A 144179-nucleotide genomic window follows, 5' to 3' on the forward strand; every position below is an offset into this window, starting at 1 on the left:
GCCCAGGCGAAATGTAAAGCTTTGTATCATGCAGTGATAAAGGGTACACGAGTGGGCCTTTAGCTCTGAAAGCCCGTATTGATTGTATTTCATTTAATGGTTCGCACGCTGAACTTGTTGATGGCCCAGCATTGAAATCTGCAGCAACTCGTGGAAGGATTGCACTTCTGTCATGTTGAACAATTCTCTTCAGTTGTTAGTCCTGTTCTTGCTGGATCTATTACCGGCTGTAGCAATGTTGGAGATTTGATGTTTTGCCGGATTCCTGATATTCACGGTACACTTGTGAAATGGTCATATGGGAAAATCCTCACTTCACTGCTACCTCTCATATCCTGTGTTGCATTGCTCGTGCACCGACTATAACACCACGTTCGAACTCACTTGAATCTTGATAACCTGCCTTTGTAGCAGCAGTAACCAATCTAACTACACCAGACACTTGTCTTATATAGGCATTGCCGACCACAGTGCCGTATTCTGCCTGTTTGCATATCTCAGTATATGCATGCCTATACCAGTTTCTTTGGCGCTTCAATGTATTTTGTGTGTACAGTACAAATGCATGCAATTACATATCATTGGAAAGGATACTGTCAACAAAGCTGCATCTATGAAAGTTTTGGGTGCTGTAGTTAAATTTCTGTCTTTGAAAGTACACGAAAAATTGGTTTTGTGATATATGTTGCATTGCTTGACAAGAAGTGAGACTTTAAGAGGGACAAGGTCACTACTGCCACCTTCATGTGTATTATAATAACTAGTATTACTTTCATGTTCACGTGGGTCCAGACGTATGATAAGGAGATTCTGCATGCTTGTTCACATCGAACGCATTCAAGATTAGACTGTCACCTTGGTTAGGGCAGCTGGACTACTACTTTTAACACATTTTTAAAAAATCATCACTTAGTAACTATGAATACAATAAATACATGGAATGCTTCATTTGAAACCATGAAATCTGTTCCTAAAAAACTTATGAAAAATTAAACTTAATAGATGTACAAAATGTTTTACTGAATCATGTCTTTGTTCTTGGGGGGATGCCTTGTACACATCAGTTTTACGCATAATTTGTCTGAATGTAGTACGTCTATGCCCAGCTGTACTGAGGGCTACATTACATTATGGACATTTCTTTTCGGCACATTTTTGTCTTTTGGCTTGTACAGACACTGTAATGTACTTTGCAAATGTGTGGGATGCAATTGTATCTCAGTAGGAGGTATCTTGATGAATCTCACCCGCTCAGTCTAAGAACTGGAGAAAGACTTGGGGTGTCATTCCCCTGAATAACTGTTGCTGCCCGAGTCCCACTCAGGGTCCACAAGACGATATGGAAGTGCTTGAAAGATTTGTATGTTTCATTTTCTTCATAATGGGTACTGCAGCAATGAGTTTATTAAGAGAAGGTGGCTTTTTCTACTTTTGCTGCAATAATTTTATTAGTTCATAACTAGTTTCAATCTTCTAGGCAATTCTCAAGTGATTTTATGATTCTGCAGTACAACACTATGTCATGTACTGAAATATGTCATGTACTGAAATGGCAGCATCTTTAAATTTATGTCTTCTATTTGTGTTGGTTCACAAATGACTAGAAGAGCAAAACTGGTTGTGAACTAATAAAATTATTACAACAAAAGTGCAAAATGCTACATTGTTTTTTGTGTTTGTCCACAGACACCTGGTAAGTAAAGGTTTCTTTCTTTCTGTTTGTTATTTCAAATGGGCATATTTCATTTTGTAGCTAGCAGTGTTGTACAACATTTATCATAAGCAAAAGATGGAAGCTGTATGCAGGTGATCAGGTAGATACTGACACTGACCATACATAACACAGAAACAATATACATAACGTGTTTTGTCCAATAAACTGCTTCAATCTGATGTGGCAAGGATTGTACAAGCCCTTGAAATTTGACAAGTGATTGCCTAAGAGTTCCACACACATTTCTGGTGAGGAGACAGTTGACTAAATCTTGAGTTGGAACTTATTGGTGCTACACTAATGACCAGCGAATCGTTTTAAACATGTCAATAATAAGGTTGTAGGAGTTTATATAATTGGTGTGATAAGGTATTGCAACTCTCATTGAGTGTCCAACTGCACCAAAAGAGGTGACACCAAGGCACCAGATATCATTCAGCAGGATTGGGGCTTAAGCACATGACCATCCAGTTCTTTTCCTAAATTGATTAAGGTGAATGTCAAGACCAAGTTTCTTCCCTGCATTTCTCCAAATTAAGCTTGTGCTTTGTCTCCGATCATCTTTTCAGTCTGTGGTATATTAAACCCTAATCTTCCATCAGCTTCAGATTGTAGAGATGCCACTGGCTGCAGTAATTTAGTGCCCAACTACCTGTTCTGTCTTATTATGTTTTTCATGGCACACACTAGTCAATACTGAATCATAATTCCTCTTGTGAAATGACCGCGTGTCGTAACTTTGTATCTATTGTGCTGGGGGTTGCTGTACGAATGTTTATATGGATCCCGATATTAAAACCATAATTAAGGCCCGCTCAGATAGCCGTGCAGTCTAACGCACTGCTTCCCAAGTGGGAAGCCATGCCGGTTCTCAGCACGAATCTGTCTGACGGAGTAGTGTCGAGGTCCAGTGTGCCGGCCAGCTTGTGGGTGGTTTTTAAGGCGGTTTTCCATTTGCCTCAGTGAATGTGGGCTGGTTCCCCTTATTTGGCCTCAGTTACACTATGTCTGTGATTGTTGCGCGAACACTGTTTCCACGTATGTGTACACCACACTTACTCTTATCACGCAAACATATGGGGTTACATTCGTCTGGTATGAGACATTCCCAGAGAGGGTGGTGGTGGTGGTGGTGGTGGTGGGGGGGGGGGGGGGGGGACTTGGGACCAAACTGCACAATAACCCTGGGTTCAGTGTGGGTGGTGGTGGTGGGGTGGGTGGACTGCTGTGGCATTTTGGGGGATTGTGAACCGCTGAGGGCTACGGTGGGACGAAGTCTCTCCATCGTTTTGAGGTCCCCAGTTCAATACACAAAACACTATGATTAAGACACATTTAAATATTGAATTATTGGAGAATATGTTGTGGAGACTGCCGCATGAGGAGAAATCAGATCTTACTTGTACTCTTTGAGAAACCTGTGTCACTGAAGAAGGCATTATTTTTCTATTACCTCGTAACCAGTTTAATTTCTGTATGGAGAAGCAAACAAAGAAACACCATAACTCTTCAATGCTTATGATTATCCACTGGCCAGTATGCAAATTTTGCCTGCCTTAGTTTTCACATTCAGAAATATTTTTACAGCACTGTAATCTGTCTGGTCTTATATTAGGTTGCAGAAATTTTTCTACTTTAAACTTAAAGTAATCCAATGTCAAATTTCCACCAGGCGGAATGACTAGACTGTTATGTCTCATCACAATCACCTCCAAATTTCACCTCCTGTTCTTCTTTCTCTCCTTAGAGATCTCCCTCCCCACATCCTCCTCCTGTGGGATTTAATGCCCATAACCATCTGTGGGATGGTACTGTGACTACTGACTGAGGCAGGACTGTTGAAGTCCTGCTAGCAAAGCATGATCTCTGCTTCCTAAACAATGGAGCCCTCACACATATTAGTGTAGCATGCAGCACTTTCTCAGCCATTATTATTTCCACCTGTAGCTCTGGTTTCCTCCCCTCTGTTGAATGGGGAGTTAGTTACCATTTGTGCAACAGCAATCACTTTCCAATCATCATATCTTTTCCTCAGCATCACTCGCCTGGAAATCATGCCAGGTGGACCTCTGCCACTGCCGATTGGGATGCCTTTTGCTTGGTTACCATCTCAACCACTTCACCACATTATGGCACTGATAAGTCCATATGGAGTTCGATCAATGCCATCCTTTCAGCAGCTGCATTGGTGATTTCTTTCTCCTCGGGTTATCGCCGACAGAAGAATGTCCCTTTGTGGACCCCCAAAATTGCTGCAGCTATTCCATTGTGCCCTCCAACGCTACAAATGGGGTCTATCTCTCAACCACCTTGTGGCCTTTAAACAGTTGTGTGCCTGGGCCTGTAAACATCAGAATTGGATTTGTTGGGAATTATATGGGCAATGATCAGGCACGTTTTTGGCTGCCGTCATCCTACTGATGTCCTGGATAATTCCCTGAATGGTGTTATCCTCACCAGTCTGGATTCTATTGTTGATTGTTTTGCCCTGTCGTCAGTGTCGGCCCGCTATCTGCCCACATTCATATCAAACACCATCTGGAATAACTCCTTTTATCTTTCATTCCCCACCACCTGTAGTCTTATAATACCCAGGTGTGAGACATTCCTGGGGGTCCACTATTCACTGTTGCCCTTGCTCTCTGCTCTGACATGGCTTCTGAACCAGACTGTTTGCCCAACCAAATTCTTCAACACTTATCGGTGTACAATCAACGTCATATACTTGCCCTTATCTCTAGAGCGAAAAGGAATTTGCTTCCTAATGTCAAGAACGCGTCGTTATTCCAGTTCTAAACTCAGGTAAATCGCCTCATCGTATGGAAGGCTTTCATCTGATCAGTTTAACCAATGTCCCCTGCAAGTTATATGAACATATGGTAAGTTGAAGGCTGTACTGGATCCTGGAATCTCGGGACATTTTGGCCAGTCAATTGCAGATAATTTAATCCACCTGGACTCTGCTGCCCAAACTGCTTTCATCTGGCATCAACAACTTGCTGCAATCTTCTTTGGTCTGCATGAAACTTATGATACCACATGGCTCCACCACATCCTTGCCACCTTACATGAAGGGGGTCTCGAAACAGAACATTGCAGAACCCCATTCTCCTGCTTATGGAAGGTGCTACGGGAGGCCTGTATCTGAAAAGTGTAACATGAAAGTAAGTTCTGAATAAAAATCAGGAGCATGCCACAGTTTTGAGTGTCCCTCTCCTATTAGTGGCTAACAATGGTCTGGTGGTGGCTGTGGGGCTTATGGTGTCCTCCACTTTGTAGGCTGATGATTTTTGCATTTATTTCTGTTCATTTGTGATAGGTATTGCTGAATGCAGAGTACATGGGGCAATATATCAAGTTCAGCCTTGGGCTCTCATTCATGACTTCCATCGTTTGGCTGCCAAGACCAGTGTAATGCCTTTCTGTCGTCGCCATACAGTCCAACCCCATCTGGATCTGTACATTGATGGCCAATCCCTCAATGCGGTGAATTCTCATCTTTTTTTGGGACTGGTCTTTGATGCTTTGTTGACATGGCTTCCTCATCTTCATCAGCTAAAACAGACATGTTGGTCACAGTTCAACGTTCTTCGATGCCTCATCAACACCAGCTGGGGTACAGGTACAGCTCCACACAGCATTGGTCTAGTCCCATCTAGATCATGGGAGTCTTGCATATGGCTCAGCATCAGCTTCGATGTTACTGATGCTAGATCTGATACACTGATGGGGTATATGACTGGCAACTGTTGCTTTTACGGCTAGTCCTGTGATCGGCCCCCCCAGCGCAGGCAGAGATTCTATCATTGCAAGTTCTGCGCCAACAATAGTTGATAATTTATGCGTTACACATCTGCTGCTCTCCAGAGCATCCGAACAATCATCTCCTCTTTCCATATATGGAGCTCCATCTCCCCCAATGGCAGCCTAGGTCTGGAGTTATAATTGCTCTCCACATCTGGTCCCTTTTTTCTGGACTCTGGCTTTCCCCTTTACCAACACTTCTCCAGGCCTGCTCATGTACATCATGTTGCAATTACCCGTCCACAGCCCTATCTCGACCTGTCACAAGCTCTGAAAGACTCAGCTTATCCTGAGGCCATCCACCAGCAGTGCGTTTCGGGGTTCATAAGTAGTCTTCACTGATGGCTCGATGGTTGCCAGTCTCTCAGGCTTTGCTTATGTTCATGCAGGATGTAATGAACTCCACTCCTTGCACACTGCATGCACAGCAGTGTGTTTCGGGGTTGATGGCTCGACGGTTGCTAGTCCCACAGGCTTTGCTTATGTTCATGCAGGATGTAATGAACTCCACTCCTTGCTGGATGGTTGCATGTTTTCAGTTTGGTGTTGGTAGCCATCTCTCATACTCTTGAGAATGTTCATTGCTGCACCAGTGAGTCATCTACCATCTGTAGTGACTTTTTGAGCAGTTTACAGGCTCTTGACCAGTGTTACTCTTGCAACCATTTGGTCTGACTCTACAGGATTCCCTTTTTGCCCACAATGTGAATGCTTGGTGGTCTGTGCCTGGACACCGGGTTACATTGGGATCTGGGGAAATGAACTTACTGACAGTCTGGCAATATTGGCTACTGCCACGCCGCCTTTTGAAATGGTATTCTGGAATCAGACCTTTGATTGGAATTACACAGCAGGTTTTGAGGATCTGGAATGAGGAATGGCATACTCCGACTTTGCTGGACAAACTACACGCGATAAAGGAGACCACAAATTTATGGAGGTCCTCCATGTGCACCTCTCGCAAGGACTCCATTGTCCTTTGCCAGCTCCGCATTGTCAATACTTGGCTGACTCATGGTCATTTACTCTGTTACGAGGATCTGTCCCACTGTTGTGATATCTGTTCGACAGTGGTCCACATTTTGATGGACTGTCCTAATCTAGCCGCCCTGCTGTGAACAGGGCTACGCCTGGTGTTACTGGATGTCTCACAGGATGACTTGGTTTACAGTTTATTCGTGGAGGAGGATTGTACCATTATCTCTAAGGGAGGGTGCTGCAGCCTTGTTGGACCATTGAGGGGTTGGCAGGATATCCTGTTGCTTCCTCTGCTCCGAATGTGCAGTGGCTGTCTGGACTTGATAGTCCACACCAGACAATGCCATAATGATTCTTTTGCTCTTCTTTCCCCTTCTCAAATGTTCTGTTTGACTTTTTCTTCTTCCTCTGTTTTTCTGTGCTTTTCCCGCTCTGTCCATGTCATTTATCTTTTACTGGTATTGTTAGGTGTGGTGCCTCTGGCACGTGGGAAGGGGTATGTCTCCCATGGCAATTTGTGCTCTTGGGGGCTGGTGACTGCTCCTGGAGGGGGTGTCTCACCTACCTTTCTTCCTGTGCCCCCCTTTTCTTCTCCCTTGTTCCTTCCTCTAAGCTTTGCTGACCTTGGAGTGTTTTTTCCTTGGGTTTTGTGCAGTAGGCCTTTCTGTGGTATGTAGTTTTGTTGACTTGCCTGTTCCAGATAGGAGAGGCTGATGACCTCTTAGTTTGGCCAGTTTAATCATTAAACAAGCCAATCAACCAAAATTCATTATCTTTGTCATAAGATAATATTTCTGTTCCACTGTCAGAATGATTTTTAACTGCCGGTTGCTTAGTGTTTTTTTTTTTTCAGCAATAAATAGCATATTTTAACTTCAATAATGGAAGACTGTGGAGGAAGAAGGGGGTAAGTCTATGTCAATAAACTTTACAGGGAAGTAATTTAAAAAAATGAACACAGAGACTCATACACCAATATTTTGATCCTGAAACCGTCCTTTATTTTCATTAATATATACTTATGGGAGGAACTGTACATTGTTATAATAAACACAATTGAAACAGGTATGACACGAACCTGTTCACAGGCAAGATAGGTAATACCACATTAGACTACAAAAACACACTTTGTTCATTCTTTGGTTAATGTTTACAAAGACATGAAGAGTTTATTCACTTCCTTGTTATACTCCACTTATTAAACAGTTTTGAAGCTCAGGTCGTTAATGCATATTTGTGCAGTTGCACTTGACTCATGAGGTAAGCTGGTTCAAATCTAGTTGGTGGATGAAATTTTAACTTCCAGTATTTGGTTGGCGAGGTGAGGGGAGAGAGTGGTGTAAAGCTCCTTATCACCAGTCTTTGTGCCTATGTCCTGGTTTAGATACTAAAACTCTCTGCAGTGTCTGATGAAGTGAAGGCATGTGACACTGTTGATGGTGATCTGTTCACCTGGATGGGGACGTTAAGCTCAGCAGCACCTCAGTGCAATTCATGAGGACTAGGCTGTGTGTTGGCATCGGATTTCACCCTCTCCTTTCCTTTCATCCATAACAACACTAACACAACACTACACTGTGCAAACATTCATCAGTCATCCACGAGGCACAGATACACACTTAACATTTCATAACACGTTGGTGTAAAGCAATGGCAAGCCACACCACTAGGACCTGGCCATGGGCAGTAATGCAGGATTCCTGCACCTGTTCTCTTTAGCTCATATCCTGAGTACTGGATTATTTATTATTGGAAGCAGTATATATCACTCATGGTAGTGAAGAGTAGGAGTCTTGGGCTTTAGGGGTGCCAAAGTATTAAAATATTCAACATGTTAACTGCCATGAGGCCACAGCAGAGCCTCACCCATGATGCCATTTGCCCACCAAAGGCCACAAGCTCCACTTTGTTTAGTACAACAGTTCTTCGGATGGCATGTTGGTAACAATCAGTCCCATGCAGCTTGTTGATGAAAAACATACTGTAGATGAATGCGGCCTGAAAATGTGTACTTAGGTTGGTGATGTATTATCAGTTCAGCTTTCGTCACACTTGTAGCTTCTTATAAGTTCTACTTGCTGTAGATTCCTTGCAGTATGATGTATTAACTTGTATTTCTTGATTGCACCAGTGTACAAAAAATCAGATACATCTTGCTCAACATTCTCTAGGCAACACAAAAATTACTACAATCTCATGGTCCAATATCGGTAACAAAGTCACTGCCGAGCAATTTCACAAGAAACAAGATAACAGAAATAGAAAAGTGTGAAAGCGATGCCACAAAAGTTACTTGAAGAACTCGGAAACTCATGGAAGGTCTGAAGCTTTGAAATGAGCGAAAAAGGTAATCACATTCTGTGAAACCTGCAACAAATGGCTCTGCCCACCTTGTTATTCAAAGATGCACTGATTGCCAAGTACCCGAATGCTCAATTCTACTCAGCTACTCAACAAACTGCATACTAAATATGTGATTGTTTTCTTTCTTCTTGTTTGTAGTTTACTTCTTGTTTGCAACTAATTTTTGTTTCTGATCCTTGTTGTGAGATAACTAACTTGAATTAGTTAGCATCCTCATTGAACACTAGTTCATAGGTTACACTGAAACGTTACTTATCTTCAGGTATCTGAGATGATGTTACCACCCCCCCCCCCCCCCCCCCCCCCCCGTCATCAAAAAATTGTGCCGTATGTGGGACATTTATAAGTAAGGGTAACTTCCCAAGCCAATCTTCTCATGTTTACTTATCAGCTTTGCATAATATTCTTATTGCTCGTTTCTGTGGAATAACCGCGCCCCCCCCCCCCCCCCCCCCCCACACACACACAGAGTGAGTTTGACAATAATTTTCTTCCACTGCAGTATTTACTTTTTTTCTATTTTTGATATACTGGTACTCTTGAACTCGCTGCCTTTCATATTATTCCCATTTAAAACATGTATATGCCTTATTTTCATTTATATTTTCCACCTTCCCCTTAACACAATGAAACCCCACTTTAAAAGTTTGAAAGACTGTCATATTTATGCAAGTCACTCCCTGAGGGGTTTGAGACTAGAATAGACCCAGGATAACTCATGCCTGCTGCAAGACGCGATAAACGAAGTCCTGTACCTAGGTAAACTTCCAGGTTGATGACTGAGCTGATACCAAACCAACCTTCATAGTAGTTCCTCTCATAAAACCTCCATACATTTTTGGCTTAACTACGTATGATCCCCTTTTAGGGACTGACTCATTTTCCAAATAGAAGTGCAGGAAATTTGGAGGAGGACACTGTATGTAGTGCATAACCCATGAACTGAGCATGAAGATCAGATGCAACTCTTGTTCAAGTGGATTTCCTTTTACACCCATAATCCAGTGCAGCTGCCAATCTGTCATTCATTGGGTCATTACGTACCATCATAGTTATATCCCTTTGACAATGCAGGGATTAAATTGCTGATAGTTGAGCTGCAAACTCCCCAGGTACGCCAAGGAATAGGTGCCTGCCCAATCCAGGACTCCGTGCAACAGTTACTGTGCCAGGTAACCTTTCCCGTGGTGGAGTCGATGGAATAGCACACATGGGGAGAGGTGCACCTACAGTGAGTGGCATTCAGGGTGAACAAGCTGCAATGAAACAGATAAAACTGGTGGTCATGCCAACACAGCCATCTCATCAGCAAGGACACAACCCCGAAGTTAATACCCACAGCAGTCCCCTCTTTGGTCACACATTGGGATGACAACAATGAGGAAAAAAAAGAGCAAGGATCTCAGTTGACCAAAACTTTGAATTCTAACCAATCACAGGCTCTTCAGGATTATGACAAGCTTGGAGATATACCGAATACTATTAATCTTCTTAAAACATTCAGTAGGATTCAACATCTTATCTTTCATCAGGCCCTAACATTACAAACACACAAGGAACTATACCTTAACATAGAGCAAAGCAGAGTACACTTTGTTTGCCACATTCAGCAAGGAGATGGACACTGGTATACTTATCTTAGCCTTCAATGGAAATCTTTTACATGAGAAGATTAAGGTTGTGGCTTACATGTGTGATGTCAATTATTATTTTTCCCTGTGTATGAGATAATTTAGGTGCCTGAGGTTTGGACATATGTCCTCCTGCTGTATTAACGACTTTATCTGTGGGGTGTGTGGTAGGGCATTGCAACAGATGACTGACCTTGCAAACAACTGCCTTCATTCATAAACTGTACAGAACACCACATATCTGTGTTCAAGGTGGAGAAGAAGATTAAAGAATTCAAAACACTACCCTGCCTATCATATGAAGATGCTTGAAAAAGTGTGGACAACTCCATGCTATACACATGGCATCAAACTTTGTAAACATAGTGACAAAGTCTGCACCCGACAGCAATGCCAAGCTCTCAAACACAAATTGCCGACCCTAGCAACATCTCAAATCCAGTTGTCTAGCTGCGGGAGAGGCTCGGGTTACATCAGCCTCCAGACCCACAAAGAGCAGGACACCTCTCAGAATAAAATAGTTAAGGAACTTAACATCAACCAGTGGCTGACAAAGCCATAGGCTGCAGGTTGTAGAAAAGAACTGTCATCTTCTGTCCCAATTTAAAACAGGAAAATCCTCACAGAAATTGAAACCTCACAGGGACAAAAAGGAAACATCAAAAGTGAAACTTGATTTTGCTGTTCTGCCTTCATCATTCCTGAGACTGAATCTATGAAAACTGATGTGGAACCATGGTCTTATGTGTAATCTTACTTCTAATAAAATAACTTGTACTCACTATACACTTCACAGCTCTTCCAGACCAAACTCTGGCATTCCTTCAATGGAATTGTAACAGCTACCATCCCAGTGGCCAAGCTCTGTCAGCTAATAACTACTCTGTGTGGCTCTACATTACTTTTGAAACAATTCTCCCTATAACACATACATAAATTATACTCATATCTAGAGGGTGTCTAATAATGCGGCCATGCTCATATGCGTGGTTGCCTTTAAAGAACATTTACGACTAAACAGTGTATTGGAGGCTTCGGCAGCTGATGTGCGACCGAGACACGCCATATCACAAGCCCTATCATTCCTTCTAATGGGGGACCTAAAATGCCCACAATCACCTGTGGGACAGCAAAAGCATATCTAGTAGGGACAAAGTAACAGAGCAATTAATTTTTTTAAGCTGGAGCCCTCCCTACTTGACATCAGAGATCCAACACACTCTAATACAGCACACAAATCTTACTCAACCATAGATATAAGCTACAGCATGAGTAGTGCACGAATGGCATTCTTTACTGAGTTCATGCAACATGTTCACCGCAGAGTTGATAGTTGGTAACCACAGCTCACGACTTGGAATACATAAAAACTTTCACAATGAAGAACTTTCTGGTTTTTAGTGACTTCATGAGCTGTCTACAAGGAATACATCAGTGTACCCCAAAATATCCTGGTTTCCGATATGAGACCTCTTATCGGTCCTACACACTATTGGAACCACTATAACATTCATCTGAACACCATGCCACATTTTAGTACTGGGAAATGAATGCGCTACGAAATTAGCAAAAGAAGCAATGAAAAGACAAAAAATTTAGTTTGCAGTATCAGGAATGAACTTATAACTGCAACTGATGCACCAAATTTGAGGGTGATCAATGGGTCTACTTAGGCATGGCATACCTCTCTTCAAGCCTCTCACAATAAACAGTCAGACTGTCCTCTAAATTTCTCTTACAGCAAGAGGATCCACCCTTGTGCAGTTGTGGTAGTTGACATTTTCACCAAGTGTGCCCCTCTGGCTAACCTGAGACAGTGCTTTTCTTACTGTTGATATTTGAGGACAGTGGGGTAGCTGCTCAACATATTTCATGAGAAAAAGTGGATATTGTAACAAAATTTAATGCACCTAACAGTTTTGTGCCAGTTCCCAGGGTGGGTGTGGAAGGAGCACCTTAGCAGTCTTTGGCTGCATTGAGCCCCCACATTGTCATACACTACAAACATACAAATTCTTTTTGTTTAACCTCCAGTCCCTGCAAGTCATCATTTTCTCACCCATTTTAGACAAAATGAATGGGATGACCAGTCTTAAGACACTCTTCACTGATGCGTGTGGGACTTACACAAATTTTGGAATGAAAAACTAACTTCTGTGCCACATTATCATGTATTTTGCATAGCAAGTGTGTGCCAGAAACATAATAGATAAACTGCCTCTGGAACTGGCCTGGTGCTACTCCTTAAATAATCAAATAATTACTCTGTAAATAAAATAGAAAGAAACTTCCACATGGGAAAATTACCAAGTGGGAAAGCGCCGGTAGATAGGCACAATAAAAAAACACACAAACACACACACAAAATTTCGAGCTTTTGCAACTGTCGGTTGCTTAGTCAGGAAAGAGGGAAGGAGAAGGAAAGATGAAAGGATGTGGGTTTTAAGTGAGAGGGTAAGGAGTCATTCCAATCCCGGGAGTGGAAAGACTTACCTTAGGGGGGAAAAAAGGATAGGTATATACTCGCGCGCGCGCGACATATTTAAAGCCCTTTAAGCTCAACTAATTAGTCCCACAATGCGTATAAATAACACACAACAAGAAAGGGCAGTAGGCAGGTTCAATACTACGGTACTGCTTTAACCATCAGACACGTAAATGGCATGCAAAACAGAGTCAAGCTTTAGCAACAAGGTTCTTACAACTTAAACTTAATAATGGCCAAACGTATAATTAAGCTAACAGGCTTTTAAAACTTACTATGCTAAAAAAAACTTTGTACTGGTCAAACACACGATTACTACATTCAAATAGAATACGCTAACAGAGCTTAGCAACATGTCTTTTAAAACTTACTACACTAAACTTAATTCTGGCCAAGCTCAATGACCACTACATTCAAACAATAAGCTACTGTCACCCAGCTGCACTACATGCTCATAGAGCCACAATCACAGTGCAATAGTTTAACCTTAACAGGGTATAGCCAGTTTGAACACTGGCCACACTTTGCAGACACTAAGATGCTGTGCAAAACAATGTTAAATAACCAGTGCAACTGTACTCAGCTCATCAGTTGCAGCCAAACACCCTTACTTAAAACTTATTAACTGTGGTGGTGCACCACTGTATTATTCTACAGAAGCAAAGCATGTTACTTCAAGAACACACTCTGCAATACAACTGCTCCATAGGGCAACATAAAAGCTTTATAACAAAAACTTTAGACCCAATTCAAAGGAACAATACGATAAAAGCCCTAATCATACAACACTCTGTACTTCCAGGGCATTGTGACACGTAAAACAGCTTTTCACAGTCGACGCTTCAATTTTTTTTTTTTTTTTTTAAATCATAATGTACACTCACAAAAGACCACCATTACCTCCCCCTTTCGATTACATTGATAGTGACAACCTGATATAGCTGATCCTATTTTTTTTCTACGTCCCACAAAAATTAAGTACATGCTTCTTCCGTCCAAAAAATACTGGTAGACAACCAGCCATCATAAAATGTGGGGTGTATGAGAACATATGCTAAGAGTGTCACTCATGCAATACTGGACAGATGAAGAGGCAATCTCTGTTATGCCCAAAAAACACTATAGAAGCTGGAGATTTAAGAAGCTAGATTCAATCTTTGACACACAAGGCTTAAACAAACACCACAAATACATAATAGACGTAAACATGCTAAATACAAAGGGAAAGCGTGCAAAACTTACTTCATTAAAAATATTAATTAAGAAACAGATGTGTGTATCCCCACATTTATTATTGTAGAAACCAAGTTTCAGGACTCCAAAGGACACAGAACAGTGGTGTGCATGATGAAACCTAGAAATACAACAAGAGATTCAGGCAGCGTTGCTCCACTGATATATTCGTGCAGGCCGCCAGAAGATGGTGCAGCGAAGATAGGCCTAGGTGTATGCTTCCTACCGGCGGCCTCTAATGCCCAGCCCATGCTAATACATTGGATGGCGATCCACACTCAGCACACTCGCACTGACTCATACTAGTAGCATGATACAGCACAACTCTTCCTCATGAAATGTGGGTGCCCAGTTGACGTAGGAAACACTAGTGGATTGACTACAGGCACACCCATCGGAGCTGATGCCAATGAGGGGAATAGGACAATGTGCCAGGTGGGCACCGAAGTATAGGGCTGCACCGTGCAGGGATACTGGCTCATCCGAGGGCGATGGGCCTGCACGGTAGCCGGTGACAGCACCAGAGAGTAGGGTGCCAACATCATCTTTGTGTTGTCATCAGCAAGCAGTCCCCAGTCCGGAGAAGACAGGGCTGGACCCACCCGCAACGAGGGCCAAGGCGATGATGACGAGGGGACCATTGGAGGCAGTCCAGATGGAACAGCAGGCTGCGGCAATGGGCTCAATGCCAAAGATGGAGCAGCACCCGACGCTGGGAAGCTGGAACACCAGGGCGCCGCACGTGAAGGAGGCAACCAATAGGATGGAAGAATCTTGATGGCAGGCGCAAGGCAGTTGGCAACGGAGCAGGCTACGATGACAGGAGCTACACTCGTGAATTAGAAGCTTGCTACAGCGAGCTGAGGTGCAAATGATCAAAATGACATGCCACCAGCCTTCAGCCGAAATGACATGGCATCAAGCTGTCAGCTGTATGGTCATCACAAAGACGACAACCCTATTGGTGGACAACACTGGCTGGTATCAACTTGGGCTGGAGAAAAACCCTCATGTCCATACTGGCAATCCAAGTGCGAAGCGGCCGGTTGAAACCGACTGCAGCAGGTGAAGAGCAGGCCACAGAAGGTGGAGTAGCAATGTGGCTGTTGGCAGTGAAGTATCTCAGCTGGGCTCTGCTTCCCCATAGGCGTGAAGCAGTTGGTGTTCAGAAAACAGAGAAGGGCATCGTCCGGCAAAGAATCCACAACAAAATTTTTCATTTGGGACTTGAACGTATGCACTAGTCATTGCATCTTGCCATTTGATTGAGGGCAGAATGGCAGAGCTGTAACAAGACGAATGTCATGACGACAACAAAACAACTGAAAGGTGTGAGAAACAAACAGGGGCTCGTTATAAGAAACTAAGGCACAAGGCAAACCCACAATAGAAAATCTCTTCAAAAGTGTACACACACACCAAAGAATGTAAGGAAACCATAAAAAGGCACCCACAACCAAGAGCCAATAGGAATTCACGAAGGGACCCACAAAGTCTACATGAATGTGTGCCCTCAGCTTGCTGGGAGCGGCCTAGGGGGACAGAGATGTCCTGGGAGGTGTCCATTCTTGAGCAAACTACTCACAAGCCACAACAAAATGGACAATTTTGCCATCAATTCCTGGCCAAAAAATGGGTCTCCTAGCTGCCCAGTGCCACTTAGCAGATAAAGCAGAAAACTACTGATGGTATAATTACATGAACAGACACGACTGGCATCATATTTGCCTTAGAAGTAATGTATAATACTAAAAAGTTCATTGTTTAAAAAATCTGGCTGGCAGTGAAGAGGTTTTTGTTTTTATTGTTTTATTCTTTAAACATTCTTCTAAAGACTGAAATCTCTTGTTGGTCATTTGAATGCAAGTGGCAATTTTAGTATTGTTATTTATTTATTATTTTTTTGTTCAATACTTAGAAATATCAGGTTGGATCCTTCAAATTAATCTTTTTTTATTCTTTCTTTCTTGAGTTTAATGTCAACTCTGATTCATTTTATTACAGTGTTTTGGAGATACTGCACACATATACCAGTGCTTAAAAACACAAAATTGTTTGTTTGCATGTCAACATAAATTGATCAGTTTTTTGTTTTGCTAGTACACTTAACTTGTTGCTAAGGAAAGCTTCCATATAAACAGTGCATTGAACTATTTATAATATGAATAGAGAGAAATTTATTTACGAAAAGGCAAGAGAGGAAAAAAATTTGAAATACTGTTAAAATTGTTTCCATCCGTAGCTGTTTGGTGAGTAGATTTCTCCACTGTATTAACAAGCAGCATATATATGCTTTCACAGATGCCTGCACATCCCGAGTCAACTTATAATCCCATAATAAGCACGAAAATGAAAGATTGAAATAAATAACCACCACACACACACACACACACACACACACACACACACACACACAAATAAACATGTACGTAAATAATAGTCCTTATTTGGCCAGTTACTAGTTTCATGGACTGGCATGGGTAAATCACATACTTATTTGTCCTTCTCTGGTCCCTTTTAGAAGACAGTGTTGATCTCTCACACATTAACTAAATTTATTCAAAATTCAAATACGTTTCCCAGTATCAGTGCAGGTACGGGAGAGTGGTGTGCTGACCACATGTCCCTCCATATCTGCATCCAGTGATGCTGTAGGCTAAGGATGAAATGGCGGAAGTCAATAGTGTTGGGCCTTCATGGCCTGTTTGGTCAGTATTTTTTGCAGTATAAACATATCCATGTTATCTTAAGGTTTTTTTTTTATCAGTGAACAAGTCAGTCATTTGTATGAGCTATTGTGCTGTGTTATCTGTTGAAATAAATGCACTTCTTTCAAGAGTTTCCAGATTTTTTTTTCTGGGTATTCTAATATTACTTCATCAGCATTCAGTATTTTTTAGTTCCTTCTTGTTGCTTCAATAGTGTTTAAGAAGCTACTGAATGATAATGAATGAAGTACAGACCCCTGAAGTACACCATACATGATATTTTTGATTTAAAATCTGCATCCAGTATCTTTTTCATTCATTCATTCATTCACACATCGTATTTTGTAGGCCCCTAAATCAAATCTCATCATGAGAGATAGCCTTCATGGCAGAAGCAACTGCTGCTGATTACTCCTGTAAAGAATGCTAACAACGAAATATGACAAGCACTAATTATTAAAATCGATAATTATAGTGTTCACTTTTAGATTACTTTACATACATATGTTACAAGAAAAACAGCTACTTTGAAAGAAACTGCTGCTCGTCCTTCTATACCACTTGGTTGTTGTCAAATACTGCTTTTAGTTGCCAGCATTTTGAAACATAATGGATGCTGAGTTTCTCTTAACAGATTCTGTTAGTCTAGAGACAGCTTTTATGTAGCTCCCTCTTTTCGGAAGTGGTGAAGCACTTTAATCAGATTACAGTTTTTCTCTACGAATTTCATCAATCTACTGTGTACAAGCATTTCTCGTATTTTGAGAAACTAGATATTAAAGATACTAGTCTTTACTCATTTGAATCGTCCTTGTCACCTTTCCTGTATATAGGTACTACTACACCTATTTTTAATTTTCGTGAAAGTTCTCCACCAAACAAGCAGTTTGCTATATGCAGTGATGGCTCAGTTATTTTCCCACTAAAATGCTTTAGAAGTTGATTTAATATTTCACCATCTCCTTCAGACTTCTTGAAATTTAATCCCTGATTTATATTTCATGCATTCCCAATTTGTCACTGTTTCTGGGAACACTGAGTTGGATGATTGTCCAAGTGTTCTAGGATGCCTATGTCTCTTGTGATTCCTTTTACACACTAAATTTTCTTACAGCATCCATTAAATTGTTGTTTAGTACATTATCAATATTTACTCCATCTGCAGCTATGGTGTCCTCAGTTTTCTTTAACGTGGAAATATTTTTGTTGTATGCTTTCTCCTTACTGTTATCTTTCAGTGTTAGTTATGCCTCATGCTTTTTTACTTTTAGTTTTTGAAACTTATTGTGGTTCTGTTCATCAAACTTGCCTTAGCTTCTCTTATTAATTGGCTGTACCTCTTATGATAGTGTTAATATTTTCCAGATTCCCTGCTTGTCTGAGATCTTTTAGTTTAGTCCATAGTTCAATTATTTCTTTCATAATCCATTCCTTATGGTGGCCTTGGTCATTTTGGGGAAGTCTAAACGAGAATGGTGCAGTATTGTATTAAGAAATGCATCATATGTCTCATTTGTGTCTTGTGCTTACATAGTTTCGTAACAACTATCTTTCTCAGAGTAATTTAAAAAATTTCCTAATATGTTGCTTGACATACCTAACTTTTTTCGTAAGAGAAACTCCTTAGGCCAAAACAAGCTTAACAGATTTTCTTGATTAGTTTATGAGTGTGTTGACTCCACTGCAACTTCATTATGCAGTTAGTACACTAGAAATTTTCTACAGTGTTCTATCTAGTTTATGGCGATTATTATTTCTAGTGTTTGCTAGTCTTTATTGCTTGTTTTAAACTGTGTAATATAAGTCTTTGTGAAAGTAAGATTTCAACTGACTGTTGTGAACCAGTTGCAGGACTATTAAGCTGTCGTTTGAGCTATTTCTGGTAATATTGCACTTGACTTTACATCAGTATGCCTGTGTAATTTTTTGAACTGTCCTTTAGTGTAGCTTAATAACAAAAGCGGGACCTAGTACCAATCCTTCTGGTACGTGACAAGTTACATATCCCCATTCTGAGGCTAGTTTCATGCCAAGGTACAGTCTATCAGGCTTCTCGTTATGAAATATTTTATCTATGTGGGAGGGATGCCATTGATGGCATAAGATTTAGATTTGTCAAGTAGAATTCTGTGGTCCATGCAATCAAAGGCTTTCGGCATGACCATGGACTATACCAATGACATAATTTTTCTTGCTTAGCTCTGCTAGTACTTGACTCGCTACATGTTGTACGGCTTCTTTAGAGAATCCAGTATTGAATCATATGCCAGTTTCATAAAAGCTTTTGAAATGGTTTGCTCTAGTTTACATATGAATGTTAATACAAAATACCTACATCTGTCAGAAAATATGCCCAGAGTCATTGTTTGATTACAAAGATAGCTTAAAGTCTGTTCTACCACGTCAGCACACGATTTACTACTTTTCTTGAAAGAAACTCACAGCCTGTTGAACTATCATTTTTTTGGTGACCTGACTAAATGCAAAGCCTACTTAAGTAAATATGTAAGTTAATTTAGTTATTTAGGAGTGGGTGCAAAGTTAACTGTCATTGTGAGGAAGCAATCATTCAGTTTGAAGGCCAAAAGTTTGGAATCTCTAAACTATTTTGTCATTCACCACAAAACAGAAATAATCTGGCCTTCCTTCCTATCCCCCCCCCCCCCTCTTTGTGTAGGTCAGGCCATGGGTATTGTTGCTCATAAATCTCTTCCCACAATTTCCTCTAAATTCTATGATTGATTCTTCTTTAGAATTCTGTGATGTATATGTTATGATCCAAACCCACCTAGTCAGCATTATTTATTGTGAGCATTTAACCATTATTGTCAGCTAAATCATTGGTTTTACATCAAAATCACTTAATACTTGTGTGTGTGTGTGTGTGTGTGTGTGTGTGTGTGTGTGTGTGTGGGAAAAAAAAAAAAAAAAAAAAAAAAAAAAAAAAAAAGAAAAAAAAAAAAAAAAAGAATATTGTACTAGGCCTATGTCCTTTAATCTTTGTAAGTAATTTTATTGTGGAAAATAATCAAGTGCTATACAACTCTAAATATCATTGACTGTTACTACTCTAGTCACAAGGGCATAACATTCTCAACTAATATGATACTATCTCAACTACCATTTTTACCTTCATCGCTGTGCCATCACAGGTGGTGTGACAGTACTACAGTAATTTCTGTCTGTTGGAGCACATATTCCCCAAATGTTCTCCTTGGACCATGAAGACTGTGTGTATCATTGACTTTCAAAACAGAACCATGAGGTGGTGTTCCTAAAATTTGGTTGTACCGTAACATTATCTACAAGAACATGATATATCTGCAATATCTCCTAACACATAAAGAAAAATGTGGAGATTAGAAAGAAAATCTGTGTAGCTAATACTGAGGCAGATTATTGCAAATTTTAATAAAAACATATTATCGAAATTAAATACGCCATCGGCCAACAAAATGTAAAGCTATTGCGAAACCCAAATTGAAACATTTTGATGCAAAATACTAAGCATTAGTAAATAGTAACCTAATTCTACAGCTGTCTATGGTAAAGAATTTCTAGTATGCTATTCTATGGAATTATAAACAAATGGATCAGAAGTTTAAGAGTGTAACACTATCAAGCACATAACAGATAAATAATTCAGTTAACACACAAACAACACAGTACTGCAATCAAGTAGCAACGTAATGAAAAACCATAAAATAGTAACGATACATCAGCCGCTCAAGAACGTCCTGAAAATGAAGTGACATATTGAAGTCTCCTTTAATATGCATATTTAATCGCTATTTCTATTGTTAAAACACTGAAATCAACAGTATTCTTTTGGAGAAATGTTGTACTAATGTCGAGGCACCGCAAACAGAAACAGAGCTTTTGGCACTGTCATCGTCGCAAATATTCACACAGTTGGATATTTTCACGGAATTTCCTTCGTCCACTGCAAAAGCTGTTCAAACACGCACCTGATTCATTAATAACAAAATAACAACGGAAAAACAATGCAACGTCGTACTGCAGTGTCGAACTACGTATATTGAAAATGGATGCCTATCCGAGGACCCTTCACTACGTTAACCAAGATACGAGGTACGGTAGTTGAAAAGAGCAATATCTGCAAATATATACACCTCTAGAAGCTGTTAAACAACAGTTGTTGGTTACATCGAGGATATCAGTACGAAAGTTACACGTCCGATACATTCTGCGATAAGAAAATGACAAAATAACTATTTTGATTTGTTTAATGTAGCATTTTCAGTCTCCTTATTTGTAGTGTATTATAAGGTAAGAATTTCCGAAATATCGTTTTTATTATGTTGCTGCATTTCTGATAAGCATTGGAGCTGCACTCTTGTGTGATATTTAGCGAAAAATCAGTAAATTTAAGCGCACTACGCATTTTATTGTGACAATTATGACACCGGCATCCTATGGCGTGTTTGAATGTTTTGACGATTGCTGATTTTCTGCTATTAGAATGCTTCAGAAGTTACGTAAATTGATAATGATGGGTAATCGGTTACATGGAGTTTTGGAGTAAGCTTGCAAGTATTGTTGCAAATTTCATAATTGTTACAACGTAGGCTATTCCAAGCTCCAAGAATAATTTCTCATGATTCGAAAACACGTTTTAATTTTTTTAATCAGTGTCCTAATAGGATCACTCGAGACTTCATCCGGGGAATGTAGTTATCAATAGCATCAAAGCCTTAAAAGTTTTCTTGTTGAGTTACAGTAGCAGTATATTGGATATACTAATAGGTATCTCACTTACGCTCTTTATTTTCTTTAGGGAAGACATGGAAACGTGCTTTATTTATTATTTTTTTGTGTCACTTATGCCACATAGAGACATCAGTTTGTTTTTATTTTTTTTTATCACTCTCATAGTTGGACGGACCAAGGCTCCTCCAAAACTTCATCCAGAAACGGTCAACTCAACATCAAATCAATGGCTGATCAACAAGGAAAGAGAGATGATTCGAAAACAAACCTTATCATCAATTACTTACCACAGACTCTGACAGAAAAAGAGCTGTACAACATGTTTGTAACAATCGGCCCAGTTGAGAGCTGTCGAGTAATGAAGCATTACAAGGTATGATTGATTTTATACAAGTATTTTTCTGTAAGCCTTTCAGTTTCCTACATGATAGAGGCAATATCTGGCTTTTCATGAATGAGAATTAATAAGTAAGACATATTGAAAAGAGTAGAATCATTACATAAACTTCTTTGGTAGTTTAAGCATTTGTCTGCTGTTGTGTCTGGCCATACTTCAGAGTCTGTTTGGATATTGCCTGTGAATAAGTGTACATGACTGAAATGCACAGTCTTGCCACATTAAGAGTGCCCCATGAATTTGACATCTTTCTTCATCAAATGCAATAGTGGAAAACAAAGAATAAACACATCTACAAGACATTTAGAAATATCATATTTTTGTGGAGTAATGATAGCAGTAAAAAGCAGGTTGGAGTAGGGCTTGCATCGTTATTTTGGTGTAATAAAAAACTGAAGACCTTCAGGGCAACGTTATTGAGCACAATTCAAGCAAATAATTGAATTTCACTGATGTTGTATTGTGATTCTCCAGGAGACTGACTGGTTATGCCAAAAACATGACAAACATGTTGGATGTAGGTATCAGCTACATGCTTGTGGTTCAAGGAGAGTGCTTCCATATAGTAGTGGTGTACAAATTTGCTCCTGCACTTGTACATCAAATGTGCAAGCAGATGAACGAGGATATAAATTACAACCAGTATTTTAGCCATTATCAGCTGTGACTGCCAAGAACCATTTGACGGAAAATGGACAGCTATGAGTTGAGTATTCTGCCCCATAGGCTCACATCTCACCATGAAGTATACCTCTGATCATATACTAAAAGATGCAGCCGGTGGGATAAATGACCCAAAAGTTACATTGATTTATAAGGACAGAATCTGCTTTGGTTAGTGTGAAGACAATCAGTTGGAAAAAGTCACCATTGGCGCAGCAGTTTAGGACTCTGGGCACAAGTAAACAGAAAATAATGGGCAATGAAACTATCAACTCAAGGAAGATTTTGCTTTCCTTTCATTGGTTCAATCAACTCGGAGCTAGCTTGTCATCTTTCATCATAACCAGAACCCTGAGATAAGCTCAGATCAGTTTGTCATTGTAACCTAGATTTCACATTCACGTTCGTTGGCTTCACCAACACAGAACCAAAGTTTCACCCATATACTTAAACTGTACCTTGGGGTGCTCTACAGATGAGTCTGTGACGTGAACAGTCTATATTGAATATTCACATTTGTTCACAGCCAAACCATTACCTTACAGCCTAATTTAAAATTTGAGGCTACACTACATATGTCTGTCACTACAATATAGATTCTGCCTTTGAGATGGAATCATTAATTTTATTTCAACACAGACAGTGCAAACATGCTGTTAAAGAAACACATGTATTTGGCCGAAACAGAAAGAAGAAAGGGCCATCTACATAATGCGAGTAATTACAATCATATTGCAACCTGAATCAAGATTGGTGCAATATTTCAGACAAAAACATTAATGCATCTGTACATAAATAAGTACAGTATCAGTAACAGAAACTTCAGTATTAGTCAAAAATGGAATGTGAAGGAAAGGCCATCCACAAAATACAATTAATTTGTGTGTTAGCAAATGAAGACTGAATTAGTTACATTATTCAGTAGCTACTGTGGTGTGCCTCCAACTTAATACAGAGATGCAGTAAGTTCTGGGAGATGAAGAAGCTTGCACAGGATAGAGTAGCATGGAGAACTGCATCAAACCAGTCTCAGGAGTGAAGACCACAACAACAACAACAACATTGACGTCTGCAATAAGTGCAATGTGTGGACTGCGCTTTGTAAAGTTTATCCCATTGCAGCACCATCGTAAGATGTTATGGTGCTGAGAGCTGTAACCTATGATGTCCATACAGTGGTGATACTTGTGGAACATTAAAGGGTACAGCATGCATCCAGTACTTCGTCCAGCTCCTTGTTGCCTTTCTTCTAGTGTGGGAGCTATGTATTCTAGCATAAAATCGTGTCTGTGCACAACACTCCTCACATTACCAAAATGCAATGCAAAATCCAGCTGTCCTGGTTACAAAATCCATCTTACCAGAAATTGTGAAGAATGTGACACAACCCGTCAAATTTGACTGGTGATACAAGTAATGGATTAGATCACACTTCGCCAACTTGCAACCAAGTTCTCACTTTACAGCCTAACTGGGACCTCGGGCTGCATGACGCGTCTGTCTTTCTGTCACCACAACCTGTATTCAAAAAACCAATACAGAAGCAAAAGAATTGTTGTCAGTGTGATTTTCTCATACTGTTTGCATACACATGATGTCAAAGACCAAATTATCATGATGTTACCTGGTGAGGATGACCTCCATTATTGTAAGTTCATTAGACTCCCCCCTCCCACCTCCTTGTCCTGCATTTTGACTATGATGCCACGCTGTCATACATATGTTGATGATTTAAATAACATTGTTTTTGTAATTGATGAAATTAATTTAATGATTAGTTTTAACTATCAAAATGTCAGGATGGGAGTGATGGTAGAGAACCTCTCTCCCTCCCCCTGCAAGAGTATGGTGGTTCTTGGTGGGGATGCGCTTGTTATTAATGCTTTCAGATGTACTGAAATGGACAATATCAGATCAAACTAGAAGAGTATGTTTTTTCAGTGGGAAGTGGTCAAACAGAACCCCAGTATCACAAATCTTCTCTAACAATGGGAAATAATTTTGTCGAAAGTTCTGCTATAATGTAAAGACTTTGAAGTAAAGGAGACCACTCATTAAAAAGCAGAAGCATCAAATCATGTATAGGCACACACAAAATGAAGGAAAACTTGTTGGAATCTGTGATTGAATAGCATGATAGATTATTATGCACCACATAATGGAGCTGTTGAGTGGCACATTAAATGTTATTTAAAAGTAGATAAAACTGTTTGAGTCTATCCTCAGATGTAAGAAACTACCCCCCCCCCCCCCCCCCCCCCACACACACACACACAGAAATGGCTACCGTCCTCTCTGGGCAGTAAGGCCTAAAAGCTGAGCAGCGATCTCTCATGTGGGGTGTATTCTGGTGCTACAGAAGAGGTGTGGTGTGGAGAAAGGGGAAGGTAGCTGAGTAGGGGTGGGGGAAGATTCTATAGTGTTGCTTGTGGAAGTACACAGGGATGTGATGGGGAGAGGATGGTGAGCTGTTGGGTGTTGCCTAGGATGGATGTGCTTGTTTGGGAAATGGGAGGGGGGAGAAAGAGAAAAGGTGAAATGACTATGCTTATGCGTTAGGGAGATAGCAAGCGTTTTTGAGGGTGAAGTGGCACCATGGGACAAGATAGAGGCAGTTGGGGACAAGGCCTATTGAGGGTTGTGGCCAGAGGAGCGAAGGTTTGTGGAGCATAGGATAATTTTCAAGGAGCGCTCCCACCTGTACAATTAAAAAAAAAAAATGATGTCGGTGGAAATGATACAGATGGCACAGGTAATGAGACATTTGCTGAAGTCAAGGATGCCATGTTGTATGGCTTGCTCAGCAGCCAAATGCTCTAGCTGTTTCTTGCTTACAGTTTGGTGGTGTTCATTCATAGGAGATTCCTGTGACAAGACTGGAGCAGATGGTAATGAGAGGATGTCCGGGACAAGTCTTACATCTAGATTTTTTTAAGGGGATATAGGCCATGGGGCAAGGGATTAACAGCATGGATGAAATACAGACTGACTGAGATAATGTCTATATTGTGTGGCTGAATGAATACTACTGAGTCATGGGTGGAGGAGAATTGTCTCATTTGAGGCCACTATGACAAGCAGCTGAAGCAAAGTTGGAGAATATTATTCATATGTATTAATTAATGTAATATGACTATAATAGAGGAAAACTTCCGCCTCGACTGACATCTCTGCCGAAACTCTTTGCCTTTACATATGTCTGCTTGTGTCTGTATATGTGTGGATGTGTGTGTGTGTGTGTGTGTGTGTGTGTGTGTGTGTGTGTGTGTGTGTCCGTCCGTCCGTCCCTTTTTCCACCTAAGGTAAGTCTTTCTGCTCCCGGGTTTGGAGTGACTCCTTACGCTCTCCCTTAAAACCCACATCCTTTTGTCTTTCCCTCACCTGCCCTCTTTCGTGATGAAGCAACCGTGGGTTGCGAAAGCTTGAATTTTGTGTGTGTGTGTGTGTGTGTGTGTGTGTGTGTGTGTGTGTGTGTGTGTTAGTGTCTTTATCAACATACCAACACTTTCATTTGGTAAGTTACATCATCTTTGTTTTTAGATAAATCAATATAATATTATTGTAAATAAAATAGAAAGAAACTTCCACATGGGAAAAATATATTAAAAACAAAGATTCCAAGACTTACCAAGCGGGAAAACGCCGGCAGACAGGCACATGAACAAAACACACAAACACACACACAGAATTACTAGCTTTCGCAACCGATGGTTGCTTCTTCAGGAAGGAGAGGGAAAGACGAAAGGATGTGGGTTTTAAGGGAGAGGGTAAGGAGTCATTCCAATCCCGGGAGCGGAAAGACTTCCCTTAGGGGAAAAAAAGGACAGGTGTACACACGCACACACACACACACACACACACACACACACACACACACACTGTCTGCTTGTGTCTGTGCATGTGTGGATGGATGGATGTGTGTGTGTGTGTGTGTGTGTGTGTGTGTGTGTGTGTGTGTGTGTGTGTGTGTGTGCGTGCGCGCGCGCGCGAGTGTACACCTGTCCTTTTTTTCCCTAAGGGAAGTCTTTCCGCTCCCGGGATTGGAATGACTCCTTACCCTCTCCCTTAAAACCCACATCCTTTCGTCTTTCCCTCTCCTTCCTGAAGAAGCAACCATCGGTTGCGAAAGCTAGTAATTCCGTGTGTGTGTTTGTGTGTTTTGTTCATGTGCCTGTCTGCCGGCGCTTTCCCGCTTGGTAAGTCTTGGAATCTTTGTTTTTAATATAATATTATTTATATAAATGATATGCCCTCTAGTATTACAGGTAACTCTAAAAATATTTCTGTTTGTTGATATGACACTAGCTTGGTAGTAAAGGATATTGCGTGCAACATTGGCCTAGTTTCAAATAGTGCAGTTCATGACCTAAGTCCATGGCTTGTAGAAAATAAACTAACACTAAATCACAGTAAGACTCAATTTTTACAGTTTCTAACACATAATTCAACAAAAGCTGAATTTAATTTCACAGAATGAGCATATGATTAGCAAAACCAAACAGTTAAAATGTCTGGAAGCCCACATTCAGGATCTTGTTCAGACTTAATGCGGCCATTTTTTCTATTCGAACGGCATCTGAAGTGACTGATTGTTCGACATGAAAATTAGTCTACTTTGCATATTTTCATTTGCTTATCTCGTATGCAATTATATTTTGGGGTAACTCTTCCCATTTTAAAGGATAGTTTTGTCTCAGAAACAGGCGGTTCTGTCAGTAAGTGAAGCAAGTTCATGAACCTCTTGTTGACCCCTGTTCACGAGTCTGTGTGTTTTGACATTGGCCTCTCAATACATATATTCCGTACTGTCATTTCTTGTTAACAATATTATCTTATTCCCAAGAATAAGCAGCTTTCACTCAGTTGGTACCTGGCAGAAATCAAACCTCTGCTCTCTCGTGCAGAAAGTGTGGAGTATACTGCTGCATCCATTTTCAAAAAGCTACTGCTCGAATTAAAAAATCTTAGCAGCAATCCACATACTTTCAAATCGAAACTGAAGCGCTTCCTCATGGGTCACTCCTTCTATTTTGTAGAGCTGTTCCCTGAAAAATTAAGCTGATTGTATTGTTGATTGCGTTTATTTATGGATTGACTTTTTTTGAGTTCATTAATATTTTATTTTCATCTGTTGTTATTTTTAAGTTGTATTTTCACATACTGACATATTCCATGACCTTGGAGTTTTGCTCATCAATTTGGTCCTACTGAATTTGAGTGTAAATAAAATAATAAATGCAATTCAGTTGCTCCAGTCCTGGATGATACTTAGTCACAAAGGGGGTCTCATTTGTGCTTGGTCTGGATGAATGTGGGTAGGCTGTCTTTATCCGACCCCAATCAGCTATCCTTCCCCCTTCCTGCACCATGTCTCTTGTGTACCCTCTCGCACACCCTAGCCGAGATCTCTACTCATGGTGTTCAAGCCTCAGTGCCTGGAGATGACAGTGGTTACTTTTGTGCAAGTTGCTAATTCGTGGGTGGAGGGGGGGGGGGGGGGGAGTGGTCAGTGCTGAGGATGGACTCTGACAGAATGCATCATACAAGTCTTAAACAAAATAAGGGTTATATCTGCAATGTTTCTGGCTCTGTCTGAAGCATTGACCACCATCGCACATAAGATACTGACACAAAAATTGGAAATTATCGTTTTTTAGGGCAAGTAGGAGAGTGAATAAATGAGATTAGATTCAGTTTTCATTACATATACCCAAAAATGAGATGATTCTCGTGGGTGTGGGACATGCCAGAAATTATTATGTAAAAGATAAAACATTTGAATATAATATTCATTTCTGTAATTATTTGTCAGGAGATTGTTAGGATATGTTACATTACAGTAAATGGGAACTGCTAATATTTACAGAATTAGCACACTGTCAGGATGAAACATAGTTAAACATTTTAATAAATTTATTATACTCAGAATACCTAATCTTGACTTTTGTGACCAAATTCTGTCAAAAGTGAAATGTAACACAGATTTTACTTAAGTTGGTCTAACAGTCCCTGTTAAGATACTCATCCATATAGCAGAAGGAGTTGTCTACCAAAAAATGTTTCTGCTTTATCAGTTTTTTAATGGTTGCTGGTAATTTATTGAAAATGTGTGTTCATGAATATTGAACCCCATTTTATACTTAGATTTTAGGTCTTTATGTACATTGTTCTTATTCCTAGCTTTGATACTCTTTATTTAATTACTGTCTGGAAATAGACAGAATAAATATACTGAGAAGCAATGCATAGAATACTCAGTTCCTTGAACATGTTTCTACTTGATGTTCTTGAATTTATACCACAAATGAGTCTTAGTACATGCTTTTGCACTATAAAAACTTTTGGTCAGTTTGATGAGTTACCACAAAATATGATCCCATATGACATAATAGAATGAAAGTAAGGAAAGTATGCAAGAGTTTGTTATATTTACATCTCCTACATCTGACATCATTTGCAATGATACTTATGGACCAGGAAACAGAATGTCTCAATAGGGAATTCACACCAGCCAGAAACAAAAGCCGTAAAAATGGAGTGCCGCAGGGATCGATAATGGGGCCATTGCTGTTTAAACTAATGTGAATGATATAGGTGTTGGAAAGAAAGAGAAGACAATATTCTATGCAGATGACATGACAATTCCGAACATTGATCAAAATGTGGAGCATCTTGTTGGAAGAACTTATATTTCTGCAAACATCTCAGCTCAGTGGCACATGGAAAATGAACTGTATGCAGGATTCAGAAACAAAGAGAAGTCTATGCATATGGATGTAGATGTGGATGATACAAAGTTGGAAGAAGTAGAATCCACTAGATACTTAGGTATTATTGTGCACAGTGAATTGAAATGCAAACAGCATATTAATTCTGTCATATTCATAATGAAGCAGCCGTCATAATATGCAGATGAAAAGCTTCTGTGTATGGTATAGCATGGACACTTTGAACTGTACGTGCAGTATGGAATAGTGGTGTGGGAAAACTTGAAAATATCGAGGAAATAAAAAGTGTGTTCACATTATGAAGAAAAGCAGTTAGGATCATTTTAAGGAGGACTTCTGAAATGTGCAGAAACAGCTTAAAAAGCTAGGCGTTTTAGCTTTTACATCTTTGCACACATATAAAACAGTAATATACATGATGAGATAGTTCAGAGTTATTATAAATGTTAGTGCACATACCTAAAATACATGGAGTAAAAACAACATGTGAAGCATACCTCCTTTGAATGACAATGCTTGAAAGAGTATGGCAGTACTCTGGTATTAAACTACGAAGAAGTCTACGAAAGCATCTGCTTTATAGTATATGTGACACTTAACTATTCAAAGAAACCCAAATATTGTCTGATGGAAAAGGAACTTTACAGTGTTAAAAAGTATCTACTAAATTAAATTTGTGTATGTTGTTGTTTGCTATCAGTAATGTTGGAGAGTGTAATCAAAATTGTAGCTACTGAGAAGTAAGTGATAATGAATGCTTTCGGTTTTTGATATGTCCTATATTACATGTACATCTATTGTACATAGCATAATCATTTAGGATCAATTCCATTTGAGCCACTTTGTCTTAAGTCTACTTTTAAATTTATTTCAAATGTGCCTGTCTGCCATCCAATGCTGCCTTTGTGGTGTGTTGCGATCTGTCCTGTTTCATTGCTTTTAGCAGCAATCTCCCTACACCATTAGTGACAAAAGGTAAAATATTTGTTGAAAATTATCCTCCATGGTAACATCCATCAGCTCTGTTATCACTTGCACGGTTCTAGAACTACGCTGTAATTAGAGGGGATTATGCGTGGAGCTGTAATTCTTATTCATGACAATTGTCCTGAGATCATGATCCCATATAGTGTGTGATATGTTCAATATGGCAACAAAATGTCATTCGTGTGGGTCTGTTGCTTTAAGGTGTTAATTTTTCACATATGTATGATCTGCTGTATGCAGTACTGTATGTGACCTTCTCCTTCGTAGATTTCATTCTCAATTTTAGCCACATACTTGATAAAGGAGGTACATGGATAATGTGAGGAGGTTCCATTTCTTGGAACAGTAGTGATTGTGGCTACCACTGCTACTGCTCTTAACTTCACCCATAGTTGCTGTGCACTATTAACAAAAAATATTGTTTTTAATGATTTCTTATGCGGAATTACATAATTGTTTAAAATTTTTCAGTAATACTTAACCCACAAATTTAAGTCTTAATTTGTATTTATATTTTTTCTAAATTTTTTGTTGCTTTCTTAAAGCATCCCTTCCCTCTGTGTACTCTTGGAAAATGTGTTGGTATTGCTAAGATTGTGCTAAAAGATATTTTCAGGTCCTGGACCCTACTTATGCATTAGTATCTACTTAAAAAGTATGTTGTTAATAAAAATAAAAAACAGTCAGCAAAATTTGCTTTCTTTGAAATCTTTTGTGATAAGCATAAAATACACCATACAATAGAGGTACTGAGTCGCAGATAGGCACAACAAAAACACTGTTAGAAAGTGAGCTTCTGGCCAAAAAGGCCTTAGTTGGAAATAGACGACAACATATACACACACTCGTGCAAATGCTCCCCCCCCCCCACCCCCCGACTGCCCTCCCCCTCCTCCTCTTCCTCCTTCTCCTTTTCCTCCTCCTCCTCCTCCTCCTCCTCCTCCTCCGCCTCCCCAAGGGGCTCATCCCTCTTTTCAGGGTTTGTACTTGGCTACCACGGGACCCCAGCCTTTGCAGCATCTTTTTCCTTCTGTGTCCATCCTCTTGCTATTTTTTCCCCCTCCCTTGGGGAATATGTCTGATATGTTATTGGGAATGTTCTGCATTGTCCATTGCTGGCATAAGAACAGTCTCACCACTGTTTTCGCTCCCTTTTCCTTTCTTTGTTTACCTTCTTTTATCCTTTCTCTGCTTTGCCATTTAGGGTTCCTCTTTTCCTTCTTCCTCCGTGTGCGCTCCTGAAGGCCAGCCCAAGCGTCTGACGCATAGCAGGTGACTGGGTAACGTGTAATTCCCAGCACCATGTCGACAGGTAGGATTTGCACGTACCCCCTGCTACAGGCCAGGCCCAGGGAGGGGTGATTGCCTGAGCTGCTACTTTCCCAAATTGCTGATTGCTCCATCTGTCAGGTGTTCATGAGGTGTAACCTGAGGTGTGAATAATCACCTAAGATGGGTGCGCCACCTTGTGGAGGGGCCCTCCAGTTGGAAGGAGCGTACCATCGGAGACCCTGCCAGTCATGGGTGATTTTCTCACTGTGAGTCAATCACCTTCACAATCGTCTACGAAATGTAAATGGTATGATGCAAACAATTTGAAGACGCTTCCAGGTGCACCATGGTTACTCATGATTTCACGTACTGCAGACAGTCAGTCCTATGCAATGGTAAATCCATTTCAGAAAGGTGTTGATGCAATTGCTTGCCCTGTGAAATCCTCCTCTCGTTTATGCAATAGCACTTTGCTTTTGGAGACCACTTCTGAGCCTCAAGCGCAACTACTGCTTGTTGGTTTGCTTCTCCACGGCTAACTGTGATTTCTTCCCATGGTGTTATTTACACTAGGCTGACTGATGGTGAAATCCAAACGTACCTCTCTAATAAGGATGCCATTGCCGTCCATCGGGTGATTAAAAAGGTAGATTCCTCCTTAGTGCCCGCGCACACTCTTTTTCTCACCTTTGATAGAGTGGTGCTTCTGTCCAAGATCGAAGCCTGCTATGAAGGGCTATGAAGTTATCACAGTCTGACTGTACATACGAGACCCGATGTGCTGCCACTAATATCATCATTTCAACCACACTCGATACTCTTGTCGACACCCAGCCAAATGTGTAACCTGTGGTAGGCATGCACACAAGATTGTCCGCCTCCTTCTCCCTGCTGTATCAACTACAGTGGCAACCATGCTGCCTTCTCTTGAGGTTGTTCCATGTTTCTTGATGATCGAGCTATTCAGTAGATGAGGGTAAAAGAAAAAGTTCCTTATTCAGTTGCTCACAAGTTGTTGACTGGTTGTAAACCCTCCGTTACTGTCGGGCGTGCATAGTACTGTTCTTGCTACATCTCGCTCCATGAAGGACATAGCCACACAGACATGGTACCTCAAATTCTGCTCTGAGATTGTGAATTCACCCAGTGTCAAGGTAGCATCACCGTCCCCTCGTTCAGCTGTGCATAAAACCATCAAACTCTCACTTCAAGGTGTGAATTTGCCAACCACACAACTGGCAGCCTGGAAAGGACAGGAGGAGTACTCCTGTGAAGGCTTCCTACATCCCTGCAGCCAACCAACATGTAAGTCTTCCTCTGCTAACCAGAAAGGCTCAAAGGAGTCCAACAAAAGCAAACGGTCTTCTCCTTTGCTGACACAAAGATCCTCTTTGACGGTATTGCCATGTGATACAGTCGTCTGGCTGAGCTCCATGTCATCGGTGCGCACCACCAACCGTTTTACTACTTTGGACTCCACACACCTACAGCACAAGAAAGCCGATGCTTCTGTGGTCCTCATGGAGCAGGGTCCTTTTGCCTCTATGTCCTGTAGCAGCGAGTTGTTGCAGGCTGGCACCTGGCAACCGCTTAGGTGACAACCCTTCATTTTTTCCTCCTCATGATTTTCCTCCAATGGAATGTTTAAGACCTTTGATGCAACAAAGAGGATTTACGGCTGCTTTTAGAATCACAGCATGCTCTTGCATAATGCCTTCAGGAAACAAAATTGCATCCTCATGACCGTTTTGAGCTTTGATATTTCTTTCTGGTCCGTTTTGACTTTCCCCTGAGGTTAGCGTTTCATCTCATGGCAGTCATGTTGCTCACACAGGATGACGTTCATAGTCATCCCATCTCCCTGACTACCCATCTTCAAGCTGTTGCAGTTCGCCTTTTCCTTCCTCACCTAAAATCCTCCCTTTGTACTATTTATATCCCTCCATCATTTGATGTCACCAGGGCAGACTTCCTCCAGCTTATCGGGCAGCTACCTTACCCATTTCTGCTGCTCGGTGATTTTAATGCACACAATCCTCTTTGGGATTCTCTCAGAACCTGTCAAATAGGTGCTCTCTTGGCTGACCTTCTTGATCACTTCTGCCTTAACACAGGGGCATCCACATTCCTTTCCAACTCCTCGCACACCTAGTCCCGTATGGACCTATCCTTCTGCACTGCCCATGTTGCCCATCGTTTTGAGTGGTTCGTTCTTTCTGACACCTACGCGAGCAACCATTTCCCCTGTGCTGTCCATTTGCTGACTCCTACCCCCCCTGCATGCACATCCAAATGGCAGTTTACTAAGGCCGATTGTCGGTGTTACTCCTCCATGATTACCCTTCAATGAACACAATTTCCCCAGTTGTGATGACCAGGTGCGTGTTTTTTAATTGTCATCCTACGATGGCAAACTCCATTCATTGTAAACAAATGCGTTCAAAGTGTGGTGTGTTATTTGGGATATCAAAAAAGCTAGCTGCATTTCATTCACTCGTTCTTTTAACAGTTCCACTTCCTCCTCTGTCATGTGGGCCAACCTCCAACGGTTCTCTGGGACCAAGATCCATTCCCCAGTTTCCTACCTGACAGTAGCAGATGATGTTATTGTGGACCCTATTGCTATCTCCAACACCTTGAGCTGCCATCTTGCGGAAATTTCGAGCTCTTTCCACGATCACCCTGCCTTTCTCCATCGGAAACAAGTGGAGGAGACTCGAGCAATATCCTCCTCTTCTCAGTACTGTGAGTGCTACAATGCCACCTTTACTATGAAGGAGCGAGATGATTCTCTCACGTCATCCTGACACACCTCCACAGGGCCAGATGCTGTCACACTCTGATGTTGCAGCCCCTTTCATTATTTTGTATTTCATATGTACAATCGCATCTGGGCAGAGGGCACATTTCCCAGAAGCTGGTGTGAAGCCACTGTCATACCCATACCTAAGTCCAGTAAGGGCAAAGTACTCCTAGCTACTGCCCCATTTCTCTCACCAGCTGTGTTTGCAAGGTGGTGGAACATAGGATTCATGCCTGGCTAGTATTGTGGCTTGAGTCTCGCAATTTACTAACCACTGCACAGTGTGGATTTCGGGTGCACCATTCTTCAGTTGGTCATCTCGTCATTTTGTCTACCCATGTTTTTCTACAGAAATCCCAGACTATGGCCATGTTTTTCAATTTGGAGAAAGCCTCTTACACCTGCTGGAGAACTGGTATCCTCCGTACTCTACATGTGGCACTTAACGTGGCTGCCTACCCCTTTTCCTTGAGAATTTTAACAGACTAAGTTTTCCATGTCTGTGTGAGTTCTGCCCAGTTGGGCACCTTTATCGAGGAAAACGGTGTGCCTCAGGGTTCTGCCCTGAGCACCATCCTATTTGTTATTGTCATTAGCCCTTAATGGTCAGTCACCCGCCTGGCATCGCCGGCTCCCTTCCTGTGGCTCTTGCTCGCAATAGGAAACTCTTGGTTTTCCCACGTGTCTTACCTGGCAGTCCGCTGTACATGGCCCTTCAGTGTCCTATGTGTCCTCAATGATACTTCCTGGGGTGCAGATCGAATTACCTTCCTCTGTTTATACCGGTCCTTATCCATTCAAAACTAGACTATGGGTGCTTTGTTTATGCATTTGCATGTTCATCTCTCTTACGTTGTCTCAATACTGTCCACCATCGTGGCATCTGTTTGGCCACTGGTGCCTTTTACACTAGCCCAGTTGAGAACCTGTATGCAGAAGCTTCTGAATTACTGTTGTCCTACCACCGTGACTTTCTCTTTAGTGGGTAAATGTGCCGTTTGCATTGCGTGGCAATCTATCCTATGCCTCCTTTTTCAATGACTCCTTTGATCGCCAGTATAAGGTGCATCCCTCTTCTCTGTTACCTCCTGGAGAGCTTTCGGCTATTGCTCTGACAGCTTAACTTCTTGCTCCGTGCAACTTTCCTGGTGGGTGTGAACCCTTCACCACCTAGACTTTGTACATTGGTTCTTGTTAACCTTGGCCATCATTCACTTTCTGGCCACTACTCCAGCCCCGCTCTACTGCCACCAGTTTCACGACCTTTGCATGGAACTTCATGACTGTACCTTTGTGTACATGGATGGCTGTTGGACAGACTGTCTTGTTGGGTGTGCTTTAGTTATTGCCACTGACATTTTTCGGTATTGGCTTCCGGCACACTGCTCAGTATTTACACAGGGTGTATACGTACGATCCGGGAGATACGGGAAAAACTCGAGATTTTTTTCATCTGGGAGAAAACCGGGAATAACTTGTGAATTTTTCATTGTTTTAGTTACCAGTTAAATTTTTGTGATTTTGACTGGTAAGACCCAATATTTTAACAAAGGATATTACAGTATCCCGCTTTTGCAGAATAATACTGTAGCAACAAAACATGAACGAGAGGGGAGGGGGGGGGGGGGGGGGACGAAAATAAGACTTGAGTCGCAAAGGAAATGCGCCATATACAACAACAAAACACTAAGCTCATACAAGCGTCTGCCAACCAAAGTGTGTCAAAGGCTTTAGGAAGAATATGCAGTGCTTCCTAACAACAAATTGCCTTCGATGAGCGTGACGTGACAGCTGTTTACATTAGATTCATTTGAGCGGTTGCGGGCGGGCTCTTGCGTGTGCGCAGTTGAGTCGCATGTGCGTGGGTACCTTTTCCCGCTTCTGGCTACAGGTGTGTGGCTTGGCGTCACTATCTAAATTGCTCCAGTTCGGATATCTAGATCCGGGGCTGATGCACAGAGCAGTCTGAGCTGTAGTGGTGAGGTGGGTAGTCTCCATGTGACCTGTGTTTACGTTTAGTTATTTTGCTGTTTCCTCATCGGTTATTGCTCTCACTTTAAATGAAAACAAAAAGGATTTCTGTGGCCGAGAGCCACCAAATGAATTAAAGACGTTCGCATCATTAGGAAGGCTAAAATATGTTGTTAGTTTCAGGTTTTATTTCCACCTTTCTGACAGTCAAGCGTTAATCACCTTGCAGAACAATGAAGTTATTTTTTTCTGTTTGCTAAAGAGATTTGCTTTTATTAATCTTTTGCGCTGATGCAGTCAATTTACTTGAAACGAAATGTCTATTAAAAATTTTACTGGCACATTGTGTGATGTTTCTTAAAGTGTAACATGCACAAAAAGATCAGCATTGTATGTGGAAGCTTAGCTTCTCTTGCAGCTTATTAATCTTAGAGACGAATATTATTTGTGAAAGCTTTGCTTTTCTTGTAGTAACACTATGTCTATTAATTTCCACCATTAACTTTTCGTTTTTGTGTGTTCGCGCTACTTAAAGAGTGATCTTGCTATTGGTTGACTACAATCCGTGTCCTATGCTGTCATCAGCTGGCGAGCTCACGTGACATGAGCTATGAGTGGCTCACAAAAGTGCGTTGCAATCTCGATTTCATTGCTTTGGAAAGTAACATGCAGTGTTTTGTGGAATTAGAATTTATACCTCCGTAACACGAAAAAATGCTGCGTACATATTGCTGCACATCAAAGATCTTTCCAAAACGTGTTTATTTCCCCCATGGATTTCGTTTTCTAAAGTGCCGGAATATTCTATGTCTGTGTAGAAAACCATAAGCATTCTAGGGATTGAGAAGTTTTACAGTGCCTAGGAAAAGTATGCTGTCACTTAACACGGAAAAGGTGTATTTTCAACTGGGAAAAAGTGTGTTTTCAACCAGGAAATCCGGGATTTTTTTTTCCTTGTCCATGTATACACCCTGTTGGAGCTCTTTGCCCTGTATCAGGTTACGGATACATCCAGTGACACAGGCCTTTCAATTGTGTCATCTGTTCAGACTCTTTCAGTGTCTTTCAAAGCCTCTGTGCGATGTACACTGCCCATCTCTTTGTGCCGTGGGTCCAGGAAGACGGTCATTTGCTCACTCTTGATGGAGCCACTGTGCTGTTCATGCTGGTCACATCGGTGTGACAGGAAATGAGTTTGCTGACACTACTGCCAAGGCTGAAATCCTCGTACCTCAGCCCACTAGTTCTAGTACTCCCTCCGATGATCTCTGTGTTGCTGTCTGTCAGGAGGTGGTGTTACTTTGGCATTGCCATTTGTTCTCCCTTCATGGGAATATGCTCCGGATAAGCCACTCCTAGCAGCTTGGACGACGTCCTCTCAGCCCTCCTGCCGCGAGGAGGTCATTTTAACTGCAAGGGTCGAATGAAAAGTAATGCCTCCCCCTTCCTTAGTTGGTTTTGCATGGGAATATTTTAATAAATCAAACACAGAAATAACCCTTAGAATGTGATCTTTGATTACCAATATTCACTTTTCCACATAATCACCAACAAGTTTTCTGAAGCCGTCACTTAGAAGTCGACACTCTGTTTCCGCAACCACAATCTCACAGTTCTCTCAATGTCTTCATCAGAAGCATAATGATGTCCCCGCAGATCGTCTTCCATTATTGGAAACAGATGGAAGTCAGACGGTGCTAAATCTGGACTGTATGGAGGAGAGGAGTTACTGGCAAATTTCAAGTCTGTGCACTTTCATTTCAGGAGTCATCATCCGGGGTACCCATTGTGGAGAGATCTTCAGGTAGCCAAGCAAAGCAATAATGTGACCCATACGTTCTTGTGAAATGCCGATTGTGCTTGCAGTTTCTCTCTTGAGTGATACGACAATCATCCTGAATCAGTCTGTCAACATTTTGCTTGTGAAACTCGGTGATTGCTGTCACAGGACACCCAACTCTTCGTTTGTCGCGCAGATCAGATGTTCCCACCTCAACATCTTTAAACTGACTCGCCCAGTGACACACAGTATTCATATCAACACAATCACCGTAAACTGCTTCCATTCTCTGATGAATCTCCTTTGGAATGACACCTTCTGCTGTCAAGAATTCAATGTCTGCATGTTGCTTGAATCGCATTGACCGACTGTCTGCAAGGGTTCCATACTTTACACTGTAACAACACAACCGTTCAATGCTAAGGCTTCCCACCAACTGGAGTTATAGAGAAGAGGCTACGGTACAAGCCAGTACCTCCCGCATACCAGTGCTGCCAACTGTTGAGTTACGAAGGTGGAGGCATTACTTTTCAGTCAGCCCTTGTAAGTTGTGTATTGGGCACTGCCTTTATAGCCATCATCATTTGCTAAGTGGGGCTCCCTCACCACTCTGTGCACATTGTTCCCAAGTTTTAACTGTCTACCATTTTCTGACTGAATGCCCATTTTTCAACCATTTACATTTCTGCTTGCATTTTCCGTCTGAGTTATCATCTGTTTTAGCAAAGTACGCACAGGCTGTCAACTGTTTTTTACTTTTTATCAAAGCAATACGGCGAAGGCCATTAAATTTTAGTTCTGGACCTCTGTTTCTCTGTAGTGTATTTTCTCCATGTCCCTGTTTTTAGCTGTCTACTCTTATGTTAATTGGGATTGGCGTGTAGTCATTTTTTAACTCCTCTCTGTCTTTGTGTTCTATAGTTTTGACATGGGCTTGTAGAATCCTAGTTGTTTTTGCGCCCCAAAACAAAACAAAACAAATAACCACTCTTGCAAAAGTAACTCACATGCGCAAGTCCAAAGTCTCTGGCCGCTGAGACCAGACTGCGAGCAGCAGTGCATGATGGGGGGAAGCAATCGGGTGGTGGCTTATTGGTTGTCATGCTCACGTAGAATGCAGCACAGTGGTTGCAGCTTAGATTGTAGATCACACGACTGACTTCACAGGTAGCCTGCCTTTGATGGGATAGGTGCTGCTTGTGACTGCACTGGGGTAGGTGGTGTGGGAGGATGTATGGGACAGGTCATGCATCAAGGTCTATTGCGGGATATGAACTATGAGGCAAGGGGTTGGAAGCAGGCATTGTGTGGGGATGGACAAGGATACTGTGTAGGTTCGGTGGCCGGTGGAATACCGCTGTGGGATGGGTGGCAATAATGGTGAGTATGACAGTTCTAATTTCAGGGCGTGACAATGGGTGCTTGAAACCCTAATGGAGAATGTGATTCAGTTGTTAGTCCTGGGTGGTACTGAGTCACAGTGGGAATGACACCCGTCCACCTTCTATCTGGTCAGGCCTTTGGAAGCAAGTTTTTGCTAACTAAGTTTCTAAAGATACATTTTATGATGTATACTACTGACATTGTTAGGGAATGGTCATGTCTATGTTCATCACCAGTTACACTAGCTGTCATATTTACACCTTGAATGTGAGCCCTTTGGGGAGTGGGAATGATAGGAATTGTCATCCGTAGCAATCTTGTGAAAGAAGGTAGCTCGCACAGTATTTCATATTTCTTCTAAATTATTAGCAGCCAATTTTTCCACATTGTTTGTCCATAATATGTTTGAGCAGACCTACTTTAGAATCTGTTAGGCTGCCATCCCCTGATGTTTCCTTAGTGTCAGGAAGTGTTCTGCCCCGTTCAGGTCCTAAAGGACTTCCATTTGTCTTGAACATAAATTCTTTTGGATATGGCCAACACATTCAAGTTTTACAATGTGCTGTCCTTGGTATGGCATACATTATAGCACATGTTGAAAAGTCTTCCTGTCACCATTGCCCAAATACTTGGCATTCTGTACACTGAGCTTCGCCTGTGAAAGATTGGACATGTTGCCTGCACCAGTAACTTCCATTCCTCCACTGTATCCACCAAAATTTCTCGTGCATCTAGAGCTCCTTTCTCTGGGTTTGTATATAGTACTTGGACAAGCATTTGAAATCCATAACTTTCCCAAAAGTCTCCTTCAAATCACTACGACTAAAGCTTAAACAGAATGCTGAATTGGTGTTCAGCTGTTACCTACATTCACTCAGACAAGGGTGAGCAGCTTGAAAAGCAGTGGACAAAGAATGATTGGAATAAAGACGAATATTGCCTTTGTTGCCGGTTTAAACACAGCTGAATGAATGACAAACTCATTATACAATGTTCACTCTTTCCTACCAGTATGCAACAGACGTATAAAAACCATACATATTGTTGTCTAGGAAGAAAAGGGTTATGACTGAACACAACAAAAAAAATTATTTCATCAGTTTTTCGTTTCCTGGTTCCTTTAAGACAAATGAAAGTTTTTGAAAAACGTAACTAATCCATTGACCATATCAACAGTTGTTTTTGTTGGGCCATCCCTGTCAAGTGGCTTACGGCTCCCCATTCAACAATCTTGGATTTTGCTGAATTTTTGTATGTAGAACACCACATGTCTCAGACGAACTGTGCTTAAGTTTTAGATCCTCCAGTGGATACGTGTTCAGATACAGCCATTTGTTTGACCCCATACGATGACCCAGTACAGGACAACACTAAGATTTCTCCAAGCAATGGAAAATCTAGAATGGAATGTAACAGTATAATGAAAAGGGAAGTTGCTACTCACCATATAGCGGGATGCTGAGTTGCCTATAGACATAACAAAAAGACTGGCACAATATAAGCTTTCAGCGAACAAGGCCTTTGTCGAAAACAAATGAAAATAATCTGCGAGTTGCATTTGTGTGTGTGTGTGTGTGTGTGTGTGTGTGTGTGTGTGTGTGTGTGTGTGTGTGTGTTTGGGGGGGGGGGGGGGGGGGTCTGTTTTCAGCAAAAGCTTTGGCGGCTGAAAGCTTATATTCTTACAGTCCTTTCGTTGTGCCTATCTGCGACTCAGCATCTCCGCTATATGGTGAGTGGCAGCTTACCTTTTCATTACTTTGTAAGATTTCACCAACTTTGTGACCTAATACCTCTCTTAGTATTTGTTTTAAAAACATGAAACTTAGCTAGCTTTTACAATTTTTCCACTCTTTTTAATGGCAATAGTTATTTCTGTATGCTCCATAAGTAGATAATTATATTATAGTCGGTCTAAAAAATTGACACTCTGAAAAGATTAAAAGTTCAAAGTTTTATATTGCTCCATAAATAATTAAGTAATAGATGCCAAATGTGATGCATAGTATGTCTACAAGTTGTTCTTTTAAAATTTATTTAAGTTGCTAACTCTTTCTGTGACTTTAGAAATTTTGTGTTAGGTTGACAATTTTTGCAAAAACATTAAAAATAGGGTATTTTCAGTCCCATGTTGCACACAAAAGTCACATTTAGTAACATTTTAAAACCACTCTCATGAGGAGGAGCGTGTTCTGAACCTCCTAGAAAAGTGAATTTGACTGACTAACATTGCCAAACACTTCCCTAAGAAAAGGGTCAAAATAAGGATCATTCCCATATAGCAGTTTTTATTTTAACATTCCAATTCCGTTTTCTTTTTATTCCAAACTACTTTTAATGCCTTTTTTATTGAGAAATTATCAGTATTCTGTTGCACTGGTCAATGGTGACTCTGTCATTACCAGTTCAAGAACTTGAACTGGCAACTCCAGTCGCCGTAGGGTCACCAACAGCAGCTGTGGAATACTAGCCACGGATGGGTTTCTTAGTCTAGATTCCCAAGCCTGTAATTTGGTTTCTTAACTGAGGTTCTGAAGCCTCCAATGGTGTCTGCCTGGTTGTCAAGCCAATGATTGAGCATGCCAATGATGGAGCATCTTATCATAGGTTCTCAAGCCTAAACTGGGTGTCTTATACGGTTCTGAAACCGATGTTCACAGTTTGATTTTAAATTGATAGTAGTCTGTCTCCACATTCTGTTACATTTACAAGCCACTTCTTTCAGCACAGTTTCTGGAAAATGATATTATCAGCAAGATGATGTAACTGAAGGTGCAGGGACCATGTAAATCAGATGTTGCTCCAGAATCCAACATATCTCTTGCCTTTCTGGCCAATAAAATGAATGAGCAGGACCTGATGGATGCGTACATTTTATCAGCGCATCATTCAACTGAAACTACAACAACATTGCCAATGCCAATGCTTCAGTTGTTTTCATAAATACAGGCAATGTATCAACCAGAGGACAGCTCAGGCAATTTCAGATATGGAATAGTGGTGTCAGAAATTCCTGGCAACAAAATATATCATGTCATTGGCAACTTGGCGGACACAAATTGCATTTGAGTCAACTGGTACAAATTGGTGATTCTATCTAATACCAGATATTGTGCTGCTTTCTTGCCATGTTTGTTCATGAAACTTCCTGCTTTCTTCAGTTTCAGCTTTTGTGACAAAAATACATTTAATTCCATGTATATTTTGATTACAAAAATCGAAGAGATCCTTTGGCGTCAATATATATCAGGAGAAGGTCTTAGAAGGCTATCCTGTGTATCAACTGTTTAGTCGTGCCACCAACTCCACAACTCCATCATAGGGAAATTTCCCATGGATTGTACCAAAGAAGTTCATTCATCCTTAACATTGAAATAATTTTTATGGTTGCAAAAATTCTCAAAGTTCTTGTTGTTTTTATATTGTTCCACTGAACCATCACTAAAGTAGTGTATTGTGGTAACATTTGTTCAAGTCACTAAAAATTCGAAAAATGCGTATTGACACTGTATCGTGTTAACAATTTATTGAAAAGCACGCAGCAGTTCAATCTTGCAAGGAGCCCATGTTATTGACATAATAAGCAACAATTGGATGTACTGTTGCGTGTGAATTAGCCTAATGAAAGTCCTGGGCAGCATCTTAGGCTGCAAGTGAGTAGTTTTTGGCAACGTCCATCAGAACTATCCTGTTTCTTTCAAGTCAGTCTTCAATGACTTCAAGTATCCCATTTGATGTTTTACAATGAAATGATGGCCTGTCAGCTTCCAAATCGTGCTTGAGAGTTTTTCAATAAATTTCTTCACTGTTCAGACATTATTTTCTACTGTTTCACAGTTGCTGTGAACCCACTGTTTGAATTCAATTGATTCCTCTGCATCCCTGTCCTGGAATATTTCTTCTAGTTAATGTTTAACTACATAGTTTTGACAATGATGCAACATACAGTCCTTGGCTCTCAGATCACAAACTGCCTTTCCTATTAGCATTTTCTAATGTGTGGCCTGCTTCTGGGCATGTGGCATTGCTGAGCTAAATAATGTCTGAAAATCAGTGATGTGGTCATGGATGTGTAAGCTGTTGGCAAGCTTGGCACCTCTCGTGGCTACTGCCAAAGATTTAGTGCAATGGTTCCCAACCTTTTTTTAGACCATTACTTCTGGGTGCAATCAGATATCAGCTAGTACCTTGTACTTCCCCTCCCCCACATTATCATCAACTTCAGCATCTAACTAAACTTTAGGATGAAACATTTTTCTTGCAACACTTTTATTTTTAAAAGGATCAATGATGAATGATATTTAGTGTGTGTGTGTGTGTGTGTGTGTGTGTGTGTGTGTGTGTGGCAAACACACTTCTACAAGTGACAATTACAATAACCTTTTAACTGAATTCTTGGGTATATTCAATGACTGCTTCCCTTTTGTAACAGTGAGGACCAGGTCCCATAAAAGTAGATCATGGGTAACAAAAGGAATTAGAATGTCTAGTGCTACTAAGAGGAAACTGGATATGGGAGCAAAAGTAAATTGAAGCCTTGAAGTTCTTAAGTATGTAAGCACATACAAAAAAGCATTTGACAAACTAATTAAACTAGCAAAATGTACTGTGAATAATAACTTCATTTCAGATGCAAAAAACAAATCAAAAGCTGTTTTGTTTGTTATAAGAAGCGAAGTTGACAGTGAGGCAGAGAGAAAATGCCCTTCTAAAATAGTGATAAATGGTAGAGCTGTTACAGAACCCAGTACCATTTGTGAATCATTAAATGACTTTTTCATAAACTGTAACAAATTTGCTGACTGTTCACCACCAAAAACAAAGCCCAATATGACAGACAGTAATTGCCCATGTCTTAAGTTTTCTCATGTTTCCATCTCAGATGTCATCAAAATCATAATGTCCCTAAAAAATTCAAAATCTGTGGGGTGGGATGAGGTTCCCACTGAAATAATAAAAGTAGTCCATCACAGTATTGCATATCTACTCTCTTTCATAATCGACACAATCTTTTAATGTGGGATGTTTACCAGATCGATTAAAATATGCAGAAGTTCGGCCAGTACATAAAAAAGGCAAATAAGATGAATTGGGCAACTATAGGCCAATTTATATTACCAATTTTCTCAGAAATATTTGAAAGAGCTGCATGTGATGAGATCGAAAATCACAATTTATCTAACACCATTATCTTATGCAATCAATATGGTTTAAGAAAAGGCCGCAGCACAATCCATTCAATAAATGAATTAGTCACAAAATTCAGCAGATGTCTTGATGATAGAATGTGTGTGTCAGGCATCTTTTGTGACCTGTCCAAAGCCTTTGACACAGTTAATAATGACCTGCTTCTCCAAAAATTGGCACACTATGGTTTTCAAGGCCAATCTCTTACCTGGATGTCAACATATTTGGCAAACAGAAAACAAAGAGTACTTATTAACATCAATGGCAAGAAATTTCTCTCTGGCTGGAAACACGCTCAATTAGGGGTCCCACAAAGTTTAATATTAGGGCCACTACTTTTTCTGTATTATATTAACCCTTTCACTGCTCCAGGTGTAAATATACTCTAATTGTTTCTGTGCTCCAGACGTATGTATACTATTTGCTATAAAAAATACTTACCTCGGTTCCCTGCTACAGTCGTATAGTTACGTATAAAGCCAACAATCGGGCCAGTGAGTCGGAGGTAATTGTTGCACAAGTTTAATTATTGGAATACTAAAAAATAACTGAACGACTATTGAATACTGAATTCTCTTTCTGCTGAGTTCATTCGTATCTCTATATTACCTAGTTTGTGTGCGGCCGTTTCTGCTTTACCAAATAAAATGACGCGACGTTACCGTCCGTTTACAGACAACGAGCTGCTGAGTATTCTAAACCATGCCCAATCCAGCTGATTATGGGTGGACAGATAATGACGGCGGTGAGCTGGCAAATAAATCTGTCACCACAAATATAAAAAATATTTGTGAATCAACAAACGCTTAACCAGTAAATGCAGATCCAGATTTTGATGTTATCGTCGATTCCTAAAAAGAGTCTGAGTGTATGATTGAAAAATCTCCCAAGAAACACAAAACAGTTGATTTTAGATGGAAAGACTCCGATTTGGACCCTAAAGTGTATAATTTTGATATCAGTGGTTCCGGTTGCAAAATTGTCAATTTCGATGATTTATGTACTGTATATGACTGCTTCCAAATTTTTTTTAGCCAAGAAATAGTGAGCTACATAGCTGAGCAATGTAATTTATATTATAAACACCTTTGCAATGATGTCAGTGAAAAATCAAGACTGCGACATTGGAAAAACAGAAACAGTGACGAAGTTTACTGTTTCCTTGCTGTAAATTTGCTGATGGCCCAAGTGAGAAAAAATGAAATAAATGGTTATTGGACCAATGATCAGTTACTGTCTACTCCAATGTTTGCGCAAATCGTGCCGAGTGATAGATATCTTCTCTTACTTAGAATGTTATATTTTGCTGATAACAGTAAGGACCCTGGAGATGACAAAATCTGGAAATTACATCAAATAGTGGATCACTTAAGAAAAGTATTCCCAGGTGCTTTCTGTCCTTTTAAAAAATTTGTGCATTGATGAAAGTTTAGTTCTCTTCAAAGGTCGTGTCTTCTTCAAGCAGTACATTCCTTCCAAACGCCACAGCTTTGGTGTAAAATTTTTTGTGTTATGTGATTGTGAAACTCGTTATATTCTTGACTTTATTATTTATGTGGGTGCAGCAACAGACGTAAAATAGGAAACTGACTTTGGTGTAAATGTTGGGATACCTGGAAGCATTGTTCTCACTTTACTTGAACGTTACTTTGGTAAAGGCCGCATATTATATGTTGACAATTGGTACACTAGCCCAACGTTATTTTCTTATTTGCATGACTGAGTGATTAATGCCTGTGGAACTGTGATAGCAAACTGCAAAGGCATGTCTGTGCTTTATCAAAAAAAACTTAGAAAAGGCGAGATAGAGTTTTTATCTCAATAATAATGGTAGATTGCTACAGTCGTATATATATGCAACGGGTGAAAACAACGCACACAGGGTGGGAGCCGCTGAGAGTAAATGCGCAGTGAAAGGGTTAATGATATGCCGTGCCAGGTCCAGTCTGATACTATCCTATTTGCAGATGACTCAACAGCTGTTGTCTGTCGCAAAAATGAGGTAGGCCTAATTCCTCATATTGAACAAACACTTGGGGAAGTGGAGGCATGGGTCAAAAACATTAACTTGACATTAAATTTTACAAAAACAGGAATTGTTCATTTCGCCACAAAACACTCTGCACAGTCTAAAAGAGAAATAAGGTATATGGCCAAAAAATTAGAGACTGCAGACTGTGTCAAACTCCTTGGCGTATTAGTCAATAAAAACCTGTTATGGAATCACCATGTGGACAACATACTGGGTCGACTGAATAGCCTTGTATATATTATAAATATCTTGTATAGTATTACTGATTTAGCTGTATGAAAAACTATATATAATGAATATTTTGTTTCAGTCATTAGGTATCATACAATTTTCTGTAGAAAAACCAAAGCAACATTGTAAACCTTTATTTGTAAAACTAGATCTAATGAACATTCCAAGCATATACATCTATGAAACTCTCACATTCACGAAAAGAAACCCACAATTTTTTTACGGTAACTGCTTCTGGCATCAATATGATTACTAGATATAGCACGAGCTACATGCTACCCACCCACCAATTAAAATCATATGAAAAAACCCCATACTATATGGGCATGAAATTTGTAAATAAAATACGGAAAGGTATGGATGACCCAAATGTAAAAGGTACCAAAAGAGACCTGGAAAAATATCTGAAAGATAAATGTTCCTATAGAATAGAAGATTTCTTGAATGGCAACAATGCATTATAATTGTAATTAAAATACCTCTTTGAAGATGCTACACCATAAGTATCATTAGTTTATTGTCTGTTTGAAGTATTATTATATATACTGTAAAACTGAAAAGTCACATATGTCACAATCTTTGATAGTATAAGGCATGTTATGGAAATGGGATTTGTGGTGCATTGCAAGTGCTATCCACAACTCCTCCACAGATAAGGAAGCTAACTACCCAAAATGGAGGTAGACACTTGTTACAAAACATAGTTCATCTGCTTTAATGCTCTCCATTTTGGTACTTGATTGACCTGCACACTGCACCCCATTTAAAATTAATCAAGTTAAAATATGCACACTTCGTAAACCACTTGATTGCTGCATTCCTTACATCTGAACTGGCAGAAATTGGAGCACTTCAGGCTGTTAATGCTTTGTGTCTAACCACAGCCACTAATAGTAATAGAAATAATAATTTTAGAAATCAATAAATTCTTCCAAATTAACAATATAAGAAACTTTTATAAAACATCCGAGACAAAGCTAACCAGTTACCAGCCTCAAAATCTTTGCTTCAGAAATGAAAATGGCAGTTTGGCTCTTAAAATCAGGAAAATTGTAAGGTTCTCGCTAATTATTTTGAAAAGCTATTCAGCTGTGCAGAACTGGAGAATACTTTCCAGCCACAGCAAACTAATAACACCAACGCTAGCTCTAAAGAACATGACAAAGCCAAAATAACTAAACAAATTAAGACTTAAAAACAGTAAAGCATCCGGAGAAGATAGTATAATTGCAGAACTACTTAAATCAGCTGGCCTGAACACTATAAAAGAGATTGCTCAGCTAATAGCACATATCTGGCAAACTGAGAAAATACCTAAGGACTGTAAAATGGCCCTAATTCATCCAATGCATAAAAAAGGAACTAGAACCAATGTTAATAATTACCAAGAAATCTCTCTCCTCCTGGTCACATACAAAATTCTTTCGCAACGTTTACTTGATTGAGCCCAAGAACAGTTAGAACGTAAAATAGGTGAATACCGAATAGGCTTTAGACCAAATAGATCGTGTTCACAACAAATTCTTAATTTAAAATTGATCCTTAGGCACCAAAGGATTTCTAGTAACAATATTGTATGTACATTTGTGGAGTTTTAAAAAGGACTATGACTCAGTTGATCGTGAATCTCATTTTCCAAATTTTAGAGGAACAACGGCTAGATAGTAAAACTCCAGCACTGATTAAGGAAATGATAACGGACACTAGCTCTAAAGTTAAGTTAATGAGAGAAATTTCTCATTTGATATCAAAGACTGGTGTTGGACAGGGAGATGGACTCTTTCCATTACTGTTTAACTGTGTTTTGGAAAAGGTAATTACAGAATGATGAGATTAAAAGTCATGTCAATCAATCAAATCTTATCCTTATTTCGTAAAGTCTCATAAATTTATGTTTTATCATATTTGAAACGCAACATAATCTCGTGCGCAGAGAGTTTGTCTTTCTCACTTGCCTCGATTACATTAATTGTTTCGTTACTTGGTAACGGTACACACTGTTTGTTTGACATCATGTTATTGTATCTCTTAAAGTGCTACTAGTCAACTGAAACTGGCAGAAAATTATGATCTTGCCGGGTAAAACAGTTGTTTAACAGAACAATACCCACCTCTTTCGCTGGGCACATTGCAGCAGTGTGTCGATAGATGCCCAACAATTTTCCTGTATGAACCAGCGTGTGTCAATAATGAGGAAAATGAGAAAGCCGACAAACAGATCATTGACAAATGAACCATTTTGTTTGATGTACTGACCGACACTGAGTGTAACTCATTCGTTGTTGCACAGAGCAGTGTGATTTTAGGTCCACATCAGTAGCACTGTGTGCTGTACCCCTTTTGTTTTTGCGACATTTAACAGAGGTGTTAAAAGCTACATCGTTTTAGAGTCGTGAATAACTAATGTATTGTAATACAATAGTACTGTTGCAATTGTTGAGGTTGTGGTTACAGTGGGACCTGGGAACACAGCCCTTTTTTGTGACAACATAGCAGATTTCGCTTCTATACTGAGCTGAGAATGTCTAATTGTGTCTTGCTTCCTGCCCATTGCTCTCTTATGGGCTGCGTGGAACCAGTAGCTGACACACTTCTTTTGCTCTCTTCATGCTTTATGGTAAGAATCAACAACATGCACACATCACCTAAGTAGCCACTGGCACCTGTCTAGACTTCTACTGTCTCCTACAGAAATGTATAGTATTCTTGAGTATTTGTCCTATTTTAAAGTGAGTTCATTCCAACTACAAATGGATTCCAGCAAACTACAGTGTAAACATCTTAGCTGTTAATAAAAAATAAAGTACACGACAAAAATTCCCATGGTTGACACTATGATGAAGTCTGTTGCCTGCCCACCACTCCCTCCCCACATTCATCGTAGTTCTCAGCCAAGCTGGCATGACTGTTCTCCTTGCAACTTTTCTGTAATGCTGTACTTGGGCAACTGTGAAACATGGACTGAAATGTCTTCTGGTGTGTGTGTCATTTGCAGTAACAGCAACTAATATGTAAATAAAAGATTGCAGTCATGATTCAGTTCTGTTCTCAAACTTTCTCTCACCCCACAATCTAGTGATGTCTGTCGGTATTATACTTCAATTAAGAGTACTTTGCGGATTGCAGATTGCAATGGCAGTGGGTACCCACAAAACTGGCAACACAGTGAATATGTGTTGCTCGAGAAGGAACTATGGTTGGCTAGTGGCTGACTCCTACCATTCAACTTGTTGAAACGTCAATCTCAAAGTAATTTTAATTGGAGTCACTGTTCTTAAATCTTATAACAACAATTACAGTTAGTTTAATATGATTTATTTCATTGTTAAACCATTAATTCTCGATAAGTGCTCAATCTTGTTTCTCCTGAATGCCGTCATCTTGCTCTAAAGTTGATTGAAAGCTGATAATGTTTTTACATGGTATTTTCAACTTGTACTTGGGACAAAGGGTAAAAATGCAACAAAATTGCAGAGAAATAAACACTGTGGAAATAGGAAGAGGAGTCAGACAAGAATGTTGTCTGTCACTGAGTCTCTTCAAACTGTGTGGAGAATGGTTGGTGAGAGAAGCTTTGAAAGGATGTGGAAACTTCAGGATAGGACGACGACTCATCAGCACCATCAAGTGTGCAGGTGGCCTGACAGTGGTCACCAAAAGTTAAAGACAGCTGTAACACATGATGGTTGGTGGAAACTGAAACGAAATGTGGCACGGAATTCAACATTGAGAAGTCGAAGGTTATACGGATATCAAAACAGGAGGAACCTTCGAGGAGGATAACTGTCTGCAGAACTGGAGAATGTGATACAGTGCAAGTACTTGGAAAGCTTGCTGACAAAGGATGCCCACTACACAAATGAAATTTGAGCAAGAAATGCTATGGCCAAGTTCCCATGAAACAAGAATAGGACTCTGCTGACCGGCAACTTGGGCTTGGAATTAAGGAAGAAACTGGTGAAACATTGGCCTGTACAGAGCAGAGACATGTACCATGATAAGAATGAAGAAAAAATAATCTGGAAAGTTTTGAAATGTGGTGCTGGGGAAGAATAGAGAATATCAAGTGAACCGATCTGGTGACAAATTACTATGTACTGAGAAAAGGAAGATAGAAGAAAATTATTCTGAATACAGTTCTTTAGAGCAGTGGTTCACAGCCTGGGGTAATTACCCCCTTACAGGTAAAATGAAATTTTCTGAATGAATGGCAAAAACAAAGGAGTTTTATGGTAATGGACTTTCAAAAATAATTTAATCTCTGTTTCATGCAATGCTATAATACTGATTACACAAGTTAGACCAGCAATTACATTTTCTTCAAATGGATGTGGAAAACTTGTGAAATGAATGTATCATCATCATCATCATCCTCACATTGCCCTACCACTACACACACATTCTGTACATAGTACCATGCACCCATGACAGCGACCTGTACTTCACTTATGCTTAAATATCTCATGAAAATACTTGCTGTGGGGTTGTTGGTAGTTGCCAGAATAAACTGGAAATTGCTTCATTATTCCCTTCATAATGACCAGTATCTGTTGCAGGGCCTATATTGTATTATTATTATTATTATTATTATTATTATTATTATTATTATTATTATTTAGTGACAGTAGTCTGACATGAAGTACTGGCAGCCTGAAGTCTTTAAATTTCTGCCAGTTTAGAAGTAAGGAGGCCAGCAATCAAGTGACAAACAAACAGGGGCCTAAGTATAGTGCACATATTTTGATTTGGTTGATTTCAAATGGGGTTGAGTGAGCGATTGTCACTAGTGAGAATAGTAGTACAGAGGAAGCATGTTTTGTAAAGTGTGTCCAGTCCTTGACGATTGGCTTTCTTTTCTGAGGAGGAGTTGCAGGTAGCACTCACATTGTGCTTGACAAATGCGTCGTCATTCTGTGTTGTTGGAAATGTACAGTATCAATAGTCTCATTGACTCAATAGTTCATGGTTTAATAAAACCACAGGTGTTTTGCAAAAACTAAACGTTGCTTATCTTTTGTGATTTTAAAATGAGTGATCAACAAAAGTTCTTTTTCACTCTAAAATTTAGGTAGGTGCTAATGTTGGTGACAGTGTGGGTGGGGATAAATAGCTAATATCATATTGCACTCAGGGGTAATGCTGTTGTCAGAATGGCTAGCAACCCCTGCTTTAGAGCAAAGTCATCTGGATCAGATGCATACTTACGCATGATGGGCTCACACACAATGTCATCAGAAGGAAGATCAGAACAACTGCAGCCCAAGGAAGAAGATTTGAACATCTGGATGACATTAAATATGGAAGTATACTGCAGACTGAAGGAAGAAGCTGTAGACAGAAAACATTATTGTCAGAAATTCTCGGTACAAAGACACGCACCTACCACTAGGCAGAATACTACATAATAATTATAATATGTGAACAACATCCGAATTTCTCATGTGCAAACCATTTGGTAAATTGTTAAACTCTTGCACAACCAAATTAAATATTGACTTGGGTTCAGAATCAATTAACGTTTTTTTAAGGACTAAATTCTTGACTTTGGATGTGAGCTGTACTTAAAAAGCAGCACAAAAGTTTGCATTCTGTATCCATAACTATATAATAGAACAGTAGTTTGTAACATGGCAGAATATAATGCTATTTCCTCCTGTCTTTCACAGAATTGTCAGATTTTAAGCAGAGCGATAGAGTATTCTAGTGACTAGTTCATAGGCTCCCTTGCAGTATGCCATGCAACTCAAATGTCACATGATGGTTCAGGCAAGGTTGATACTGTATGGAGTACTTTTGTATATCGCAAAATCTTGAGCCTGTTTAAATGGAGTATTGCATGCCCAGGCCCACTCTTCTGAATTCTTCAGAATAAATCTTCACATGACCTGAACAGCCAAAGCTTCATATTTAAATGAAAGACGACTCCTGTACTAATGTATTAAACAACAGATAAATGTTGACCTAAGCAGCAGTAGTTTAATCTATGAGTATAAGATGACTGTATTTTACCAATGACGAATTTGGGAAGAAGCATCATCTTATAATCGAGTAAATATCATATTTGAAACAGGTAAATTGTGCTAAATTTTGAATAATGATTTCCACTTCATAGTAAAATAGGAAATACATTGGTTAACATATTTTCCCACTCGTACTTTGCTGCTTCAGAAAAATGTGGAAAAGGAGACTATTTCATTAGCAGATGCTACTCTGCAGACCTTGTTTCATTCAATTGTGGCACAAGGAAAAAGTGATTGGTTTATCTCATATTTCCATTATGAGAATAGAGAAATGGCTTGTATGAACAGTCTGGTTTGTTGATATTCTTTTCTAATTGTAATAAAATGATGAAGATTTTATGTATGATAATCTATTTTTATTTTATGTAATGGATGTTTGTGTTGCAGACTGGATACAGCTATGGTTTTGGTTTTGTGAATTACCAAAAACCTGAGGATGCTATTCGTGCCATCGCAACACTAAATGGATTCCAGGTGCAGAATAAAAGATTGAAAGTTTCTTTTGCACGACCATCGGGTTATGATATTAAAGATACGAATCTCTATGTAACAAACTTGCCACGGTAAGCTTTTATTTTAATTTTCTTTATTGTCTTTCTTTCTGACATGTGGGAAAATCTTTACTACTACTTTCTTTAAATACTTTTATAATTGCAGACTTCACTTTAATGTACATTTGTTTGAATTGAAAATAAAGAGCTGTCTCCAATGACATCGCTAGGATGCCCAACAGAAACTGAAAAGACATGGTATCACAGTCCAAGTTCACAAAATAGGTCGACATTTGTAATTGTAAATTAATAGTGGCTTATGCCTTGATTTATGGTTTGATTAGACCATTTGTGGGATTTGGGGCATTGTAATAGTATATCCTAACTGGCACGGTCTAGTATCTGTTTCTTTTGTTGGTACAAAAGTTTTGTGGAGGCAACACTCACAGTAGCCTAGACTACACTTCATTGTGTTAAAGTTTGTACAGGGTGTTTAAAAAATGACTGGTATATTTGAAACGGCAATACAAACTAAACGAGCAGCGATAGAAATACACCGTTTGTTGCAATATGCTTGGGACAACAGTACATTTTCAGGCAGACAAACTTTCGAAATTACAGTAGTTACAATTGTCAACAACAGATGGCGCTGTGGTCTGGGAAACTCTATAGTACGATATTTTCCACATATCCACCATGCGTAGCAATAATATGGCATAGTCTCTGGATGAAATTACCCGAAACCTTTGACAACGTGTCTGGCGGAATGGCTTCACATGCAGATGAGATGTACTGCTTCAGCTGTTCAATTGTTTCTGGATTCTGGCGGTACACCTGGTCTTTCAAGTGTCCCCACAGAAAGAAGTCACAGGGGTTCATGTCTGGCGAATAGGGAGGCCAATCCACGCCGCCTCCTGTATTGTTTCGGATACCCCAAAGCAGTCACACGATCATCGAAATATTCATTCAGGAAATTAAAGACGTCGGCCGTGCGATGTGGCCGGGCACCATCTTGCATAAACCATGAGGTGTTCGCAGTGTCGTCTAAGGCAGTTTGTACTGCCACAAATTCACGAAGAATGTCCAGATAGCGTGATGCAGTAATCGTTTCGGATCTGAAAAATGGGCTAATGATTCCTTTGGAAGAAATGGCGGCCCAGACCAGTACTTTTTGAGGATGCAGGGACGATGGGACTGCAACATGGGGCTTTTCGGTTCCCCATATGAGCCAGTTCTGTTTATTGACGAAGCCGTCCAGGTAAAAATAAGCTTCGTTAGTAAACCAAATGCTGCCCACATGCATATCACTGTCGTCAATCCTGTACACTATATCGTTAGCGAATGTCTCTCGTGCAGCAATGGTAGCGGCGCTGAGGGGTTGCCGCGTTTGAATTTTGTATGGATAGAGGTGTAAACTCGGGTGCATGGGTCGATACGTGGACGTTGGCGTCATTTGGACTGCAGCTGCACACGGCAAACGGAAACCCGAGGCCGCTGTTGGATCACCTGCTGCACTAGCTGCGTGTTGCCCTCTGTGGTTGCCATACGCGGTCGCCCTACCTTTCCAGCACGTTCATCCGTCACGTTCCCAGTCTGTTGAAATTTTTCAAACAGATCCTTTATTGTATCGCTTTTCGGTCCTTTGGTTACATTAAACCTCCGTTGAAAACTTCGTCTTGTTGCAACAACACTGTGTTCTGGGCGGTGGAATTCCAACACCAGAAAAATCCTCTGTTCTAAGGAATAAACCATGTTGTCCACAGCACACTTGCACGTTGTGAACAGCACACGCTTACAGTAGAAAGACGACGTACAGAATGGCGCACCCACAGACTGCGTTGTCTTCTATATCTTTCACATCACTTGCAGCACCATCTGTTGTTGAAAATTGTAACTACTGTAATTTCGAAAGTTTGTCCGCCTGAAAATGTACTGTTGTCCCAAGCATATTGCAACAAATTGTGTATTTCTATTGCTGCTCATTTAGTTTTTTTTTTTTTGCCGTTTCAAATATACCGGTCATTTTTGAAACACCCTGTACATGTATGCAAGAATACCTAATTACCTTCTGGTCCATAAATTTTTGTACCTGTAAATGTAATGGAAAAGAAAATTGAATAGAGCTGATAAGGTGTCACAGAATCGAAAATGCCGTAAAGACATTTTTTATATTAAAATGTTTAATCACCTTTGTGGCTCCACAAATATTTACTAATGCTTCTTGTACTGAGCCGTACAGTGCTGCAGAAGATATATCTTAGGTGACATATTGAAATGAAATGTGTTGTGAATTGATTCTCTAAGTAGTTTCATGAACTGCTTTCAGAAAGTGTTTGAAATTTTTACCCCGAAACTGATTATATGTGCTTCCAATCATCATCAGATTCATCCCAGGATTTGTACTTTATGCTCGATCTATTCTGAAACTTTGTTAAAATATTTTTCAAATGTTATACCATGAAGTGCTCAAACCAGACCTGATATAGTTCCTCTTATGAAGTGCTTGTAATGACATCTCTTGTTTGAAAGGAAACTGTATTTGGTCCTTCATCTATGTGAACATAATGTTTGATGGAAGACTGCTGCAAAGGAACATGTACTGGTATTAATGTAAATTGATGTAAATGATATTTCTGTAAAGTGTGACAGCAAGAAACCATTGTCACTGATTTTCATGAAATAGATCCTTTCAGATTGTGATGCAAAGTAGCTGTTTGATTTGTAACCTGTTACAACATTTTTTTGATGAGTTATAGTGTCAAGATGGCTTCTCATGTTCATCTGCAACATTTTATATTTTCTGTTATTAAATTTATAATGAGCTTTTTTTGGAAATGCATATTGCCACAGGAAGACCTAAATCTGTGCTTGAATGGAATGAACAGAATGGAGTGGGAAGAAACCATAACAACTGGTACAATGGGACTAATCCTCTGCCATCTACTTCTGGTGGGTTGCAGAGTATAGATATTCATAACGGTGAAAAAGACTGCAAATAGAAATTCAGTATGCCAAATCACTATTTATTCACAAGGTGGAGGTTAATGTTCATGCATCTAATGCTTTCTGTTAAGACACATGTACAGAAAGCCATAGAATGTGAACATCTGAAATTTATCAAGCACTGATTAAATGGAACACTCTTATTGTTAGCAGAGGTTGTAAGATAGGCAGGGTACTACAAACCACCAAAATTGCTTAGTACTCCATTATGATAGAAATCCATCACAGAGAAAAGGCATAGTTTTACATGCTAGGACCATTTGGAATGGAAAATAGAGTTGAGAAAACTATTCGTCTGACTGAAGTTAAGAGAGAAAATGTAAAAGAGTAAATGGATTGCATGAAAATACAACTGTTCTGACAGTCATTGCACCAGAGTCAAAATTTTGTTGTCACGTTCTATACAGATGAAATTGTTTGATTTAATGACTTATGAGACAGGAGTGTTGGCAAGTACTAACTTTCAGGAAGAGAAATGTTTAGTATTGCCGATACATAAAAGTGATTCTCCTGTCCTCACTTTTGGAACCATTACTTCCTTCTTTCTCTTGTAGAGATTTCGAACCTACATAACGCTCTCATTTCTCATCTTTCCCATTTTCATTATACCTATCCAACTTCTCAAAAGCTTAATTTCAATTGACCACACTTTTTTTTGTCACCGCTTTATTTTAGGGCTCAGGTTTCTGCAGTACGCAACAGAACTGGTATATAAAATACTGGGCATATCATGTTCTTACTTATCTGAGGAACTATGCTTGTCACATCCATGTTAAGATCGGCAGCTGTCAAAATTTCTTTTTATTGTCTTTTTTTAGTTTTTGTGATTGCCTGTTGAGGTCTAGGTAAAAATCTTTTTAATTCCCTTCCTTGAGTCTTATATAAGGACATAATTGTAATACAGTCTGTTTATAATTCCACAGAATAAATTTCAAATACAGATTCGTTGTTTAGCATATTAAATTTATTTCCAACTTTCTAGTTCGGCGAGGCTTTTCATGAGAAGCAGGTAAATCCATGGATTTTGTTGAATCTTCAAAAGCAATAGGCAACAAGGAAATTTCTTAGTTTATTTTAAGTTACCATGCAGTATTTCATATGCCAGTGTTCATTTATGCAGATCACTTAAAAATTTCTTATGTCTGAAAAATAATTTGAGATGGATAGTGACTGCACTTGTTATGTACGAACACAAGGAGACTTGGCATAAGAAGCGATGTTGGCTATGGTTTATTGCTGGGGTAGTCAACCTTTTTTTACCTACTTGCCCACTTTTGTGTATCTGTTTGTAGTAAAATTTTCTAACTGGCTAACAGTTCCACTGTAATGGTGATTTATAAAGTGAGGAAGTAACAGCACTATATAAAATTGATAAAGCAGAGTTACAGCAAGTTAAAGCATATAATAATAATTACTTACCAAAAACTTTGTCAAAATTTTATGAAAACCAGATGTAAATGTTTTTCAAATCCCTATTGTCTGTTGCCCACCATGAAAGCTGGAATACCCACCAGTGGGTGGTAGGGACCAGGTCAACTATCACTGGGTTATAGGCCTCAGGCCACTTTTATGAGCTACAATGATATTGGAGTGCCTTTCGGTGCTTTTGGGAATCCCAGTGTTGTTGTGTCTTCCAATGCACCACATCTGACCAGTTCGTGGTTTATCCTCACTTAAGGGTGAGTGGCAGTGTGACAGGTTCGTGTATCTGTGGAACGGGCTACACAGTTGCCCCGTTACCCCGCCACAACTGGTATGAGGTGCTGCCCTGCATTGATAACATAGCTGAGCCAGCAGAGTATTCCTTTATGTTGAGCAAGTTGCCAGTTTTCCAGACATGTCGAGACAGGCACGGGCAGTGAGTATGTTGATTATCAGGGGGTTCCAGTGTTAAATGGGTAATGAAGCTCCTCAGGGAAATAGCAGGCAAGTTGGCAAAGGAAGCCAGTGTGCCGCCTTTATGTTTACAGGAAGTCTCAAGTGAGATGTGAAGATGGCTGTTGAACACACAGGATGTTACCAGCTGCAAATCATACCTCATACCTGCATGAATGATGCTTCCTGCTAGAGTTCTGAGGCTATCCTTTGTTCCTTCATGTGGTTGACTGGACTAGCATTGTATATGGTGTGCAAGCAAGGTTTATAGTTTGCAGCATCATACCAGAGTTCATTCTCTGATTTTGTGTTGAGTGGGGGGGGGGGGGTCTCAACCAGAGGCTCAGGCAATTTTGTAACAATGTTGTGACGGTAGCAAAATCCTGAGTTGAGATTGGAATATGTATTGCAAGAATAGGTTAAATGCCCATGGTCACAGCCCATTTATTGCCGTGAAAGGTTTGATGGTGTTTAGTGACATCATTACAGATTCCAAATGTAGACTAATAACAAAACTGCTATGTCTGTCTATCTGTTTGAACACACGAACATGCTAATTTCTAAAAAATGGGGTTTCACAGGTAACTTCAGTATAGCTTGGCCCACGACTTTATTTAATGAAAATCAGAACATGAATTAAAAAGTATCATCATTTACAGTCTTTATCTAAAAATCTGCTGACAGCAAGTACACCAAAGAACCTATAGGTGGTGCTGTTAGTTTTTTCTAATCGGTGACAGATGTATTTTCAGAAGTTTATGCAGTCTTGTCTTTATGACTGTGAAACTAAGTGCGAATTCACTTGTCTGCGATATACGGAGTCACTGGTTTCACTTTGTGTATTACAAATGACACTGGTTTATTCCTTTTGATGTGCTTCATTTACATTCTTTGCCAGGGTTAACAAATTGGTTAAGTTTTGTTTGTGGTTTGTGGGCCTACTCATAACATTTTGATTTGGTTCTGTGTATAAATAAATTTGCCTAGAAAACAGTAGAGTCATTCCGAATGCAACAGAACAGCTAAAACACTAGGAATATATGGTCTCGAGAATCCAGTGACATGCGGAAAGACTTGTTCTGGCTTGAGAACATCAGGCTTTAACTTGCTCTTTGGTATATCTTTCCAAAAGTGAGATTGATGTAACTCTGAGAGCATCATGCATTATCTCACTTCTCTGAGTTCTTCACTCACAGAGGCTAATACTGGGAGGCTACAATTAAAGTGCTACTATGCACAGAGGTCCAGTGTGGGCTGCTCTTATTATATGGCAGTGAAGCTTGGTAGACATTCTAATGCATTACTAAGGAAGTGGTTTACACTGGAAAAAAATTAGTTCAAATATTTGGCCACCAGATGCAAATCTGGCTCTGTGAATGCGGGAGAGGCATATATAAATGTTTCTGTATGTGATGGATTAGGAAGGAGACCTAAGCAGAAAAGGTCAAACAAGTGAGAAAGGCATAATGTTGATTATTTTTAAATGCCGCTTACACATATGAACATTAGAGATGTCAGTGAGATGCTGTATAGTGCCAAATTTGCACCTGATGGCCAAAATTGAAAGTAATTTTTTCCCAATGGAAATAGATTCTATATTAATGCATTAGGATGTCTACCAAGTTTCACTTCCATATAATTACAGCCCACACTGTACCTCCATGAATAGCTGCACTTTATTTATAAGCTGCCAGTAGGTACTCCTCTCCAACGTAACATTATGGAAGCAGAAATTTTGATGGGTAGTGGCACAAGTGAGAGAGTTTTTGTCATGACTATAAACAAAGCACAAGGCTAGAAACGGCGTGTTGTGGACATAGACCTTAGTATTAGTTGGTTGCCAGTTCTACGTCTCTCTCTCTCTCTCTTGTCGGTGAAGCAAACAAACTGTTCGTTTGTGTCCGCTCTCATAATACTTAAAAAATAGCATACAAAGAAGCTTTATTAGCCAAAAATAAATTCCATGCATACGAAGTAAATAAATACTTGGGTACTATCAGCTACTGTGAAATAATTTAGATCAAGTTAAGTATGAAAGGAGGTTCAAACATGGTAATTAGATGCATTTGTAGGCCACCTATATCAGGAGCCTTAGTAGCAGAGCACATCAGGGAAAACCTGCAAAATGTTGTGAGTAAGTTTCCTGTTAACGTTTTTGTGATAAGACAAGACTTCAATTTGCCATCTATTGTATCGGAGAGTCATGCGATTAAACCTGGTGTCAGAGACAGGGATTTGTGTGAGATTATTCTGAATGTATTGTATGCAAATTACTTCAAGCAGTTAGAGAAATGCTTCATAAGAGCAGCGTTTTAGACCTCGTAACAACAAACAGACCCCAGTGGTTTGAATCGGTTAACATGTAGTAGGGCATCAGTGCTTACAAGGTTGCAATAGCCTCAATGAGGATGGGTCTTACAAAGCATGTTGAGAAAGGTAATATTTTTACTTAGCAAAAGTGACAGGGTACAAATGGCAGAGTACGTGAATACCTGTAGTAAACATCAAGTAATCAGGTCAGATGATGAAGCTGTGATGCACAAATGGATAAGATTCAAAATTGTTGTTCAGTATGCTTTATACCAGTATGTGCTTAGCTGTTTTATATCACTATGTGCTGAGCAAGGTTTTGAGGGCATGGAAAATGCGTGTTAGAAAGTAGCTGCAAAATCAAGGAGAGCTCATCACAGACTTAAGCAAAGTCAAAGCTCAGTTTACAAATAAAAGCTGAATGAACTGAAAATAACTACATAGAGAGCAATGCAAGAAGCATTCAATGAATTTGAGAGTGAAATTTTGCCAAATAACTTGTTTTATGTAAAGTCAGTAAGTGGATTGAAAACATACATTCAGCAATTCAGGGACCATACTGGCACCAAAACGGAAGGTGATGGAGAGAAAGCTGAAATATTGAAGTCATTCTTCCAGAACTGTTTCGCTGTGGAGATCATCAGACAGTCCCTTCAGTGCAACCTCACACGAGTGCCAAAATGGAAAAATATCAACTAAAAGAGCTTGATCATGGTGGGCCATCTGGACTTGATATGTGTGAGATTGTACAGCAGTAATGCAACAGAATTTGCTCCACTTCTAGCAGTAGTTTATTATAGGTCGCTGGAGCAGCGATGGGTCCTAGCGACTGGAAAAAAGTTCAGATCCTTTCCATTTTCAAGAAGGGTTTAGTACAGTTGTACATAATTCGCTCTTTTGTTGAGTTATGGTATATGTTGTATTCGCACGTATTATGATGTTTTTAGAGGACAAAAAAATGTTCTTTATAATAGTCAGCATGACTTCCGCAAACAGAGGGTTTGCAAAACTCTGCTCCCTTTGTTCCGCTGCAATATCCAGAATATTGTAGACATTGGCACTCAGGTTGATGTCGTGTTTCTTTATACAAAGAAGGAATTTTGTACAGTTGCATGCTGCCGTTTAGTGAACAAAATGTAAGCTTACAGAGTATCAGACCAGATTTGTGACTTGATTGAGGGCTTCCTTGATTCAGGACTTTCTTGCTATTAGAACTCATCACTCTTAGTCAAACTAAGGTGACAGATGTAAAAGCAATTTTAGGAGTACACAAAGAAGTGGATAGCTTTATTACTGTCTACAGGATAGTTAAATGATCTTGTGAATAACATTGAAAGTTCCTTGAGCTATTTGCAAATGATGTGGTTGTGTATAAGAAGGTAGCAATGCCATAAGATGCCTATTGCAGAAAGACCTGCAGAAGATTGATGAGTCATACTGGCATGGCAGTTGACTCTGAGTATAAATAAATATATTATGTATAAATATCCAAAGAAATCCATTACAGTTCGATTATTATATTGGCAATAAACCATCCTAAACATTACCTACTGTAAAATTTCTATTAGTAACCAATTGAAGTGATGTAAAGTGGAATGACCATAGAAAACAAACTGTAGGAAAAAAAACAGATGCCAGGCTTAGATTCAAGAGCAGAATTTGAAGGAAATGTTGTTGAGCCGCAAAACACTTGTTCAGCCGATTCTCAAGTATTGATCATCAGTCCGTGACCTTGAATTCATAGAAGAGATAACAAAGATTCAGTGAAGAGCAACTCATTTTGTCATTAGATCATTATGTTGCTAGAAGAGAGATGTTGTGCAGCACGGAGAGGTTTACTGTATTCTGAGAGAGTGCATTCAGGGAAAAGTCAGGCATACATGTTGTGAAATGACCACAGTGAGAAAATCAGAGAAATTTGAACTAATATGGAAGTTTACCAACAATCATTTTTCCAGCACACCATTCACAAATGGAAAAGGGAAGGGTGGAAAAGATAGTAATATCGAAAGTACCCTCTACCTAAGGGGTCTTGCAGAGTATAGATATAGATGTTCGTCCTCTTTTTTAAAGTTCATCAATTTTCCTTTGTCTTTTCAGTTATGGTCACCCCATTTTCATTTAGATGCATTTAAGGTCATTCATGTTTGTGGTTTCCTAGACACTATTTTTCATGTAACATTTTGGTCTTTTTTTTCCCCCACGCAGATTTTGTTATCCCCTTTACTATATATCAGTTCCCCCAATAATTGCAATTTCACTAATATTAGCAAATATTTTGCTAAATATCTGAACTTGTTTAAGTACAGTCCATTTTTGGCAAAATTCTTTTCACTTAGTTACTTATTTGTACTTGTGAACACTGCTCCTATGTTGTTACAGTGCTCACTTATTTTGCTGTTTATTCTAGCTTTGTATTTGTCACTCTTCTACCTATGTATTTATAACTTGCAGATGTTTTGTACATGACGCCATTGACTATAATCTGGACGCAGAGCGAAGTTTGTACCAACTTGGGTGAATGCTCCTTTGAAATTTTTTTCATATTTATCTACTGAAAGTTTTAAAATTAGTGTGCTGTTAAAATGTTTGTTCAACTGAAGTGACTTGATTACTGGACAGACACTAACTTTTGAATTGTGAGCTATGATGTTTTTCAGCAAGGAATGACTAATAATAATAATAATAATAATAATAATAATAATAATGAGAAACTTAAGTTTTCTGTTCTCATTTCCACTGCTGCCTCAGTACGTAAATGAGGGGTACTACATCTATCTTGGAAGTCTGTCCTTGTATTCCAGATACCATGCTCTGTTTTCAGTGTCAGCTTTGTGTTTATTTGATATTTGGTATAAAGAGAAGACATTCACTAACTTAATGTAACTATTGGTATTTTCACCAAGGTGTATGACATTTTGAATGTCTGGTAAGGAGAAGGTTCTTCAGAAGCTTAATATTTCAAAATGAATATTATACTTAGAGAAAAGGAAGGTTTTAAGGTACTGCAGCCTCAGTATTTGCAGCTTCCTTTACTACTTCCTGTTTTCTTCAGTTGTGATACATGAATGCACACCATTATCTGTAAATGGCAGGTAGGGTGTGAGGGTGGGGGGTTGGGGAGAGGCAGCCAAGCACAGTAAATTATTTGTATCTTCTATGACTTTTAGCTCTGTCATGAAGTTGGCTCCCTATATACAGTATTCCCCAAGTGATCCCATTTCTCCAACTGCAGAATAATTGTCATCTGAAAGAGAAAGCAACATAAAAAAATGTTTATCTCTAGAATCAAACAGTGTAAAGTCCAGGTTGAAATATCAATAGTTTTGAAGTGGATAGATTGCTACCCACTTATAGAGATGACATGTTGAGTCACAGACAGGCACATCAGACTGTTGCACACTTAGGCAACCACAAACATTTTTCCATTAAGACATTGACTGTTTAGTGTCACAGTGGGACAAATGTAGACAGTTAAAGCAATTACTTTTGAAACAATAAACAGTTTCCTTACTTTTTTCCATCTGACTGATTTTCATGTGACTGCTCAACTGTTAAGTCTCAGATCCCAGAACCCTTACATTCAAATATCATGGTGTGAAGTATTATTGTTTGATGGCTAACAATGTAGTTAGGAGATACAAGTAGCACAAGTAGTTGCTACCTGTCTACAAGGTTGTAATTGATGGAAAATCTGTGTTCGTAATTTCTTACTATCCCTAGCCTTATGTTTATGACAGTCCCAGATGTACTAAAAGTTTACAGTTTTAGTATTTCATAAAGTATAACGTGTTTTATTGACCGATCTAATTTGATGCCACTAATGTCAAGGAAGTGTTACCTTGACTTGAAAGGCCTGTATCTATTGTTTAATTTTTAATGAAACTAGTGATGTTTAAATTACTGTTTGATCAGTACGAGGTACTAAAATGGTATTATGTAGGTGTGTGTGTTTGGCGAACATAAAGCTATATTTCTTTGCACTCACTTTCTGTCTCTTTTTTGATGATTCTTCATTCAGCCGTTCAGCAATAGTGCTCTTCCTCATTTCAGAAACATTACTGAGGAGTACTTGGATAAATTATTTGGGAAATATGGTACAATTGTGCAGAAGAACTTACTTAAAGACAAAATAACAGGACTTCCAAGAGGTGTTGCGTTTGTGAGGTAAGTGAAGTACTGTAACAAGTATCATGTTGCAAGCCTGCAGAAACATTTAAATACACTTGCGTTGTTTAAAGGGCAAAACAGTAGGTATCTATGCTTTGTTCATTGTATGTTGTTGTTTGAGTTGGTCCTATGTGTGCATGGTAAGACTATATCATTGCAATTTTTTGTTTTCTACTTTCTTAATTTGACTCTCAGTATTGCATTTGCACAAGACAGTTCAAAAGAGTTGGCATACTGAAACAGAGTATAGAGGAAATATTTGAAGGTTGAGACGGAGATTTTAATTTTTTAAGGATAAAACTTTTAATTATTGACTACCACAGATCAGCCTGTTTAGAGTATAGTGTTTTCCTTCCAGATGGTGTGCTGTGTGACACTCATTCCTTAAGAAAGACATGAAAGTAATTTTATGTGGGGATTTTAACACAAAATATAGACTGATACCCCAGAGAAAAGAATCTTCATGGATTTACTTGAATCTTACCAACCCGCCACGGAAAGTTTATTTTACAACTACAGTTCATGGATACAGTTTTCACCCTCAAAGACATTGTCTTCATAGACTGTTCTCTAATTGGTGGGCACAGCAGCCTCTCTGATCATGATACATAGGTAGAAATACTGAAAGGAATCAAGACAAAGTTGTTCCAAAGTAGCAAACAAAAAACTAGATACATGAATCCATGTGCAGCGCAGATATTTGGAGCCAATGTCAAAAGGTAAATATGGTAAGAAATCTGTATCTATTTATACACTATTATAGAAAGTCCAGGTTGGAATATCAACAATATTATGAAAAGGATAGATTGCTACTCACTGTAGAAATGTCATGGTGAGTTGCAGATGGATATGGTGAAAGACTTGAGCTTTTGGCCAGAGTGGCCAGGGGTATTTTGGGAGGGGGGGGGGGGGAGTGCAAGTGTAGGAAATGGACATAGAGAGGGAAGGGGAGGAGGTGATAGACAGAGATGGAGGCAGAGGGATATTAGGGAATATTTCTAGTTCCCACAAATATTTCGCAGTTGCAGAAATTGATGGTTTCACTAGTCTGCAATACAGACAGCTTGCACAATAAATGTAATACATCTGTACAAACCTTTATCACTTTCTTCGATGGCTCTTTTTCATTAAAAAAAAGAAAAATACAGGCAGATATTCTGTGCTAATTAGCAACCGGTTTGGATAACAAATGACGTTAGAACATCATATAGAAGGGGACTGGAGTTGTATCAGTATGAAAGCCATTCATATACAAATTATGGAACTTCACTGCAGAATGTAGAAGAATGTCATCAGGCAAGCTAAAAGAACATACAGATTACTCTAAGAGAATAGATATTTCTCTGAAAAAAATGAAACTATTTAGTCGTCTGTGAAAGAGAGTACTCACAACAAAATAACCTCTGAGAATGAAACAGTTAGTGATCCATCAGAATTGTGTAAAATATTTAATAATTTTTTCCTGTTGGTACCGGACAGGTTTAATCAAAATTTTATTTGTACAGTTGAAAATGCATAGCTCTTAAAAGCTGGGCTTCCAGGACTATTTTATCACATGTAGTTAGAAATGAACAAAGGTGAAATTAAATCAAGTACTGAATGCTATAGAGTGAAGAGTTCCATGGCTATGATGAAACTGCAATTAAGACTGTGAAAACTGGGGCTCCATATTAGTTCTGTACTGACAAGGTGATTGTACCTGCTCTTCATCGTCGATTTTGTCCAAATTTATGGTATGTACAGGGCTTGGCCAGAAATGAAAGTGACAGCAGTGTTGGCTCCAGATGGCGTAGTGTTTAGAAGAAATAGCAGTTTTTGTACAGTTCATGTAAGGCACGAGACCTCATGTTAGTGTAGTTTAAATGCAGCGGTTGGCGCGTCGGAAAGAATACAGGATGGTAATCTGAGGGTCTTCGTATTGAGTCCCTATACTGAATTTTTTTCTTTTATATTTTCAGTTTTTACATTATTCACACTGCAAATAAACCGAAATAATGCTCAGTATGTTGTATTTATTAATATTTTTGTGAAAGGCATGAAAAGGAAAACCAAAAGAAAATTTGGGTATGCAAATAAATTACATTGAATATCGTTGCAGCACATGTAAATTAGCAGCTGTAAAGTAATAAACATATCTAACTTTATGTACAAAGTCATCGTGTACAGCTTACTATCTCTTTCTGGAAATTTATTAGCAATACCAAGTTTTTTTCTCTCCCCCCCTCCCCCCCACCCCCCTTTGCTTTTCACACCTTTTTCATGAAAATATCAATAAATACAATATACTGATTATTATTTCTGTTTATTTGCTGTATAAGTAACATAAAAATTGAAAATATAAGAAAATTTCCACATAGTGACTCAGTCCCAAGACGCTTGGATTACTGTTCTTTTCTAGTGTGCCGAGATAATCTGTGCAGTTAGATAATGCTGTGTCCCAGATTTGCCATGGTTACCGCACCTACCTAGTCAGCAGGAGATCCCAGAGTCGAATCCTCGTCTGGCACACGTTTTCACTCATCACTGCTGATTCCACTTAATGCCATCCTGCAGCTGACAGCATTGATCCCCCTTCAATTCACATATAATGTTTCACAACTGCAGATACTGTGTGATTTCTGTCCCCCCCCCCACTCCGACATGTCTGACACATACATATAACGTATACTTGGCATGAGCCATAGGATATGCTGACATCATCAGCAACCGCTCTGATAAGGTGATTTGACAATATTCCAGAACCATTTTCTTCACTTATTCCACATTGTTGTCAGTAATTGATACACTGTGGCATCCAGGGTGGTCGTTGTCTTCAGTGCCCTCTCTACCCTCTTTGAAATATTTATACCACTTGTAAACTTTTTTGTCTTACACATAGTATATTCACCAAAGGCCAAAGTCTATTTTTCGAATATGGTGCTGCACTTTATTGCATTATTGAAGCAAAATTGAATGCAAATCCAAATGCTAACATACATCAGGAACAAGTGTACCAACAAGGAATAAAGATAAAGAATAATAATAATAATAATAATAATAATAATAATAATAATAATTTAAAACAGGAAGTACAAAGCCCACGAAATTAAAGAAATTCCCTTACTTTTTGATAACTATTGATCACAAAATTCTTGTTCTGTGGATCTGCATGCTCACTACATAGGTAAATTTGCAAACACATGCATCAGCTAAGTAAATGAACATGTCTATCCTGGTAGAAGGCAAAAGAATGAGGTAGAAACTGGTTATTTTTTTCAATCGTTAAAATCTGAATACACCTTGTGATAATAACTTAATTAAGGCTGATGCCTGTGAAATGTTTTAGAAATGCTTGAAGTGGTATCAGACATGATAATGATGAAGTATGAAAGATATAGTATGTGGATCCCTGAGTGTCACATTGAGGAGGTGGACACATACTCAGAGAGGCACTCAGCAGTGGCAATTGGGTGGAGACCAATGTCTTGAAGTTATCCAAGGGATCACACAGATTACGCAATAGCCTTGTAGTGCGTTTGTCATGCAAATGCAAAAGTAGCAGATCAGACAGCTGTTAGCTTTCTGATTCAGTCCATGTGCTTCATTGTCTTTCAGATATTTTTTGAGTCTGCAAATTATATGCTTGGGAAAGGAACTGTGCATTGAAGACTCTTGGATCCCTCCTGACAAAGTACGTATGCTTAGACCCGCATGGCAGAGAAAGTAACTTAAGAGTGTTATTGATACAAGTAAGCTTAAGCTCACATTCTCTGTGAAGATGAAGTTAGTACTAGCTTCGTGTTGAATATGCAGGGGACATATTCTGAGTTTATGGTTTTGCGTGAAGGCTCATCGTGCTTTGGGTCCAAAGACAGTCATTTAGAGGTCAGCTTGTCTCTGAAATAAATTGTCAGCAACATCATGTGGTTCTGTTCGTGCTTATGGGCTTAACAATCCTTTTTTCTGGCCTACATTCATTTTAGCATTTTGACGTAAGGCAGGTGTCTCGAAGAGATGGATTATCTGGGAGCATTTCTATTAATAAAGTAATAAGGTAAGTTTACAGTATGGTAAACTGCAGAATGACACTAATGAGCTGTAAAGTTGTGTTGCGACACAACATAAGTTCGTTCCTGTACCTAGCGTCAGGCACCATGACAGAAGTAGGTGAGTAAATAGTTAGCATTCAAAACTAAAATCACAGCTAAGCTCCTTGATAAGTTCGAAATCCTCTGTAATTCTTAATATTTCTCTTGTAATATTTTCTATAGTTTGATCTGTTACATGGTAACCATATTGTAACTTTTAAGTGTATAATTCCATACTTGGAGAATCTTTAAAAGTGGCAGCCTGCAATATCCCCTTGCAACTGTTATATGAACAGTTGGGGGCAAAAAAGCTTGACATGTGTATGAAATATTTAAAGTACCAAATGATGTTCTTACAAGTACATTACATGTTGGTAGGGCTCAAAATTCTGTGTGTGTGGCTGACATGTGGGATACCAATTCATTTCTAAACTTCTTTTCCTGTGCATCAGTTTTCCTCTCTGAATGTGTCTATTTCAGACTACTCCCTAATGACAACCTGGCTCGCTTGTAGGATGTAGATTATGACTTTTTCCACTTTCTTCATTTATTTACCCCATGTATACCTGTTAACTTATATTCAGTCTCCACATCTGGGTTTGGCTTCCAGTTTTTCTAAAAAAAAATTTATAGGAGTCCTGACCGTACAGTGAATGTTGCCCAATACTCAGCATGGTAGGCAGTTCACATGGACACAGTGTCATGATCACGCAGGGATCACACTACTGTTGCTCGATCTTTCACTTTCCTGGGCATGCCAAGGAGTCTTATCTGTCTGGGGGCACAGTGTCTGTCTGTCTGTCTGTCTGTCTGTCTGTCTGTCTGTCGACACCATATTTCTGGACACCGACCATTGAGCCAGGTGGCCTTTGCTTTGACCGTGTGGCAGCGGTGGGGAGAGCCTTGATTCAGAATAGGCAGTATCATGGCAGACATCGTAAGAAGATAGAAATTATCTCCTTGTGGCTGCAAGCCTTTGTTAATCTCTACTGACAGACTGCACTTTAGTGAAGATTGTTGTGATCCTAGTAACCTTTTCTCTTTGGCCACTCCGTGGAAGGGAAGCAAAATCAAGCGACTTGCACTCACTCCCCTCAGTTTCTGGTTTGCATCCAAAACAAGTGGGGCCCTTTCTGTGTGCTAAACAAATGTCATTTGTGGAGAATACTGAAAACATATATGGTGAACTTTCTTCCCTTAGTAAAGTACAAAGTGGTTCCATATTAATTATGACAGCAAATCCTTCCCAGTCCTAGGCATTACTCTCTTGTAAACAACTTAGTGATGTACTTGTTACAGTTGCACCTCATAAGAGCCTAATCATGTTACAGAGTTTAACTTTTCACCAAGATGTAACACTGCAGATACACAAAGAACTATGTGAACATTTGGAGAAGTGACGAATCTGATTCACACATCGAGGACTGCCAAACTACAAGGGTGACACTCGAGCAGTCATCCTCACTTTTGTCAGGGATTCGTTTCCAGAGGATGTAAAATCATGGTTTACCACTGCAATGTGTAGCTGGATTCCCCCTTCCTTTGGCCCCTGTCCCACACCATGTAGTGCCGTAAACATCAGTGCTTCTGGTATACGTCTAAGACAAAATAAAGAACGACGCACCATGAAGGAATTATCTGAATGGGACAGAAATCAATAGATGTGTTGTAGAAACTCCCTCCCCAATCCTCAAAGTGTATTACTCTAATGAAGGAGTGCAAAATACAAGAACTGAAGGTCTCCAATTGCCTCTTACACTACTGGACATTAAAATAATTACACCACAAAGATGACATGCTACAGACACAAAATTAAACCAACAGGAAGAAGATGCCGTGATATGCAAATGATTAGCTTTTCAGAGCATGTACACATGGTTGACGCCGGTGGCGACACCTACTATGTGCTGACATGAGGAAAGTTTCCAAGCGATTTCTCATACACAAACAGCAGTTGACCGACGTTGCCTGGTGAAACGTTGTGCCTCGTGTAAGGAGGAGAAATGCGTACCATTATGTTTTCGACTTTGATAAAGGTCAGATTGTAGCCTATGGCGATTGTGGTTTATCATATCGCGACATTTTTGCTCGTGTTGGTCGAGATCCAATGACTGTTAGCAGAATATGGAATCAGTGGGTTCAGGAGGGTAATACGGAACGCCGTGCTGGATCCCAACGGCCTCGTATCACTAGTAGTCAAGATGCAGGCATCTTATCCACATGGCTGTAATGGATGATGCAGCCACGTCTTGATCCCTGACCCAACAGATGTTTGCAAGACAACCACCATCTGCACAAACAGTTCGACAACATTTGCAGCAGCATGGACTATCAGATCGGAGACCATGGCTGCAGTTACCCTTGACGCTGCATCACAGACAGGAGTGCCTGCGACGGTGTACTCAACAATGAACCTGGGTGCACGAATGGCAAAATGTGATTTTTTCGGATGAATCCAGGTTCTATTTACAGCATCATGACGGTCGCATCCGTGTTTGGCGACATCGCGGTGAACGCACATTGGAAGCGTGTATTCGTCATCGCCGTACTGGCGTATCACTCGGTGTGATGGTATGGGGTGCCATTGGTTACACGTCTGTCACCTCTTGTTCGCATTGACGGCACTTTGAACAGTGGACGCTACATTTCAGATGTGTTACGACCTGTGGCTCTACCCTTCATTCGATCCCTGCAAAACCCTACATTTCAGCAGGAAAATGGACGACCGCATGTTGCAGGTCCTTTACGGGGGGCCTTTGTGGACACAGAAAAAGTTCGACTGCTGCCCTGGCCAGCACATTCTCCAGGTCTCTCACCAATTGAAAACATCCGGTCAATGGTGGCAGAGCAACTGGCTCGTTACAATACGCCAGTCACTACTCTTGATGAACTGTGGTATTGGGTTGAAGCTGCATGGGCAGCTGTACCTGTACATGCCATCCAAGCTCTGTTTGACTCAATGCCCAGGCGTATCAAGGCTGTTATTACAGCCAGAGGTGGTTGTTCTGTGTACTGATTTCTCAGCATCTATGCACCCAAATGCATGAAAATGTAATCACATATCAGTTCTAGTATAATATATTTGTCCAATGAATACCCCTTTATCATATGCATTTCTTCTTGGGGTAGCAATTTTAATGGCCAGTAGTGCATATTTTGTGATCCTTGACCCTACCTCCTGTGCCAGCTGCCTTGGTCACCCTTCTTTTACTCTGTTAATTGCTTTTAGATTCAGTTCGCACTTGTCTGACACACACTACTTTTCATTCTTTTTTTTTTTTTAATTGGTAGCACTATAATGAAAGCATGAACTTAAGGATTCTTTATCCTTGATGCTATCTGATAATGAAATAATGGTTAAACTGGATTTTTCCTTGCTCCACCTTTAATGCTTGCAGAGCCGGGGGAACACTTGTGTGGCCCCACCTATCTTCTGATCTCATTATTTATTTCACCTTATTTTATTACTGTCGGTCCAACTGATGGACATGACATATTTAGACATTTCTGTTTTACTATTACAAATCTCCTGGCTTAGAAGGCTGTCTTTCCTCCAAAACTGTCTTAGCCAGATAGATAAAGAACCTACTCACCAAGTGCCAGCAGGAGCATACGTGCACGTGCGCCCAGTAAGGAAATTTGCAAGCTTCTGGGCCAGTGGCTTCTTCTTCTGACAGAAGTGTTTAAGGGAAAGGAAGAAGGATGAAGAAAAAGGATTGGCAAGGTTTAAGAAATGGGAGAGATTGGGAAACTTGCCCAGAACCCCAGGACAGGGGAGACTTGCAGATAGAATACGAAGAAAAGACAAGGAGGAGGAGCCACTGGGTCTGAAAGCTAGCGAATTTCCGTGACCTTTGTATATGTGTCGCTTGGTGAGTAGATTTTGATGTATCCATTTACGTTGCATTTTCAAAAATTGATCAGTTTTCTTTACCCATTAGGGCCGGAATTAATTATTTCGTGATTTTTTTTTCTTTAAAAATTGCGTTATTCTGTCTGTAAAAGGCATAAATTATACAACAGTTGTTGCAATGAAAGTTATTACTGCTATTAGCGAGATATTTCATATTGCCATATGGCAACGCTAGGCGCTTTCACTACCTAAGTTTATATGGATTACTACTTCAACTAAAATAAGCAGGTTATTGAAATTTCTTATTACATATACAAGTTTTGTGCAAATTTATTATTCAGTCTTCTTCATACAATTGATACTTTATAACACAGTGCAATTAATAATCAAAAATAAAATCTTGAACTCGGCATTATTTTACATGAAATGGAATAAAACAGTCAATACAGAATCCCACATTACACTTTAAACACATTGTTCGCACAATAGATTTACAGTCCTTGTGTGCACACCTTTTCTTCTTCTTTACTTCTGTGTGCTGGACGAGGTGGTCAGTCTTATCAAATCTAATTGAATCTGATATGTGGCTGTCAGAACATGCCCTTGATGCAGATGGTCTCTTGGCTCCTTTTGGTAAAGTTTGGTGTCTTTGCAAGTACACTGTTGCTACTTCTCTCTTGAAATCAAGTTGAGAAATAGTTTGGTTTCTTGCTTCATTATACAAAAACCAACTGTTTTGTATGGTGACATCTAACATCCATATAAAGAGACACAAGTACCATTTCTTGCTTCTTACTGCAATGCAATATGCTGGATTCTGATCCATTTGATCAGTACCTCCCATATATGTATTATATTTGGCCACCATCACTGGGAATCATTATATTTCGCTTTTTTAGTTGCGAGAATCTCTTGACTTGGCCAACTTCTTGTGCACCACATGAAGAAGAGATCATTGTGACAACTGAGTTGTCCAGCCACCGCACATACAATAATCCATCATTCTTCTCTATTGCTGTCTCAAAATATCCCCGATCTTTCTTGGAAAATAATTTTGGGGCTCAACAAACACATCACCTTCAATATTGTCATTATAAAGAATCTCCAACACTTCAGCAAGTGAGGAACCACTTCTAAAGCTAAAAAGAGAAAATTCAGCCTTTTACTGAGTACAAGCGCCTAGCGTTGCCATATGGCAACACCAATGTTCAAACAGCCTAAATGAACGTAATTTATTTCTCAGCAAGTAGTAACCGCCAAAGAATATATATGTAAGTATTTAAAGCACAACCATACTAAGAAACCAAATTATATATAGTAAGTTACTGTGTAAAACATACTTACTCAAACTTACACTCCATTTTTCTTCGTCATTCAGCAAACGGCGACTTCCAAGACTGATTACGCCGCAGAATTTAAATGTATTGTTAAAACTGTTGCATTGCAGTGATCTTTACAGTCTTGCAGAACGGAATCCAGTGCTGCCAACGCTCTCGCTTCGATGCTGTCGTGGAATCAATGATTTTAAAAGAGTGTTACAAACGGCACTAATAGGTTAATATATTAGCCCTTAATTGTGTTTATGGATGGTCATCACTATAAATCTCATCAGTACACAAATAGCTTTAAACTTACCTGGACAAGTTATGGAGTTAATGTGGTCCAAACAGAAAGTAGGCAGTATTATGCTGCGTACTTTGACATGTGGTTATAGGGCTATGAGCTGCCTAATGTAGTAACTAAGTAGCCTGTCAGGAATATGCTGCTTTAAGTTTACGACATCCATTAACAGAACGTTGTGTAATGGCTAATCTAGAGGCTGTTGTTTTCGTGGACACGAAAGTAGCAGGAAGTGAGGAACAAGATAGCCAGTGAAATTGACAATCCAGACTAAGCACACTTAATTCATTCTTAACCCTCTGCTTACCAGAAAATCTGTATAGCATTGCCTACCAGTTAGGCCTGGTTTTTTAAATTGACACTACTTTGACTACTTACGGTGCGCATGATTCTTGAGGTATAAATACATTTAAAATAATTTAATTTTTTTTAAATTTGCACTAAAAAACACACATTTCTGGTGTCTTTTATTCTTACAATGAAACTTTTATTCTTATAGTGAATTTGTGTAGCAGAATGTTCTGAGTATACAGGTTGGTTGCACCTACAACGTGTAATTTGACCTTTTTTTCCCCTTTAGCTGGTGTTTCAGTGCCCTTCCTGGATCCAGTGCTACTAATGAATTAATTGACTTGTTTACCACTGCTACTTTCATTCCCAAATTGATGATTAAAGTCACATGAATCTTTTTTTATTGGTAGCCAGCTTTATCCTAATTATGGATGCATTCATTACACATCGATCACATTGAAAAAAACCATCAATAGCCAGCATCGTATCTTCTAATCTGGTGTGGTTGTCAAAAAATTACTTCTAGCTACATGCGCCTGCAAGGCCCATACGAAAGGAAATGTGCAGCAACAATTTAACAAAAAGCCATAGGTAAATTTTTATAATTTTTTCCCAAAATTATGACAATCTTGACAAATTAGGAAAAGTCATAAATTTTCATAAAAGTAAAATGTGTAGTTACTAATAGAGAACATATTAAGCATAATGGACGTCCCTCTGATGCCTGATGGTAGGTACACACACACACACACACACACACACACACACACACACACACACAGAGATACATCGTAACAATGAATTCCGTTCAGTACGTACTCTTTGAGAATAGTAATGAATAAAAGTGCTGAATTTATTATGTATTTTTAAGTCTTACTATGAGTATAGGGTGGTAAATTTTCATACCAATTAATCTGGAGCAAAAAAATTATGTTTAAAGTATTACTTAAAGGAGCTTCTAAGAGTCTCAGTGCTTTTCTAGAGCCCTGGGAAGTATTTGTATGGTTCTGTCAACAAGACTGTAGTGATGCATAGTATCTAATGACATCATCAACATCCTGTACGCCTTCTACTCACTCCCCTCTCAAAAAATTACCTGGCTCATTGCTTTTTACTGTAAATTAGTTTCGTTTCCCTAAGAGTTTCCCTAAATGTGGGTAACACATGTCCCATCCACCCCTTGTTTCTCCTATAAACGCAACTCTGTATTTACTGTTCTTTTGTAAAATTCTTAACAGAACAGAAAGTGTTCATCTACAGAAAACATCATCAACTATTGACAGTGTGCGGTAGTACAGAGTAAGTGTATCTGATTCCCATTTGGGAGGATAGTGGTCCAAACCTGCTTCTTGCCATTCTGATTACTTTTTCTGTGATTTCCCAAAATCACTTAAGACAAATGCTGGGATGGTTCCTTTGAAAGGCCATGACATTTTTCCTTCTTCCTTCTCCATCCCTCCCAAGGCCGAGCTTGTGCCCCCTCTAATGACCTTGTTCTCGATGCGTCGTTAAACATGAATCTCCTCCTCCTCCTTCATTCAGTAAGATTGACAGACAGTTGAGACTGTATGTACATTGAATCCATGTGTAAAAGGAATACATAGCTGACCTTTTGTGGTCATGTTTGAGAGTTGTGGTGTTGTGTGATTAGCCTCACATTTGGTAACATGGGGATGATGCATACCATCTTTCCATCAGAGCTGTAAAGTCAATTTATTGTGTAGCGTAACATGCCGAGACTGCTAGAACAGAGGACAATTGTTCTGACCATACTGAAATAAACTGAAGAGAAATGATGACACAAGTAACCAACTATTGTTTCAGGTATGACCGCCGTGAAGAGGCTCAGCTGGCAATAAACAACCTTAATGGTGTTATACCTGAGGATGGTACTGAACCTCTTACGGTGAAAGTTGCTGAAGAGCATGGTAAGCAGAAGGCAGCTTATTATGCAGGATGGCAGGCAGGCTTCAATCAAAGCAGAGGTGAGAAACTCCCTGATCCATTAATTGTAAGCAGACGTTAAAATGCATTTTTGCAGAATATAACAAGTAAATCATAATCATTATTTTGATTTACCATTTGCTCATGTTTTCCAGCTGTTCATGTGTCATTGCCACCTGTTTGTGAAGTAGTTGTCACATTTATTGCTCCAGTTTTGGGTGTTGTAAAGCATTTTATTGTAAATAATTCTAGAAATCATCACACACAATTTGGTTTTGTTATTTAAAGTAGTGTTTAGTTAATGGCCTAATAATTTTAGAGCTTATTCTATTGGCGTATGGATATTGTGCAACACAGAACACATAAGAAACAATAAAATAGGTTGGCAGTTTATTTGTGATACATACTGAATAACGTTATCTGAGAGGGGCTGTGAGGTTTAATTTAGTTTATTGGAGTATAAAAAAATATGGGGCATGTTATCATGCTGTTACATGAGACTGCTGCGAAGCTTCTTTTTTTTTTTTTCCCCCCCCTTAAGAGAACAGGATTAGAGCTTGTCGACTGAATGATTTATTTATCCAGAACTAGTTCTGAGTTGGACCACATCCTCAGTCCCTACCATATATGTCTTGTGTAATATAGCACACTTCATCAGAAATGTCTCAAAGTTACACACAAAATATGGGTTTCTGCTCAAACTTCCTCGTGACAAACCTGTAAATCTCCACAAGAAATATGCCATCTGCTGGGACCTGACACTAATTGCAAATAAATACAGTGTCCATTCAGCAAAAGTGCTTTGTCTTCCCTTTTTTAAATATTGTTGGAGAAGACCTCAATAAGCCACTTGTTATTTGTTGTTTCATTCAATAATCTGTAGGCAAATGACAGTCACCGAGTGAGTGTACTGAGTTTCTTCGTGGATGAAATAGTGATCCTCCCCGCATTCCCTCTTCTGCCTTCCTACGTAGTTTTGAAATTCAGTCTGTCGTGAATGAAATAAGGGTTTCTTATGCTACATTTATACACAACACAAATTCCAGAAGATGAAAATCACATGCCAGAAACTAATTTTTGCCTACTACTTGACATATTAAGCCTTAAATTGATGTTGATAGTCCACTCAGATTTCAGTTTTTCAATTATCATTTGTTTAATGCATGATGTTAAAAATCTGGCGTAATGATTTCTGATTTAGTTAGCACTATGGCTGTTACTCTTCAATTAAGTGTATGATGTGCATAACTTTTTGCATCAACAAGAAATCCTTGTTTTACTAGGATGGATTAAATGTAAATGAAATTTTTGTTTTTAATGGTTTTATTTTTTAATTTGGTGTTGCGACATAATCAAGTATACATAACTTTTGTGTATAATCTCCTGTTTTTAAAATGCACTTAGCCTACCTCGTTGCATGTTCTTGATAGTATTATCGTCAAAGGACTGGGGTCATGTCCAGCCAGTTCTGCTTGAAGTCTTCCATGGCAGCATCATTGCCCTATACTTTTCCTAGTAGTGCTTCCTCAAATGATCCAAAGATATGAAAAATCTCAGAGCCATAGGTCTGGATGTAAGGGGGTTGGTTGAAGAGCATTCATTTTCTCTCTGACAATTTCTGGTGAGTGAGAGCTGTAGTGTGGTGACAGGCATTATGTTTCCCACTGGATACGAACACAAATGAGGTGCTTACAGTAAAGTTCAGACTGATGCAGAACTCATTCACAAATGGTACAAGTTGGGAGACAGCAATGTGCGACACCACATAGGAAGTTTGCATACCAACTAATTCCAGAATGGATGCCAAGTCTGTCGTAAACAATGAGGAATTAGTCCCTGAGTTAAACAAATGGAAATCGGAACCCACAGCAACATAAAATCAGCACATTACTAGTGGGTGTCCAGAAAGCAGGGACCAATATTTTATTTTATTTTATTTTATTATTTATTTTTTACACATTAAGTAACTTCTCGCATATATGTTTGAAAATATATTCTCCTTACGATCACCCAAGGCTGTGCAGCAGTGAGCAATGCGTTCGTTCATTAAAGTCCTCGATGACGCATTCACAAAAATCTGGTGGTATGCCATTAATAATCCTTTTAATTTCATCCTACAGTTGGTGTATTGTTGGTGGTTTTTTCACATATACTTTTGATGTCACGGATCCCCACAAAAAAAGTGACAAGGTGTAAGAGCGCATGATCTGGCAGGCCATTCCCGGTTACCATGGAAATTTTTTTTTTGAGGAAGAGCAGTTGTTTCAAGCGATAGGTGACATATTGCACCGTCTTGTTGAAACCAAAAAATCGCCATTTTCATCAATAAGAGGAAAAACTAATCAGAGAGCATGTTTTGGTAATGTTCGCCATTAACATTGACGGCAGCTCCCTCATCATTTTCAAAAAAGTAAAAGCCGATCACGCCCCCTGCCCAGAACCCACACCGCACGGTCGTGCATTGTGGAGACATCTCATCTTCCACAGTCACTTGCAGATTTTCATTACCTCAAATTCTGCAGTTCTACTTATTGGTGAACCTACTGAGGTGGAAGTGCACCTCATGTTGTTGTTGTTGTCTTCAGTCCTGAGACTGGTTTGATGCAGCTCTCCATGCTACTCTATCCTGTGCAAGCTGCTTCATCTCCCAGTACCTACTGCAACCTACATCCTTCTGAATCTGCTTAGTGTACTCATCTCTCGGTCTCCCTCTACGATTTTTACCCTCCACGCTGCCCTCCAATGCTAAATTTGTGATCCCTTGATGCCTCAAAACATGTCCTACCAACCGATCCCTTCTTCTAGTCAAGTTGTGCCACAAACTTCTCTTCTCCCCAATCCTATTCAATACCTCCTCATTAGTTACGTGATCTATCCACCTTATCTTCAGTATTCTTCTGTAGCACCACATTTCGAAAGCTTCTATTCTCTTCTTGTCCAAACTAGTTATCGTCCATGTTTCACTTCCATACATGGCTACACTCCAAACAAATACTTTCAGAAACGACTTCCTGATACATAAATCTATATTCGATGTTAACAAATTTCTCTTCTTCAGAAACGCTTTCCTTGCCATTGCCAGTCTACATTTTATATCCTCTCTACTTCGACCATCATCAGTTATTTTACTTCCTAAATAGCAAAACTCCTTTACTACTTTAAGTGTCTCATTTCCTAATCTAATTCCCTCAGCATCACCCGATTTAATTTGACTACATTCCATTATCCTCTTTTTGCTTTTGTTAATGTTCATCTTATATCCTCCTTTCAAGACACTGTCCATTCCGTTCAACTGCTCTTCCAAGTCCTTTGCCGTCTCTGACAGAATTACAATGTCATCGGCGAACCTCAAAGTTTTTACTTCGTCTCCATGAATTTTAATACCTACTCCAAATTTTTCTTTTGTTTCCTTTACTGCTTGCTCAATATACAGATTGAATAACATCGGGGAGAGGCTACAACCCTGTCTCACTCCTTTCCCAACCACTGCTTCCCTTTCATGCCCCTCGACTCTTATTACTGCCATCTGGTTTCTGTACAAATTATAAATAGCCTTTCGCTCCCTGTATTTTACCCCTGCCATCTTTAGAATTTGAAAAAGAGTATTCCAGGCAACATTGTCAAAAGCTTTCTCTAAGTCTACAAATGCTAGAAACGTAGGTTTGCCTTTTCTTAATCTTTCTTCTAAGATAAGTCGTAAGGTCAGTATTGCCTCACGTGTTCCAACATTTCTACGGAATCCAAACTGATCCTCCCCGAGGTCTGCATCTACCAGTTTTTCCATTCGTCTGTAAAGAATTCGCGTTAGTATTTTGCAGCCGTGGCTTATTAAACTGATAGTTCGGTAATTTTCACATCTGTCAGCACCTGCTTTCTTTGGGATTGGAATTATTATATTCTTCTTGAAGTCTGAGGGTATTTCGCCTGTCTCATACATCTTGCTCACCAGCTGGTAGAGTTTTGTCATGACTGGCTCTCCCAAGGCCGTCAGTAGTTCTAATGGAATGTTGTCTACTCCGGGGGCCTTGTTTCGACTCAGGTCTTTCAGTGCTCTGTCAAACTCTTCACGCAGTATCGTATCTCCCATTTCGTCTTCATCTACATCCTCTTCTATTTCCATAATATTGTCCTCAAGTACATCGCACTTGTATAAACATTCTATATACTCCTTCCACCTTTCTGCCTTCCCTTCTTTGCTTAGAACTGGGCTGCCATCTGAGCTCTTGATATTCATACACGTGGTTCTCTTCTCTCCAAAGGTCTCTTTAATTATCCTGTAGGCAGTATCTATCTTACCCCTAGTGAGATAAGCTTCTACATCCTTACATTTGTCCTCTAGCCATCCCTGTTTAGCCATTTTGCACTTCCTGTCAATCTCATTTTTGAGACGTTTGTATTCCTTTTTGCCTGCTTCATTTACTGCATTTTTATATTTTCTCCTTTCATCAATTAAATTCAATATTTCTTCTGTTACCCAAGGATTTCTAGCAGCCCTCGTCTTTGTACCTACTTTATCCTCTGCTGCCTTCACTACTACATCCCTCAGAGCTACCCATTCTTCTTCTACTGTATTTCTTTCCCCTATTCCTGTCAATTGTTCCCTTATGATCTCTCTGAAACTCTGTACAACCTCTGGTTCTATCAGTTTATCCAGGTCCCATCTCCTTAATTTCCCACATTTTTGCAGTTTCTTCAGTTTTAATCTACAGGTCATAACCAATAGATTGTGGTCAGAGTCCACATCTGCCCCTGGAAATGTCTTACAACTTAAAACCTGGTTCCTAAATCTCTGTCTTACCATTATATAATCTATCTGATACCTTTTAGTATCTCCAGGGTTCTTCCACGTATACAACCTTCTTTCATGATTCTTGAACCAAGTGTTAGCTATGATTGAGTTAAGCTCTGTGAAAAATTCTACCAGGCGGCTTCCTCTTTCATTTCTTAGCCCCAATCCATATTTACCTACTATGTTTCCTTCTCTCCCTTTTCCTACTACCGAATTCCAGTCACCCATTACTATTAAATTTTCGTCTCCCTTCACTATCTGAATAATTTCTTTTATTTCATCGTACATTTCTTCAATTTCTTCATCATCTGCAGAGCTAGTTGGCATATAAACTTGTACTACTGTAGTAGGTGTGGGCTTCGTATCTATCTAGGCCACAATAATGCGTTCACTATGCTGTTTGTAGTAGCTTACCCGCATTCCAATTTTCCTATTCATTATTAAACCTACTCCTGCATTACCCCTATTTGATTTTGTGTTTATAACCCTGTAGTCACCTGACCAGAAGTCTTGTTCCTCCTGCCACCGAACTTCACTAATTCCCACTATATCTAACTTTAACCTATCCACCTCATCTGAGAAAATTATTCCTTTTGTGAAGTTTTCATTCTCTGCTTGTCAAGCCGAGACCCATTGAGCGAACTGATGTCGCTTTCCATGATCTGCAGGGTTCAACTCCTGTGTAAGTTGAATATTGTACACATGCATTTTCAGATCTTTTGAAAGGATTTCATGCAATGAACTTGGTGATACATTCAATTTTTGAGCTTTTCGGTGAACTGATTTTCGGGAGCTTACACTCACAGCAGTGTTTTCTTGTGTTCCAATAGAATGTGGCCGTCGTGTTTTCTTAACATTTGAAAGAGAACCCATGGTTTCAAACTTTCAGATCAACTTCCAAACTAATGATTTGGTTGGAGCAGCATTATGTACAAGTGTCACACACAATTCACGAACAGTTGCTGTGGGACTTCCACTGTTTTTGTAATAAGTTTTTGTTACTTGGATACATTGCTCAGTTGTCACCTGCTCCGTGATGAAAATAAACATAAAACTACAATGCTCACCATACAAAAGCTATTGAGCTACTAATGGAAAGGATTGCAGCTAACAAACATGAAAAAACCACAGCTGCCAACTTTCATATGACAAAATATCGCAAAATTTGTTATAATGGCACATACTCAGGTGCGTCACATTAGTATGTGAACAGCTTTTCGACTGTGTTGTATGCTTATTTTAAAGCAGCCAAGAAAAATAAGGTTTGTCCATCTCAATTGAGCCCTCTAGCAGCTTCTACATGTACATGGCTCAGTGTGTATTGTCCGCCCCCTACTAAGGCGACAAATTGATTCCACCTCCATGTCACTGCCCATCAGTGGAATAACCTTGTCACTGCTTGGCAAAGATACAACAGTGTAGAGGAATGTTGATCGTGTCATTCGTTGAATTAAGGAAGTTTAATTTCATTCAAAAGGTCACAGAATATGTCATGCTGATAATATGGTGCTTGTACAGAAAAATCGAAGGTCAATATGCATGACACCACACTGGTCAGAAATACATAGTATCTTGCCAGCTACATTAGAGTGCTGGCTTTCACTGGCATTGCCTCACCCTTTCTTCGACACTTTATAGTTTCCTGATTTGACTGGGGTATGTAGTGGTGTACCCGTGTTTTATCACTGGTCACCTTACGTCTTAAAAATGTTGACCCTTCAGGTTCAAACATTGGCAATAATGTTCCTGTAAACTTCACATATTTTACTTCTTTTATTCAGGCAAAAGTTACGAGAACCACCAGATGTGTAGTCTATAGTGTCCTAGTTCCTTTGTAATTATAGCTTGTCTGCTGCCATAATTTAATTAGATGGGAGAAGCAATTTTAAATACTGTCTTAATAGATCACAAATAGTATTAATTGGTAAGGCATGCCATTGGTCGATAGTTGAGGTTGTCATTTTCAGCCTATTTATGGCTTTCTATGAACTCCTTATGCAAAGTGAACTTATAAGATTTGCAAGTGTTTCATCACTGAACTGTTCTCTCAATCTCTGCAAAATTTCTATGTGTTTCACACCTGCATGATAAAAAATTTGTTGATCATGATGATGTATTGTGCAGTTGTACAATGCACCTGTGTTGCTCAGAGATTGAGAGCAGTACTAATGGATGAATCTGTAAAGGCAAACCTTTCTCTTCAACTTATACAATCAGAACAAAGTCTCATTTATATTCGATCCACCCTCAAAAAATACACTTTTGCAGAGTACTATAAATTATAAGGAGCAATCAAGCCCAGGTATATTGTATGCTCTTTTGGGTTGTACAACACATACCAATTTTTCTCTTTCTTACTTTAATGGATTTTGTCTTTTTTGCTCTTTACTTCCATATTTGACTTAAGATGAAACCACGTTTCATCATAAATAGGGAGTTTTGAAAAAGCCTTAATTACAAACATAACTCATATCATCATCTTATATTAATGAACAGTTGCCGGTGACATTTGTCTGCTTGGACACATGTTACATAGTGCTTACAGGTGCTGAAATTACTTTACTGGGCTGAGTTTTCCCATGCTTTTGTGCTGTGTCTTCAATGAACTGCTTCACTGCCTTTTAATTCTGCTCTTATTGTTTTAACTTCAGATAGAGTTTTACACCACACTAGACAGTAGTATAAGTTATAACAGCAGTCTTTTAACTATCTTTCCTGGTGATGTTGGTATATTCCGCAGCTGCATCAGCTTATTTGTCATCTGCTGTTTCAATCATGGATGATAATGTCAACTTTTTGTTCAAATCTATGCTGACTGAATATTTTGTATTTTCACTTCCTTCATGCTTCAAAGCTCCAAAGTAACTCTCCTCCAGTAGTTATAACACATTTCTTGTGTAGTGCATGGCCTCTCCAGTCTTCTAATGTCACAATATTAGACATCAATGCCACAGCAGCATAAGCAAACTGACCACATGGTCTAACGGTTAGTGTTTTTCAATAGTAATGCCAGGGTCCCAAATTTGATTCTGGGTCATCACCTCACATTTTCCCTGATGGGAAAATGTGGAAGGAAGTCCAGTCGGTCTTGTTAGGTTAACTGAAAAGCTGCTTCAATATAAAAGAACTAAAATTGACAAATAATTTGCCAAAATAGTGTTGCATTGAAATGCATTCATAAGGTTGGGTGTAATATGACATTTATTTAGTAGCAGCATCAGTGTTAGTTTTCCACTTAAAGAGTGAGATGCTTTCCATATTAAGACTATGGATCTTATTCTTGGCATGATTCCAGATCAGTACTATAAGATTTAGGTCTGGATGGTGTGGTGGCAGTAAGAGGGCAGCCATTTTCTTGTGAAATTTTGTCACAAGAATGAAGAGGAGAAAACCCTTGGCTTTCCTTGTTCCTAAGTAGTTCAAAGTTTTTCTGTTATGGTCATAGAGGAAAAATGACACGAAACAAAACTGTTTATTCACAACAACGAAACATTACATATTCTCGAAATACTGGCAGTTGAATCAGTGCCCAGTGCGGAAAATATATTTGTTTTAGTCTGTAGTTGCAATGTTTTATTTACCTATTGGCTACCAGTTTCAGTATAGTACCATCCTCAGGCCATCCTATAATCAAAAACCCGCAGCACATAGTTAAAATATTAGTGTGAGAAACATTTACAAATTTTTTACCTATATCAGGAAACTTGTGATATGAAGGACAACCTTAAAATATGTAGGTAGCCCCTCACCTGTGGCATATGGTTGTCACACTTGCTTCCCAAGCAAGTGTGTCAATTACTGAAAGTAAAAGGCAATGCTCAGTTTTAAATAGATGCAAATTGCAGCCAGCAGTGGTAAGACTGTCTTTGTTTTTGTTCTTAAAAAAGAGTAGCATTGTAAACAACATATAAAGAATAAAAGTAGCATAACATATGAAATTACATAATAAAACAGTGAGTATAACGGCCCTCACTGTAATTAATCGTCACAAGAAAAATAGCATGTATTGATAGCCACATTTACGTTGACAGTTTATATACGTTTTATGTCACTAAATGTTGCCTGGCACAGCTGTTTGCCAATAATCTTCACACTATCTCAGTTATTCACAGTGCAATGTGAGAGATTCCAAAGTTCATCTAGGTAAATTACTGGCGTGTTTAATCCTGGTGCTTCATTTTTTCATAAAAAATCTAAGGTAGTATGCTCTTTCTGCAAATGTATTCTCTCATCCACACGACACATTCATTATGGCACTTTTTGAAATCAGATCCCATAGATGGATCAGCTTTCCTCAGTTTCTTTGCTAAGGAAGTCCAGAGTCATCTGACAACAGCAGTGAAGTTCTTGCAAATATGGTATTTCCTTGTGGTGTTTATAATGCTGCACAAATCTGTCTAGTAACACATTTGTTTATATCATCAATGAAGTATTTACTGCCAATGTTTAATTCCTGTGCTACATAGGAGACATTAATTGCAAGTTGTTGTGGCCTCCCACAAAGATATTTTCCATGATCGTTTTTCACATTTACATTGCTAGGTAACAAGCACTACTTTTGAATTGGAATCTAACTGTAATTACTGATATGACGAAGTTATTTACCACTACGACCATGTAACCAGTTCATCTTGCCAAGTAATATGTACGTATGTTTATTTGTACATTATGCTCAAAGAGCTTGCGTAGAGCATCAGTGACACATTTTTGAACTGGAGTAACCACGTGGCTGGTAGTGTCCGTTGTTTTCAGCAGTAACAACAATAAGAGAACAAGGTGCAAAGCAACAGGAATTGGATAGTTCGTTGGTTTTGATATTTTGATGTATTTTTTAGAACAGGTTTTTGTGATCAGTAAAATTTTTGTTCATTTATGTATTTGTATTTCTTCTCTTTGGAAAACAGTCATATTCACTCCACTTTTTATTTGTGCTCAGCACTCAGTTAGCTCCCGCTCTTCCAAACCATTGCACAATCCTGCCATCATTCTCAAGCACACATTGTGTGACAAAGATGTAGGCAGAACAGTTTTACAGAAACTGGAAATGTTAGTGCTGTTGCCAAAACAAAGTACAATACATTATTATAGCTTTTGGAGTAGTTAGTTCCTTCCTCAGGGAGGAAAGATGTATAGATAAGAAAGATTAGAAAGGAGCAACAAGTCACTAAAACCCTTGGATGAGAGGTCCCCATATTTTATGATGGTGAGGGGAAATGAAGCTCAAATATTTAAAATTATAAGCTATTAAATTTCTCTTTCCTCAGCTTAAGGTTTTCAGTTATAGCTCTTGTAAACATAGTTTGCACCTTTCCCCTTTCCATTCATTCCCTCTCTTTCTCTGCTTTCTATTCTCCCTTTCCCCCTGTCTAATAATCTCTTCTTGTTCTCAAATTGCTTGCTTCTCTAACTTCTCTGTGTTCTGCCCTTTTGGGTCATTTTGTTCCCTCTCTCTTTTTTGTTTGTTTGCTGCTCTCTCATTTTCTCTTCATCCATTTGTTCTCTCTCTTTCTTCCCTTACCTCCAATTTCTGTTAAAGTATGCTCCTCATGTACAATCCTTTCCTGCTTTCTGCAGTCCATCTTTGCATTTTAATGTGTATATGGATGCTATCCACCCATGAACCATGGACCTTGCCGTTGGTGGGGAGGCTTGCGTGCCTCAACGATACAGATAGCCGTACTGTAGGTGCAGCAACAACGGAGGGGTATCTGTTGAGAGGCCAGACAAATGTGTGGTTCCTGAAGATGGGCAGAAGTCTTTTCAGTAGTTGCAGGGGCAACAGTCTGGATGATTGACTGATCTGGCCCTGTAACTCTAATGAAAATGGCCTTGCTGTTGTAGTACTGCGAACAGCTGAAAGCAAGGGGAAACTGCAGCCGTCATTTTTCCTCAGGGCATGCAGCTTTACTGTATCATTAAATGATGATGGCGTCCTCTTGGGTATAATATTCCGGAGGTAAAATAGTCCCCCATTCGTATCTGCGGGCAGGGACTACTCAAGAGGACGCCGTTATCAGCAGAAAGAAAACTGGTGTTCTATGGATCGGAGCATGGCATGTCAGATCCCTTAATCAGGCAGGTATGTTAGAAAATTTAAAAAGGGAAATTGATAGGTTAATGTTGGATATAGTGGGAATTAGTGAAGTTCGGTGCAGGAGGAACAAGACTTTTGGTCAGGTGAATACAGGGTTAAAATACAAAATCAAATAGGGGTAATGCAGCAGTAGCTTTAATAATGAATAAGATTTAGGAGTACGGGTAAGCTACTACAAACAGCATAGTAAATGCATTATTGTGGCCAAGATAGGCACAAAGCCCACGCCTACTACAGTAGTACAAGTTTATATGCCAACTAGCTCTGCAGATGATGAAGAAATTGATGAAATGTATGATGAGATAAAAGAAATTATTCAGGAAGTGAAGGGAGATGAAAATTTAATGGTCATGGGTGACTAGAATTCGACAGTAGGAAAAGGAAGAGAAGGAAACGTAGTAGGTGAATATGGTTTGGGGCTAAGAAATGAAAGAGGAAGCCGCCTGGTAGAATTTTTCACAGAGCTTAACTCAATCATAGCTAACACTTGGTTCAAGAATCATGAAAGAAGGTTGTATACATGGAAGAACCCTGGAGATACTAGAAGGTTTCAGATAGATTATATAATGGTAAGACAGAGATTTAGGAACCAGGTTTTAAATTGTAAGACATTTCCAGGGGCCGATGTGGACTCTGACCACAATCTATTGGTTATGAACTGTAGGTTAAAAATGGAGAAACTGCAAAAAGGTGGTAATTTAAAGAGATGGGACCTGGATAAACTGACTAAACCAGAGGTTGTACAGAGTTTCAGGGAGAGCATAATGGAACAATTGACAGGAAAGGGGGAAAGAAATACAGAAGAAGAAGAATGGGTAGCTTTGAGACATGAAATAGTGAAGGCAGCAGAGGATCAAGTAGCTAAAAAGACGAGGGCTAGTAGAAATCCTTGGGTAACAGAAGAGATATTGAATTTAATTGATGAAAGGAGAGAATACAAAAATGCAGTAAATGAAGCAGGCAAAAAGGAATACAAACGTCTCAAAAATGAGATTGACAGGAATTGCAAAATGACTAAGCAGGGATGGCTAGAGGACAAATGTAAGGATGTAGAGGCTTATCTCACGAGGAGTAGGATAGATACTGCCTACAGGAAAATTAAAGAGACCTTCGGAGAAAAGAGAACCACTTGTATGAATATCAAGAGCTCAGATGGAAAACCAGTTCTAAGCAAAGAAGGGAAAAGCAGAAATGTGGAAGGAGTATATAGAAGGTCTATACAGAGGCGATGTTCTTGAGGACAGTACTATGGAAATCAAAGAGGATGTAGATGAAGATGAAAAGGGAGATACGATACTGCGTGAAGAGTTCGACAAGGCACTGAAAGACCTGAGTCAAAACAAGGCCCCTTGAGTAGACAACTTTCCATTAGAACTACTGATAGCCTTGGGAGAGCCAGTCCTGACAAAACTCTACCATCTGGTTAGCAAGATGTATGAGACAGGCGAAATTCCCTCAGACTTCAAGAAGAATATAATAATTCCAATCCCAAAGGAAGCAGGTGTTGACAGGTGTCAAAATTACCAAACTATCAGTTTAATTAGTCACAGATGCAAAATACTAACGCAAATTCTTTACAGACAAATGGAAAAACTGGTAGAAGCCGACTTCGGGGAAGATCAGTTTGGATTCCGTGGAAATGTTGGAACACGTGAGGCAATACTGACCCTACGACTTAATCTTAGAAGAAAGATTAAGGAAAGGCAAACCTACATTTCTAGCATTGTAGACAAGAAAGATTAAGGAAAGGCAAACCTACATTGACTGGAATACTCTCTTTCAAATTCTGAAGGTGGTAGGGGTAAAATACAGGGAGCGAAAGGCTATTTACAATTTGTACAGAAACCAGATGGCAGTTATAAGAGTTGAGGGGGTAAGAAAAGGAATCAGTGGTTGGGAAGGGAGTGAGGAGGGCTATGCGAGAGGCTTTCAATGAATTCGAAAGTAACGTTCTATGTACTGACTTGGCAGAAAATCCTAAGAAATTTTGGTCCTATGTCAAAGCGGTAGGTGGATCAAAACAAAATGTCCAGACACTCTGTGACCAAAATGGTACTGAAACAGAGGATGACAGACTAAAGGCCGAATTACTAAATGTCTTCTTCCAAAGCTGTTTCACAGAGGAAGACTGCACTGTGCTTCCTTCTCTAGATTGTCGCACAGTTGACAAAATGGTAGATATCGAAGTAGACGACAGAGGGATAGAGAAACAATTAAAATCGCTCAAAAGAGGAAAGGCCGCTGGTCCTGATGGGATACCAGTTCGATTTTACACAGAGTACACGAAGGAACTTGCCCCCCTTCTTGCAGCGGTGTACCGTAGGTCTCTAGAAGAGCGAAGCGTTCCAAAGGATTGGAAAAGGGCACAGGTCATCCCCGTTCTCAAGAAGGGACGTCGAACAGATGTGCAGAACTATAGACCTATATCTCTAACGTCGATCAGTTGTAGAATTTTGGAACACGTATTATGTTCGAGTATAATGTCTTTTCTGGAGACTAGAAATCTACTCTGTAGGAATCAGCATGGGTTTCGAAAAAGACGATCGTGTGAAACCCAGCTCGCGCTATTCGTCCACGAGACTCAGAGGGCCTTAGACACGGGTTCACAGGTAGATGCCGTGTTTCTTGACTTCCGCAAGGCGTTTGACACAGTTCCCCATAGTCGTTTAATGAACAAAGTAAGAGCATACGGACTATCAGATCAATTGTGTGATTGGATTGAGGAGTTCCTAGATAACAGAACGCAGCACGTCATTCTCAATGGAGAGAAGTCTTCCGAAGTAAGAGTGATTTCAGGTGTGCCGCAGGGGAGTGTCATAGGACCGTTGCTATTCACAATATACATAAATGACCTGGTGGATGACATCGGAAGGTCACTGAGGCTTTTTGCAGATGATGCTGTGGTGTATCGAGAGGTTGCAACAATGGAAAATTGTACTGAAATGCAGGAGGATCTGCAGCGAATTGACGCATGGTGCACGGAATGGCAATTGAATCTCAATGTAGCGAAGTGTAATGTGATGCGAATACATAGAAACATAGGTCCCTTATCATTTAGCTACAAAATAGCAGGTCAGCAACTGGAAGCAGTTAATTCCATAAATTATCTGGGAGTACGCATTAGGAGTGATTTAAAATGGAATGATCATATAAAGTTGATCGTCGGTAAAGCAGATGCCAGACTGAGATTCATTGGAAGAATCCTAAGGAAATGCAATCCGACAACAAAGGAAGTAGGTTACAGTACGCTTGTTCGCCCAATGCTTGAATACTGCTCAGCAGTGTGGGATCCGCACCAGGTAGGGTTGATAGAAGAGATAGAGAAGATCCAACGGAGAGCAGCGCGCTTCGTTACAGGATCATTTAGTAATTGCGAAAGCGTTACGGAGATGATAGATAAACTCCAGTGGAAGACTCTGCAGGAGAGACGCTCAGTAGCTCGGTACGGGCTTTTGTTGAAGTTTCGAGAACATACCTTCACCGAAGAGTCAAGCAGTATATTGCTCCCTCCTACGTATATCTCGCGAAGAGACCATGAGGATAAAATCAGAGAGATTAGAGCCCACACAGAAGCATACCGACAATCCTTCTTTCCACGTACAATACGAGACTGGAATAGAAGGGAGAACCGATAGAGGTACTCAGGGTACCCTCCGCCACACACCGTCAGGTGGCTTGCGGAGTACGGATGTAGATGTAGATGTAGACAGGGTTGTAGCCTCTCCCCGATGCTATTCAATCTGTATATTGAGCAAACAGTAAAGGAAACAAAAGAAAAGTTCGGGGTAGGTATGGAGAAGAAATAAACACTTTGAGGTTCGCCGATGACATTGTAATTCTGTTAGCGACAGCAAAGGACTTGGAAGAGCAATTGAACGGAATGGACAGTGTCTTGAAAGGAGGGTATAAGATGAACATCAAAAGCAAAACAAGGATAATGGAATGCAGTTGAATTAAGTCGGGTGATGCTGAGGGAATTAAATTAGGGAATGAGACACTTAAAATAGTAAAGGTGTTTTGCTATTTGGGGAACAAAATAACTGATGATGGTCGAAGTAGAGAGGATATAAAATGTAGACTGGCAATGGCAAGGAAAGCGTTTTTGAAGAAGATAAATTTGATAACATTGCCTATTGATTTAAGTGTCAGGAAGTCGTTTCTGAAAGTATTTGAATGGAGTGTAGCCATGTATGGAAGTGAGACATGGACAATAAATAGTTTAGACAAGAAGAGAATAGAAGCTTCTGAAATGTGGTGCTACAGAAGAATGCTGAAGATTAGATGGGTAGATCACATAACAAATGAAGAGGTATTGAATAGAATTGGGGAGAAGAGGAGCTTGTGGCACAACTTGACTAGAAGAAGGAATCGGTTGGTAGGACATGTTCTGAGACATCAAGGATCACCAATTTAGTACTGGAGGGCAGAGTGGAGGATAAAAATCGTAGAGAGAGACCAAGAGATGAGTACACTAAGCAGATTCAGAAGGATGTAGGCTGCAGTAGGTACTGGGAGATGAAGAAGCTTGCACAGGATAGAGTAGCATGGAGAGATGCATCAGACCAGTCTCAGGACTGAAGACCACAGCAACAACATGGATGCTATCTTGTAATACCTCTTGTTCCTTGCTTCTCTCCCTTACATGTTGAATTGGAGCTCTCATCTCATTTACTATTTAAGACTGTTCTTCAGATCATGTACATGATATTCTTGCTACTGCATATCTTTGTTTTGTAGTAGTGAACTACTATTTCCTCAGGTCAGCCTCCTAACATCTTACATTTTGGCAATGCTCACCAAATTTTAAAGTTCTTACAAAAGTATTGGAATTTTTACTTTCTCCTGCGACCTCCTCCATAGCCAGATGGTTAATACCATTGCCTTCGGTGTGGAAGGACTGGTGCCTACTCAGATTTTTTTCTGAGTTGGGGAACCCTAGTACTAGGATCGCTCAACATGTGAGACAAAGTGAGGAGCTTCTTGAATAAAGAAGCAGCAGCATCACTGGCATTCATCTACTGGCAATAACAGCTGGAGAGATTGGCAACATGCTGATTACATGTCCTACAATCGTAGACCGGTCCATGTACTGCCTTGAAAGCAGCAGTTGGCCAACCAGAATAGGCCTCCGACCTAATTCATGAGTGTTGTTCATGCTTACTTTCCCCTGTCCACCAACTTTCCATGTTAATGATTCATCTTAACTGATGGCAGCTAACTTGGCCAACATTTTCCATATAAAAACTACTCCTGATTGGCTGCTTCAATATGGCCAACATTTTCCATATAAAAACTACTCCTGACTGGCTGCTTCAATATCGGTACTAAAACTTTTCCGTTACTCCATATCCTCTTGGCACACTAGTACTGGCGCACATTAGTGGCAACCACTGAACTTGTTTCCTTAGATTTGGATTGTTTCCAATTAAGTACAATCTTTCCCAGCACATCAAGTCCCAAATTATGCATGCAGCATGGCTTTTCTGATAGCTGTGGGTGTCATTAAATTTCTGGGACTTCTATTAATGGCTGCACAATTCTGTTATGCACACCACTGTACACTTGGGATTAGCTAATCTACCTGATTGACAGGATGCATCCTCTTTGACATAAAATTGTCCCAGCCCCCACTTCCTCTGCTGCTAATCCTCTGCTCGCTTATCCTAGAGGCTCCAATTAATTCACATATATATTCACACATATATATTCAGCAGAGGTAAACACAGTAAAGGTGCCGTTTCAGTAGGGCTTAAAGAAGCAAGTCTCTAACATAGAATTGAAACAGTTGTTAAATAGTGTAAGCATACAAACTGAAGCATTGTTTTATCGAATATGTCCACAATTTTAAAGAAAATGAAATAAGTATAGATATGAAATTAAACAGTATAAAAATATATGGAAATGTGTAAAAGAAACTTAATTCATACAGTAAAATGTATTATGTATTTGCATACTGGTTACATAATCTTAATGATTTCTGTACAATGTACAGTAATCTCAGCTGTAAGAAAACTTTTTCTTATGCCACAAAATAGTCAGATGTACTGAGGATTTGGAAACTAATGGGAATTAGACATACTACTACTTTTTCTTGTAATTCTACCACTATGATTCTTTTGAGTAGATGGTAAAGAAAGAAAGTTTTTCCGTGTTTATTGTCATTGCTGTAACATCTTTCCTTTGTTTCATTGCCCATGTGTAAAATTATTAGTTCTCTTCTGGGTAAAAAGTATGAAACATTTCTTTCATTTGTTTTTTGGAGCCTCTGTAGTGTCACACCAAGTCTCAGTTGTTGCTACAGCCAGAAGTCATGCTCCCATAGTGGTGCACAGCGTGCAAGACTAATTACATAACAGATTGCTCCACAGATTTAATCAGAAGTGTTTATTGGCAGCCCGAGATTATGTCTGAGAACAGCCACACTACCCAGTTAGTTCAAAGAAGGTTGTTCAGCTTTGCTTTTATCCATGAGATAGGATTAAACTCCTCACTACTCTAAAATCAATAATCCTAAGCAATCAAAACACTTCCAGAAAGATTCCAAGATCTGACCATTGGACTAGAACATGCACACAGCTAACATTTCACACACTGTGTGCATCTGGCTCCTATTAACTTCTGCCAGTAATGTCAACCACCACCACCAACAACAACAACAACAACAACAACAACAGGAGTACAGTTCAAAGTCAAAAGAGGAAGAATGACAAAAACATAACACTCAGATTTCCACAGAAATTGACATAATGTATTAATATTAAATTAATTGTGGCCATACTGTTTACATTTGGAACCATGACCATGTGGAATAATTATTTATTTGTACTTTATGTCACCAGTCATTTTTATTTGTTTAATGGTTAATTTAACATGTTGAACTGTGTTTCAAACATGTTCTGCCTATCTTTGGGCATTTATGCATACAGAAAATTGATTTTAAAAATAAATTGTCTGAACCTAAATTAACATAGAGATTTTTTTCACTGTTCACTGCTAGAGAGGCTGTTGGGTTATTTGGAAGGGCCAGGGGAGAGGGGGTGAGTGGTTGGTGAAAAATAGATGTCCAGTGATGTCTCCTGCTGGTGTGGAGCTGTCGCTCATTGTTTACTGTAATTGACACCACAGATTGGGTGGGATGCAGCAAGTTATTCTGGTGCAAAAATCGTGTGATACACTTTTCTATATGACAGTTGTCCGCTTAAGATTTTGGTGTCCCAGAGCTTTGTTTTTCATCCTTGGTACACCCGCAGAGCTGTTGAGTAACATTAAACTATGGTAATATTTATTTTGCCACTGTTTTTTGATGTAATTCCTGCACAAAGTTTTCTACATACATGTAACCACTGTATGCTTAACACAGTATGATGGCATTGCAGTGTGTGGTTGAATTATCATATTTTACAACAATATTCACAACACTGACAGTCTGGTAGACAGTTCTTTCACATTGGCACATCTTAAATCTGTAGCATTAGGACTGGTGTAAGACTATTGAAGAATCCTGAGATTTTGAATTTGGTTATCTCATTAAGAATATTATCTCCATACTTCGTATTATTGTTGAAAACTTCCATTTTTTACAGGATATCCATTCTTTTACTTTTTCCAGTTTTATACAAAAGTTTGTCATCGATTTTCAAAGAGGGGCCTGTTCTTTAATGTGTGTTTCTACTGCTGATGTTAGATTTAGCCAATCTACAGCAGTGTGTGTATTCTTTAATACAAGTTCTGAAAACTCTGCCTCTTTGGCCTAGATAATATTTGTTGCATTGGGTGCTGGTAATTTTGTAAATGCCAGATGCATCAAGGTCTGTATCTGGCAGTTTTACATTGTTAATAAGCTTCATAATTTGGATGTTGTTGATGCTGAAGCTGATTTTTATATCAGTGTTTTTTAATAGCCTTGCTAAGTTGTCAGACATTATATCAAGATGTGGGATTTTTACATATTTAACTTGTGTGATGCTGTCAGTTGTGAGTGTAATTAAATGGTGTTGTTCAGTTTTTTTTATCTGTTGTGACATTGCATTAATGAATGAAGAATCATATCCATTGTTCCCCTATTACAGTACATTCCATGGTTTTACTTCTTGGATTTCTGTGTGTTTAAGTGGAAATTTGTGGGTATGCAGCTTTTTTGTGGGAGGTGGAATATATTGAGCAGTTTTACATAGTGGTTTCTGCACTATTAGGTTTTCTGTAAATACTGAAAGACACCCTTTCATTCTGTTTTGATATTTTCATGTAGACACAGGATACAGTCTTGTTTTCTTCATAGTCAAGGGTGAATTAGATGTTTTAATGCAGGCTATTGAATTTTTTTTAAAAAAAGGTTTGCTATTTCATCATCTGTACCATCAAATAAAATGAGGGTGTCATCCACATACCTCCAAACATTGCAAAAACATCACCTCTGCTCCAGATGACTGCTGGCCAGCTCTTCAGTTTGGTGAACACCAAGGCACTCTATGAAATTATTTGACATTTACGTTTTTCAGCCACTCAAAAGAAGGAGCAGAACTTTGGCATTTCCATTGGCCATTTCCTGCCCCATCTAACGCTTGTGAAATGCTGTATCATGGCAGGATTGTCAAAACTTTTTCCACAGTGGGTGTCGGAAAGCACTGGATGTTGTGTGAAAATTACTTGTCCTTAAAATCTGCTCGAGCTACCAACCAGGTAGGAGAATTGGGGAAAGACCAGTCTATCAATTTCAGGCTGAACAAATGACTCTCCCTCCAGCTGCTGGAACCTGGCCGAAGTGACTACAATAGCGAATAATGATAGCATACGTGGGTGCCAGGGAATGGTATGTTAAAAGTTTCCTTATGTATTGCTTTCCTCACAGTTTAAATAATATCAGTCTATAGCAGTCAGTTTGAAAAGTATGGTGAAATAGCTGATTTTGAGAAATATCCTTCTTAGTTTTGTAATTGTGTTATGAGAGCTTCATTTAGAATCAGTGTAAATTAGCCAGTGGTATGGTGTTATTACATGCATTACGTACTTCACATACATATTTTATGGTTTCATTCTGTGCATCAGCACTGTGGCTGTAGTCTTCTATTATTGTGGTTATTCATTGGCTACTGAAATTTTCAGCGACATTGGTGCTTTAATATAATCTCTTTTATTGACGTGAACCCTTTTGTCATTCAGTAATGAACAGTGCAGATTAAACCCACAGTATTCATCCTGTAGTTTCTTAGCAAAGATGAACTAGTATCCTTGTTTTATTGTGATTGGTGTTCTTGTTATGCTCAGTCCGAAGACAGATTTGATACATCTCAGCATTCTATTTCGTCCTGTGCGAGTTTCTTCATTTAATTGTAACTAATGCAGCCTCTATCCTTTTGAACCAGTTTACTGTAGTCTAACATTGGCTCCTTCCAGTAAGAAATTAATGATTCATTGATGCCTCAGGATGTGTCCTATTAGCCATTTCCTTCATTCATCAAGTTATGCTACAATTCTCCCCAATTTTACTCAGTTCCTCTTCATTAGTTGTCTGATCTACCCACCTAATCGTCAGCATTTTTTTGTAGTATCACATTTCAAAAGGTATTCATTTCTTGTTTGAACTGATTACTGTCCATGTTTCATTTCTGCACAAGGCCACATTCCAGACAAATACTTTCAGAAAAGTCTACTGAATGCTTAAATTTATATTCACTGTTAATTAATTTATCTCTTCAAAAATACTTTTCTTGCTATTGACACTGAATTTTTTGTTTTCTCCCTGTCAATAATCATCAGTTATTTTACACCTCATAAACCAAAAGTTATCAACTGTTTTACTGTCCCATTTCCTAATTTACTCCCCCAGCCTCACCCGATCTAATCAAAGTATATTCCGTTACTCTTATTTTACTCTTGTTCATGTTCATCTTGAAACAATTTTTAAAGACACTGACCATTCCATTCAACTAATCTTCCAGATCCTTTGCTGTCTGTGACATTATTACGGTGTCATTGACAAACCTCAAAGGTTTTTTTCTTTTCCCCAAACTTTAATTCGTTCTCCAAATTCCTCCTTTGTTTCCAATATTACTTGCTCCTTACACAGACTGAGTAACTTTGGAGATAGGATACAAGCTTGTCTCATTCCCTTCTCAACTACACTTTTCCTTTCATGACTTCTGACTCTAATTACTGCAGTCCGGTTTCTTCACAAGTCACATATAACCTTATGATCTTTGCATTTTATCCCTGCTGTCTTCAGAATTTCAAAGAGTGTGCTCCAGCCAAAATTCTCCAGTGCTTTCTTAAAATTTGCAAATGCTATAATCATAGGTTTTGCCTTTCTCCAATCTAGGTCAGTTTTGTTGCACATATTCCCACATTTCTCAAGAATTAAACTGGTCTTCTCCAATGTCAACCTCTGCCAGTCTTTCTTTCCTTCTGTAAATATTGTGTGTCAGTATTTGGCAACCATGGCTTATTAAACTGATGGTTCTGTAATATTCACACCTTTCTACTTTGGAATTTGTATTATTATAGTCTGAGGGTATGTCAGGTGCCTCATGTGTATTCATGCCATCTGCTGTGTTCTCCCAGGGACCTATATAATTATGAGAGAATGTTGTCTTAAAGAGCCTTGTGAAATTTGTCTTTCTGTGCTCTGTGAAATTCTTGTCACTGTATTATCTCCATTTACTTTCTCTTCACTAGCCACATTATTGTCTAAAAGTTCATTTTCTTTGTATCACCATTCTATATGCTTCTTGCAATTTTTGGTCTTCGCTTGTTCGCTTAGTACTGGCCTGCCGTCCAAGATCTTGGTATTCTGCATCTCTTTTCTCCCAAGGTTTCTTCATATTTCCTATAGGTGGCTTCTATCTTTCCGATAGTGGCACATATTTTGTCTTTGCATTTCACCTCTAGTCATTTCTTGTTTGCCATTTAACAATCCTGTTAGTTTCATTTTTTGTTTGTTTATATTCCTTCTTGCTTGTTTAACTTGGTGAATTTGTATATTTTTCCCTGTTTGTCAGTTAAATTCAGTATCCTGTGATATCCAAGGATTTATACTAGGCCTTGTGTCTTTGCCTAGTTGTTTGCCTGCCATCTTCACTTTACCATCTCTCAAAGCCACCCATTTGGTCCTCTATTATGTTCATATCTCCTGTTTCAATGAATAGTTGCCTAATGTTTTCTATGAAACTCTCAGAAACATCTGGTTGTTTCAACTTTTACAGGTCGCATTGTTTTAATTCCATGTCTTTCTGCAGTTCACTCAATTGCAATCAGTAGTTCATAACCAATACATTATGATTGGAATGCACATCTGCCTCTGGAAATTTTTTAAAGTTTGAAATCTGGTTTCAGAAAATATGTTATCATTGTATAATGTTTTCTTTTTGGCTTTAGTACAAGCTTGTTTCGGCTATAGTGAAACAAGCTTTAGTGAAGAAGAAACATTACTAATTAGCCTGTCAACAGTTTATCTGGTACTGTTCATTGTAAAATTATATAATCTGCCTGAAACCATGTGATGTCTCCAGATCTCTTCCATGGATAAAAAAGTCTTTTATTATTCTTAATCCAAGTGTTACAAATGAATAAACTGTTGTGAAAATTCTTCTAGGTATCTTCCCCTTTGCAGTACATGTTCTACCATTATCTTGGCTATGATAATGCATTCACTTTGTTATTCATAGTAGCTCACCCACATTCCTATTTCCTTATCATTTTGGACCTTCTCCTGTATTACTGCTGTCTGATTTTGTTTTGCTTCTCTGAACTAATTCCCACATTATATATATGTTGATTAATGTTAAAAGGTATATCATTCAATCATCAAGACGGTTGCCCCCGCAGTTGCTGAAAAGGGTGCTTTCCCTCTTCAATAACCATGTGTTAGTATGGTCTCTATACAGACACCTCTTCAGTGTAGTTGTACTTACAGTGCAACTATCTGTCTCGTGGCATGGAAGCTACCCCACTGTGACAAGGTCTTTCATTCATGGGGTTCATATCACTGACCTTCAGTATTCTATGGCAGCATTGTTAGTTATGTAAATCCGGACGTTATTTTCTGTATAACTGTTACCAAAAGTTAAAAAAAAGAAGGAAAGCTCTTAAGAAGTACATGAAGTACTCTAATGTAGGCTACTTCAGTTACACATAATAAATTATGTACAATCTAGCTTACAAGGTGATTACACACTAAATGATTTTTTGAACTTGTAAAAATGTTTATTAATGTTATTCTTGTGATATACTTACCTAATCATTGTAATCCCTCTGTTTATATCCTTATCCATTAAATTTGGTCTGTATATATTCAGTCATATGATTGAGATTGTATTTTAACACTTTGAGGGGCAAGTAAACGCCATAAATATTTATTGTAGAGGGCATGAACAATAATTTACATGTTTCAAATTTGAGCCACTAGCAACACTTAAGTTGTATTATTGTAATATGTTTTCTCTAGTATGTTTGTAAACATTCACCTTAACAATAAAAAATGTTAGCATTAAATGTGGGCACCTCAGATAACTATCATCCCATTACGGTATACAAGTTCGATAGTTAGTGGTCCAACATTGGTTCTTGTCGGCTCTCAGGCACAAAGATACTTTGCACACTAAACACATCCACAGAGTTCGGACTGGGGTTTTTTGTTGATGTAGAAATTGCATAATGAATGCACTGGATATGAAAGTAGCTAGGATGATTGCAGGTACTAGTAGATGGGAACAATGGCAGGAGGGTGTCCACAATGAGGAAATCAAAGAAAAACTGGGAATGAACTCTATAGATGTAGCAGTCAGGTTGAACAGGCTTAGATGGTGGGGTCATGTTACACGCATGGGAGAAGCAAGGTTACCCACGAGACTCATGGGTTCAGCAGTAGAGGGTAGGAGGAGTCGGGGCAGACCAAGGAGAAGGTACCTGGATTCGGTTAAGAATGATTTTGAAGTAATAGGTTTAACATCAGAAGAGGCACAAATGGTAGCACTGGATAGGGGGTCATGGAGGAATTTTATAAGGGGGCTATGCTCCAGACTGAACGCTGAAAGGCATAATCAGTCTTAAATGATAATGATGATGATGATGGAAATTCCACTTATTTTAGACAAGTGAATGGGACAATGTTTCGTGCTTTTGTGGCAAATACTTTCATCTGTGTATGGCTTGTGTACCTTGATCTGAGATGGTAAATTATTTTTGTATACAGAGGTAGAAGAAGCAACCACTGAAACTACTTTTGGAGCCAACAAACTTTTGCATGCCACTCAACGAAAGTCTTTATTGGAGAACTGCTCCATTTCATTCTCCTTGTGCATAATGCCATTATGAATGTATCGTTTGTTGCAAAGCAGTCTACAAAGGGAAAGAACAGTATCATCTACAATTTCTTGCTTTTTCTGTCTGTAGCATAGTCTGACTTCAGTCTATCAAAATTATCCGCTTAGTTCCTACTGGAATTGTAATCTTCCAACACAAGAGGTCAAGTGATATTGGTTATTGTTCCATCTTCTATCTGTGTGGATACTGTGGACACATTCGATGGTGCATGACATGTAGCAATCATGTTGATTGCCCTGTTATCCTTCCACCTGTAGATAACTGATCCATCATTACTCATTCTGTAACTGAATTCCACTCTCTCAAGTTCGTTTTCCTCTTTGACTTTTGGCATGTTTTCTTCTGGGATTTATTGTTCCACAAGTGCACAGACTATTAGATTTTAGGTTCTTGAACAGATTTTATGATGTAAAATAATTGTCCATAAAAATAATATGATTCTTTCCATGAAGATCACTGGTTAAATTTAGAACCACTTTCAATCATAACACTGCTTCTAGAAACATTTCCTGTATAAATATAAAGGCTTAAGTTGTATGATGATTCATCACATAACATCCACACTTTGTATCCTCTCTTGATAGGTTTGTCCCTTATGTGCTGTTTGAGAGGTGATTTGCCTTTGAATTTAACCTGCATCATCAAGGTGTGGTTGTGTAGCAGTCTTCGAATTTTCTGTTCAAATGATCTAGCAATGGACATACTATGCGTAGTGTGTCATAATCCCGACTGTTTCTGTCGGGAGTCACCGAACTATCGTTGAGGTGTAAGTTACTCATTAACTTTCTGCTGGTATTAACATAGAAATAAAACTATCACCTAGGTTCAGATTATGCTCCAGTAATCTCTGTAGCTAGTTCTTTTAGTTAGTGAGTCCCAAGTAAAGATTTATTTCGATAAAAGTTTTTATTTCATGTTCGTTGGTGAGGACGAAAGATTTGAGTGCCTGTGTTGCATACAAATAAGTTTGAAACATTATGTGGTTTATGTGTGTTCCATCAAAAATCTCGCAACGTAAATCAAATAGCCTTAGGTTCAGCTTGTTCTTTATTTCTGCAGCCATACCACCCTGTCCAATAAAAATAAATAATGGCACTTGGTTAACTCTTGTTTCTTGGTTACAGTTTATTGTGACTGTTGATGGAACAGAGGGACACCACATTGTTTTCGCTTGTCTCATCACTTTCACTGTTATCCTCAGAATCACTACTGTTCGAGACACGATTTTAAACAAGACTAGAACTTGCACAGCCCGTGGTGAATGTTGAGTCATTGTCATCACTTTCATCACTGTTGTCATTTGAAGGAATTTCGTCAAAACTATTTGGTAACATTCTTCCTCTGTTTTTCTTTTTTGGTGAGACATACTGTATGGAGAAGAAGGGTGGTAGTTAGCAGCACTAACCACACAAAAATACATATGTGAAGTAGAGAAAATTGTATTTGGATAAAAAGTAATACCACTTGTAGATTTATTGAAGGTCAACACGTAAATACAGATAAAATCGGTGAAAAAACAGTCTAGATTGCGGTGGTACTTTATTAAAATGACCAATTTTGGCCTATACTTGGCCATCTTCAGACAATACCATCAGCTGAAGTTGATGACGCGTACAACAGCCAGTTGACCTCAGTTGCTGAAACTGTTACATACATATATACAGGGAGGGGCAAATAAAAGTGATCCAGAGAGCAGAGCTCCAGGGTACAAGAAGCCACAGCAGAGGAAAGGAAATAGGTTAGTACTCTAACTATAGCAGATGTTGGAAGTGACCACCATTCATCTCTCAGCACTGTTGGATCCTGTTCAGCAAGTTGCTGAAGACAGATCGAAGCTGAACAGCTGGAATTGCTGCATTCTCATTCGAAATGTTCTCCTGCAGTTCTTGAAGATTATAAGGGTGGTTGTGATGCACCTTAGACCTGAGGGCTCCCCACACAAAGTAGTCACACACTGACTGATCTGTTGATCGGAGTGCCTGCAAGGACTGTGACCAGACTGACCTTTGCTAACAACTTCGTCAGGCGTGAAGATTGTGTAAACATACTCAAAGATTCGGCCGGTTACATTGGCAGCTGCTCCATCCTGTTGGAAGTAACTGTAGGTCTTTTCCTACTCTGTTAATGCTGCCACAAATTCATACACAATCCTATACTCTTGTCCAAGCCACTTCGTGAAATTGTTGATACTATGGAGAGTACCAACTACATTGAGACTACTGCACCTATGTGGATAAGGACAAGAGGAAGAAGACTTCTTGTTTCAGATGATGGAATTTATATTTGGGTTAAGTCTAGTGGTATTAATGGAAGTGTTGTAAATGGTGATATTACTATATATTACCATGCTTGATTTATTATATGATGTTTAAACTTTAATAAATGATATTACCTTGATCCCTAAAAAAATATCTACTGGGCACTTCGTGTCATTATTAAGTCTACTACTGAGTAGTGGCTGCGCGCTCTGGCTGTGTGACGTCACGAGGTGACCTTGAGAGGGACTTTGTTTCTGTCACTACTGTGAGCATGAGAGCTCCAGCGGCTAAGTCCGGCCGGTGCTACTAGCCATATAAGTAAGAGCTACAGAGAGACACTAAACACTTTCATGAACAACAAGAACAACAACAACAGCAATCCATGAAATATCAGCTCATGCTGTAAATACATGGCAAAAGTACTGCACTGTGTTTCTCCTGTCATCTGGTGAAACTTCAGTCAATAATTGGTTGGTTAGTTGAGAGAACCTCTGAGCGGTAAACTGAAAAAAAAAATATAAAAAATATATGGTTAGCCACAGTGACCATCGCCTTTTCAAAGCACCTGCATGTGTGGTAGGTTACGATGATGCCTGCCCTCCAAAGAGTTACGCTCCTGCACTCCAAAGAGTTACGCTCTTTTTGAACATATACCAATTGTGTCAATTCAGCATGCATTACTCTTGTACTGCATATTCCCTCCAAAATACTGAACGATAACTTTTTCTTCGGTTTTGATATGTGTAACATATGTGCACATAGGCACGGGACAGAATTATTTCGTTATCTTCGTGCAGATTGACTTTTGTACTAACTTTTTGGCTCATTTTTATTTTAAAAGAGATTGTCAAAGGCTTGTTAACTATTTATGGCTCATTTTTACTTTAAGAGAGAGATTGTCAAAGGCTTTCTTCTAGTTGCTACAGGGAGATGGGAGTCCAGTCAAAATATGATCAGTTTTGCATAATAAACATGAACATCAGTAATATAGTTTCATGTTGTCTTGCAGCAAGAAGTACTTGTCTGCTTTTTAAGGTTCTCTCAATATTGTGTTTACTTTATATAGCCTTATTTTAAAAATGTATGATATGTATAAATATATCTTTGATTTATTACTCTTAGTTCTTCAGTAATTCACATACTTTCAACTCTTAGTATTATATTTACAGTGTAATCTAGTAAACTATTTTCACATGTGTTAAATACTTACATGTGTTATGTTTTTTTCTTTCCTTTCCCTATATGCCTTTTTAAAGGAGCTGATGGTTTGTATAACAAAAAAAGGAATTTATCAGTATTAGACACATTCTAAATACATAATTATAAATAATATGAGTATTGATTGATTTTGCAGTCTCCATTCAATGTTCTTACAGCTTGTCAATGCTCAGCTGCTTTCAGTAATTGGCTTCAGCTACAAAGTTTGAAAAGAAACAGATAAACAAACAGTAATTTCTGATTTAGGGTAACTTTCAATGAAAGCTTCTCTGTTTGTGTCAGCAACAACATATATGTTGTCAAGATGTGATCTGGTATCTCTCATGTGAATGTGAAAACAGCACACCTGGCACTGTTAATTTGTTGCTGTTAACTCTTAGGAAAATGTTTCATTACATGTTATTGTGAGATTATTTCATCATGTGCAAAGAAATTCTTGTACTCATAAGTATTAGAATTGTAGCAAGTAAGATACCAAAATTTGGTTTTGCATTGTATTCAGTTATGTACTAAACTGAGAGAGACATTTAGTGACATAACATGTGATGAGAATTTTAAAACATATGTTTTTGCTGTACAGTATTTTTGTAATATATCACAAGGAAAACTTTCTCTTTATTTATTTCAATATTTTGGTTTAAGTAATCTGTAAGAATCATATTTAAAAGATTTGCAGCTGTTTTGAAAGACAAAAATTTTTATTTATCCACTTTATTTAATAACTGGAAGAGCATTAATTTTCATTCTTGTTCTTGTCTTTCCTATTTCTTTTTGTCCTCAAAAGAGGTTTTTGCAGAACATTGACATTTGTAGTACGAGATAAATATTAATTTTTAAGCAGTTGTTAATGAATGGATTATTCAAAATAAATTTTGTAATAACTCATCTGAATGCAATTATATTAATAGGCAATTTGTTTGAAATACATTTTGTAAAGTAGTGGTTAGTCATATGCTAGGGCCACTTTCTCCCTTCTGATAAAATCCATTGAATGATTTTGCGTAACAATTTACCAATAGTTATAGAGGTATGTGCATTATGTTATTGAAACCATCTCTGACAAGTGCTGTCATGTATTGGGAATTTATTTTAAATATTGCAGAATCCACAGTATATTTCAAATAATCATATAGTCATTTTTTATGAGATTAAGGCTGTACCAAAGCCATTATCACAACATTAGCCTGGAACATGTATGCTTGTGATTTTATGCAACACAGAACAGCATTGTCATAGTACAGAAATGCAAAAGACTCCTCAAAAGTCTTGAGGGTGGAGTAAGTGGATACAGCATCCTTGAGGAAGATGTGGGAGGCATTGTATGATAATGAAATTGAGCAGTGCCATTTATTTTTGTATTAGTTTTTAACTTGAGCACAAGATACATTGCTCGAGCAATGATGATTTCATATTCTGTTTAAAAGGATTGAATATACTATAAAGGCTATATTATATATCAGATCTTCTGTTCTGTCTGTTTTTGTTATACAGGTGCTAGATACATATTTAACTGTGCTGATAGTGTTGTAGTGGTTATACTGTTAACAGCTATAATGAACTGATCTTCTCCAAAACACTCTCGTTTTGCCTGATATTGTTAATTTATAAAATAGAGTTACGATCATTATCATAAAAGGACCTGTTATTGATGAGAACTAACATAGGTGCATGAACATTTCACTTCATTCTATTTTCTGTTTTCTCACTCCTATTCTCCCTCATTTTGAAAATGTGAGTTGTGTGAAATAATTGTGCACCCCCCCCCCCCCTCCCTCCCCCTCAGCAAATGCTGGTTCAGTTCAAAACCTGTCTTTGTGCTTGGACTCTTCTCAACTTATCTCTTTAAATATTTTTGTACGTAATTAGTGTACTGTTTCCTTGTATTTTCTGCATTTGGAGTACTTGCGTGCCAGTGTCTTAATATAAATTGTCTGTTTCCATATAAGTGCCATAGAGTCTGAGAGGTAAATAATTTGTCATGAATATTAGGATGGATCTTTCAGTAATGGAAAGTTCATTGTATGAATAGACGATAGCATATGATCACTCAACAGCACTTGCATGATTGGTGGTACAGAGGTACATTTAGAGATAATTACAATTGCTCTAGCTTTTTGCTCTTCTTCCAGCTTCAGTGCAAACTACAAACACAGCTGTCCCTAACCCACTCCCTTTCCTACCCAGAAAACACACACACACACACACACACACACACACACACACACACACACACACACCTCTGACTACATTACGTGCTAGTTAGAGTATCTTCTCTCTTTATCTCTGTGCCAGTTATTTCTGTTATATTGCAAACTTTTCAAATCCACTGGCAGAAAAGACCAGAATAATTACACAGTCACAGCACACAAAAGGAAAGTCACACACAAATCAGTTTTGGGGCATTGGAAGCCACTAATAATTTACGTATTAAGTGACAAACTTGAAAAATTGACTGAATAAATGGAAGTTTTGAACCAGTGCTTCATGTGTTAGAAATAATCCCTTCTATTTGGCTTGCATTCCGTCCTTGAATAATTTATCTTGAGTACATTTCATGCACTCATCAGTTTTTGAATATGTTTGGTTCTCACTCATTCTTGTCATCTCACTGCCTTGCTGACTGCTTTCAAATTGTCATTTGTTACATGGTCACTTGCCCTTCAACAGCAAATTCTTTAGCATTATTCTTCTCATATTTCATATTGTTTGTGTTTAATTTCTCAGATTAATTATTTTGTGGCTGTGGTTCACTTGTATGTTATTTCTTACATTACTATTCACTTGTAGATTATAACTCCCATATTTCCCCAAAAAATTAATGAGGATGATTTGAACTTTAGTTTGGTTCTCAGTTCGTCTCACTGTCATAAGAATGTCATCCTGTTTATGTGATATATATTGCTTTGAGAGTCTGATTTGTTTTACTTGTTTCGGCACTTCCTATTGCAGGCTTTCAGTGTGTTTGACTTTTTCATTTTAAGATATATGTTGTAACTTCTATGATGAAATGCTTGTTATTGTATTTGTTAGTTACGTAATAACATTCGTATCTGTTACTGATTGAATACAAGTTATACCAGACACATCTGGAATTTAGTTTCAGTTTGTTTCATCTTTACTGAGTCTTATTCCATTGCTAAAATTTTCTTTGGTATCTCACCTTCGCAATCTACTTCAAGGAAGATCCAGTTCATGTTAGAAGTAAAGTTAAGCACATAAAGTAATAACTGCACATGCTACATTGAAACATGTTAATATGGCGTTAACCTAGGTTTGAATTGTGGAAAAGTATGAAATTATTTATGTATTATTAATGATACAGAGAAAACACTTGACCATGTGTGCTCAATGTGGTATCTTCATTTCGTATGTTAATATAAATGAACATGAAGAATAATTGCAATCTTTTTAGCGTGCCCATAAGAAAGTTAATATGTACCTGAATGGTAAAATATATAAGCTCTTATTAAATGTATCTTGTAAATGAATTGTACTATATTATAAAGGCCCTGTCCGTATCATGACGTTATTATATTTGCTGCCAGAAATGAGAACTTCTTGCTTGATACATACAGTGTGGGTATGCAAATTCTTATTACTGAAGCAAATTAGCATCTCGTGTATTTTCAAATTTGATGAAGAATATATTGTATTGCTTTATTTTATTTATTTATTTATTTGGAAGATACAGTTTGGAGATAAGTAAAGCTGCTTGGAAGTAATCTATAGGCATATTTCACACAACATTGTTTCTAGACTGATCATTTGTTTGATCCCGTTTCTTTGTGACTGACATATACAGCTTTTCCTCTTTTACAACAATATCCATTAAATATCAAATGAATGCCAAGCTTCATTATTGCCAGAGAAATTCAGTAGCTGCGGTGGAGTGTCATGAGGTGTTTTGTTTTATTTTATTTTATTTTATTTTGAAATTGGTGTTTCGCATGATTTTCATTTAGACAGTATTTTTATTCTGAGATTGTTTATGTTAGCCTGCTCTGCCCCGTTGTTCCTGTTTTGGAAATTCGTAAGTATGTACTTGTATTTATTCTTTTGAACCGAATGTTTTGGAATTTGGACATTTCATATTCCTTATGGTCACAAAAGAGAGTAATGAGTTTATGGACAGTGACACAGAGCCTCTTTGTTAATAACTGGGTTCCAGGTGTCATAAAGGTTGAATTTTTGCAATTGGTCTCAATCTTTGATTATCCTTTAGTGTTGGTTGCACTTAGATGTGAGAATTTGCATTGATGCATGTAGAAGCAAAGTTTGTGAACCTTAGGCTCTGGTCTGTGCTTTTTAATTTTAATTTTAAGTATTTTAAGTATCTTCCTTTACAATATACAATCACTATTCCATGCTCATAAGTGTACAGAGAAAAAAACAGTTTGCAAATAGTTTGCAAATAGTTTGCAAATAGTTCTGAAGGAATTGAGGAAAGAAAGAAAGAAAAGATAGGTAGATTGACAGACAAATAGATAGCTAGAGAGAAAGAAAGAAATGATAGAAACAAACAAACAAACAAATATCCGAACAAAGGGGTTAGGAATATTTATGAAGAGAAATGTGTTGCAAACATAAGATAATAAAATTTAAAGACTGTTGAGACTTCAATAATCAAAATGTGGAGTGATCCCATGGTTGGTAAAAGTTTGTAGTCAATAATCTTTGGTGGTTTATTTCAAAAATAAAACTGTGTTCATTTGTGTGAATGATGCTCTTGCAGTGGAACTGCTACCCAGCATTTTAATGAAAGTTTTCTTCCTAACAATGTATGTGGGTGAAATTTCATTTTAGGAATCTTCTTAACTTAGAAAACTGTTGTGCATCCTTTGGTAATAGCTGTAGCAGTTAAAGTGCAAGACTGTCATGTTAATGAATACAATTTTAACTTTGAAATGAACTATGAAAGATTATTAAATAAACATGTTCTCTTTGCTCATGTGGGTTGTTGAAGTCTTAACAATCCTTTGGTTTAATTTCTTTCTATGTTACTAAGACTATCTTTCTTCCTCGCCCTCTTGCTTTATTTATTCCTTCCTTGCTCCAGAATGACATGAAAATGGATGTCTTCTCTGTTTATTGTTCTTTCTTTTGCTTTTGAGCCATTGGAAAACTGTGTTTTAGCCGTCCTTAGCAGTACTCTGCCAAACTCACTGAATGACTACAGAGGACTAACATTAACTCCCTAAATTGATAAATTCACATTGTCCTGATAATGGACACAAAGCAAACTAGTAGATTAGAATTTTCCAGATGCATTTACAAATCTTTAATTTTCAGTAACAGAGAAGTTATTGAAAGTTACACATTCTATGGTCCCCAAGTATACTTTGCACATAAAGATGAGAATATCAATGCCTAAATACCATTTTCAGACTTAAATCTTGAGGTACAGAAACAAACAGTATTTTCAGTTCAGTAATGCAACCATTTTGAAAAGTTGTAGCATATTACAGCTAGTTTTGTAAGCAACCTCTTGCCTGTCATTATATTTGTACATTGTTCCATATGTTATTTAAAGCATCCCATGGTCAAAATATGCAGCAATCTTACCCTATATAACAATCTATGTCATTCACAGAACATACAAATGTATGAACAGTACAAGTTGCTTTGAAAAGAATTCATTGCAACTATTACCAGAACAGTTTTTGTGTCTTTTCTGTTTGTTTCATCAGTGTTAGGTATAATATGCCCATCAGTGAATAGTAGAAACTTCTTTTGTGTGTATGTAAAATATATATGTATATGAATCCAAACCTGTAACTTAAGAGTAATTGTTATTGAAGTAGATTATGATTACATTATGAGTTTGCATAGCAGTTATGTTGTTGACTGTTGCTGTTTTACATTGCATCTTATGGGCTATAAAGATACACTTATTACAACATGTAGTGGGTTCAGAAGACCATTACTTTCCTTTGTGGCATTTTACTTTCACTAAACTATAGTTATGAGCTTTGTTGAACTTTTTGTCTGTAAGTTGGTGGGGAAAAATTAAATCTTCTCTCTCTCTCTCTCTCTCTCTCTCTCTCTCTCTCTTTCTCGAATGGCCTTAAAAATAAAATGTCTTCTCTCCGTAACATTTTGCATCATAAAATAGATGCACAGATATTGATCAATATAGTCCTTGTAACTTTCTTAAAAGCATTTGTGTACATAATTATTTCATTGTACAGAATTTTGTCCTTGAAATATGGGAAAATTTACCTTATAGTAATTAAAGAAGAGCCATTTCACATATCTTTGCATTGTGTACTTCTTTCTGCAAGTGAAAAACTTGGTATAATTTATTACCTTAGACTTCATCGTATTATTTTTAGTTTCAGGTTAAGGAAGTTGCTGTGATTTATCTCTAAAAGTAAATAAAATGTATAATATTGTATTTTCTCTGACAGATGGCGATAGCCATCGGACATAAATTGGTTGTGTTTGGTGCTAAGTACGTGATTATTTCAAATAAAACAATTTCTTTCCAAAGGAAAAAAGTAATGTTTGTTATTTTTTCTTTTAGAATAAGATGTATTTCATCCTCAGTGCCACAATAATTACTTCTGTGTTTGAACCTCATTCCACCATGTAAAGGTCAGGGAAGTTGAAAGTGTGATCTTGCAGGCGGCGGAACTACTGCTCGTGGTGGTGCACGGGGAGGTTTAATAACACGAACGGGGGTTGCTGCTCGTGGAGCAGGCGTATTAAGTGCTGGAGGACAACCAGGCGTCATGAGACAAGATAAAACATATAACCGATATAATCCCATTGGTATGGGTGGAGGATACAGTTTGTACAACTGGAATTAACAGTCACAGTTAGTAAAAAAATTTTATTTTTATTTTTTTTCTGTTAGTTTCTTTGTATTGATTCTTGGAAAAAAAATTATACTAAATTCGCAATTCAGTAACATTCCATTTACAGACGAGTAGTGTTGTGTGCAAAATGTCAAATTGTTCCTTGAAACTTTATTTTTTTATTTTTTGCATTATGGCTGTTGCATTTTTTTATTTTCAAAGGGAGAATATAAACGCATGTTTAGATACGAAAGCTGTTGTGAAACTTCATCAGTGTTCCTTGCAATGCATTACTTACCATAAATAATAAATACACTTTAAAGCACTATAAATCCATAGTTGTTCCCTCTTGAAGGCATTTTATGCTATTATCACTGAAAATTCAAACTCAGGAATATTGTTTTTGTCCCCTTGTTTTGCTCAGTCATTTGAAAATATGCTGATCACGTATGATTAGCATTATTAAATCTTCCTTCACAAATTTTTCTTCGTAATATTACAGCTGCTGCCCCAGTCTGCCATTGTGATGTTTATGGCAGCAGCAGGTACTGAATGTTAGTATGTAATTTCAAATGTTCCTCATTACTCATAAATAACAAAAAGCAAAGAGGAGAAGATAACAGGAAGGTTGTGAAGAGAGCCAAATTTAGAGAATATGAGTGGTTGACTTGGCATTTCGTGAGATTAAAGTGAGGGGAAACAAAATTAACAGTGAATTACAGTAGATTTAAAATAATAATAAATCCAATCGATTTTTTGTTTTCTTGGTCCTATATTATTAAAAAAACACACATTTATTTTCAGGTTATTGTATCAGGTAGATTAATGTTTGATAAACATTGGAAACGAGTCATGGGTCTGATTGGTTTATTATTTTTAAAGCTAATTTTATGTCCAAACTCTTGCTGTTCAGCAGTGGTCCTGAATTAATTGCAGTTTAAATAGTGACGTTTTCGAAAGAGATGTTATGATAGGTTTGATGAAAGTCGAGGTTATGGAAAGGAGAAAAAGAAGCTGAATTATAGTCTTATCTATAAAGGAACAGCAGTAAGATCAAAAATGTAACTTCAATTGTGAACTTTATCCAAGTGTGGGAGAGGTAGCAGAAAATGTTGTAGGCATGGAACATTAAGATATGAGAGAAAAAGTCTTTGTGTGCAAAGTGCCGTTACATTGACACTCACAGGGAAATTATTGGTTCTGTGCTGAACCATTTAATCTTGTGTTCTCGATTATGATTCGGTCAGAATCGCCATTCGGTGAAGAGTAAATCCTTCAGTCTGCCAAATAGTTCATTATTACCTACTTTGTTTTAATTTTTTCTTGTTATATGTCTATTTAATAATTGTACACTCTTATGCCACATTTCTTACTCATTTGTTCTCCAAGGATTATACTACCATTATGTGGGTGTTTTCATGTCTTATTTTCAGTGCATTCTAAACAAAATATTTTGTTTAAAGCTAGTCAGTGTTGTGGGCCCTCCATACAACTGGATTCCTTCTGTTGGCCTTGTAATGTGGCCTGTAACAGTGGCTAATATTTTGGTCCTTATCTTTTAAGTCATTTATTAAAATTCAGCTGTTCACAGCATGCATCTCATACATCATTAAATTTGTTGTAGGAGCTCTATTTGTTACTAACATTATGACAGTTAATAAGATCCCCAATTTTGCAACCACACCCAAACAGTAATTCACAGTGTGAAAATGCCATATTAATTTTCATGAAAAACATTATTGTCTCTCTGTAATTTAAGTAGCTCAGTGCCTAAATTTTTATAAATTGTCCACACCTACAAATCTGAATTATTAACATTACCTAAATTACAGCAGGAATAAGAAAAAGGACACTTCTTTTATAGCCAGTCCGTTTTACTGTAGCTTATTTTTGTTATTTGTATTTAAGGTATTCGTTCACTGGTAGTTTATATATAAACCTTACTTACTTTTCTGTTATATCTTTTACAAATTACAGATAGATAAATTTCAGTTTAGCTCCTATGCATCCACCCTCACATCTTCTCTATCTTTTTGTGATGTCTTTGGTAATCACTACCCTGTGAGCCATAGCTAGCCAGAAGATATTGAAGAAATGTTGCAAAAAACTAATGTTAGGTTAAACCTTTGAGCTTGATGTTATTAATAAGAATGTTATATTTATTTTGCCTTATTTTGTTTTTTCATTTTTTAGATCCTGGTGGAACATTATGCCCTTTAATTCTACTTGCCTGAGGAAACAGTGAGAAAATTAGACTGAGGTTTATAGACACTTCTGGGCTTGACAAAATCCACAAGCCAGATTAATATCTGGGAAATGACTGTTGCATTTCAGTGCATTATGATGCAGTAGGAGCAGGTTGGAATTAATCGGTTAAAATTTATCAGCGAATTGAAGGTGTGAAAAACATTGATGGATGGATGTTGTACACAATTTTTCCTCAGTTAAATACTAAATAACAATATTTTTCTTTATCGTTCATTTGCAAACTGCCACAGTACTACAGTAATTGAAAAAATGTGTTTTTCATCTTTTTGTTTGAGGTTCTACTGTAGACATCCAAAAAAAGTTTGGGTATGTGGATGTTTGTTTCTAACTGTGCATTTATATGAACGTTTCATATAGAACATTGATGTCCCAGGAAAGTCTACCATTGAAAATTAAACATAGTTTAACAGTTGAGAATGTTGAAATGACGATGAAACTGGTGGACATCCAGCTAATGTGTTTTTACTGTGTGACTAATTGCAGTAAGCAACCTTCTCGAGTCTAGTCATCACGCTGGTGGATAAAAGTTGTGTAGTACTGATATACTGCTCAAAAATGCAGCCGCTTCTAAAAAAAAAAAAAAAAGATCTGGATATTGCATCTTTTATATCAGAGGTCAGAAAATTTTAATTATGTGGGTATGTGTGGGCAGAGTCCCTGCAGCTGCTGCTTGCCTGAGCATGCAGCTGAGCAGAATAATCCTAAGTGATATTTTGCTGTGTTACATATCCTAAGTGATAATTTAAGTTTTCTTTCTTCAAATTCTTAAAAGCACAAATAAGCTATCTTTCTGTGTGGCTGTTATATAATAAAGGAAAATAGTTTGCAAAATTTATTGTTGTGTGTGTATGTGCCACTTGTCACATGTGCTGATCCGAGACTTCACTTGGACTTGGAGTACAGAAGACTTTCAGTATTAATATTTCACTCATTAGTTACCTCACTGTAAATCGTTGTAGGCATCAGTTTCATTTTAGTGTACTTAAATGTTGTGGTTTATCAAATAAAATATATGATATTGTGCATTCTAAACACTAAATGTATGGAAATGAGCAGGGACATTACTAAGTGAAATAAAATAATGAAGTGACTTGTATGTCTTGTCTGTTATAATAGGGAACTAAACAATATCTCATTTATTCAGTTATTTTAGTATTAAGTGGCACCGTTCGGTATTGCACAAAATTGACACTCTCGATGAAGAACTTTTGGAATTAGACAGCTAATGTCTCTTGCTGCATAAAAATCGTTGAGAATTATTTAATGTGAAACATTTGCATGGATTCTATACAACAGTAATTACTATTTCGTAAATGATTCACCACTTCATTAATTAAAAGTTAATTTGTTTTGTTTTGTGCTGTGTTTAAAATCGGATCAGTTACTGTGCATCATAAAAAATATACCTCATTAGTTTGTTGTGCATTTGTTTTGATTGTTGCTCGTCCCAATGATTTGTTTTTATATATCATTGATTAAAAGACTGTCAATATTGATTCATCTAATACGTCAGAAAGAAGGTAGAATAAAAATTATTCATTTATTGAGACAATTAATTGGCATTTTATAATAAGTTTTTACCTTTTTAAGTCCTTAAGTCTGTAGTTTTTTATGATAACTTGGGCAGAGGAACATTCATGCACCATCAAATTGTCTGGAATGCAGTATATGAAATTTCAGTAAGCAAATGAAGTTTAATGGTGATGTGATTGTGATGTATTAGTCGAGCCTTGTTTCATGATTTGTGTTTTTTACTGGGGGAGGGAGAGCTGTTATTGAGTATGAGAGAAGTATGGAAGAGCGTAATATCAACATTTTAATACACTTCTCAGGTGTAAATGATCGGTAAATGAATAAATATTAAAAACATAAAAATGAAACAAAGTCAAAATAAATAATTCTGATGTAGTAGTTCAAAAATATCTTGAAGAGTGACAGTCAGCTGTAAGCAAAATCAAATATCAAGAACAGTAGAAAAATGGAAGCTTAGGTAAGGGTATAAGAGGCACAAGCTGGGCAAAACACTGGTCAGCATAATTCTCATTCTATACTGAGAACTCGCGCCATATCCACTCGTTCAGTGACAAATGTTTTGTGGTCTGGACTCATAGTGAAGCAAAATTGTTTCCGCTCTCCGCCTCCCTCTCCCCCCTTTTCCCTCGATGTTAGTCTTCAGCCTGAAGACTAGTTTACTGCAATCTACAATTGCTTGGAACCTGCTTATTGTAGTTTTATTTGTAAATAATTATTTTGTGCCTATTGAAATCCAGCAGCATAAATTGTCACCACATTAGCAGACACCTGCTTTGCCACTCATTTGAAACCTACTCATCAGGTTAAGTTGCAACCACAATGCACCATCATTACAAAATGACCCACATTCCACTATATTCAGTACTTTGAAAAGTTGCCATTATCTACCATAAGGAATTTGTATACCAACAAGTTTTAAATTAGTGCATACGCTCGAGTATTACAATTTTTTTTACATGAATCAACATTTAAAAATTTAGTACAGCCACCATTTTTAGAACAGTGTAGCTGTACGTGCCCCACAGAGTGCAATGAAAAATGTAGATATGCATCAGTGTTCGAAACCATGTGAAACCTTTCTTAACACCTCCACTCATTTTCCTAACCTCTCGTTGTCAGCTTTATCACTCCACATAGCCTTCATCTTATCCTGATGTCCTTATTACTATGTGTTTCCTGACATGTTTTGTTTTTTTAAAACTTCCTGTTCATTACTCCATCACCATATGCAATTCTCGACCATGTGGATTTACACGTGAGCAATTCTAGTTCCAATGCACTGAATCTCATTCCAGCCTTTGTGCCATATCACCCTTGAGACATCTACTGCCTGTGTTCTACCTTTGCCTACAGGCACTTAGTCATACATTAGTTAAAATTATTGTACATGTGAAAAATCCATGATAACACTTTTGGAGAAAGTTGTTTGGAACTGTTGGACGTGTAACTGCTCACTGAGGAGAAGAAAGGCTGTACCGGAATGATTGTGTTACAATATTAGAGAAGGGAAGTTGCTGCTCACCATATAGTGGAGATGCTGAGTCGTGATAGGCACAAGAAAAAAGATTCACTGAAGTATAGCTTTTGGCCATTAAGGGCTTTGTCAACAGTACACACACACACACACACACACACACACACACACACACACACACACGTCTGCAGTCTCAGGCAACTGAACCACACTGCAAGCAACAGCACCAGTGCATGGTGGGAGTGGCAACTGGGTGGGGGTAAGGAGGATTCTGGGGTGGGGAGGGATAGTATGGTGGGGGTGGTAGGCAGTGAAGTGCTGCAGTTTAGACGGAGGGCAGGAGAGAAAGGGGGGAGGCAAGTAGCAGAAAGGAGAGAAATAAAAAGAAATTAAAAGACTGGGTGTGACGATGAAATGACAGCTGTGTAGTTCTGGAATGAGACTAGGGAGGGGGCTGGATGGATGAGGCCAGGAGGGTTGCAGAACGTAGGATATATTGCAAGGAAAGTTCCCAATTGCGCAATTCAGAAAAGCTGGTGTCAGTGGGAAGGATCCATATGACACAGGCTGTAAAGCAGTCATTGAAATGAGGGATATCATGTTTGGCAGTGTGTTCAGCAACTTGGTGGTCCACTTGTTTCTTGGCCACAGTTTGTCAGTGGCCATTCATGTGCACAGCCAGCTTGTTGCTCGTCATACCTACATAGAATGCAGCACAGTGATTGCAGCTTACCTTGTAAATCATACAACTGGTTTCACAGGTAGCTCTGCCTTTGATGGGATAGGTGATGTTAGTGACTGGACTGGAGTGGAGTAGGTGGTGGTAGGAGGCTGTATGGGACAGGTCTTGCATCTAGCTCTATTACAGGTGTATGAGCCATGAGGTAAGAGATTGGGAGCTAGGGGTGTGTAAGGATGGACAAGTAAATTGTGTAGCTTTGGTGGACAGTGGAATAGCACAGTAGGAGGGGTGAGAAGGATAGTGGGCAGGACATTTCTCATTTCAGGGCATGACTAGAGGTAAGCGAAACCCTGGCGGAGAATGTAATTCAGTTGCTCTAGTCCAGGATGGTACTGAGTTAAGAGGGGAATGCTCTTCTGTGGCCAGACTGTGGGACTTCGGGAGGTGGTGGGAGACTGGAAAGATAAGGCATGGCAGATTTGTTTTTGTACAAGGTTGAGAGTATAATTAAGGTCAGTGAAGGCTTCAGTGAGATCCTCAGTATATTCTGAGAGGGACTGCTCGTCACTGCAGATGTGATGTCTACAGGCAGCTAGGCTGTAAAGAAGGGACTACTTGGTATGGAGTGGGTGGCAGCTATCGAAGTGGAGGTATACCAAGAAGTCCCTTCTCTACCTCTCCATGTAATCACATGACAGTGTTTGTCCCATTAACAGTGTAACATGTTAGTGTCCAAAGATATGTCTGGAGGAAGACAGGGAGTGAGATCAAAACGAATGGTGATCTTTTTTACTCTCTGAGAAATCATGATTTAGTTCCAGACTTGAGATGTCATCCAAAATAGTTCTTTAATATCTTGGATGTAAACTACATTCTGTTCTGCAGTGAACTGGTGTCGTCGTTGTTTCTTCCCATTTCAGGATCAGTTCTTACTTCCCAAACACAAATTGTATTGAACATGTGTGAGATTCAGTTGTAAGATGTGTTGTATCACAACTTTTTGAGAGGTGAAGTTTGCTGATCTTGAAGGATGGACAAATGTCACACACTCATTAATAAACTCAATGAATGTATTGCACGCAGTTGCAAAACATTGTTGCAAGTGACCATGTTAGAGCTTAATAAACTACAACTTAGTCCACTGACATGAAAATTGTCCTCTTGATGTCTTAAGTCATTTCACTACATCGGCCATTTTTAGTGGATCCTGTGAAGAATAGTTTTTGGGATGAGGAAAGAAGTCAATGCTGTATATTTTATTTAAGTGCCATTTAATGAAATAAACAATTGAAGTATTATAGTGCTAACATTGATTACATTATCATAATGTACCATGGCAAGAACAGTGACAGAACTCAAAAATGTAATACATGAGAATACAGCTACGAGAGCAGGACTAAATGCCTGTATTACTGTTTTATAGGACACAGTGTAATTTACTGCAAAAAATACCTACTTAAAATTAAAACAAAGCTTTTATTATTGCAATATAAGTGGTATAGAATTCTTTAAGTCAGTTTTTCATAGATATTGCCGTTTTGAATTGTGTCAATGTTGTTGTAGGGGTGCTATATTACCCAACATGGGAATTTGAGTTTCTGTGAAGAAACCTTCAGTGGAGTTGGTGTTTGTCTGTGAAAAGTTCTTTAATATAGTCTTAAACACGACTACTACCAACAAGACATTTAATGTTTTGGTAGGTTGTTGAAAACGTGTATTTATCTATCTGATACCTTTATGTACCAATGAAGCCTTTATTAAGGTTGTGTTTGACCTTTGAAACATATTCGTGCTTTCCCTATCTATTGGGAAAACAGAAATTCTGCTGATGATAAAGGACATTAATGAATATGTATATTATGAAACAGTTATTGATATATCAAGTTTTCTGTGCTGGATGTTCTAGTAGCAACATTTTATGTAATGTGTGTAACATGCTTGTTTGTTCTGAGAATATTTTTCCTGTAAGGTGAACTTTAAAAAAGTTAAATGAAAATTTGCAGAATAAACCCATTTCTCCAATTGTTAAATCACCTGTAGTAGTAATCGTGCACACTGAAAATGTGGGTGAACTAAGGCGCTTCATTAAATCTAGATCATGGATTTTCCAATTAAGATTGTGATCAGTGCCTAGTCCCAAAAGCTTAACACTATCTAGTTCTGGTATTTTATTGTAATAGCAGACTAGTTTTATACCTTGCGGAGTTTTGTGAGAATTTCTGAATTGTGTGTACTGAGTCTTATCAAAATTTTATGATTGGCTTGAATGATCTGAAATATTTCATTGGCTGTCTTCTCAGGAAGAATATGTTATTACTTTCACTCCTGTGCTTGTATCATCTGCAAACAACAGAAGACCCAAAATAGAACACCAGTTCACATAACTTGGCATAGAATCCTGGTAAGCCAAGTCTGATTATTTCAAATCCGAGTGTCTGGTGCATGTGACATATATTCACACCTATGACATAACTCTTTCTGCTTAGTTTTGTTATTTTATGTAACATTGTCATCTTTATTTTTCTCATCAAGTGCTCTTTATCATTGATTAGTTGCAGTTTTATTTCTGCCGCCATCTCATTTTCATTTGTCTTGAAATAAATCAAAAGAGTAAGAAGTATATGCTGTTTGTCCTATCCTGGAAGTTGTGAAGCTGAGCAGACTCAAAGAGAAATGTGCGCTGACATTTTTGTGACAGATTTGCTTAAATAAATGATGAGTCTCAAAATACATTGGTGTGGACTACATTATTATTTGGTGTATTTATTCATTTTATACTTATGTTCAGGAAGGACAAAGAAACAGTCCATATCTAACAAGGTGAGGAAAAGGTATCTTTCGCCTGTCTGTTTCTCCGTAGAAAAAGTTATGACAGATGCAACGTAACAAATGTGAAACAGATGCTCACTACTTTCTGTCATGCAGTTGAAATAAAAACCGTGAACTTCCTATGTTTACTATTCCATAATTTTTTTAAACTATTTCATGAGGACATAAAGGTTCACACAACCAAATATATTTCTAATTTATTGATTGTGATATTTCACCTATCAAGGTAAATACAGCCTATACAGTTGGCAGGCCTTTTTGAAGCTGTTTACTACTGAAAATATTTTTCTGTACTAAATGTTTCTGGATGCTGTTGTACATGATCTTGAAAGTTTTTGAAAATTTGGCAGTAATGAGATTGGTTGATAACTCTTTCCATTGTTTTAACTCACATTTTAGTAAGTGTTATTGCATCTACATATTAAAGCCCATATGGAGAAACAGCACTAGAGAAAGGTTCATTACATAAGTAATATAATATATTACATAGATCAGTCAAGCAACTTCTAATTGTTTAATGCTGATTTCATTATGATCATTTGAACATTTATTTTTGAGAGAGTTGGTGATACTGGAAACTTTTTTGTGTGTAAATGATGTTCTTGAATTTTATCAAATCTCATTGGTGGAGGAGCTTATATGTTCCTGGAAATATGTACATGTTAGAGCTTTGATTATTTTGCTTAGAATTTAAAATACATGGGATTGCAGGATATATCGACATATTCTAATGCTAAAATATTCTCGGGTGATGAGCCCAGTGATGGCATCATCTTGTCACAATGTTTCAGTTTCATATCCCTCATCTTCAGGCGGAGTGTCAGGATGTCATGTTCTGCATGTCTATATAGCTGCTGGACCACTGTCCTCTTCCGTGGATGAGCAAGTCATGTGCCTCTGTAAGCAGCACCCATGTTGACTGGGGAGGAACTGCGCATGGTGCTGGTACAGGTCATTGTATCCATGTGTCTGTTCATTCTGTCTATGGACGACAACACCTGTTGTAGGTCAGTAATTGCAGAATCCCATGCTGTGCTGAATTGAAACCCGCTATCTCAGTTTATTATTTGTTGTGCAGATGTATTTCTACCACCTCTGTTACAATCAAGTCCCAGAACCCTTCAAAATCGATGGTGTGTTCCTTGTTGATGCTATGCTGTGTCATTGTGGGCTTGGCTGTCTGCCGTAGTTGAATGTTTTCGATGTGTTCCGAATGGTGCTGTGAGATGCATTTTTGTGACTGTCCGATGTCTGAATCCCACATTTGCACTCTATATTCTAAACACCTGTTGTTTACAGTCCTAGTTGGTCTTTGATCAAACCAGACATGGTCTTAATTTTCCATGTTGCATGGAAAACAGTCTATGTATGTTTTTTCATTATTCTTGCTTTCTCGGCTGTCGGTGGCCTTGCACGTGGCAGGAATGCCACACATTTGGCTTCTTCTTCTTCTTCTTCTTCTTCTTCTTCTTCTTCTTCTTCTGGTTTGTCCTCACTACACTTATCTTACTTTAATGTATGTGTTATTTGCGTGTTATCGTAATTGTTTTTGCAGAAAGTGTTCCGCAGTTGTCACAACTCTTTTTGGTATGCTCTTCTTGTCCCAGATGAATCTGTCTGTACATATTAAATTGGTTAGTACTGAGTTGCGTTGTGCTGGGTGGTAGCAACTCCGAGCATTTAGTTAAAGGTCCATGTGTGTCTTCTTCCTGTGAAGATTGTGGCCCAATGAGCCATCCAGTTTTCTCTTAATCAAAATGTCCATTCTGTTCTGTCTCCATCATGAATACCATTGATATGATCTAGGAATTCCTGTAGCTTTCTCTCTGCTATGTGGGCACGCCACAAATGTATCATCTATGCATGTGCAAAATGCCTCCAGTTTTAGGCAGGCAGTATTCAGTTCTATATCTCTGATGTGCTCCATGTATAGATCACCCATACACGGAGCTAAGGGGAAGGCTGGGGGAGGGGTGTGGGGAAATCCCTGTCAATTTGCATGTAGAATTTCCCATTTGGTTAGTACATCTCAATATCTAAACATATATTAAAAACAAAGATTCCAAGACTTACCAAGCGGGAAAGCGCCGGTAGACAGGCACAATAAAATAACACACAAACACACACAAAAAATTACGAGCTTTCGCAACCGGCGGTTGCTTTGTCAGGAAAGAGGGAAGGAGAAGGAAAGATGAAAGGATGTGGGTTTTAAGGGAGAGGGTAAGGAGCCATTGCAGTCCCAGGAGCGGAAAGATTTACCTTAGGGGGAAAAAAGGATAGGTATATACTCGCTCGCGCACACACACACACACACACACACACACACACACACACACATATCCATCCATGCATATACAGACACAAGCAGACATATTTAAAGGCAAAGAGTTTGGGCAGAGATGTCAGTCGAGGTGGAAGTGCAGAGGCAAAGATGATGTTGAATGGCAGGTGAGGTATGAGTGGTGGTAACTTGAAATTAGCAGAGATTGAGGCCTGGTGGATAACGAGAAGAGAGGATATATTGAAGGGCAAGTTCCCATCTCTGGAGTTCGGATAGGTTGGTGTTGGTGGGAAGTATCCAGATAACCCGGATGGTGAAACACTGTGCCAAGATGTGCTGGCCGTGCACCAAGGCACGTTTAGCCCAGGATGATCCTCATTACCAACAAACACTGTCTGCCTATGTCCATTCATACGAATGGACAGTTTGTTGCTGGTCATTCCCACACAGAAAGCGTCACAGTGTAGGCAGGTCAGTTGGTAAATCACGTGGGAGCTTTCACACGTGGCTCTGCCTTTGATCGTGTACACCTTCCGGGTTACAGGACTGGAGTAGGTGGTGGTGGGAGGGTGCATAGGACAGGTTTTACACCGGGGGCGGTTACAAGGGTAAGAGCCAGAGGGTAGGGAAGGTGGTTTGGGGATTTCATAGGGATAAACCAAGAGGTTACAAAGGTTAGGTGGACGGCGGAAAGACACTCTTGGTGGAGTGGGGAGGATTTCATGAAGGATGGATCTCATTTCGGGGCAGGATTTTAGGGAGTCGTATCCCTGCTGGAGAGCCACATTCAGAGTCTGATCCAGTCCTCTCACAAGTGGGGCACTTTTGGGGTTCTTCTGTGAGAGGTTCTGGGTTTGAGGGGATGAGGAAGTGGCTCTGGTTATTTGCTTCTGTACCAGGTCGGGAGGGTAGTTGCAGGATGCGAAAGCTGTGTTCAGGTTTTTGGTGTAATGGTTCAGGGATTCAGGAGCAGATTCGTTTCCCACGAAGACCTAGGCTGTAGGGAAGGGACCGTTTGATATGGAATGGGTGGCAGCTGTCCTAATGGAGGTACTGTTGCTTGTTGGTGGGTTTGATGTGGACGGATGTGTGAAGCTGGCCATTGGACAGATGGAGGTCAACGTCAAGGAAAGTGGCATGGGATCTGGAGTAGGACCAGGTGAATTTGATGGAACCAAAGGAGTTGAGGTTGGAGAGGAAATTCTGGAGTTCTTCTTTTTGCTGTGCCCTCTTCGAAGTGTTCCTCAAGTAGAGCTAAGGAATCTTCCAGTGGCACCTAGGTGAAAAGTGACGTGACATCAAAACTGACTAGCTTTGCCTACTTGTTCAGGACTCATAGTGTCGTCATGTGCTCTGGTATGAAGATAATCAATAAGCTCCCATGTAAAATACAGCAAGAAAACTGGAATCTCTGACAGTTTAAAAGAAAGTTAAAAATACATGTCTTAGCCACTCTTTTACAAATTATTGTATCATCATAGTGAAACAGCAAGATGAAATGTTTATTAAAGAGTCTCTTGAAAGGTAGTAGTGGAAATGGGCTTCTCTATTTACAGATCTAGGTAACTATTTTCTTTGAAAAATACCCGTGCAATCGAATAAATATTAAGCTACTCTTAGGAGATAAATAGTATCTGTTTAATATAACTAAGGAAAGAACAACTTTTTTCAAAGTAACAACTTTCTATTTAATTTGATACATCAAATTTAGCTGGTGTATGTGTAAACAGTATTAAGCAGTATAGTGATAATATATTGTCAACACAGTGTGCAGATTAATAAGTTACTGCGATCTGCTTCTCCTTCTTGGGAGTATACCAAGACTAATTCTACATCTCTGAGGGCTCTTTTTTATGGGATTTATGGATCATGATGAGCAAGTAAATAAATGAATGAAAGTTGTATTTGGAAGGAGTGGTATCCAGGCTCCTTTTCAGCCATTTCAGTTACGTTTTTGTGGTTCCTCTAAATTTTAGATGTATACTGGTTCCTTTAATGAGGTCAAAGCAGCTGTTTCTTTTCGTCATTGTCAAGTCTGAGCTTATGCTCAGTCTTCAAAGCCCTTGAGTGGTCCTGAATATAATTTTATTTTTTTCCTTTTGAGTATGGTGTGATGTCATTGTTGCAAAATGCTGGTGGATGCTACCACTAGATTGCTTAATGTCCAGGATGAGCTGCCACTTAATTACACTGATGGGTCAAAATGTTGAGCACCTGCTTAATTGTGTTTTGTTCCACCATTCAAATGCAGTAAAGCAGTGATTCTGCATGGCATGGATTTGACAAATCCTCTGCAAGTTTCTGGAGGTATGTGGCATCAGAGATTGATACACAGGTCATGCAATTCCCATGAATTATGAGCTGATGGTTTGTGAGCATGGAGATGATGGCTGATATCATCCTAGATTGTGTTCCATCAGGTTAATATCTGGTATATTTAGTGGCCAAGACAGCAGTGAGAGCAAGCTGCTCAAACCACTGTAGCATGATTTTAGCCTTATGACATGGATAGTTATTCTCCTGGAAGACACCATTGCCATGTGGGAAGACATGAAGTGTGAAGGGGTGCAGGTGATCTGCACTAATGTTTGCATAGTCCACTATTGTCATGGTGCCTTACATTACTATCACAGATTCCCCCCACAGCATAATACTACCCCCACCCCCCCCCCCCCCCCCACCCCCCCCACCTGCATCCATGGGCACAATGCATTTTTTGAACAGCCATTTGCCTATATGACAGCATATCTGGAATGACCATTGGTGTGATAAATCAAGGCATGTACTTATCTGACCAGGCAGCACACTTCTGTTGTTTGACCATCTGATCTAAATGATAGCATGCACACAGCAAATGTAATTGATGATGTTGTTGGACCAGTTAGAAGGCTTGTCTGCCGCACACACCTCTAGTAAACAGTGTGCTCTGAATGTTGTGCTCTGAAACACTTATGCCTGCATCATTATTGTACTCTGTTGTCACACCTGCCACAGGTCATTGCTCATCCTGGTTTTCAGAGTAGGAAAACTCTGATTTCCACATTCAGTGCGATGAGGTGTGGATGTGCAACATCTTGTCAAAAACTCAACTATTCATGGTTTCATTATGCTTCAACTTTCCATAGCAGCCGATCTCACTTTCCTTTTACTGGATCGATGAAAGATGTGTGTGTGAAAAAATGACTTTAATTAGGAGTAGAGTACAGAGCATCTACTGTGCCCGGGTTTGTTGGAATTTATATGCAGATATAAGAAAGAAAAACATAGGCATGGTGTTGAAAGTGCCAAGGAATGTGTAATTTGGACTGGCTGTGTGGGGTAATTTGCACTTTGTGGTTGTGCTTTGGGTGTGCTGTGGACTTTAAAGAAGTAAGGGACCTGATGAAAATGGTCAAGGACTAAAGAAAAGTGATTTTTTTATATAGACTGCATGCCGTGCTATCTCAGTTCAAGTACAAACTTATGGTTGTGTGAAGCATGGAAGCGTCATGTATGAACATGTGTTGTCTGAAAAGCTTTGTTAATTATAAGTTCTTACTGGAATGTGGAAGAATTGTGGAAACAATGTTTTGTAATTTCGTTGTGAGTTATTTAAATATAGGAGCTCTCTTATAGCCCTGGCCACTGCAATTGGAAACAAAGTTCACAGTTAAATACATTACACTACATAGCAAGATCACAATATCAAGAGAGAACAAGTTGTTGACTGGGAAATTTGGTAAAGAAGGTAACTTTTATTATATGTGAACGAGTGAAAACTGGGCATCTCACAATATATCGATCACTTAAAGTCATTAAAAAAAAACAATTTCCCTGTTTGCTGCTCATATTGCTACTATAGTGATTCCCCATTAATTCCTCTTTGGCTTCCATATGTTTCTAATCATGTCACATGCCCACGATGCCATCATGTGGCATTTTATCTTGTTGTGGGCAGTGGTCATAATGTTTTGGCTCATCAGAGTATGTGCTTGTAAAGCAACAGAGGACTATGCAAATAAACCTCCTCCTCCACCACAACCACCTTCTTCTTCTTCTTCTTCTTCTTCTGTAGCACTACAATCCTTGATGAATCTTGGCTTCATCAATTTTCCTCCATGCTTCTTTGTTTTTGCAGTTGTTTTCTGTCCCCAGACTCTTATCCAAATTAACATTAGACCTTATAGGTCACAGGGTTTCTACCATTCTTTGTAGCTCTTGTCAGCTGCTGTTGGAGTTACATCTCAGAGAGAGTTAGCTAATTCTGGATGCTGCCAATTACTGAAATGTTAGCCCTCAACTTATGCAATGCAAACATAGATAGTGGCTATCTTCTATTTTGGGGGGCGGGGGTGGGGGTCATGATGGCTAAATACATTTCTAACAATGCCACGGCGAAGGTGCTTGTAGGTGTGGTGTCTGTAGTATAATGCTGGCTGAAGTAATGTTGTCGTGATTTAGTGATAAATTTGTGTTGTTACCTGATTTGGATTGATGGATCTACCGTCACCCAGTGAATCGTGAATGTATTGAGTAAGCCACTGTGGTACTCCCCCAGCAACACTGTCCTTTGTGAGACTTCATTAGGATAAAGTGTGTACGTTGAGTAATTTGCCTTGTCCTGGTCAGTGTGCTGCACATCAATTGTGCCCCATCCTTGATCTTTGAATCCACTCTGTGGACTGCTTATTGAAACAGTGTAGCAACTGTTTAGCCAGACTAGTCCATCAGCTAACATTTTCCATTCCTCACTAACGAAGAATATGATCACATGTTTGCCAAGTGCCAAGACAGTGTTCTAAGTTAGAACACAGTAGACTTTACGTCTAAATTCAAGTCTGCCAGTTCAGTTTCTTAAGCATCTCTGTGACACCCTGCTCCTCTCCCCACGAATCAAACAAATCTCTGACCATTCGTGCTGCCCTTCTCTGTGCATATTCAGTATCCTCGTTTCCCCTTTTAGTCCTCTGTGGTATGGGTCCCACACATTTGAGCAATATTATAGAACAGGTTGCACAAGTGATTTGTAAGCAGTCTCCTTTGTAGACATGTCAGACTTCCCCAGCATACTACCAATAAATCAAAGTCTACCATGTACTTTACCCACGACTGAGCCTGTGTGAACATTCCATTTCATATTTCTATAAAGTGTTACACCCAGGTATTTCTATGAGTCAGCTGTTTCTAACACGGACTCATTGTTTTATTGTCATAGGATACTATTTTTTTCTTTCTTTTTGTGAAGTGTACAGTTTTACATTTATGAACATTTAAACCAAGTTGCCAATCTTTGCACCAGTCTGAAATCTTATCAAGATCTGACTGAATTTTTGTGCTGCTTCTTTCAGACAGCACTTCATTATAGATAACAGAATCGTCTGCTGGAGTCTGATGTTATTGTTAATATTGCCCACAAGGTCATTAATATACAACATGAATCGCAAGGTCCCCAGTACTCTTGCCTGAGGCACAGCCCAGGTTACATCTGATGATGACTCTCCATTCAAGATGACATGCTGTGTCCTCTGTACCAAGAAATCCTCAAACAAGTTACAGATTTCTCTTGATGCCCCACACAATTGTACTTTTGACAATAAATGTAAATGTAAATGTGGTACTAAGTCAAACGCATTTCCTAAATCGAGAAATACTGAATCTATTTGATGGCCTTGATCCAAAGCTTTCAGTATGTCATGTGAGAAAAGAGAAAGTTGAGTTTTGTGTGATTGTTCTGTTAGAGATGCAGCACCTCCTTATGTTTGAGCTCAGAATATGTTCTAAGATTCTACAACAAATTGATGTCAAGGATACTGGATGCCAGTTTTGTGGATCACTTCTACTACCCTTCTTGTGAACGGGTGTGAGCAGTGCTTTCCTCCAACTACTGAGCATAGTTTTTTGGTTGAGGGATCCATGATAGATTACAGGTAGATACGATTATAGTTAGAAAAGAAGCTAATTCAGCTGCAAATTCAGTATAGAATCTGACAGGGATTCAATGGGGCTCTTTGGCTTTGTTCAGTTTCAACAACTATAGCTGTTACTCAATACCAGTGATACCAACACTTATTTGACTTATCTTTTCCATGGTATGATTAAATTGGGGCAAGTCTCTTGGGTTTTCCTTTTTGAAGTAACATTTGAAAACAGGTTTAAGCATTTCAGCTTTTGCTTTGCTACCCCCAGTTTCAGTTTCTGTCTCATTCACAAGTGACTGGACACTATGTTTGGTGCCGCTAACGGCCTTTATATACTACCAGAATTTCTTTGTGTTTTGTGAAAGATTATTTGACAATTCTTTGCAACTGTAGTCACTTCACGCATTGGCCTCTTGACAGCCAAATATATTTCATTCAGCATTTCTCTATCTAATGTGGGGCACGATTTGCTCAAATTCGTGAAAGTTTACCGAATAGGTAATGTACTATAAAAACAAACGAGTAACAATAGAATAAGCAAATTCAATGTTGCCAGTATATGTAACAAAAGAAACACAATGCATTTTAAGCAAGGCGTGAAGATCACCTTGCAAGGCATGTCACTATTGTTTAAGAAAGTGCAGACAATTTTTATTGCAAAAAATCTAAATTTTTCTCCCTAGTTGCATAACTTCAACTATGGAATCTCTTTAAATAAGTGTCTGCAGGATAATCTTTGATCACTCACTGCTTCTATCTTTATAAATGTTAAAATGCAAAAATTATTACATTAAGCATGGGCGATAAGCCTGATGTAGAGCTTTTGTTTCAGGAAGCACTACAGTTGCATGTTGCCCTGAAAATACTTCAACGTCTGCAAGTTCTGCAATCGATGTAAAGTCATTGAAAGATGAAACATCAAAATCATCGAAGTCATTCATGTTATCAGATGATGTTACCAAGTCAGAAATACTCTGCTGTCTTTGAATGGTCGTGAACTATATCTCACTACATAGTTCTTCAGAATGTGCATCCATATTTCCACTGATGTTTCGTGATTCAAAAATAGCAAGAAGGATGCAGTTACACAGAGTGAAACTGGCATATAGTATAGGCCATGGTATTGTTGCCCATTTTACCAAATAATTGCTCTCATTACTTAACTGTTGTGAGGATATAGTTGTAAGATTCGATGAAAGTTTAAACACTGTTGCACGGTAAGCACAGATGGACATCGGCGTAAGGTTTTGGAATCCAGAATTGTCTAAAATATCAGAATGATTCTTTGATTCTGTTTTTATGCAATGCACTTCTGCTGTTGATTTGTTGGAAGGCCTAATATCTTCTGTTGCAATGCATAATTTGAATAAAAATTTTATGATTATCCGTGGATGGCTCTAACGTAAACTTAAGTTCTCGAAGATTTAAATACAGAGATTAAGGAATCTTTTAATGGGATGCATCTTCCTGATATAGGTAGTTGAGAGCTTAGTGTGGTACATATAGCATTCAGGGTTGGTAAACAAAAACTAATTGTAAAATTATTGCCTTTCTAAGAGCGATTTATTTTTTATTTAAAGGTTCTCCTGCTAGAAGGGCAAAATATATAGGATATTATAAATGTACAGTCTTCCCTAAAAAAAATTGGCCTGTCAGGTGGACAGAGAATATTGATGTTGCTCAGAGAGCATTGGAAATTTTTCCTAATTTTAAAAAAAATTCCTGAATCAATAAAAAACCAATCTGTGTCAACTTCACAGAGCTTCAAAACTATATCTGCTGCTCTCAATGATAAAATGCTTGGACCAAAACTTGCTTTTTTGGTGCAACAGCATCATTAGTTCAGCCTTTTCTGTGAGAGTACCAGATGACTAATCCCAAGGCTCCATTCCTGTACAGTGACTTGCTATCCTTAGAGATTTCTCTTGTGTGGCATATAATCAGCCCTGATCTTTTAGAATATACTCCTTCTGTTTGGAAAATAGATCTTATTGGTGAAAACAATTTCCTTACAGCAATAAAGTTTGATTTTGACTTTAGTACAAAGGAAGTATTAAAGAAAGTGAATAGTCCATCAGAGAAGGATATTTTCATCTAAAACAAGAAATACAATCACGCATTTCAGAAATATTGGGCAAAATAAGACAACATTTACCTTTAAAGCATAAGCTTAGATAGGGGATTTCCTGTTTAGACTCATCAATTGCTGTCAGTTTTTATTCAACTGAAAAGCGGTTATCTTCATCTTTAGGAATTCTGGTTTTTAATGCTACACTCTCTGGCATTAAAGCTGACCATGTAAAACAAGAATATATGGATCTTCGTAATCAACTGCACGTAACGGATGTCCTCAGAAACTTCAACAGGTCTGAAACTCTTCTTGATAAATTTTGGATGAATTTATTATGCAATTCCAAAAACCCTTGTGAAAATTTTAAGGATTTTGTTAAAAAGATTCTTATCATATCCTATAGCAGTGCAAACATCGAATGTGACTTCTCTGTGAACTCGAGAGTGTTTACTGGAAAATCAACGCTAAAGTAATCCGTGGCACTACGGAGGATTTATGGTTCAGTCCAATATGCAGGAGGTGTGAAATGTATAGCAATCAACAAAAGTTTCATACATTCAATTGTTAACGCACATTCTAAGTATAAGGAATATTTGTTGAAACGGTGGGGCAATAAAGAAGAGAAAATAGAGGAGAAATTTCATGAAAAATACAAAAGTCAAATCAAAGAACTGGAAATTCAGAAAATGAGATGTTTAGCGGATGTTGCTGAAATAGAAGAACCAGTTGCAAAGTGTGTTTCATCACGCCTCATAATAGAAACATTTCTTTCTTCTACTTTTTTTAAAGTCTTACAGGATGAATACAATCTTGTTAAGTGAGTGATCTTGATGTTTTTTGTGTCCTGAAATCATTTGGCAAACTGTTTTCTGAGAATATATATATATATATTAAAAACAAAGATTCCAAGACTTACCAAGCGGGAAAGCGCCGGCAGACAGGCACATTAACAAAACACACAAACACACACACAGAATTGTTTTGTTCATGTGCCTGTCTGCCGGCGCTTTCCCGCTTGGTAAGTCTTGGAATCTTTGTTTTTAATATATTTTTCCCATGTGGAAGTTTCTTTCTATTTTATTTACATCATATATATATATATATATATATATATATATATATATATATATATATATATATATATATATATATATATATATATATATATAATAGAGGGAAACATTCCACGTGGGAAAAATATATCTAAAAACAAAGATGATGTGACTTACCAAACAAAAGCGCTGGCAGGTCAATACATACGCCGAAGAGCAGGTGGTCACAAGTTATCGTCCACTACCAAACATGCAGGCGAGTAAGAGGGACAATGTGAGGAATGATTCGATTTTTGGCAGCGGAGGGAGTTGGAGGCCGCGAAATTTATCTATTCATGAAGGCTGTGTATGGTGAGTACAGTCTGTGTCATTCTAGTGTTGTGGAATGGTGCAAACGATTCCTCGAGGGGCGCGAGTCACTGGAAGATGACGGTCGTCCTGGACAGGCTCATCGTGTCATCATACCGAAAATAGTTGTGGAAGTGAATGCTTTGGTCTTGGACAATCGCAGAATCACCGTGGACGAGGTACATTGATTACTGGCATTATCCTCCTCCATGATAATCCCTGCCCATACATGGCCAATGCAGTGAAGACGATATTGTAGCAGTTTCTGTGGAAAAGCCCGGAACATCCTACGTACAGTCCCAACCTTTCACCGTGTGACGATGAAGTGTGTGACTGGGTCCAGGCCTGGATACGACAGCAGCCTACTAGCTTCTTCAAGAAGGGAATCGACCAGCTAGTGTCGCAATGGGATAAATGTGCCAACAGTTTTGGCGACAATTTTTGAGTATGTGTACTGTGTATAATTACATTTTTGAGTTAATAAAATCATTACCGTTACTTTAAACTAGTGACCAGATTTCATTTGAATGCCCCTTATACATATTGTCAGATGCTTGTCATCATAATTTTTTTTCCAAGCAGTACAATTACATACATATTTGGGAGCTATATTGTACCCACTGAATTAATGCATCATGTAATACAAGAAGCTATAATATTAAGAAACAGTATGTACTGTCCTGTTTAGAATGATTCTTATCCGTTACATACATTATGTGATCGAAAGTATCTGGACACCACCAAAAACATACGTTTTTCATATTACCAGGTACTCCATATCAATGACCTCAGTAGTCATTAGACATCGTGAGAGATTAGATGGGGCACTCGACGAAACTCAAGGAATTCGAACGTGGTCAAGTGATTGGGTGTCATACGTCTGTAGGTGAGATTTACGCACTCCTAAATATCGCTAGGTACACTGTTTCTGATGTGATAGTGAAGTGGAAACGTGAAGGGACATGTACAGCACAAAAGCATACAGGCCGACCTTGTCTGTTGACTGACAGGGACTGCCGATATTTGAAGTTCACAATGTGTAATAGGCAGACATCTATCCAGACCATCACACAGGAATTCCAAACTGCATCATGGTAATGTACATGTGCGTCAGTGAAAAAGACCAATAAAAATTGTTAGCATGTGGACATAATGTGCTGTTCCAGTCTCTTCTGTACCTAAGGCCCATCACCGTTCCCTTTGGATCCCTATGTAATTCGGTGCTCTCCGATACACACGATCGAACAGCGGAGGAGTGGTACTCAAGCGTTAACGTTAGGTTACAGTATCTCCGGATGTAATTAACATTTTACAATGCAACAAACGGCACTGATTACGTATTTGTTTATATGTTCAGATGTACTAACAAAACTAACGGAGTTCCATTTAAAAAACGTAGATTTGTGTTAAAAACATACTTCCATGCGTTTTTTATGGTTTTTATTAACCAATTACACTAGCCCCTCTCCTCACGATCGGTCTGTGGAATCGATTTGTCAGTATTTGATGTGGGTTACGAAATATATCCAGCGGTAACGTTAAGTGACTCTCCCTGTATACATACGTGGACGACAATGTAGTCGACAAAATGCGACGCGCTGCAGTGTTGCGATACTTAGAGGCTTTTATAGAAAAATGCAGGTCGATTTGCTGGTCTCGAGCAGAACAATCTTACGTCAAACACGAAATCACCATGTGTCCAGACCTATAGGCTTCACTGTAGAAAACACCTATAAAGATGTTCCAAGGCTTAATGAGAAAAAATCAGTTTCTTGAGATGCCATATTCGGAAAAGGATATCGTATGAATCTGTTACTCTAAACTACCTTTCACGTACTTTCATACATCTGCTGCAGGATGTCGTGGTGGCCATAGAAAGACTCAACAAATATGAAAAAACAGATCAAATGAACAAAACAATATCAGTCCTGCGGGAACTATAGCAGACGTGGTAAGCAAAACAGGTAAAACAGTAACTACCAAAATAACGGTATACACAACAATGGCAATGATGACCTTCATTGTCACAATGATGACAGGACCCACACTAATTGGCGGAAGCAGTGACAAGATCAAGAATCTAACAACAGCAATAATGGCCAGCGCTTCATAGATGGTGACAGAGAGCGAATAGAACTAGTGGCACTAATCCATGCTCGAATTCTCATAAGGACGTTAACAATGTCCATTGCTAATCCTCACAGACAATGGACATATTAGTAGTGTGTTTTTTTTTTTTTTTTTGTTTTTGTGTTTTTATTGCCATTAGGACGTGAGTTAAAGCTGGCTATAGGTGGACCCAGTGGTATTCCAGTATTAGGTTAGGCCCCTGTTTCCCGTATCGAATGTCCTGTTTAGACTACTATTAACGTTTCTCATTTTTTTTCTCTTTTCTGAGTTTTGTGCAGGATATAAGTATTCAATTGTGATTTTGGTGCTGTTCAAGTTGCTATTGTCAACACATTTTTGGATGATAATAATAATAATAAGCATAAGCGTATGGCATTGGTGACCAGGAGACCCCTTGCGGGGCGCTTCAGCTGCCGCTCCACTAGTTCTGTAACGCGACTACGGTGACTTGCGAGTGAATGAGGACGAAATGATGAAAGACGCGCAACACCCACTCATCTCGAGGCAGAAAAAAATCCCTCACCCCTCCGACAATTGAACCTGGGACTACACTCCTGGAAATTGAAATAAGAACACCGTGAATTCATTGTCCCAGGAAGGGGAACTTTATTGACACATTCCTGGGGTCAGATACATCACATGATCACACTGACAGAACCACAGGCACATAGACACAGGCAACAGAGCATGCACAATGTCGGCACTAGTACAGTGTATATCGCAGCAATGCAGGCTGCTATTCTCCCATGGAGACGATCGTAGAGATGCTGGATGTAGTCCCGTGGAACGGCTTGCCATGCCATTTCCACCTGGCGCAACAGTTGGACCAGCGTTCGTGCTGGACATGCAGACCGCATGAGACGACGCTTCATCCAGTCCCAAACATGCTCAATGGGGGACAGATCCGGAGATCTTGCTGGCCAGGGTAGTTGACTTACACCTTCTAGAGCACGTTGGGTGGCACGGGATACATGCGGACGTGCATTGTCCTGTTGGAACAGCAAGTTCCCTTGCCGGTCTAGGAATGGTAGAACGATGGGTTCGATGACGGTTTGGATGTACCGTGCACTATTCAGTGTCCCCTCGACGATCACCAGAGGTGTACGGCCAGTGTAGGAGATCGCTCCCCACACCATGATGCCGGGTGTTGGCCCTGTGTGCCTCGGTCGTATGCAGTCCTGATTGTGGCGCTCACCTGCACGGCGCCAAACACGCATACGACCATCATTGGCACCAAGGCAGAAGCGACTCTCATCGCTGAAGACGACACGTCTCCATTCGCCCTCCATTCACGCCTGTCGCGACACCACTGGAGGCGGGCTGCACAATGTTGGGGCGTGAGCGGAAGACGGCCTAACGGTGTGCGGGACCGTAGCCCAGCTTCATGGAGATGGTTGCGTATGGTCCTCGCCGATACCACAGGAGCAACAGTGTCTCTAATTTTCTGGGAAGTGGCGGTGCGGTCCCCTACGGCACTGCGTAGGATCCTACGGTCTTGACGTGCATCCGTGCGTCGCTGCGGTCCGGTCCCAGGTCGACGGGCACGTACACCTTCCGCCGACCACTGGCGACAACATCAATGTACTGTGGAGACCTCACGCCCCACGTGTTGAGCAATTCGGCGGTACATCCACCCGGCCTCCCGCATGCCCACTATATGCCCTCGCTCAAAGTCTGTCAACTGCACATACGGTTCACGTCCACGCTGTCGCGGCATGCTACCAGTGTTAAAGACTGCGATGGAGCTCTGTATGCCACGGCACACTGGCTGACACTGACGGCAGCGGTGCACAAATGCTGCGCAGCTAGCGCCATTCGACGGCCAACACCGCGGTTCCGGGTGTGTCCGCTGTGCCGTGCGTGTGATCATTGCTTGTACAGCCCTCTCGCAGTGTCCGGAGCAAGTATGGTGGGTCTGACACACCGGTGTCAATGTGTTCTTTTTTCCATTTCCAGGAGTATATGTGCTTGGGAAGCGAAAACGCTACCACAAGATCTCGAGCCGTGGACACATGTTTGGATGCATTGGTTGAACACTTCACTTTAATTGGGAAAGTTGCCAGTGGCAACCTACATGGGCTGTGTACATGGAGTGCAAGGGCAATATCAGTCCCCAATTTGCATTTCGAATAATTAATTACAGCGGTAATGACAAGTAGCAGCACTGATGTGCACGAATTTATGCTTCCTCGTGCTATGCTAACAGAGGTGGCTAAGTGGCGAGCAATTAGAAATGCAATTAGAATGAAAATAATTTTACGGGCTTTTACCCTGGAAACCGTGGCGTGAAGCCAGCGGCACGTTAGCCCAAAGATCGAATTTTACCACCTGCAGCACCCCAGGAAGTGCTGGCCCCACCAGGCCAGTCTCTGATGCCACATGATGGGCAGGTGGCGTTTCCGGCAGAACACTGCGAGCCAAGCAGAACTTCTCCCCCATGTCGCCCTGAGTTCATAAACGATCATGCGTGACATTGCCAACAAGGAATGTACCTCCATGAATTGCCCATTTCATATTTTTTGAGCATGGGACAGATGAACAAAATGTTTCTGTTTGGACGCTGGTGTCAAGGAAGCGTCTGGAAAGTTTTTCGGATGAGCATCATCTGTTACAGGCGACCGCGATTAGCCAGATCGATGCAACATAAGCAGTGTTTCCCCGCACATCCCCACCCAGGTGTTGGAGGTGCTCATTGGTTAAACATTTGTTAAAATGTTGCGATTGGACAGCTGCAGCAGCAGAATGGCAAGCTGCGCTAGCTTTTGGTGGAAGTGAGACACTCACATTTCAGCGTCCATCTGATAAGGGCACAGTACTCTGTAATGGGGTTGTACAGAGTAATTGCACACCTTATCCAGAACTCCAGATAATATTGCGGAATTGTGTTGTGTACGTGTGGCATGCTGGTTCCAACATCACACCTGATCTGCAGAACAGCAGGATGAAGACAGCCAGTTGGGGACCTTGACGTTGAGCAGAATGGGTAACATATGTAGCTCTGGCCATATCAAGACCAGTTTTGCAGTTTGTAGAAGTTCAACGATTGTCAATTGACCCATTGAGCATCACAACACTGTCTCGTATTTATTGCTGTCATTAGATACTGATGGGAAGATCGTGACCTAGAATCTCGTGTTCTCATTCAGTTAAGGATACAGGGTACTTATAAATGATAGAAAAATCGAAATTTTTAATGACTTTATTAAATTCTATAGTCTTTCCTGATTACATTGGTATATACATTATAGGGTTTCAAATGAAAAATGACCTATACGTACCAAATTTTAAAGTTATGATCATGTATGCCGCCACTCCCCCTTTATTTCTATTACAGAAACCAGTATTGTTTCGAAAAGAACTGTGACGTTTCTGTTTCCAGCGATTATACGTGTGATACATTGCATATCTTGGTAACAATGCAGGTGTCTAGTGTCTGTAATTGATTATCTTCGCTGGTATTTACTTTTGTTTCGCTGAAGCAGTTTGTTCACATGTTACTGAATGTTTGCGGCCCAAGTGCTACATATATTTGTGGGAGTACACATCCTTTAGAGTGCAATAAATACGAACTACGCCATGCAACAAGAAATTCAATAAATGTAAATTCCGTGGTAACCATTTCATAAACAAATCAAGCCACACTGTTGAAAGTAACCTATGTATCAGTTCTTCAGGGAAGAAACTCCCACATGGCATGCCTCCTAGTGATTCAAATTTTTGTGTTAACAGTGACGCTGTTTGTAGTGCATTTGTTGTTGCTGATGTAGGCCTCTTATCTTCTTTGATAAAGAAAGTGGTGCAATGTAAACAGTGTGATGGTGTAAGCTGTCTGTAAATAATTGAACAACAAAGTAGCAGGAAGGGCTTAGTGTCGAAATTAGTTGTTCTGTGTAGATCCTGCAATAAATCTACCTCGAAAATGACTTCAAACATTGTGCGTAATTTATATAATGTGAATTTGAAGTTAGTGTATGCAATGCGTGTGATAGGAAAAGGAGAAAGGGCTGCTCAAACGTTTTGTGGTTTGACGGACCTTCCTCCTCCTCCTCCTCTCAGTAGGTTCAGCAAGGACATAAACATTCTTTTAGGTGCCTTGATGGTTGTGTCTAAAGCATATGCTATGAATAAGAGGATGATGAACATTTTTTCAGAGCCAGAGACAGAGATTGAAGTATCTAATAACGAAGATGTAAAGATACAGTGTGAGGTCATCCACATCAGTGCTAAAAGGTTAAACTTCAGTTACATGATAAATCAGTCTGATCTAAAAGCCATAAATTCAGCTAAATACCTAGGTATTGCAATTACGAACACATTACATTGGAAAGAACACATAGAAAATGTTGTGAGGAAGACTGAGTTTTATTGGAAGGACACTTAGAAAATGAAATGAAATGTCGTGTGACGAGGGCCTCCCGTCGGGTAGACCGTTCGCCTGGTGCAAGTCTTTCGATTTGACGCCACTTCGGCGACTTGCGCGTCGATGGGGATGAAACGATGGCGATTAGGACAACACAACACCCAGTCCCTGAGCGGAGAAAATCTCCGACCCAGCCGGGAATCTAACCCGGGCCCTTTGGATTGATAATTTGTCACTCTGACCACTCAGCTACCGGGGGCGGACACTTAGAAAATGAAACAGACCTACTGAGTAGGCTGCCTGAATGCGAGAATATTTTGTTGTAGGGAGGAACGATCATCATGATAAAATAAAGGAAATCAGAGCTCGTACAGAAAATATAGGTGTTCATTCTTTCCCACGCGCTATACGAGATTGGAATAATAGAGAATTGTGAAGGTGGTTCGATGAACCCTCTGCCAGGCAGTTAAATGTGATTTACAGAGCATCCATGTAGATGTCGATGTAGAAAAGTGAATGGAATGAAGGAAGGAGTGTCCCCTGTGGTAATTAATGATTTGTATTTTACTAGAATAAAGCAAGATTTTCACTTGAATTGAGCGTGAGTAGGTGTTACAGGCTTTATGAAGTAAGCACTTTTTTAACTAAAGAACGAATTTCTTTTGTTGGTCTGTATGCATTTGACCTGACACAATTTTGTTTGTAATAGGAGAGAAAAATTTGCTTTGCTGAGGTTCTGGTGTTGAAATAATATAAAGATAGTGTGAGAAAGAGGACTTCAAAGACCTGAAGAGGACATTGTTAAAAAAAGGTTAAAAAAAAGAGATGTGTGATATGGGTCACCTGAAAACGGTATGAATAACCAGATATGTAAATACAGTGGCCTATGGATTTTGTAATGTCAGAGGAGTAATTGAAATTATAGAAGTACACCGTCTTGAAGTACTTGGCTCCATTAATATAAATTGATTTACTACTATTTATAGTAGTTTTCTGAAAGTATTTGTATGGAGTGTAGCCATGTATGGAAGTGAAACATGGACGATAAAAAGTTTAGACAAGAAGAGAATAGAAGTTTTCGAAATGTGGCGCTACTGAAGAATGCTGAAGATTAGATGGGTAGATCACATAACTAATGAGGAAGTATTGAATAAAATTGGGGAGAAGAGAAGTTTGTGGCACAACTTGACCAGAAGAAGGGATCGGTTGGTAGGACATGTTCTGAGGCATCAAGGGATCACCAATTTAGTATTGGAGGGCAGCGTGGAGGGTAAAAATCGTAGAGGGAGACCAAGTGATGAATACACTAAACAGATTCAGAAGGATGTAGGTTGCAGTAGGTACTGTGAGATGAAGAAGCTTGCACAGGGTAGAGTAGCATGGAGAGCTGCATCAAACCAGTCTCCGGACTGAAGACTACAACAACAACAATTTATAGTAGTTTGAGCTGATAGTTGCATAGAGGTCTGATTCTTGGTGAGATGTTGTGGATGCTGAAATGGTATCCCTGTGCCGAAACTAAAATAAAGTTATTCCTGAAACATTAATCTTTGACATAAACAGGCCTTGAAGTTTAAGAGATGCTGAATATGGAACAAAATATAAGTAATACATAGTTTCATTGGGAAAAAGGACATAAAATACAATACAGTTGCTTTATGTATATATAAGCTATGTAGTGTTAATTAATTAAGATTTCCGTGTTTCAGTTATGTTCACTTCATGCTTTCAGTAAGTGAAAACGAGAAAGACGCTCTGTACTGTGTCATTTAGGAGAATGACCATTAATTTTTTTATTGCTTTTCCTTAGTGAAAGTAGCATCTGGATCCATGCTGAAACACAGGAAATATATGTACCAATGTCTGTAAAATTGTTTTATTTAATTGTAACTATGTTCTAGATGTCATAAAATCAGAATGCAGCATGTGATTTTCGATGTCCCGCTGTAGTGTGCGAAAACCTGTCACCTCTGCAGTCTAGAGAGTTACAGTCCACAGTCGTAGCTGAGCAGTGAGAGTGCTGTCAATGGCCTTCACCAACAATACTGAAATTGTTAAAAGGGTATTTATTGGTAGGGAAGTATCTGATGAGCTGTAAGAAACAAGATTTAAAGATTGTGAGTTTTGTTTCCGGGATAGTGGTACATTTGTTCAAAATGCAATGGTTCCCATCTATCTACATCCAGTAGATAGGCAGTACCACTTGTACCAGACGAGAAGTCATTTCATGTTGAGAAGGGCTTAGTCTTGGGTTAAACTTCCTGGCAGATTAAAACTGTGTGCCATTCCCAGGCAAGTGCTCTACCAACTGAGCTACCCAAGCACAACTCACGACCCGCCCCCCCCCCAGGTTTAATTCCGCCAGTACCTCGTCTCCTACCTTCTAAACTTCACATAAGCTCTTTTGCTAATCTTGCAGGCCTAGGACTCCTGGCAGAAAGGCTATTGCGGAGACATGGCTTAGCCACAGCCCGGGGGATATATCTAGAATGAGATTTTCACTCTGCAGCGGAGTATGCGCTAATATGAAACTTCCTGGCGGATTAAAACTGTATGCCAGACCGAAACTCGAACTCGGGACCCTTGCCTTTCGCGGGCAAGTGCTGAAAATCTCGTTCTGGAAACATCCCCCAGGCTCTGGCTAAGCCACGTCTCCGCAGTATCCTTTCTTCCAGGAGTGCTAGCTCTGCAAGGTTCGCAGAAGAGTTTCTGTGAAGTCTGGGAGGTAGGAAACGAGGTACTGGCAGAAGTAAAGCTGTGAGGACGGGGCGTGAGTCGTGCTTGGGTGGCTCAGTTGGTAGAGAACTTTCCCGCGAAAGGCAAAGTTCCCGAGTTCGAGTCTCGGTCCAGCACACAGTTTTAATCTGTCAGGAAGCTTCATATCAGCGCATACTGCGTTGCAGAGTGAAAATATCATTGCAGTCTCAGGTACACGAGTTCTTGGCAGTGAAGATACGTAAGATTCGGTTTCCTGGTTTTGTGGTTGAAGAATTATGTTTTGCTTAACAGACGCTGTCATCCTTGTAGGTCTGTGAATTGCCTTATTGTTTGTTGGTCTTTCAATTATTTGCATGTATTTATTGGCAGGGAACTGTCTGATGAGCTATACGAAACAAGATTTAAAGATTGTGAGTTTTGTTTTGAAGATAGCAGACTGGGAACCATCTGGTTCTGTGCTGTAAGTCTAGGAATTTGGTAATCACATTGGCATGTGGAGAGTACATTGTGTGGCAGGCTCCGATGTAATAGCGTTATGGCTGTCTCGTTGATGGTGAGTTGGTATTTTGGGTCTTGAGTATAGTACACTAATGACAGACACTAGTGTATATATACAGAAGTTCCTACAGTGATGATTTACCTGTGCTTTAGCAAAGATCTTCCATAGGATTGTTAGATGTAGACCACAAACATCGAAGAAACCATTAAAATGAACGAATGTACACCAAAGCAATCGATTATTAATTATGTCGACTGACTATTGAATCTAGAGACAATGCCAACTCTTGAAAGAGCTGTCAACTTTAAACGTATGAGTAACTGTATGGTTAAAAGTGGTGGTGGCAGCTAGTCTTTTTGTTTAATTATTTTTAGTGCTCTCTATTAGTGGTATTGTAATTTTCTGCTGGTACTTGTACACTATGACGATTTTGACTTTACTGTACTGTAATGAAAGGCAAAATAAAGCTATGTTACTCAAAGGAAAAAATTAGTTCCCAACTTATAACTTTAAATAGATTTCCCTTCTAAGACTTATATTTGAAACAAAGACGAAAGGTCTTCAGAATATATTATTTGGAACAAGTGCTATTAAGAAAGGCAAAGGTAATCTATATTTGCCAGATAGTCATAACTGTGTTGACATTTACTGTCATAAAGAATTTAATGAAGTTATAACTGTCTGCTTGTGAAAAGAAAAACTATTATTCTTAAAACAAATTAACTGCGTAGCATAGCTCCAGATGTTCTATTCCAAACATTCTTATTTTATTAACAGTTTTCTTAAACACAAAGATAAACAATGAAAAGAAAAGCTATTATTCTTAAAACTAATTAAATGAGTAGCATAGCTCCAGATGTTCTATTCCAAACATTCTTATTTTATAAACAGTTTTCTTAAACACAAAGATAAACAAAAGTGTTAAAAGTTAGATTTTATGATTGCAACAGAAAAATAAAAGGAAGCCAGTATTAGTGATAAATTATATCATTGGCCTTGCTTGTAACGTAATCTGTGGTACAGTATTCGAATGAAGGTCAAAATAGCATAATTTTCGTTGGATCCATTTTTTTTTTTTTTTTTTTTTTTTTTTACATACAAGGTAATGTAAGTTGCTACTGAAAGTGACACACTATCACAGAGCGAAATATTTTGTTAATGAAATACAGTCCAATATTAATTCTGAAGGTGATTAGCATCTCTGGACAGCCCAATTTATTAATATATGCATACAACATGGAATTCACAATGCAAATCAGTTTTAAAGTGGTTTCAGTTTTGTATATCGATGCAATTGATTTTATCCAACTAGAGATCGTATTACTAGTAAAATAAACGCGTTTAGCAAAATTTTTCTAACATGCTAGTTATCTGGGAGTGCTTCCATGTACTATTATCTCACACCTTGAAATTCACCCCTGTATGTCTACATGCCTTAAGAAGTAGAGGATCCTTTTGACAGTCAGATGCTTTAAATTTAAGAGTGTTTATATGTATATTATTTCCATTCTACTTTAGGACCCATATTGAAGGACGTGGTTGCACAGCGTTATATTGGTAATACATGGTGAAACGTGCTTGATTATTGAGGCGGAATGGTACAATCTGTTTGGTCTTTCGTGATACTGGAATATTTTGAATTGCTTCTGTAAAACGAGGATCGGCCTGCACACCACACTCACTAATTCCGTGCCCCAGATAGTTAACTGTAGTTTGAGGAAGATGGCACTTGTCCATGCTGAGTGTCAAACATGCTGACCATTGTGATCGGCTTCCACCTCTGCTCACTAAATATACGCTGAGGCCATACGATATAATTGTCCCATATTAGTGTAGGCAGCAGTGCGGCCAAGGGTGTGGACTGATGGAATTTTGAAATATAAATTACATATCACAATCTGGTAATCGCTCTATGCTGTGTAAAATTCTTGGACATGCTATCTGGATGACTGAGGGTTCAGATTGTACGATAAGTGAATAAGAGATATCGAAAATTTGTTACAAAGTCCCATCAATGGTGCATCAGTGTTATGTCGACATGTTGCATCTCTTCCACAAAAGGCAGAAAAATGAAATGGTAATTTCTTTGGTAGTTAGCATAAATACACTCCTGGAAATAGAAGAAAGAACACATTGACACCAGTGTGTCAGACCCACCATACTTGCTCCGGACACTGCGAGAGGGCTGTACAAGCAATGATCACACGCACGGCACAGCGGACACACCAGGAACCGCGGTGTTGTCCGTCGAATGGCGCTAGCTGCGCAGCATTTGTGCACCGCCGCCGTCAGTGTCAGCCAGTTTGCCGTGGCATACGGAGCTCCATCGCAGTCTTTAACACTGGTAGCATGCCGCGACAGCGTGGACGTGAACCGTATGTGCAGTTGACAGACTTTGAGCGAGGGCATATAGTGGGCATGCGGGAGGCCGGGTGGACGTACCGCCGAATTGCTCAACACGTGGGGCGTGAGGTCTCCACAGTACATCGATGTTGTCGCCAGTGGTCGGCGGAAGGTGTACGTGCCCGTCGACCTGGGACCGGACCGCAGCGACGCACGGATGCACGTCAAGACCGTAGGATCCTACGCAGTGCCGTAGGGGACCGCACCGCCACTTCCCAGAAAATTAGGGACACTGTTGCTCCTGGGGTATCGGCGAGGATCATACGCAACCGTCTCCATGAAGCTGGGCTACGGTCCCGCACACCGTTAGGCCGTCTTCCGCTCACACCCCAACATCGTGCAGCCCGCCTCCAGTGGTGTCGCGACAGGCGTGAATGGAGGGACGAATGGAGACGTGTCGTCTTCAGCGATGAGAGTCGCTTCTGCCTTGGTGCCAAT

The 144179-nt window shown here is 39.1% G+C and overlaps 1 protein-coding gene across 3 annotated transcripts; it reads left to right on the forward strand.

Moving 5' to 3' along the window:
• Positions 1 to 13822: 13822 nt before the first annotated feature.
• Positions 13823 to 111216, forward strand: LOC126284992 (sex-lethal homolog). 3 transcript variants are annotated; one of them, XM_049984281.1, is made up of 7 exons: positions 13823 to 19809; positions 19869 to 21009; positions 21814 to 22021; positions 53487 to 53662; positions 64832 to 64945; positions 76604 to 76764; positions 111024 to 111216. In XM_049984281.1, exons 2-7 carry the CDS (start codon positions 20963 to 20965, stop codon positions 111206 to 111208), a joined length of 891 nt encoding a protein of 296 aa, XP_049840238.1. In that variant the 5' UTR covers positions 13823 to 19809; positions 19869 to 20962; the 3' UTR covers positions 111209 to 111216. The 3 variants fall into 3 exon arrangements, with proteins under 3 accessions (XP_049840238.1, XP_049840239.1, XP_049840240.1); XM_049984282.1 differs by lacking the exons at positions 13823 to 19809; positions 19869 to 21009 and adding an exon at positions 21016 to 21207; XM_049984283.1 differs by lacking the exons at positions 13823 to 19809; positions 19869 to 21009 and adding an exon at positions 21328 to 21684.
• The last annotated feature ends 32963 nt before the right edge of the window (positions 111217 to 144179 follow it).

Source organism: Schistocerca gregaria, chromosome 8 (genome assembly GCF_023897955.1).
Source record: "Schistocerca gregaria isolate iqSchGreg1 chromosome 8, iqSchGreg1.2, whole genome shotgun sequence".
Lineage (NCBI taxonomy): Eukaryota > Metazoa > Arthropoda > Insecta > Orthoptera > Acrididae > Schistocerca > Schistocerca gregaria.

Bases quoted from the DNA above. Each gene is read 5' to 3' on its own strand.
- LOC126284992 (XM_049984281.1), top strand. From the start codon at position 20,963: ATGGATGCCTATCCGAGGACCCTTCACTACGTTAACCAAGATACGAG. The intron at 64,946-76,603 runs GTAAGTGAAGTA...CTATTGTTTCAG, and splicing joins AGAGGTGTTGCGTTTGTGAG to GTATGACCGCCGTGAAGAGG. The intron at 76,765-111,023 runs GTGAGAAACTCC...GTGATCTTGCAG, and splicing joins AGGCTTCAATCAAAGCAGAG to GCGGCGGAACTACTGCTCGT.